Below are 144,179 nucleotides of genomic sequence, written 5' to 3'. Positions count from 1 at the left end.
AATGGGCCATATGAGAGAATAGGTGTCTGTGGTTCAGGTATAAGTGACCTAGTGCCGGCCTTTTGACACAACTTACATGTTTTGCACCAGTGGTGTACATCACGGTTGAGGCTAGGCCATATGAAGCCTGCCTGCAAGATTTTCCTACTTGTTATGTCTAGGGCAAAGTGACCACCACAAACCCCGTCGTGACAGCTAGCAATTACTCCCGTGATTTCCTGAGACAGAGGGACCTTCCTGAGTATTTGGTCCTTACCCTTACAGTACAAACCGTCATTGATGAGTCGATACCTTGTGGCCTTCCGCGTCAGCCATTGCTTCTGTCCCTTTGTTAAATCTGATGGGCATTCCCCTGTTTCCAAAAAATGCATGATGTCAGGCAAGGCATCACTTCCTTGAAATAGAGGGAGCTTTAGTTTTATTGCTCCAACCACCACTTCCTGTAGTCTTTCACTTGCTAGGGCATCTGCTTCTTGGTTTTGAGCCCTTGGGATATGGTGTATTTGAACTTCTTCAAACTTACCCAACAAGGTTTTTACACCACTTAAGTGAGTCCTTAAACTAGGATTCTTGCATGTCCATGCTCCATTTACTTGCCTTACCAGAAGTAGAGCATCCCCAAATACATTAAGGCGTTGTACACCTTGCGAGACGCACCATTGTAGACCCTTGGTTAGTGCTGCATACTCAACTTCATTGTTAGAATGTGAATCTAACAATTGGCCCAACGAAAATACCTTTGTCCCTTTGTCATCAAAGACCACTATGCCTGCAGCTGCTTTGTTGGACGCTCGCTTGTAGGCTCCATCAAAGTAGAGAGAGTATGCTCCTTCTACCATCGGTGGAACTGGAGGTAATCGGACTTCTCCTTCTTTAGATTGCTTCTCCTTCCTTTCAAAGACTTGGTAGGTCATGAGTCCCCCCAAACTTGCCCTTGTCGTGCTTTCTACCTGTACCGTGTAGTCAAACTCTTGCAGACGAACTAGCCATTTAGTAATTCTAGCAGACACATCCATGTGTTGTACAACATAGGGAAATATTTCATCTGTGGATAGAATCACAAATTGCTTAGGCAGCAAATATGACCTAAACTTTGTAGTTGCAAATCTAAGAGCTAGGACTAAGTGTTCCACATGGGTGAAACCTTTCTCTCCTGCTGTCATCATTCGACTAGAGAAGTAGATTGGCCTCATGAAAGATGTCGTCGTATCCTTTTGGAGTAGCACAGCCCCCAATGAGTCATCACCAACACTTGAGGTGACATAGAATTTTTCATCCCACTTAGGTGGTGAGATAGTTGGCAGAGTGGCTAAGACCTCCTTTACCTTGTTGTAGTGATGTTCGCTTTCCTCGTCCCAAGTGAAAGTTGATCTTTGAGTGAGTTGTTGTAGTGGTAGAACAAGTTGTGATAGTAGATGTATGAATCTACTTAAGTACCTCACCTTTTGTAGAAAAGAGACCAGTTGACGTGCGATCGTTGGTGAAGGTAGGGCTATGAGTGCGGACATCTTACTTGGGTCGACGTTGATACCTTTTGCTGAAATTTCATGGCCTAGTAGAATGACTTTACTCTCCCCAATGTGGCATTTATCCACATTTAATTGCATACCTAGGCTCTGCAACCTGGCCAAACCTTCAGTTACCTTTTCTAAATGTGAAATACGGGAGCTATATATACAAAAATCATCAATGAACACTCTTATGGATGTTCCAAAGAACGGTTGAAAAACATATGTGACATATCTCTGGAATGTGGCAGGTGCATTTGTGAGACCAAATGGCATAACCCTGTATGCAAAACAACCCCATGGCGTGATAAAAGTGGTTTTTAGCTGATCTTCCAAGGCTATGCGTATTTGAAAGTATCCAGAATAACCATCACAGACGGTATAGCATTCAAAACCCGCTACTTCATTCAAAATTTCATCCAAGAAAGGGAGAGGAAAGTGGTCTCTCTTTGTAGCTGCATTTAGTGGTTTGTAGTCAGCACAGACCCTCCACTTACCATTCTTTTTAGGCGTCACCACTACGGGTGACACCCATTCTGAGTTTTCTACAGGATAGATGAATCCCGCCTCCAGCAGTTTCCTTACCTCGGCCAAGAGTGCCTTTTCTTGTATGACCCCCAATCGTCGTAGCTTTTGCACAACTGGTTTTACCCCTTCCTTCAACTTAATATGATGTTCCACCACTGTAATGCCTGTGATTCTTTCATAGTTGTCAATGAACAGGTTAGGAAATCCCATCAACATTTGCAAAAAACTATCTTTCTCCTCAAGTGTTAATTCCGTAGACAACATACCCTTCAACCTACTTCCTCCTAGGCGAGGTGATTTTCTCTCCTCTTCATTGGGTTTCCCTTTTGGTGATGGATCACCAGTTGTTCTTACCCTTTGTGGATCCTTCATAATGATACCCATCACATCAATGGAACTGTCACTTTCGTCGGTGGATGTGGTCTCCTCCTCAGAACTGGAAGATTCGCTAGTGGTTTCATATGTCGATGTTTCCAGATTCATTTGCTTCTGCTTGCCAATCCTCATGTCGTAGTAGATTGTCTCCCCTTTCTTACCGGTCATGCGTAGAAGGCCAGTACCCCAGTCCTGTTTTGCCTTCATGTCCATCAACCATGGCCTTCCCAAAATTAGTGGATAGCCCTCCCCCTTAGTAGGCATTACAAAAACATCTACCTCTACCCCAGTGTTGAAAGCTTTGATTTTCACGGCACTTACCACACCCACACACTTTACTTTTGCGTTGTTTGCCATCTTTGCCTTGCATGGAGAAGGCCTGTCAACCTCGAGCCCTAATCGAAGCATCATAGCTTCGCTCATTACACAGATTTGTGCACCTCCATCAATGTAGGTGTTTCCAACCCTCTTTCCTTTTATGTTTACGTCGACAATTGGAAGGATGTCATCCATGTTGCATCCCGAAATTGCTCCGGCTACCTTTGTTTTGGAGCGTCTTGTACTTACCATTTTAGACCATTGTCGCCTTACTTTTGGTGCAAGATGTAGCAGCTGTGGCCATGTAATCTTCGGTCCTTGCTCTGCCACATCCAATGTTAGATCATAGGGCTTAGAACTTTCCCCTAGCTGGAAGTCGGTGATGCCCAATTTCTGTCGTGGCCTGGATGGCCTCTTGCTAGTTTCTCCTCTCATGCTTCTCTCATCATCTGATTGTGTAGCTTTCTCCCTCCTAGCTCTTTTCACAGTCATGGCTTCAAGTGGTTCTAAATAGGTTACCTTCTCCTTACCCTTGTCCCTCTCCTTTGCTCGGGGTGGATCCACTACTAAGGATTTTCCTTTCTCTTCTAGCCTTATGATGTTTACAGGGCGATCAGGTGGTGGGGCTGGTGGAAGAGGTGGGATGGATGCTTGTAGTGGTGTCTGGGGTGGACGTAGAATTTGTGTTGGTGGGGGTGGTGCTTGGGGTGGGGGTGTTCTTTCTGTAGGGGGTGACAATTGGTTCCTCCTACCTCCTCTATTATAGTTTTGTCGTGGTTTGGGACAGTAGTACATACCGTGACCGTCTTCTCTGCAGTTGTAGCAATGATACTCCTTGTTTTTTTGTCGTGCTCTTCCAGGGTCTTGATCTCTTTATTGACTCCTCCCTTGTTGTATTAAGTGGACAGACAAATTCTGCAGTTGGTCAGTAATATGGGCCAACATATCTTGTTGGTCATCTCTTACCCCAAGAGCCGGTGGTGGTGGTGGAATGGTGGTTGTCGTAGTTGCTGGTCGATGCGATGTTCCTGATTCTGTTGACTCGGTTTCTTTGGCTTTCATTCGCAGCTTCTTGTCTTTAAGGCGAGCAATCTCAATGGCTAACTCGTATGTAGCCGGGAATCTACCTTTCACCTTCTCCTTGAGAAGCGGCCATAAGCCATGCGTGAACCGATCTTTTTTTAGGAAATCGGGTGCAGCTTCCCCCCTAGCTATTGACTCAACCCACCGTTCCCACAAATCCACAAATTTGGACTCATAGGTGGCATATTCTAAAAGACCCTCCTGCTTCAAGTCTCTCAACTTGTCCCACAACTTTTTTGAAGTGGTACCTCCCCCAAAGCGCCTCTTAAAAGCGGTTTTTAAGGGTTCCCAGTCATCCTTGGTTGCTTGTGGAAGTGCATTGTATCATGATCTAGCTTCTAGCTTCATGAGATGCTTAAAGATTCTAACCCGGGATTCATCCGTATCTTTGTTGCTCACTACACATGCTACTTCAAAGTCATCTAGGAAGTCTGTTACCAAATCCTCCCCCTTCTTTCCTTTAAATGTTGGAAATGCTACACTTGCCATGATTACTGACAGAGAGCTAGAAAGACACACTGCTTAACTTGCAAAAGTTTTTTTCTTCTTTACAAGGAGGCGTGTATACCCTCTTATACTAGGACATAGATTAAAACTTCAAACGGTACATTGCCTTGTACCAAAGGTAAGACAAATGGTTGATCTGATGCCAGAACCTCCAAAAATCGCTCCCCACCCGGCATGGTGTCAATGACGTGCTGGTAGTGAGCCTTCAAATCCAGTATTACCTTGATTGAGCATACACGTGTTGGTATGTGTGATCTGTCTTGAGGTAGGTTGTACTGATTCATGTGAAGCTTAGAGGTGCTTAGTCACTGTCCAAGCTTGTGGGAGAGGGTGGTGTTCTTTCCTGAAACAAACTCAGTAGATCCCTAGTTTCTCTAGTGAGAGTGTGAGCCAATGCTTCCGTTATCTGTGCTGCAGCATCAGGTGCGACTTGAAAATTGACTGTGATAATTACCTCGGTGACTTGAGCTACCCGATTCTCAAAGTAGAATAGTGTTGATTCTCTATTGTGTAGAGCTCCTTCCATTTTGTTGTTGTGGGTTGGTTGTAGGTTGCGGACATGGTTTCGACCTTCTCCTTCTTCTTCTTGGCACTTGGCCTATGTATATCCACTGGGTTTGGCGTGTTGGTTGACTCTCCCACTGCAAATCGATTACCGTTACGCCTGGCACTCGAGCTTCGATGGAGATGCGGAGTTTGTCTAGCTGTGCTTGGAGCTCTTCTTCTTCTGTCGTCCAATTAGCAAATCCTGCTAGCCATTCATCTATTCACAATAGTTTCAGGGTTTTAGTCTTGTAAACTGAAGGGTTTCATGAAAAGATCCTCAGTGGGGGCACCAAATGACGGGAGCAAAGCGAACCCCGAACCCCGATGGCCTCTAAAACACCGGGGACTGAATGGCGCGCCTCGAGCCTGTCATGGTAAAGCAAACAGGGGGCACCACCTAGCTTCAGCGGCTAGGACGCAAACAACACACCACCATAACAAAGTTTTCATCCAAGAGAGATGGATGCTTGGGAGTAATGATGAAAAGGAAAGGGAATGAGATCAAGTGAGAGAGAGAGAGAGAGAGAGAGAGAGAGAGAGAGAGAGAGAGAGAGAGAGAGTGAGGGAGGGGGTATAGCGGCTTAGTACTTAGGCATCACAAAAGGATGGCGAATCCGCACACCCTTCACACATACACAAGCTCACTCCAAAACACAAGACTAGGTGGCGATTCCGCACACCTCACATGGGCAAAACATTGCAAGAAAACATACTCACAAAACCTCAAGCTTTATTTAGAGAATTAGGCGATGAAATGGGGAGCATAGGGTAGGGGAATGAGAAGGGAGAGAGTGGTAGAGCACATGGCGGATAGGTGGGAGTTGATGGCGAAGACTCGCACGAGGATTATGGCCATCATCCTTCATTTAGTTGCCCTTCATCTTCCATAGCCAAGGGTGTAGAGGTCATGCTCAAGACAAGCATGGTGATTGTGGTGATGGTGATGGTGATGGTGTGGGTGTGTGTGTGTGTGTGTGTGTGTGTGTGTGTGTGTGTGTGTGTGTGTGTGTGTGTGTGTGTGTGTGTGTGTGTGTGCACTAGGCACACACAGTGCATAGTGTGTTCTTTGGTGATGTTGTGTGTTTTTGTGTGATGGTGACCCCTCTTTATATAGGGGAGGAGGGGGGAGGAATTCTAGAATTTAGAAATGAAGAAATCATTATCTACATAGGCCATGTGACTGTGGGCCCCACTTGTCTGGCTGTGTGTATATGTGCCAGAACAGCAGTCTCATGAGAGAGAGACTAAGAGAGAGAGATGGGTTGATGAAAAAAAGTAAGAGGTGACATGGAGAATAAAGTAATTACAAGAGGGGAGAGAGAGGAGTGTGTTCAGAGGTGAATCTGTGTGCAGATGTGTGTGAACACAAGAAAAATCAGGTAACCACCGGGTGGGGATGGGTCTGTGGGCACCTTTTTCAGTGAAACTGAGTGTGTGTGAGTGTGGGGGAGGTTATTTAGCTACAAGACAAGAGACATGGCACCCTTTAGAGAGAGGGGGGGTATTTGGGTCATGGGATATGATAGGAGAGAGAAAGAGGGGATGGGGTATACTATTTTGGAAGATAGGGTAAGTTGCATGTGAGTTAGGGTGCATTATTGGTGAGAGGTGGGGTAGCTTGAGGGGAGAGAGAAAGGAGAAAGGACAAAGGGAAGAGAGAGGGGGTTGACCTTTTGAGTGGAGGAGAGGAAAAGGGACACACGGCGGGGCAACAGTGAAGAAAAAGGAGGCAAGGTGGGGATGGGCTGCCCCGCATGCATGAGGTGGCCTATTTTACCTTTCTTATATATTTACATAATCATACTTTATTTTTTTCTTACTTTTTCCAATGCTTTTTATCACTCCCTCCCTAAGAGGGGGTTTTCATGGGGTGGGGACGAGAGAAGAGGGGTATGGGAGCTTGGCTTGTGAAAAGCCCCCATCAGTAGGTACGGTCACCAAGATAAGGATTGTATAATGTTCAAACATGTAATAGCAAATAGACCACCCTTGTCCTAGACAGATTCACCTCAAGTTCATGCATTGATGCCTGCCCCACCTGTTACCTCTTGAACAACTATCACAACATGTGGTTCCTGGAGCCCATGTTGAACATTCTGATGTTGAAAATGATTCTGATTCAGGTGAGAGCATGGAGACTAAAATGACCATTAGAAAAGAATAAAACAAGGAGGATCACGATGATACACAATGGACACAACCCATGGAGGAGGAACATAGGAAGAAGATCGGAACTTACCCAAACCCTATAGAGGAGATAGAGCGAGTCAAGCAATTAAGGGAGCTAGAACCAACACCTAGGAAGATCTAGATTACAAACACAATGGTTCCTACTTAAAATCAACTTCACAAAGACCATAGCCCACTACCCAAAGGGAGATGAGACCCAAAGGGAGCTAGAACCAACACCTAGGAAGATCTAGATTACAAACACAATGGTTCCTACTTAAAATCAACTTCACAAAGACCATAGCCCACTACCCATACCTAGTGTCATCCAAGAAGAAAGTGGCATTAAGTCACTGAGAAGTGGGAGTACTCCCTTCTTGTTGGAGAGAAAGTTTACAGAGGGATTGCCTGACCCTATTGGAAAAATGGAAATCCTATCTTCCCCATGTCAAGGGACTGAAGCCCAAAAAGTTCCATTAAATATTGCCAAATTGTTGGATTTCATGGCTTCAAAAGTAAGAACCACCATCATGTCTAAACTATATGGAGACCCCTAGCTATTCCTAGATATTTCAGCTTTCCTCAATCGAGAACTGAAGGTCAGGTTACCACAATTTTCACTGATAGATAGGTCTAATGAAGTGCCAATAGAGGAGGAAACCTTAGATCCACAACCCAACCTGGATGAGAACTCTATTGTTAAAATACCTGTTAACAAGTTGGGACAGTACTTTGAAGGCGATGAATCCAATGTGACCTACCAATCACTATCAAAGGATTAACGGTGAAGGAAATCCTTGATGGTGGCGTTGGGGTTAGCATTGTAGCTAAAAATTGTTGGGAATCTATGGGGAGACCTCACCTTGGGGCTAGAAGAATAGTGGTAAAGATGGACAATGGGACCATCATTAAACCTATTGGGATGCTAGAAGATCTCAAGATCAAGGTCCTTGGACACACGATAAGGCACACCTTCATTGTTATGGATTTTTCCAAGCACACGATGTCATCTGAACTAATCTTAGGACGTCCTTTCATGAGGGAACCAAAAATGCTGCATGACTGGTCTAAAAACCATGTCTACTTATAGTTCAAAGACTCTATCATTCAAGTTGATCTTGTGACTGGTCAAGCACATCCTGTAACATTTAATGGCCTAATAACTTATGTGTAGTGGAAATTAGCATGAACATAGTGGGCATTTCATTAGAATAGATTCCTAATGAGAATTACAAGAGTGTTTGGGTGGAGAGAGCAACAAAAAGCATAACACCTAGTTAGATAGCATCAACAATACTTTCACAAGAGAGAGAAATTAATCTATTGACAACAGTTGAGGACCGGATTTGCATGGAGCCGGTCCCCCCTCCAAAAGGCTTTTTATTATGGTTTCTCCCATCAAGAGATACATTGTACAATACAATTCTTTGTGTTCCTTCAAGACTAGCTAGTGCAATGAAGATGGAAGCTTCATACACCAAGCAAAACACTTAATCAAACACAACTTGAACTATCCCCGTTCTCAAACCCAAGACCTCACACACCTTTGAAGACGGTGAGAGCTAGCAGGGTATGAGAGTAGATTGAGAGGAAGAAGGAGTATCCTACAAGAAAGATGTACATCTCCTCACATAATCACTCATATTAGCATAGCTTAGCTTAGTAATTAACTTGGTAGAGGAGATGAGCATGCATTGAAGCTTGGCTCTAGGTTGGATTTGCATCCACATGCCAATAGAGTGTTGATGTAGGCTTCTATCTCACAAGCTTGGAGTAGGTGATGATCTCTCCATTAAATCTTGGGAGGAGAGAGAGTATTCTTCCTTCACAAATGATCCAGTGTGAGTGTGTGTGTGTCAATGCCAAGCAAAAATCAGCCCCCTCTCTCTCTTGGGCGAGCCCTTGTTGCTAATGTGGTCTGGCTTTTGCCTCATTGGACCTCCCCAAGTCAAGCCAATGGGTATTAAGCAGCATAAGTGATAGCCTTCTGACATGTGTCCCCCTTTCTGAAGGAGTACGAGCGGAAGTGTGACGCGAGAGAGAGTGTGAGAAGAAGAGCACGACGATATGGTGAACTCGCTCTACTGTAATGTGTAGAGCATAGTGAGTTCTTATTAGGTTTTTACAAAAGAATATGTGTACATACCTGGCGGCCCGCCCACTTACCTGGGCGACCACATTGGGCTTTATACCCCAACAACCTCCCACTTAAAGTCCAATGTGGTACTTTAAGTGTGAGAGAAGCTACTATACAAGCTAATATACAAGAGATGTAGAGAAATGATGTACTGCCCTACACCTAACTGCTTGCGAAAATACGCAAAGCTCTCTAAGGGAAGTCCTTTTGTAAATAGATCAGCAGGATTTTCTGTGGTGTGAACTTTGACAAGCTGAAGTTGCTTATCCTCGAGCATTTCCCTGATGAAATGATACTTCACATACACATGCTTTGTCTTTGAGTGATAAACTGGATTGCGAGCCAATTGTATAGCACTTTGACTATCACAATATAACACAGGCATCTCTTCTTTGATTCCCAAATCTGTTACTAGTCGATTAAGCCAAATTGATTCTTTGCATGCCTCTAATGCTACAACATATTCAGCCTCTGTAGTAGACTGAGTAACACAATCTTGTAATCTAGAACGCCATGATACTGCTCCACCAGCCAATGTAAAAACATACCCTGACATAGACCTTTGGTTGTCTAAGTCACCTGCATAATCTGAGTTTGTAAAACCCTTTACACTTAGCTCCTGACTCCCATAGCATATACGCATACTCTTTGTAGCTTTTAGGTATCTCAATATTCCTTTCACTGCCTCCCAATGTTTCTTGCCTGGGTTTGACATGTATCGACTTACTACTCCCACTGCAAATGCAATGTCTGGGCGAGTAGCAATCATTGCATACATCAAACTACCCACTGCAGACGCATATGGAATCTTATCCATTTCAACCTGTTCTTCCTCAGACACAGGACAATCTTGTTTGCTAATTTTCACATATGGTGGCAATGGAACACTCAGTGCCTTTCCCTTCTCCATATTGAAACATTGCAAAACCTTGTCAATATACTCTGTTTGAGATAACCAAATCAACTTCTTTGATCTGTCTCTCTCAATGCGCATACCAAGTATATGACTTGCCTCACCCATGTCTTTCATGTCAAACGATTTTGCCATCTTTGACTTCAAAGCTGAAATTTCTTCCAAGTGCTTGCCAGCAATCAACATGTCATCCACATACAAAATAAGGATCAGCCAACTACCATCCTTAGCCTTCTTTGTATATAGACAGTGATCGAACTCACTTCGTTTGTAGCCTTGAGAAAGCATAAACTTGTGGAATTTATGGTACCATGCCCTCGGTGATTGTTTTAAGCCATAAAGACTCTTTAACAACTGGCATACCCAATCTTCCTTGCCTTTCTCAACAAACCCTTCTGGCTGCTGCATGTAAATTTCCACATCTAAATCACCATGCAAGAACGCTATCTTGACATCCATTTGGTGCAACACCAAATCTAATATGGCAACCAATGCAAGAAAGTATCTCAATGTAGTCATCTTGACCACCGGGGAGAAGACTTCATCAAAGTCAATGCCTTGTTCTTGCTTAAAGCCCTTGGCAACAAGCCTTGCTTTGTACTTTGGATGACTATCATGAGCGGTGATCTTATACCTGTAAACCCATTTACAGGGTAGAGCCTTTTTGCCCCGTGGTAATTTAACTAGCTTCCATGTCTGGTTTTTATGCAGAGCTGTCGTCTCTGACTGCATGGCCAATTTCCAATTCCCGGAGTCCTTCATTTGCACTGCTTCCTTGTAACATGAAGGCTCATTGCAATCACTCAACATGACATAATTCATAGATGGAACAAACCTATCAGGAGGTCGCGTAACACGTCCAGATCTATGCACAATAGGTGGCTCAGGCTCAGCCACAACCTGTGGTTCCACTCTATCCTGTCCTTGCTCCTCTTGAGCCCTGACATTTTGTCTTGCACGTGCAGGTCCATCTTCTTGGAAGACAACTCTTCTAATCTCCTCAACCCTCTCTGGTTTAGAATGATATTTGGATTCATTAAAGTGAACATCATTGCTGCGGACAACCTTTCTGGATTCGGGATCCCAAAAGTCTGTACCCCATCTCACCAGAATTACTATAGCCTAGAAAGATGCACTTTCTACTCTTTGGCTCAAGTTTGTTCCTAAATTCCTTTGGAACGTGAGTATATGCCTCACAACCAAAGACTCTGAGATGCTTGTATGAGGGCATTTTGCCTGACCATACCATCTCTGGCACTGAATCCTTCTGCAAAACCTTGCTAGGAGATCTATTTACAAGATGAACAGCTGTTTATACAGCTTCAGCCCAAAACCCATTTGGCAGCTGTGCATTAGACAACATACTTTTGACCTTCTCTTGTATGGTCCTATTCATCCTCTCAGCAACACCATTTTGAGGAGGATTGTAAGGAGCAGTAAGTTCACGTTTTATACCTTTTGACTCACAAAAGTCCTAAAAGGCCTTTGAAACATACTCTCCACCATTGTCAGTGCGTAAGCATTTAAGCTTCTTGCCACTCTGATTCTCCACAAGTGTCACAAACGTTTTGAAAACACTAAACGCTTCATCCTTGTGCTTGAGAAAGTAAACCCATACTTTCCTCGAGTAATCATCTATAAATGTCATAAAGTAAGAAGCTCCCCCTAGAGATAGGTTAGGCATAGGTCCACACAAATCACTATGAACAAGTGCCAACTGTGTATCTCTTCTATTGCTTCTATGCTTATGTGGCTGCTATGTTTGCTTACCATACAGACAATGTTCACAGAATTCAAAATCATTAAATGAAAAGCCAGGCAAATAACCAGAACGAGACAAGATTTCCATTCCCTTCTTGGACATATGTCCTAACCGGCTATGCCACAAAGAAACGTTCAGCTGCTCGGTTACATTGATTACATTTTTAGAGACATTTGATACATAAATCATGTAAAGTCCTCCAGACTTTACTCCATGTGCTACTATCATAGAACCCTTGGATATCTTCCACATGTTCTGTCCAAAAGTGGTGACGTAGCCAGCATCATCAAGTAAACCTGTGCTGATCAAGCTCTTTGTAATTGCGGGAACATGTCTCACATTCTTCAGCGTGAAAGAAAAGCCATTCTGAAACTTCAATTGAGCATCTCCAACACCTAAGATCTCACATGTCTACCCATTGCCTAGCCGAACATGATCTTTAGTGGTCACATAAGAATTAAACCACTCCTTGTTTGGAGACACATGAAGTGATGCTCCTGAGTCTATAATCCAGTCACTCAGTGCATTTCCATCAGATGCTGTAAGAAGAGCTAAGTCAATTGTATTCTTCAAGAAGTAGATGTCTCCTGACACTAGACTGTCATCCTCTGCAACAGTGTTTGTCACATTTATTTCTTGAATCTTCACTGAGGACTTGTTCTTCTCACCATGGTCTTCAGCTTTCTCTTTGCCTTTTTCTGCTTTCCATTCTCTGCAGTCTCTTTTCATGTGACCCTTCTTGCCACAATGGTAGCATTCTATGTCACTCTTGCCTTTAGCATTGCGGGACTTGCTACGAGACTGATTCCTCTTTCCACCTTTGTACTTTTCTTTGGTCCTTCCCCTGACAACTAAGGTTGTTCCTTTGCCTTTGTCCATTGTCTTTCTATTGGTTTCTTCAGTAAGCAGACTTCCTTCTACACCTGCTATGTTCAAACCATCTGGAGGTGCAGAATTACTCAAAGCTGTGCGAAAAGTGTCCCAACTTTCCGGCAATGTGATCAACAGGAACATAGCTCTAACAGGTTCATCAAACTTGACACCTTGAGCTGACAACTGACTGTAGATTGTGTTGAATTCATTCAGATGATTGGACATAGGTGTCCCTTCTTTCATCTTCAAGTCAACAAGCTTCTTAAGCCAGTATACCTATGAAGTTGCACTCTGCTTCTCATAAAGATCACTCAGTTTTAACCATGCTTGATAAGCCGACATCTCGTCTGCTACATTGAAGTAAACGCTTTCTTCCAAAGTCAGCATAATGGTAGAAAGTGCCAATTCATCCATTTCGCTCCATTCATCTTCGTCCATATCTTATGGTTTTATCCCCTTGAGCTTTGTAGGTTTTATCTACTTATTTTGTACCAACACGTGCCAAATCTGCTTCTTCCACAATGGGAAATTGGTTCCATCCAGCTTCTTGATATTGTAAAGAGCAGTGTCCTGTGATCCAGCCATAGCTACGCTTCACAGTAGTTTACTTTCCTGGGAAAAATTCGGCAGAGTTTCCCCTGTAAACTGACCTCTGAACCAATATCAACCTGTCAAATGAACCAAGAAAGCTTCAGATTCTGCATAAATTTTGGCAGAGTCTTCTTTGTAAAATGGATCTGGTGTACTCAAAAAAACGACCAAAAACAACTCAAAAAACACTGTCTCTCTGACACTGTAAGCTGCGGGTAAACCTGTCCTGCACCTGTACTGTCTCTCACTGTCCTGTCATTGTCCTGTAAGCATAGACTGCGACAATGCCTCAACGGCAGTAAAGAAAAGATGCAATCCCAACTGTCTAACTCACAGTCAATACATCCTAGCTGCCTATCTAAGGGTGCTCGAGGGATCGCTCCAAGACCTGTATCACCGAAAGGATCTCAACATTCGAGAATCCCCCAGCTCAATAAATCCTCACTCGACCCTCAACAAAGGCTGCAGTAAATATGACAGTACATAGACTTCCCACAAAGTCATACATCCACAAATTTCCCACTATATGCTGTAACCGCTGCGGCGGTTGTTTGTTGCGTGACTCACAGCCAGCAAACCCTCAACAAACATACATCATCTCTGACAATACATCCCATGTGGAAGTACCTGCAATGTCAGGATGAAATCTGGAATATCAAGCAGCAAACACAAGCTACATGATGAACTAGTGGATGTCACCTACAGTCTGTGTGTAGATGCGCCCGTGTCGTATGTGACATGCCTCCAAGAACTACGAGCCGTCCTTCGATGTGTAGACAACCACAAATCAACACTCTGGGAGTGTCGATATCCTCAGCACCTGCAGTCGTAGGCCAAAAAATCCCCAAATTTGCAGAGTCGGATCTGCACCCGCCGAGACCACCAGTTGAAAATGGCCTGCGCAGACCTTTGTCGAAGCCGAACGGTGGTCGAGATGACCTCAGAATGAAATTCTGAGAACACCAAGCCCTTTGAGATCTCCCACAGGATTTGGGGCCGTGTATTCGCTTGTCGAATTTCACTCTAATCTGAGCTGGTGACTCTAGCCTCCTGCAGTGCAGCCCCGAGCCTCAATCTGAGCTTTGATACCAGTTGAAGGAGTACGAGCGGACGTGCGATGTGAGAGAGAGTGTGAGAAGAAGAGCACGACGATATGGTGAACTCGTATGCCTCGATCTGAGCTCTGATACCAGTTGAAGGAGTACGAGCGAAAGTGCGACGCGAGAGAGAGTGCGAGAAGAAGAGCACGACGATATGGTGAACTCGCTCTACTGTAATGTGTAGAGCATAGTGAGTTCTTATTAGGTTTTTACAAAAGAATATGTGTACATACCTGGCGGCCCGCCCACTTACCTGGGCGACCACATTGGGCTTTATACCCCAACACTTTCCCCTTTTGTGAGAGCTTTAGGTAATTAAATAATTAAACTAAACTCTCATTGGACCCCTTTGCCTCCTGGCCAATAGGAATCAGGCAAGCCATGGGGCTTCTGAATGCTCATTGGACCCTTTGGGAGACTGCCCAATAGTCTTTTAGGAGACTTAATTCTCATTGGTTTCTTTTATTGGGCACACCTTGTGGGCATCTGGGCTAGGGAGCTGACATGTGTCCCTCATTCCCTTTGTGTAAAGGGAGCCTGTTTGTGTGTGTGTGGCTTTCTCTCTCATCCCCTACCTTTGGGGCTCGCCCCCTCCCATGTAGGGATGTGCAAAGACTTTTAGGGCACACACAAAGCATCCAATTTTCCCTAGGGTTGACCTTTGGACACAACCTTTGAATTTTGGAACCTTAGCATTTTGGAAGTCTTAATGGGCTGAACCTTAGGGTCTTTTTAGCCCATTGTTGCACATGGCTCTTTTGCAGATGGCCCCCCCTTTGGATCCCTATTTTCCCTCCTTTGGATCCCTACTGTGGCCGGTGTTCTAGCTTAACCAATATTCTAGCTTTTTCTCCCCTCGCACTTTCCCACATTAAATGATCAGTTTAATATGAGAAAATCATTTAGGAGAATTAGATATTGATTATTATGACATTACCTCTCTCTTGAAATCATAGTCGTCCTCGACTATGGTGTAGAGAAGATAAAGCATATTCATGAGTCCTTTTCTTAGCGGGTAGAGGATCCCTATGTTACCCTATGACATTGTTCCATAATGGATGACTAGTCCATTTGGCGCTTGAGAGCCTGAGGCTGCCGCAAGCATGTCTGCACATTAGTCCTATCAGTCTTCCATAGTAGAGTGACAAGCTCTACTTGGTGTTTGGGAGACGTCGTCTCTGCAAACTTGATCTGAGCATGCATACTACTTCATTTTTGTGCACAAATAAAGAAAAAGAGAGAGTCTTATAAGACAAAAACTTTGTTCATTTTTAACATTTTGTACATTTGCTTACTCTTGGGAAGCATTGTAAGCATTGACAAGGTTTAGGTTATCCTTTAATTGTATGCCTTGCATCCATCTAGCATCTTCAAAATGATAATTCTTAAACTTAATAAGATATCGTCGGATAGTCTTACCGCCTCTTAATACCTTGTCTTCATGTCGGAGAATGGACTCGGGCTGCAGCACCTCCTCTTGGTCCTCGATCTCCGGTGGGTCTTCAATAGTTGGTTCTTGAGGTGGCTCTCCTTTGTAAGGCTTTAATAGGCTCACATGAAAATCATTGTGTATGAGCCAATGATTGGGCAACTTAAGTTGATAGGCCATCTCATTGATTGGCCTAAGAATCTGGAAGGGACCATAGTACCTTTTTGCTAGTTTAGCATAGTACTTTTGGTGGCCCGTAGGATTCTTGCCCGTCATGTGCCTTAATCGAGCCTTGGGAAACTTTAACAAGACCCAATCGTTTTCTTTAAAGGCTTGGGCTCTTCTGTGCTTGTCAGCAGCAGCCTTTTGCCTTTGCTGTGAGATAGAGATAGCATCCTTAATATTTTGAAAATATTCTTGTAGGTCTCGGCTATACTCATCTGCAGCGAAGATCTTCCCATGTACCTTAAGTAGCAAGGGACTTTTTGATCTTCCCTCAATTACATCGAAAGGTGCTTTTCCCGTGGAAGCATGTACGGTGTTATTGTAAGCATACTCCACTAAGGGTAAGTACTTCTCCCATTGGGATCTTTGATCTACTTCCGTTACATAGGCTTTTAGTAGATCGAGAATTGTTAGGTTAGCTATTTCACTTTGGCCATCCATTTGTGGATGATAGGCCGAAGAGAAATTTAGCCTTGTCCCTAAATTCTCAAAGAGACCCTTCCAGAAATTACTGGTCATTCTAGGATCTCTATCCGACACTATGGACATTGGCAAGCCATGGTACTTGAAAATTTGTGAAATGAAGAGAGTTGCCATTTGATGGGCTTTGATAGTCTTTTTGACAGGTATAAAATGAGCTTGTTTACTGAACCTGTCTACTATCGTCCATATTCCCGTATTCCCATGGATAGACTTAGGCAATCCAAAGATAAAATCCATGGATATGCTCTCCCATGGTGAATTAGGGATTGGCAAGGGTTGAAGCAACCCAAGTTGCTTCCCTCTATCAAATTTTGTCTTTTGGCATACCACACATTTGCAAACATATTCTTGTATGTTCACTTTCATGGTAGGCCAATAGAAATATGTTTCAATTCCCTTTAAGGTAGACTGAATCCCTCTATGCCCCGCATAAGGTGGAGCATGAGATTCATACATTACTTTCTCACGTAGTGAGTTAGTAACGCATAGTCTATTGCCATAGAGAAGATAACCATCTTGTAAAGTAAATGGTTCTTCTTTCTTCCCTAATGCAAGGGCTGAAATCACATCTCTAAAATTGGGATCAATAGCATACTCATCTATCATTGAAGATAGATCATTGTGAGTTGCTATGGAAACCGCATTCACTCTCGGTCGTCTTGAGAGTGCATCGGCTACTTGATTATGCTTGCCAGCAATGTGAGAAATATGAAAATGAAATTGTGAAAGGAAATTTGCCCACCTCATTTGTTTGTCGCAGAGCTTGGTCTGCGTCATGAAGTACTTAAGACTTTGGTGATCCGTTCGCAGAATGAAAGGAGTCCCCAATAAATAGTGCTTCCATGAGTCTAAGGCATGTAGAACTGCAAGGACTTCCTTTTTGTATATGCCTAGAGCTTGCTCAACAGGGTCGAGCCTTCGACTCTCATAGCCTATGGCGTGCCCTTCTTGGAGCAAAACAGCTCCAAGGCAATCACCACAAGCATCACATTGGACCTCAAATGGTTTTGAGAGATCCGGTAGTGTAAGCACAGGTTGAGAGATAAGCTTTTCGAAAGCATTGTTCTCCTTAGCAGACCATGTATACCTAACACTTTTCTTTGTTAGGTCATGTAATGGTCCCGCAATTTGTGAGAACTTTTCTATGAAGCGTCTATAGTATGCACACATACCCATAAAGCTTCTTAATTCATGAAGATTCCTTGGTTTAGGCCATCCTTTTATTACCTCTAACTTGGATGGATCCATTTGGTGGCCATCTTGAGAGATGATGTGACCTAAATACTGAATCTCTTGCAAGAAAAATTCACTTTTCTTTAGATTAACATAAAGTTTATTCTCTCTTAAAACTTGAAATATTACCTGGAGGTGTTGCTTGTGTTCCTCCAATGAATTAGAGTAGATGATAATATCATCAAAGAACACTCCAGTGAAGGTTCGATGAGGCCTGAACAGCTTCTCCATCAAGCGGTTGAATGTGGCTGGTGCATTGGTCAAGCCAAAAGGCATGACAATGTATTCATAAAGACCAAATGTAGTACGAAATGCGGTCTTTACAATGTCTTGATCAACTATCCTTATTTGATGATAGCCACTTTTTAGGTCAATCCTACTGAAGTAGGTCGATCCTTGTAGCTTATCAAATAGGTCTTCTACCCGTGGAACGGGAAACCTATTCTTGATAGTGATCCTATTTAGTGCTCTATAGTCGACACACATACGATATGTGCCGTCTTTCGTTTGCACTAATAGCACAGGTGAGCAAAATGGAGATGAGCTAGGCCTAACCATGCCCTTCTCAACTAACTCATGCACTTGCAGCATAATCTCCTCTTGTTGAGCTTGAGAAACTCTATAAGGAGGTTTGTTAGGCGGTGAACTTCCTGGGAGAAGTTCAATTGCATGGTCATCATTACCTCGTTTAGGAGGTAGCTCACAAGGGATGTCGTCAATAAAAACATCTTTAAACCCCTTGAGAAAATTGGATAACTCTAATTCTTTTTGGTTGCTTTTATTTTCTTTTGCTAAAGCATTAGGTTCATTTTGAGAATCTTTAACAAAAATCATGTACACGAAAATAGAGCTCTTTATTGACTTGTTGAAAGCTGGTGTATGTACAATGGGGATGGTGTTACCCATCTCCTTAGCATCTATATACATGTCTTTTTCCCTGAACTTAAAGGAGATTCTCCTTTTAGGAAATTTAACATCGGCAGCCAGGCGGTCAAATCATGGTGCCCCTAGGATTACATCCTCATGCTTGAGAGGAGAGATAAAGAAGTCCTCTTTGTCCACATAGCCTTGGACATGAAGCCTCAATTTCCCGATTAAGGGAGTGACTGAAGCTTCTTGCCCCTTGAAGGCACTGTCTGCGGGTAGGATATCTCCCATCTCGTAGGATTGTATGCCTAGCTTGGTGGCTAACTCCATAGATATGAAATTGTGAGTAGAACAAGGGTCAAAGAGAATAAAAGCATCATGTTTGTGCGCTCCTTGCCGCACTGTCGAAGCAAGGGACTTGCCGATACACCGTGTGCGAGCCACAAACGGCTCCAAGCACACAACAAGCCTAAACTAGCAAGCTCAAGGAAACAAAGGGTGTGTCACTCACCGCTCTACGCTCGCCTTCGTGGTGGATTCCTCGCCGCGATGAAGAAGAAGCTGCAGTCGTGCCGCGCTCAACCGCTTTGCCGCCGTCGTGCCTTCGTAATGCTCGATCGCACACACACTCTCCCTCTCTCTCTCTCTCTCACACACACACAAGGAGGTGAAGAAGAAGAAGATGGAGATGGAGCAAGAGCACTCTTCAATTGCACAAATGAGAGAATGAGTAAAAATTAGGTTTAGTTGGCTTTTATAGGAGCTCACCCCATTCACACTTGGGCGCCCATGCTTAACCAACTAATCCCTTGAATGTCCAAGTTAAAGTGCGCCTCTCATCGGCGATCACTCTACCTTTCCCTATTGGTCCGACAAGCCCGGTACCTGACTCTACCAAATACATAATACACGTCCGTCGTAGGTGATGGGGTGTCCGTGTGCCGTGAGGGTTAACAATGTTCTCTTACCTTTCCCCAAGCATGGCATAGAGGAGATCCTTTGTGGTGAATTTGGTGAGTCTCCTCCTCTTGGATTTCAACCAAAGAAGCTCTAGGAGGATCTTGGCGGTTGTTCTTTTGGGGACAAGCGCGGTACGCATGCCCTTGTTCGCCGCACTTGAAACACCGGTTATCCTTACGATAACGCTCAAGCTCTTCAGGAGAGAGTTTATTCTTTCCTTTGTAAACTCCCTTCTCTTTAGCTTTGTTGGAATTGCCCTTAGGAGACTTTTGGACATTTTCCTTCCCCTTAGGCTCATTGGAACCCTTGTTTTCCGGGGGCTTATTATTTCTTTTACCCCCCGTTTGGAAATTGATTCGAGAGGCCACCATAGTATGGTGTATTACCGCCGATATGGTACGTGGCCTTTGGGAGTTGACATACTCCGCCATTTCTTCGGTTAAGCCCGCACAAAATTGTTGCTTTTGCTCTACAAAATCCAACTTTTTGAAGACAGTGGCTTTGAGTTGTAGGTCCCAAAACTTGTCTACATATTTGTGGATGGATTCATTAGGAGAGAGCTTTAAGCTTCGCCATTGGGTGAGTACTTTGTCTTTGGCATCGGTGGCCAAAAACTGCTTCATAATGGAAGCTCTTAAAGCCTTCCATGTTCGTGGATCTTCACCGTTGGCTCGTAGGCTAGACCACCATTGTCTGGCGAACTTTTGAAAGTGCATAGCTACATGGCGTAGCTTAGAGGACTCCGTGAAGCCCTCATCTCCAAACGCCGCATCGAATTGCTGGATAAAGGCCAAGACATTGTCCGTAGCACCAAATGTGCCATCATAGGTAAGGAAAGAGATGCTCTTCCCTCCCTCTTTGAATTTCTTCAGCTTGGAAGACCTCTTCCATGCGGCATAGGATTTCCTATGGCCTCTTCTTTTTCATGGTTCAAAAGTTGCACCATCACTTTCTTCAGAAGGTGAAGAATTTGAAGAAGGTGGAGAAGAGGGTGACCTCTTTCTCGCCTTTTTCTTGTCTTGATCTTTGTCGTCTTCACCATAGCTTTCATAAGAGGAAGAGGATGAAGAAGATGGAGAAGAGGGTGTCCTCTTTCTCGCCTTTTTCTTCTCTTGCTTTTTATGATCCCTCTTTGAATTGTGGTGAGGAGAAGAATATGATGGTCTTCTCCACTTTGGTGGTGATGGAGAGCGTTTAGCCCGCCGTCTTCGTGGAGCCATCTCCGCTGAGGTGACGGGAGACTCACTTCTTTCTCGTTCCTTCGGTAGAGGCTCTTGAGTTCTCCTTTGGGAAGGAGATGCATCATCAAGAAGTAAATTCTTGAGACCTTCATAAGGATCCTCTTCTTCTTCCCGAATCGGAGAGAGACCTCTTTTGGTAGTCTCACAAGGAGGCTTCCTAGGTGTTCTCTCGTCATGGTGAATAGCTTGAAGAATCCCGTGAGCACGGAGTTGCCGTTGCACTTCAGTTTGGAGAGATGGATTTCCCATGGCTTGTTGAAGCCTAGAAACAAGATAGTTAACAAGCATTGAAGCATCATTAGTAGCTTGCTCATGAGCAAAATCAAAGTTATCAACATTAATTTCACTCTCTTTACTATTGTCAGCCATTCTAACAACTTTCAGGTGTAAACTTTTTAGGTATACTTTGGCACTTCAAGCCCTAGTTGCTACTCCTCTTTACCCCTTTAGAAAAAGCACTCAAGCTACTGTACCCGCGGCTCAAATACCATTAATTGCAAGGAATAGAAGAGAGGGTCTTTCAACACCAAAAGAGCACCGGCTCCTGTCAAGCTTCTAATAGCTCAATAGTGGTTAAGCCGTAGGCAAGCCCCGTAGGACTCCACTATTAAGACCATAGCTCTCAACGGTGATGTTCCGTTAACTGCACAAAGGCAGGCACACTGCAAGGCTAAAAAATCCCTATCTACTTACTCACATGCAATTAATAGTACCAACCATTTGTAGCTAGCTTGAGGACCTCCCTTCTTGAGCAAAAAAAAGAGAAACCTTGAGCTCTGATACCAATGTAGCATTTAATGGCCTAATAACTTATGTGTAGCGGAAATTAGCATGAACATAGTGGGCATTTCATTAGAATAGATTCCTAATGAGAATTACAAGAGTGCTTGGGTGGAGAGAGCAACAAAAAGCATAACACCTAGTTAGATAGCATCAACAATACTTTCAAAAGAGAGAGAAATTAAGCTATTGACAACAGTTGAAAACCGGATTTGCATGGAGCCGGTCCCCCCTCCAAAAGGCTTTGTATTATGGTTTCTCCCATCAAGAGAGACATTGTACAATACAATTCTTTGTGTTCCTTCAAGACTAGCTAGTGCAATGAAGATGGAAGATTCATACACCAAGCAAAACACTTAATCAAACACAACTTGAATTATCCCCGTTCTCAGACCCAAGACCTCACACACCTTCGAAGATGGTGAGAGCTAGCAGGGTATGAGAGTAGATTGAGAGGAAGAAGGAGTATCCTACAAGAAAGATGTACATCTCCTCACATAATCACTCATATTAGCATAGCTTAGCTTAGTAATTAACTTGGTAGAGGAGATGAGCATGCATTGAAGCTTGGCTCTTGGTTGGATTTGCATCCACATGCCAAGAGAGTGTTGATGTAGGCTTCTATCTCACAAGCTTGGAGTAGGTGATGATCTCTCCATTAAATCTTGGGAGGAGATAGAGTATTCTTCCTTCACACATGGTCTAGTGTGAGTGTGTGTGTGTGTCAATGCCAAGCAAAAATCAGCCCCCTCTCTCTCTTGGGCAAGCCCTTGTTGCTAATTTGGTCTGGCTTTTGCCTTATTGGACCTCCCCAAGTCAAGCCAATGGGTATTAAGCAGCATAAGTGATAGCCTTCTGACATGTTTCCCCCTTTCCCCTTTTGTGAGAGCTTTAGGTAATTAAATAATTAAACTAAACTCTCATTGGACCCCTTTGCCTCCTGGCCAATAGGAATCAGGCAAGCCATGGGGCTTCTGAATGCTCATTGGACCCTTTGGGAGACTGCCCAATAGTCTTCTAGGAGACTTAATTCTCATTGGTTTCTTTTATTAAATGTTTTTAAATTAATTAAACTACATTTACTCTAGCTTAATTCTCATTGGTCCACTTCAAGGGTCTTCCAATAGGAATTGGGCACACCTTGTGGGCATCTGGGCTAGGGAGCTGACATGTGTCCCTCATTCCCTTTGTGTAAAGGGAGCCTGTGTGTGTGTGTGGCTTTCTCTCTCATCCCCTACCTTTGGGGCTCGCCCCCTCCCATGTAGGGATGTGCAAAGACTTTTAGGGCACACACAAAGCATCCAATTTTCCCTAGGGTTGACCTTTGGACACAACCTTTGAATTTTGAAACCTTAGCATTTTGGAAGTATTAATGGGCTGAACCTTAGGGTCTTTTTAGCCCAGTGTTGCACATGGCTCTTTTGCAGATGGCCCCCCCTTTGGATCCCTATTTTCCCTCCTTTGGATCCATACTATGGCCGGTCTGCTAGCTTAACCAATATTCTAGCTTTTTCTCCCCTGGCACTTCCCCATATTAAATGATCAGTTTAATATGAGAAAATCATTTAGGAGAATTAGATATTGATTATTATGACACATCCTATACAAAATAGATTTATAATTGACCATCGATCTGGCACCACAATTCACTCAGTCCCATTACAATATTGTTACACGTGTAAAAAGCACACCGATGTTGTGGAAGATTCCCCTTACATGGATATTCTACCTGGAATGGTTGAGTCTGACAACGTGGACTGGGTCCACCTAGCGACAACCATAAATAATTGGGGAAATAGAGGCACAAATTGGGTAACACATGAGGGGGACAAAGTGCCACAACGCGTACCTTGAAATATGATACGAGCAATGCATGTAGCTTCTGATCACCTAGAAGATGAAGGCTTGTGGAGCCAGTAGCGTCTCAAAAGACAATAGCCCACACGATTTGGAGTCAAAATCATCAATTGAAATCGACTCTGAGGACAAAGAATCTGAGTTAAATATTGGTGCAAATGCGGGGACAAACCATTCAAGGCCCAGTGGTACCCTAGATGACAATCTACCCTAGAGAGTAGAAGACACGAGTAGTGATTCATCTAGCAACTTTGCACTAGAGACCGGCCATAATCAAAATGTGGGGACAAACCATTCAAGACCCAGTGGTACCCTAGATGAAAATCTACCCTAGAGAGTAGAAGACACGAATAGTGATTCATCTAGCAACTTTGCACTAGAGACCGGCCATAATCAAAAATTAGACAAGCAGAGTAAGCAATATAAGAGGCAAAGATATCAAGCGAATGTATGTTCTAGAATAAATGAAAATAAATCTACGGCAAAATAACTCAATTATATGGGCACATGTGATGCTTATCGGAAGTTGGTAGATAATTGGGGTGAATACCATGTGGTGCATCCTACAAGCCATTGACATTGCACAGTTTGTCATAAAATCTAATATCTAACCTACCCAAATGATTCTCTCATATGTTTAATGTGGGAGAATAAATGGGAACAAGGGTTAGAATATAGACATGTGCTTATAGATCTATCTCAACACGGGGCCACTGGTAAAGGGATCCAAATAAGAGATGGTATGTCAAAGATCAAGGCTAGCTAATGGAGATTAAAGACCTTAGGGTTAGCGTCATTAAAGATGTCCAAAGGTTAGTGTTAAAATTCCTTTGACATAGGCAAGCTAGGGTTGTGCTTGAAATGGAAACTTTGCCCAAGCTTGAGGTGCTTGTTGTGCTTGCTGACTAAGATGCTTGAGGTGCTTAATGGCTAAGGTGCTTGAGGGGTTAAGGTGTTCAAAAGTCAAAGCATATTCTTACTCATGAGGGGGCAAGCCCTCTTTGTAGGAGCTAGAGAGAGAACACACACACACTCACACAAGGCAAGCTTGGTACAAAGAAAGCAAGTAGGACACTTGTCAAGTTCCACTTCATGTTTCCCTCATAATGTGCCTAAAGCCTATTGGTTGGCCTCCCAAGGGGTCCAATGTTGTCTATGCATTTATCAGGTTCTCTTTTTCAAAGGGTAAAGGGGGACACTTGTCCCAAGCCTACCCTTGTTGCTTGATATGCACTAAGCATGTGATTGGCTAGCAGGCTTGAGGAGGTCCAATCAAGTGCAAGCTAGTGCTAGAAAAGGGGGTCGACCAAAGCAAGGAGGGGGCTAGCTTGGGGGTATACTCTCCCACCACACACACACACACACACACACACACACACACTCATTGTGTGAGTTGCAAAGTGCAAGAGCTCCATCTTCTTCTCCAAGCTTGTAGAGAAGTTGAGAGCCTACAGCAACACTCTTGGCTATGGAATGCAAATCCAACCAAGAGCCATGTTCCAATGCTTAAGCTTGCCATCTTCTCCATCTTCATTACTATGCTATTATGTATGCTAAGAAAGAAGAGTGATGATAAGTGAGGAACTATTTCTTTCTCCTATGAATGTTTCTTCTTCCTCTTCCCTAACCTCATTCCCTACTAGCTCTCTCCACCTTTGAAGGTGTTTGAGGCCTTAGGACTGATGTTGGAGATGGTTAATGCTTTTTACAAAGTCTATGTTATGCTTGCGAAGCATGAAGATTTCCATCTTCATTGCATCACCTAAGTCACAAGGAACACAAAGATTGTATTGTACCAAGCCTCTCTTGATGGGAGAATCTATAATACAAAACCTATTGGAGGGGAGACCGGCTCCACATAAATTCGGTCCTCAACTATTGTCAAGTTCTCTAAACTCTCTTTTGAAAAATTATTGTTCATGCCAAGTTAATTAAGTATTATGGTTAAGTTTCTATCGTTAAATAAGTTCACCCTCTATGTTGTCAAAGTAGTCTCACAAAAATGCTATCTCTAATTCTCTTAATTCCGCTATCCTCAAAGTTCATAGGCCATTTCCATGACATTCCTATCAAATGTAATGGTATCAAATGTTCATAACTCCTTTGTAGATGAGTAATCTGTGGATCAGGAACCTGAATTCCGAAACTCTATAAATCAAGAACCTTCAGTATCAAAACTTGTAATTAGGAGACTTGAAATTCAAGATCCTTGTCTTTGCAACCTGAATAACTCATATCCGCTAGTGGAAAATGGATTTCAGTCTTCAAAACTCCAAAAAACACTTCTCCATCAACACAAACACCTTTTGGACTGTCACTTGTGGACTACTCCTTCTCATCAAGTTACATTAAAAGCTGATTCATCACATCATCCTCATCATCACCACCAATTATGTCTTTATCTATCTTCACCTCTTTCACTTCCTTACACCAAAATTTGATGTTTGCCTCAATTTCAACCTTTTTAAGATTGATGTCCAAGGTTGGTACTTGGGTTTGCATGGGATATTGGTGGCTTCTCTGGCTCACCCGCACTTAAATTCCCTTCTTCTCCATCACCAATTCTTCTTTTTGGTAATTTTCCTTCTCCTCTTGCAAAGAGATGAGTGTTTTTGAGGTGAGGTTTGGGGATAGCTGGCAGTCCTCTTGGCTCCTTTGGCCCATGTGCTTCTCCTGGCTTCCTCCATCATCTTTTCCATTCCTTCTCCCTTGCTTTGAACAATATCTCCTTCTTGAACCAACACCTTCTCTTCAATGCTTTGTATATCTAGAGCTTTAATCTCATATTCAAGAACATCAAAATCAGGTTGAAAAACTTCAGTGCTGAAAAATCAAATTCAAGCTTTGAAACTATAGATGCCTGAAAAACTGTTGGTAACTAAAATCTGACAACTTGGAGTTGTTTTGGGTTGGAAATAGTAACAAGTTTTTGAAAACACCATGGAGAATCATCATCACTGAGGTAATCATCAAACTCATCTTCATACTAATCTGAAATACATTCACGTACATTCACATGTTTCATTGCATACTAAAATAACCTTCAAAAGGCTGCATAAAATTGTGTACTGCATAAAATGCATGCTTTCAGAAAATGAAAATTGTCTGCAGTAGCAAACTGTAATTGCATGAATTGAACTGCGACTCATTCTACAACAAACTACACAGAATCTGCAAAGGGGCTACGAGGAACTACACAAAGACTACACAAGAAAGATATTTGGATTGAAAGATAAGTTAGGTGCCCCTGATAGTACAAACTACAATTGTCTTCTTGTCCCTAAGAGTGTCTAGGTTAGTAATACATTGACCAATAGTCCCGAAAGTGGGTCCGCTATGATAGGAGTTGTTTGTTGGCCTTGCTGGTTTGCAGGTGGGGTCTCCTGTAGCCTGTGTTCAGGTCCTTGCAGTTCAATTCCTTCCTTCCCCTTGCTAAGAATTCTCTCCTTAATCTAAACCTTATGCCATATGAATGTTGTGGTACATTGAACCCTTGCCCTCACTCACTCATGCATTGATTCTTTCCTTTTGTCATAAGTATTGTACCAACACTTTCCTTTCATACAGGCTGTAACATGAAGGCAAATTGCAAGCACCAAAAGGTAAAAATGATGTAACTATCTTGTCAACAATTGAAATTTTGATATCTCCTGGTAGCTTTACAAAGAACTCCTGGGTCTTTTCTTTTTCAAACGCTCAAGGGCTAGCCATAGTCTTTTTTTTTTTTCAAACCAAAAACTGTTTGTACGTTTTAGTTTTTTTGCTTTTTTTCCTTTTTCTTTTTCAGTTTTATTATTTGATTCAAAGATTGCGGAATTTTAGAATTACAAAAATGCAGATTTACACAAATGCAACAAAAATTTAGATTTGTAGAAATACAATACCTAAGCACACAAATCTAAAGCAAAAACAATTTTGACAGAAAATTAAAAAAGACAGTGCCAGCTTCACTAGATTTACTTCCAGATCTGCAAAAACAACCACACAAACACAACCTTCCCAACCTTTCTTTGTAAAAAAAAGGAAATATTAACCTCAGCAATGTAGTATGCAGGCTACAGGTGGAGCTTGGCGCAGAGCATTTCCTCGATAGCGGCGCTAAAAATTTCTACTTCTAAGGATTTTCTATACGCCTTGAGCGAGCCGCAGGGCTACAAGCACACAACCTAACACATGCAAACAAGCTCTACGTCTATAGGCCGGTGTGTCACTCACCTCCTACAGTGCTACCGTCGAGGGACTCCGTGTGCACGTAGAGAAGAAGAAGGCACCGCGCCATCGTTCGTCCTTCTCCATGTCGTTGTACGTGCCGATGCTTGATTTCTCTCTCTCTCTCTCTCTCTCTCTCTCTCTCTCTCTCTCTCTCTCTCTCTCTCTCTCTCTCTCTCTCTCTCTCTCTCTCTCTCTCTCTCTCTCATATGAGGAGTAATAGTGTGCTAATCAATGCATGAGCCTACGCATCTCTTACATCCCAACGAGCTTCCTCAGCCATAGGCAAAACAGCTCTGGCAGCAGCAACACTGTCACCAACACCTACAACATCCTCAACATCGCCTACATCCTCAGAACCAGGACGTACATCAATTCCTGCACATTATTCCAGACGCCTTTAACACAAGGACATGCTGCATCATGTAAGCGCACATAGGGTAATTGTCCCCATCCAATCTATCCTCAGCAGCAAACATCTTGAACACATATGTGTTGTTGTCAGCCATGGCGAATGCCTGAACCTGATGTGAAAATTGCCCAAAAAGAGGAAAAACAAAGCAGGACCAACATGTGCTATATAGCACAACCAGTAGAGGGCTATAAAAGATTGACAAAATTTATGCACAAACTGACAAAATCGCATGTGCAGCACTGCCAGCATTGGAAACGAAGGCCAAAATGAGCCCGAATCAAAATGAGCAGACTTAGGTATACGAGCTTTCCCAAAGTATTTGTCAACATGCTGACGCTCACCAAAGCTCACAGAAATCGGAGAAAGTGAGTAAGCATGTGCTGGAGCTACTGGCGACTAAGCTCGAGAGAACGCAACCTGCTCTGATATCAATTGTTGGAATTAGGATTGCAAGGAGACACACAGCTTGGAGAAGACGAAGGAAGCTTAAGGCCCACAACAAAGAGTGTATTACTTAGTGTGCAATGGAAAGATAAGATAGCCCTAGAGTGATGGGCGTACATACAATGCACGCGAAAAAAAACCTCCTAGTGAGGGAAAAAATGCCCCAGCGGTCCTAAGTGTATTCACACACATCACTACCACATGTATATGGTAACAGTATTGAGGCGGTCCGGGGCGAGCAACAAGAAGAGCAACCTCTAGACACCCTTCAAGGCTCCCGTGCTGCTCAATGGGGCTGGGGCACAACACAACACAAACCAAAACAACAAACCCCCAGCCAAATCCCAACTACACAAGGGGCACCACCTAGTTTAAGAGCGAACTAGGACGCAAAAGAGGAGAATCGTTAGAGCAACCCACAAACAAGCAAGGAATTTACACTAACCCTAACACCAATGGAACACTCTCACACACTAAAACACGAGGGAGAGAGGGAGGGAGAGAGAGAGAGAGAGAGAGAGAGATGGTGCTCGGGCTGCTTTGAAACGTATCGGCAATGATCAAGCAAACACAACTATATATTTAAGAAAGAGAGAGAAAGGGGGAGGGGGTGCTTGTTGCATTAATACCTTCTTACAAATCTGTCATGACAAATCAAAGTGAGATTAGTATTTGTTCAACATAGCTTGCGTAAATTTCACCACAACATATCACAAGAAAAGCCACCCCAATCACTGTCTTAAGGCCAGGGGAGTCCTCTCCACCCTGTCGCCCTCTTACAGTATGTGGGATTTATGGCTAAATTGATGACAACACAAGAGACAAGCTATCAAGAACTTAACAAAAAACACCAAGACACTTACGCATCATTGTTGTCCATTACTTCATGTTGGAAGGGAGACAAAGTATCCAAGCTTAGTCCAAATCCACCCTCCTTGATTCAGCAAATGTTGGGCTTACACTAGTAGGAGAAATGATAGATTTCCTACTCTCAATTGAATGATCACTCTCTCTCTTACAATGGCATAGAGTTCCCTTGCTAATCCCCTATTACAACACATGCACATGCATAAGACAATGAGCTTCCACTCAAGAGCTCCTTCTAGAGAGGTTGAGCTTGGCTTCTCAAGCTATAGCATAGTGCTCTTGCTTATGGCTCCCCCTTTTTTGTGCTAGCTACACCCTCCTTTTATAGCAATTTTGAAGGCTAGGGTTACTCCTCTAACCATGGTTGGGTTAGATTTTCAGCAATTTATCTAATTTCTTTTGCTTGGAATTATCAAGAAGTTGGTGGGGAAAGAGAGAGGAGAGAATGGAGGTGATAGGACTTTTCATAGTGGGTTAGTGTTAGTAGAGTTAGTATTAATTTACAAATGGAATTGGATATTTACAATGGGAGTATCCATGTAGGATACAAATAAGGAAGAAAAACTCTTAAGAGGTAAGAAAAGGTGGATTTCTTACAAGGTTGATGCTCCAAGTGTCTTGAGTAGGGCCAATTTTGACGCTTTTTGACGGTCCACTAGCTTTGACGGTACATTTTTTCTCCACTCTTGACCTTCCTTGAGAGACAAGGTAATTGAAGCTGAGTAATCAACCACCATGATGCTGTCTTTTAAGAGAAGAGGCTGAATTTTGTGGTTTTTTTTATAGATATGGGTAATTTGGAGGAGGAAAAATGAGATTAGGTGGTCAATTTTGGAATGGAATTGTGTGTGAGAGGTATGAGTTCACCATGGTTTCTCTTATTCTTCAAGGTTGAGGAGAAGGTGAGTAGGGTGCAGAGAGGAGTGGTGAGAGAGGTAGGGATGATGAGTGGAGAAGTGTGTGTGAAAGAGGAAAATGATAAAGTGGAAGAGAGAGTGTGGCTGCATAGCATGGGAAAACTGGGGTCCACTAATAAAATCATAGCTCACAGCTCGTAGCTCAAAAAAATATGAAAATATTTGAGGCAAAAGTTCAGCCCACGAGCTACAACTTTTGTTTGTATCACCTTTTCAAATTCGGAGAGCAAGTGAACTTTAAAAATTTCAGCAAAACCGACCGTTTTTTTCCACTGCACAAGGTCCTTGTGGGGTCCTTCTTTGGATGATTCTTTTGAATACCTCCAAGAGTGAGCCCTCCATAGTGCATGTATGCATGCCACCTACCCTTGACCTTATTTGGTAGGTCTATAATTGAAGATATTGTTGAGATCATGATATAAGTGAATAGTACAACTAAGAAAATCAAATATTGAGGGGTTTAAAAAATATGTACATGTCAAATATAAATAATATAAGTGGAAAAAAAATATAAAGGGGTCAAAAGAAATCTCTCTCATTATGAGGCTACCATAAAAAGATAAATATTTTTGGTGTTCTAATTTTTTAGAAAAAAAACAAAATAGATGTAGGAAGGGAAAAATCACAATAGTGAAAAAATATACACATAAATAAAACTAGTTTTTTTGGATTTTTGTTGGGGTGGAGTTACACCAAATATAAGAGAAGCTTACATGAAAATATTTCTATATGGAATAAAGAGTATGAAAAATGGTAAGAAAAAATTGTGGTAATGGTGAGGCAATGTACAGAGCATAAATAACACACACCTAGGTAGAAATATTTAAATAAATACCAAAATAATTATGAAAAAATCTTTTATTTAGGCCCTATATACAAAGAAATATTTACATATGCATGGGCCATAATATACTTTTATTTTTTATTTTTATTTATTTTTTTTGGCTCAACTAGCCCAATGACTAGCTAATTGAGGGTTTTTTAAGAAGATATGGGAAAACTCCCGTGACTCACGCACGCCTATATACAGTGAAATGGTAGGGATAGCCACAGTGTTTGAGTGATTTTGATAGGGTGAGGTAACTCACTGTGGCAATTACAAAGAGCCGAAAAACGGCTATCATTAGCCCTCCCCCTGGATGATGGTATATTCATGTACCATCATAGAGCATCTTTTCCAAAGAGAGTGCTTCAGAGTCCTTGACGAGATCTTTATTGTTTGGCCCCTCAGAATTTTGGCTAGAGTTACACTCATGCTTCATGTAACAATACTTACATGAGACAGTGGCCTTTTGACAGATCTTTGGTAGATCCTTTGGTAGAAGGCGACTCAAATAGTGCTTCAAGCGATACCCGTTTACTTTCCTGGAGTGCTCTTTACCATTCAAGTCCATAAGCTGACAGTAACTTGAATTGAGAGCCTTCTTGACTATGTATGGCCCTTGCCATCTTGTTTCAAATTTGGCATCAAAACGATTATCGAGTCGATTGTCATACCTTAGCACAAGATCTCCTTCATTGATGCCTTTGTCCTTCAGTTTCTTGTCAAGCTTCTTCTTTGTCTGTGTGGCTTTCCTCTTATAGCACTCGTATGCTGCTTCTCTTTTCCACTCAAGCTCAGCTAAGGTAAGCAGTCGATCCATCCATACCTCTTAATCATCTTGTGCTCCTTTGCCATGAAGTCGCATTGTTGGAATGTTGAGCTCGATAGGCTGCAAAGCCTCTTGACCATAGACCAAGTGAAATGGTGTGAACTCCGTGGCTTCCCTATATGTGGTTCGATATGCCCACAAGGCACCATCCAAGAAGTCATCCCACAACTTTGTCTTGTTTTTCACCATCTTTCTAATGATGCCTGCAATGACACCATTAGCTTTTTCTACCAAACCATTTGATTGGGGATAGTAGGGTGTACTGTGACGATGTAGAATGTGAAGTTCTTCACAGACTTCTGTGAGCAATCCCTTTCTAAACCCTGGACCATTATCAGAAACAATCTCCAAAGGTGTGCCAAATCTACAACAAATGTGAGTGTAGACGAATTTGCTCACTGTCTTCTCATTTACCTTTGCCACACTTTGTGCTTCCACCCACCTTGTCATATAGTCTACAGCCACTAGAATGTAGAGTTTACCATTTTTTGTCCTAGGCAGAGGACCCATAGCATCAATGCCCCACTTTTCAAAGGGTCCATTTGCAAGCACGATTTGCCTTGGACCATAAACCAATCTTCTATTCCCATTTACGTAACAATTGTGATAACTTTTACACCAATGTTGGACATCCACATGCAGACTTGGCCAAACATACCCCGCAAGCAAAATCTTCTTCACAGTTAATTCTTGGGCAAAATGACCACCACATGCTTCTTCATGCAAACCTTTTAGAATGGCTGGAATTTCCTCAATAGTTGGTACTCTTCTGCATACTTGATCCCTCCCTCTTTGATAGAGGGAGCCTTCTAGGAAGAGATATGCGCTTGCCTTCTTCATGAGTCTCCTCTTCTGAGCCTTCGTGAAGTCTTGTGGAAACTCGCCCTCCAAAATGTAGCTAATAATGGGAGTCAATGACTCCAATCCCTGGTATCTCGGTTGCTTGACAGTTGCTGCCACCATGATGACCTGCACTTCTTTCTCAACACATGTAACTACTTGCTGTGCAAGTAAATCGGCATCTTCATTCTGTTTCCTAGGAATATGATATAGTTGCACTTCTTCAAATTGATTAAACAATCTACGAATGGCATGAACTTTTGTCCGTAAGCTTTCATTCTTGCATGCCCAAATGCCTAAAATCTGTTTAACAATGAGAAGTGCATCTCCCTTTACCATGAGGCGTTGTATCCCTTGGCCAATGCACATCTTCAAACCATGAATTAGTGTGTCGTATTCTGCTTCATTGTTGCTAGCTGAACTTGGTAGATTGAACTTCTCTTTCATGACCACCTCTCCACTTGGGTTGAGCAACACTAGCCCTCCCCCTGCTTTCCCTGTGGCTCGTCGAAAAGCTCCATCAAAGAATAAGGTAAAAGCATTGGGAATACTTTTTGGTGGTGGCAATGGTAGGGTCTTTACTTGAGGCACCTTAATTTCTTTCTCATGTACCCTATAAGTGAGAATCCCTGCCAATTGTGCACGCACACTATCTTCTACCTTGAAAGAGTATTGAAACTCTTGCAACTCCATAATCCACTTTGAGATCCTAGTACTAAGATTCATTTGAGATGACACCCAAGGGAACAAATTCTCTGCGGTGAGAATTACAAAAGGTTTTGGGAGCAAGTAGGATCTAAACTTCCTTATCGCAAACATGAGAGAAAGCATCATGAGTTCTGCCTCCGTGTAGCCTCTCTCCAAAGCATTCATGACCCTACTAGCAAAGTAGATGGGTTGCATCCTTGTACTGTGGGGATCTTGTTGTAGCAACACAGCACCAATTGTTTCCCTTCCAACACTAGAGCTAACAAAGAATGTGTACTCCCAACAAGGAGGCATGAGTGTTGGTAGCTCTGACAAAATGACTTTAATGTTACAAAAATACTCTTCAATCTCATCAGACCATGCAAATTCTACTTGTTGTGTTAACTTTTGCAAAGGATGAAGCAACTCCGAGGCTAAGTGAATGAAGCGTGACATATACTTCACCTTCTGAATGAAAGAGATGACCTCCTTAAGACTCTTCGGTGATGGGAGCTCAATAAGAGCCTTTGCCTTTGAAGGATCCACCTCAATGCCTTTATAGGAAACCTTGTGACCGAGCAAGATCACTTCATCCTCACCTATGTGGAACTTGTCGGGGTTGAGTTGACCTCCCATGTCATAAAGCTTCTTTAAACCTTCTTCTACCCTTTGTAGATGCAATGATTTTGAGCTATAAATGCAGAAATCATCAATGAACACCCTAATTGACTTTCCAAAGAATGCTTGAAACACCATGTTCATGAAACGTTGGAATGTTGCAGGAGCATTTGTCAGACCAAATGGCATGACTCTAAAAGCATAACAACCCCAAGGAGTGATAAAGGTTGTTTTCAATTGATCTTCCAATGCGATACCTATTTGAAAGTAGCCTGAATAGCCATCACACACAGTGTACTTCTCATGACCAGCTACCTCATTTAGTATCTCATCCTGAAATGGGAGGGGAAAGTGATCTCTTTTTGTTGCCTCATTGAGTGGACGGTAATCCACACACACCCTCCACTTTCTGTTTTTCTTAGGAGTGACAACAACGGGAGAGACCCACTTTGAATTCTCCACTGGATAAATGAAACCTGCTGCTAGAAGCTTTCTTACCTCCTTGAGTAAAGCCTGCTCCTTGATGACTCCTAGCCTTCGTAGCTTCTGAGCCTTAGGCGTGGCCTCTGGCTTCAACTCAATTTTGTGTTGAACAGCATCTACTCCACGCACATCGGTGTAGTCTTTAGCAAAAAGCCTAGGAAACTTCCTTAGCACACATTTGAACTCCTCTCTTTCATCCTTTGTAAGTGTTGTTGATAGCATACCTTCCAGCATCCCTTCATCTTGAACACCTTCGTTCTCTTGAGGACCTACCTCCTCCAAGCCTTGACAAGAGGTCTCTTGGTTGCTTGGCTTAAACCTTACCCCCATGACTTCGATGGAAGACTCCTCTTCAGTAATGCTGCTGCTACTTTCTTCTTCTGAAGTGCTATCGGTCCAACCTTCTTCCGTCTCACTTTGAGATGATTCTTCATGGAGCTCCTCTTGGCGTTGCTCCTTCATGTCAAAGACAACCTTCTTATGATTGTCATTCCTGCAAATTAATTTCCCACTCTCCCAATCCTGCAAAGCTCGCATTTTCATTAGCCATGGTCTTCCTAGGATAAATGGATAACCACTTCCCTTGGTCGACATAACATAAAAATCCACTGCCTTCTTAATGCCAAAGGCCTCCACAAAAACATTTTTACAAATGCCTACGCACCTAGCCTTGCTATTGTTTGCCATTTTCACTTTGATTTCAGGTGTCTCATGGATGTGCATGCCTAGTCTTTGCATGAGCCCTTCTGTCATGATGCAAATTTGTGCACCCCCATCCACTAGACCTTTCCTAACCAATCTTCTTTTTATGTAACAATCTAGCACAGGTGTAATATCCTCGTTCATTTCAGCATGTGCAATTTTTACAACAGGAAAACTCTCTTTTACCTTTCTCCTAGTGCTAACTGTCTTTGCTAAATCCCTCCTAACTTGTGGGCATAATGCAAGAAACTGAGGCCATGAGATATCAGGACCCTTACCTCGCATGTCTTCCAACAGGTTGTATGGAGCCATACCATGTCCAAGAGGGAAGTCTTGGAGATTGATACGACATCGAGTCCTCTTAGCTTCCTTGGTCTCCTTTGCCTTCTTGCCTTGTCCATGGTCACTCTGTGATGGGACACCCTCTTTCTCTTTACCTTTTCCTCGGCCACGCTTAATGCCATTTGCTTCCATGTCAACCTCATTTGAGTTTGTCACCTCTACCACATGCACATTTGGATCTGGAAAAGGTGGAACTCCTTCTACCCCTTGTGGAGGTGGTCTTGGTCCATTTGGCCTTTGTAGAAGCCTTGGTTGTTGACCAGCTCCTTCTCCTGCATTCATCACTGGGTAATTCATGTTAGGTCTCCCTGGCTCTCCACGGGGCCAAGGACAATTATACATCCCATGTCCAGACTCTCCGCAATTCCAACATTGCAAGACTCTCCTAGGTCGTGGATCTCGCTCTTCAGACTTCTTTGCTTGTCCCTTTGGACCTACAGCTTGTGCAAGGTGAATTGACAGGCTGCTTAAAGATTCGTTTAACTTCTCAATTACTTCCGTCGTTACCTCAGGAAGCTCTATCGATGTTGATGCTTGTGACTTACCTTTGGGTCTAAGACCTTCTATTGGAACCTCTCCCCTTAAGCACTTGAGTTTCCTATATTTCTCAGCAGCCCTAGTTTCAGCTGCATCAAAGGTAGCAGGTGCACCCGCCTCAACTTTTACCTTAAGGTCAGGAAAGAGTCCGGCTATGAACCTCTCCTTCTTTAGAAATTCTGCACCATCACCAGGGTTAGCAACATTTCGTATCCATAGAGCCCAAAGACGTAGAAACTCTTGCTTGTACAAGTAGTAGTCATCTAAGTCTTTTTGCTTATGAGAAACAATGTCTTGCCATAATTTTTGAGTGTTTTGGGGATCAAAGAAGTATTTCTTGAAACGATTCAAAACTTCTGTGTAATTCCCCTTAACTTCCTCAGGCAAAGAGTCAAACCAAATGCTAGCATCTTTCCTAAGGACCACCTCAAACATTTCTACACGTTCTTGATCAGTTATTATCCTCTTGATACGGCAAGACATCTTGAAATTCGCTAAAAATAATTCTGCATCCTCTCCAGGCTCTCCAAAGAAAAGAGAATACCCAGACATTTGGCGTTGGCTTTCCATTGAATTGATTTCAAAGTGACACCCGTTTTTGTTTTTCTTTCTTAAAAAGATTTACACAATAATGTTTTCTAGCTTGCAATCTATTCTACATCAAAATAAAGATATTCACATGAAACGACCTATGATAATCAATAAGAGGTAGGATGACAGGGTTTGGTGATGCGAGAATTTCTCCTACTCTTTGGGCACCAAACATGAATACCATACGTTGTTGAAAATGGATTTTCCTACTAATTGCAATGTTTATTCTAATGTGTGGAGTGAAATGGAAGGGGAAAACCTCTATTCCTGGGCCATTATCCATGGTCTATGCATGACCTAATGCTTAAAACAAAACAAAAATATAGATGTCCAAACTAAGGTCGTACCTAATGAGAGGCAAAATAAAAGGATTTACTGAAGCGTTTATCTCGGCCAACCTAAGAGGACCTAAAATTCTACGAATGACACATTGAAATTGCAACTTCGTACTAACAATTATGTGTACCTTTTGCCTTGCAATGGGAATGAAGGGATCATACAAATTTTCATGATTCATTCAAACTACTTGACTATGCTAAAGGTTGATTCTACACAAAAATACACAAACCGTTCCTCAGTGGGGGCACCAATTTGAGGCGGTCCGGGGCGGGCAACAAGAAGAGCAACCTCTAGACACCCTTCAAGGCTCCCGTGCTGCTCAATGGGGCTGGGGCACAACACAACACAAACCAAAACAACAAACCCCCAGCCAAATCCCAACTACACAAGGGGCACCACCTAGTTTAAGAGCGAACTAGGACGCAAAAGAGGAGAATCGTTAGAGCAACCCACAAACAAGCAAGGAATTTACACTAACCCTAACACCAATGGAACACTCTCACACACTAAAACACGAGGGGGAGAGAGAGAGAGAGAGAGAGAGAGAGAGAGAGAGAGGGAGATGGTGCTCGGGCTGCTTTGAAACGTATCGGCAATGATCAAGCAAACACAACTATATATTTAAGAAAGAGAGAGAAAGGGGGAGGGGGTGCTTGTTGCATTAATACCTTCTTACAAATCTGTCATGACAAATCAAAGTGAGATTAGTATTTGTTCAACATAGCTTGCGTAAATTTCACCACAACATATCACAAGAAAAGCCACCCCAATCACTGTCTTAAGGCCAGGGGAGTCCTCTCCACCCTGTCGCCCTCTTACAGTATGTGGGATTTATGGCTAAATTGATGACAACACTAGAGACAAGCTATCAAGAACTTAACAAAAAACACCAAGACACTTACGCATCATTGTTGTCCATTACTTCACGTTGGAAGGGAGACAAAGTATCCAAGCTTAGTCCAAATCCACCCTCCTTGATTCAGCAAATGTTGGGCTTACACTAGTAGGAGAAATGATAGATTTTCTACTCTCAATTGAATGATCACTCTCTCTCTTACAATGGCATAGAGTTCCCTTGCTAATCCCCTATTACAACACATGCACATGCATAAGACAATGAGCTTCCACTCAAGAGCTCCATCTAGAGAGGTTGAGCTTGGCTTCTCAAGCTATAGCATAGTGCTCTTGCTTATGGCTCCCCCTTTTTTGTGCTAGCTACACCCTCCTTTTATAGCAATTTTGAAGGCTAGGGTTACTCCTCTAACCATGGTTGGGTTAGATTTTCAGCAATTTATCTAATTTCTTTTGCTTGGAATTATCAAGAAGTTGGTGGGGAAAGAGAGAGGAGAGAAATGGAGGTGATAGTACTTTTCATAGTGGGTTAGTGTTAGTAGAGTTAGTATTAATTTACAAATGGAATTGGATATTTACAATGGGAGTATCCATGTAAGATACAAATAAGGAAGAAAAACTCTTAAGAGGTAAGAAAAGGTTGATGCTCCAAGTGTCTTGAGTAGGGCCAATTTTGACGCTTTTTGACGGTCCACTAGCTTTGACGGTACATTTTTTCTCCACTCTTGACCTTCCTTGAGAGACAAGGTAATTGAAGCTGAGTAATCAACCACCATGATGCTGTCTTTTAAGAGAAGAGGCTGAATTTTGTGGTTTTTTTTATAGATATGGGTAATTTGGAGGAGGAAAAATGAGACTAGGTGGTCAATTTTGGAATGGAATTGTGTGTGGAAGGTATGAGTTCACCATGGTTTCTCTTATTCTTCAAGGTTGAGGAGAAGGTGAGTAGGGTGCAGAGAGGAGTGGTGAGAGAGGTGGGGATGATGAGTGGAGAAGTGTGTGTGAAAGAGGAAAATGATAAAGTGGAAGAGAGAGTGTGGCTGCATAGCATGGGAAAACTGGGGTCCACTAATAAAATCATAGCTCACAGCTCGTAGCTCAAAAAAATATGAAAAAATTTGAGGCAAAAGTTCAGCCCACGAGCTACAACTTTTGTTTGTATCACCTTTTCAAATTCGGAGAGCAAGTGAACTTTAAAAATTCAACAAAACCGACCGTTTTTTTCCACTGCGCAAGGTCCTTGTGGGGTCCTTCTTTGGATGATTCTTTTGAATACCTCCAAGAGTGAGCCCTCCATAGTGCATGTATGCATGCCACCTACCCTTGACCTTATTTGGTAGGTCTATAATTAAAGATATTGTTGAGATCATGATATAAGTGAATAGTACAACTAAGAAAATCAAATATTGAAGGGTCTAAAAAATATGTACATGTCAAATATAAATAATATAAGTGGAAAAAAAATATAAAGGGGTCAAAAGAAATCTCTCTCATTATGAGGCTACCATAAAAAAATAAATATTTTTGGTGTTCTAATTTTTTAGAAAAAAAACAAAATAGATGTAGGAAGGGAAAAATCACAATAGTGAAAAAATATACACATAAATAAAACTAGTTTTTTTGGATTTTTGTTGGGGAGGAGTTACACCAAATATAAGAGAAGCTTACATGAAAATATTTCTATATGAAATAAAGAGTATGAAAAATGGTAAGAAAAAATTGTGGTAATGGTGAGGCAATGTACAGAGCATAAATAACACACACGTAGGTAGAAATATTTAAATAAATACCAAAATAATTATGAAAAAATCTTTTATTTAGGCCCTATATACAAAAAAATATTTACATACGCATGGGCCATAATATACTTTTATTTTATTTTTTTATTTTTTTTTTTGGCTCAACTAGCCCAATGACTAGCTAATTGAGGGTTTTTTAAGAAGATATGGGAAAAGTCCCGTGACTCACGCACGCCTATGTACAGTGAAATGGTAGGGATAGCCACAGTGTTTGGGTGATTTTGGTAGGGTGAGGTAACTCACTGTGGCAATTACAAAGAGCCGAAAAACGGCTATCAGTATATAGAAAATGGTGCCTCTTTGCTATTGCTACAAAGCATAAGCGAGATCCTCTAAGCACTCCCAAGTCTTTACAATGGCAAGGCAAAAAATTTACAGAGCATGAAAGCTCTTCCTATTCCTTCATAATGCAATGGAATGCAGCTCTTAAGGGGAGATTCATTAGACCTTAAACTCTAAGGCTAAAATTATATTTGACCCCTCTTAATTTCGGATCACATAAGTCATAGGGGTTATTTCAAGCACATTCAAAAATCTCTTCCTCACTGTTCTGCCTCTTTTAGTTTGCATGCTTGTCGGATGGTATGTTGTTGCGACATTTGTGCATGTTATCAAGAGGCAACGAGAGAGCAATGATGCTTGATTTCACCCTTGTTGCATACATCTTGGAGAGATTTGATGGTAATGAATAGCTTACTCTTAGTGATTGTTTGAAATTGAAGAGGTATCGGTCATGTGATTAATTATAGCATCAATTTTTTTTTCAACCAATCAAGTCACGAATCAAACCACTCCCAACTCCATTGTCAAGTTCCTTCGAACGTTCTTAACACAACAAAAGCCCTTCACTTGTCTTGTTTTCTAAGCATCTACAAGCTACTCTAACTTTGTGCAACTTTTATGGACAATCAAAAAACATTGGAAGGTAATAGCAATTTCACTTGTGGTGAATGATGGCTAAAAGTGTGATGTTCAAAGTTACATTTACAAAAGCAGTTTTTTATTGTATTTTGGGAAAAACCTTGTAAGTTTTTTTCAAGAAAAACACGCTGTTTTATTACCTCATAGGATGTAGAAATAGGGGCTTTTTTAACCCTTTGAACATATGTGATATAGGTGATTTGTTTATTGGTGAGAATTCCGAGGGCGGGCTCAACTACACATGCTATCATCTATGTTTCTATGTATCTATAATGCGGGAGAAGATTCATGCTACCGTGTGGCAGCCCACCCTTCATCTTAGAGAATTGTTAAGAGGGCTACCCTACAGACCCACTAAAAAGGCATCTAAGAAAAGGCACCTCTAAAATTTGAAGGGCCCATTCCAAAATTTGTATCGGTGCTCGTTTGCCCCCTGAAACCAATTGTCTATCAAAAGATGACCTCATATTGAGCGATGTGAAGAAGTGTAAATTGGAAAGTAGTAGTCCTTGAGGTGATTCATGTCTCAAATATCACTCGGGGTGCAACATGGGTAGGCTAGGAAGTGCTCTACTATTTTCAACAATATGTGGAGCCAAGAATTCTCTTCAATTGCAATTCACCTATGTGTTTGTTTTAAAGGCATGGGGTATGATGCAAGACGTTGGCATGGAAAACAAATTGATAATGAGATTTAGAATCAAGGGCTATTGGAAGACCTCATTTGCTTGGCAGAACTTTGATTGGCATGTGTGCAACATGCGATTGCATGTGCTTGCAACTTGCAATCAGGTGGCATTAAGTAAGACATTGACACAGGCAAACAAAATTTGAGAGCGTGGAGGAATCTCTCTAGATGCAATTGCAGGTGATTGCAAGTGTTATCAGGTGGCATTAAATAAGACATTGATGCAAGCAAGCTAACGCAGAGATGGAATTGTTAGTAAGGCTATTGAAAAAACATCATCTTGCGGAGGAGCACTACATAGAGTACTTTTGAAAGCACAAGAAGTTCTTGAGAAGCTTTCTATCTAGGCAGTAGAATGTCTTCTGTTGGAATGCAGTTATTGCAATGTCTCACCGGGCAATGCGAAGAGGGTCACTTTCGAAAGCATAATACAAAGCTACATGTCTAGTTGTTGGCTTTGGGAGTGCACTCATCTCAAAGTTTTGTCAAGAACATCACATGGAGAATGAGAAATCAATTGGTGCACAAAGTGGGTGAAACACAATGATAATGGAAGAGTAATGCTTAGGGACCGATGCAGTACTACAGGCTTGCTTTTGTTGTATGGAGGTGTTAACAGAGGTTATACCAACATTGCGAGTGAACAAAATGAAAATGTGCCTAGGATGGTGGTGTGTGACAAGGATGAGACTCAACAAGAGAGTTATAAAGTAGCCAATTTAATGTGTACACGACGTCAAGGAAGCCAGTGGAAATGAGCTCGGACCACCAACTCATACAGTCATCAATTAAGTTGTGGCTAATGCAAAATGGGCACTTGCATTTCCTACAGTTATCAACGACATTCATGTTCAGCATGTGGCTGGTGGAATCACCTATTCCTCCAGCAAGTATCAAATGTGGAGTCTGTGGTCTGTTACATCCTTGCAGGCAGGCAAGAAAGCAATAATGTTGGGATGCTATAGTTGAACACATGCAACAGAGGTGAATGTAGGCAGCATTTTGGCTTGTCTTATCACTTTAAGTAGCTCTCAGTCTCTCACTCAATTCTGGATTCGAATAATCTCTCTTTCGCCATGGTGGTACTGCCGCAAGAGGAAGCGGAAGTTGCACTCGTCGCTACAAAATGAGCCAGGAGCAACGTGCACGCCATTCATTATCTATCATTGCGCATCTAAAGCCTGTAGCAAGTACTAGCCAGGTGCTGCATGTATACGATGAATTGGGTAACCCCTCATATTGAATGGATATATTTAGTATTATTTACAAAGTACACTAACCGCAAAGGATAATTCTGCAGAGACACGCTCCAGTTATTGATGATTCACCACCGTTCCACTAGACTGCTTATGTAGCATAAACAAAGTCCCCACTGCCCCCAGCTTCAGGATCAAATTCCATTTCTTCCAAATCAATGGGCATCTCCTCAAAACTGTTAGCTGCCCCTGCTCCAGGTTCTTTGGCTTCATTCACTATGCGCATTATATCTTCCACACTCTGTTCTGCAACTTTCACATCCCCCTCATGATCAGCAGGCAATGGCTCCTCAAGCTCTCGTCGTAAACTTCTCAAAAACCAAGGATCACTCTTTATATCAGCAATGCTTATTCGCTGCCAGACACCATGAATGCTTGTGTTATATCATAATCTGCTAGAATGTTTGGTCTGTATCAGATTATTGGAAAGAAAGAAAGAAACATAAAATTCACCTTCGCTGGATTTGCCACAAAAATTCTTGAAAGAAGATAGCGACACGGGGTCGATATATGGATAAAATCTGGAATCGTATATTGAGCATTCAGAATCCTCTGCTTGTATCAAAGATGATGCCAGTCAAAGCGAAAACCTTTCAAACCAGGTAACGGCAACAACGATCAAGGGCAAAGCACCATACACTGATAGTTTTCCGGAAGTTCTTTGGATCCTGAGGATCTTCAAAGGGGTAAGCACCAACTAGCATGACATAAAGGGTGACCCCACAGGACCAAACGTCTGCAATCTGTAGCCACAAATGTTGAAGCAATTCTCTTTCAAGACTAGCCTCCAGGGAGGGTGAACACTTCTCTTTATGGCTAGACAATCGATCTTCAAAATGTCAAGAATTGCAGATTATGTGAAAATAAGGAAAAGAAGAGGACTTTTGAAAGGGTGCAACTTTCAGAGACAGCTCCTTAGACTGACACAAGTTATAACTTACAATGATAAAAGTTACAGTCATTGACATCAACAAGGTGAGTAAATCTTATAAAGAATTTATGGCCATTGCAAGCATGCATGATGAAATTAAGGAAATATAACTAGACATAAAAATAATCTGCTTCATTCAGACTCTTCCAAATTACCATTCGAATTCAAGTTGATTGAATTCGCTGAGAAAAGAAAGAAAGATCTTTTTACGTCTATTGGAGGGCGAAGTCAGCTTATGAGACAAATCAAATTTATATGGGGGTGTGTCCTCCATCTATTGGAAAAGGACACAAGTACAAAAGTAACAAAATGTGGTACTGTGGTAGGGGGGGATACATGAAAGGCTAGGATACAATTTACATGGTGTATGGAAGGGAGGAGTTTTTTTTTTTGGTGGGGGGTTTTTTTTTTTTTGGGGGGGGGGGGGGGGTGGGGGGGAACGCAGGAAAGTATACTCATGAAGTGCATCAAGCTGGCTAGCACCCATCCTACATCAAACTGGGGATGTAAGATCTGGTACATTGGTGGGTATGGTGTAAGGGCTCTGCATATGATCGTGGCTGGGTTTGCAGCATTTGACCAGATCTCTCCTAGACTTCCTGCTGGTAGCGAGTCTGGATATCCAGGATTTGTATGCGATTATTACTCGGAGCTAGAGCTCAGGGGACTTCTCCTAGCTCTAACCATCTCGGCAATAAGGTGACCTCTCGTCGTGTCTGTGTGACGCGTGGCGGTAGGGTAGTGGTCCGCTGGATAGTCTGCCACCCTATGGTGCCGCTACAGATGCCAATAGTGTCTCTCTATGTCTATGTATCTCCACTAGCAAACGGCCAAACTCGCGCTGATCTCTAGACTCCATGATCTATTGTGGGTGGGATATTGTGTGATAAGAGCCTCATGTTTGTCTCTCATACCTCATATGCTCTACATATGCAGTAGACAAGAGAGTGATGTACATACTCTATATAAAATGTATCTTGTATATCAAAAAACCATGGAATTCCTAAAATAACATCTGCTCTGTCTAGACGCATGATATGGAAATCTAGGTTCTCTTTGTAATCAACGAGCTCGAGCTCCAAGTAACGAACCGTCTGATTCCATACATCTGTATCTTCAACTCGAGCCATCTTTACACGATACTCATGGTCACTAGCCTACGTCTGCAAGTAGAGTTCCTGTATCAATTTTGCATCTAAAAAATTCTGTGAGCTTCCATTATCAAGGAGCACAGTCACGTCATGACCATTGATCCTCCCAAGAGAACGGAGAAGATCGTGCTTATCAAACACCTTGGTGGTACAATTAGTGCATGAACTGTGTGCTAAATGATGGATTTCAACTTGAATAACATCAAAGTTACTTGATGTCACAAAATTGGGCACCCCAAGTCGGATTTCTGACACGACACACGAGAGAATCACTTTAAAATACTTCACAACTTTATCATACTTTAACAATTGAGTCGACACGGCCCGGTGTAGTTCCGTGCCCAGAGGTATCGGCACCATAAGCTGGAGCCCCTTTCGGTATTTGTTTTTATATTAATGCTTGAGCAAAGTACAGCACCCAAGGGGTCCTCTACTCTCAGACTCTGCATCCAGATGCTCTAAAGAGTAAGGCCCTTTGAGTCTATTTATTCTTACAAGGGATGCCCCAAAAGCTTCTAAACTCAAAAGCAAGTGGTCCCAAGAGCATCTGGTCAAAATCCTGCCATAAAAAGCAAGCAACGCAATTTGCGGAATTCCGTACAGCAATCATGTCAGTGCGTTATGCGGAAATCCATACTACTGCCACGTCATTAGTCAACGCAAATTCCGGGAATTCGTACGGTCTGCAACGTCAGCAGTCAACGTGATTTCCGGGTCCTCTATCCATACAGCCTGCCCGGTGATCATGACACGTCATCTGTTTGTGACATACCCCTCTCTTGAAAGAATTGTAATCGCCCTCGATTACACATGCAAAATCAGACATAAGCCATAAACCAATTCAGTAGACACGGACTCTAAGTACCGACGCACTAGACGACACAAATCCAGCTCTTGTACAAAGACGACAGTCACATCATATCACATAGAGTCTAGGACCATGATTCTTGGCGACGTATTGAGCCATTGCATCTAGGTCCGCACCGGACCTCTTTGATGTGGGATTAACTAATCCCATATTGCGATCAAGTCCATAGATTTCGTACTGATCTAGGACCATGATTCCTGAAAACGTATTTAGTAATCGCATCTAGATCCATCCCGAAACTCACTAATGTCGGTGTCACAAAGTGATAACGTGGCCGCCCGAGAACAAAAACCCTAATCCTAAAAATCTGAAACCCTAATTCTGCCCTAACCTAACCCTAACTCTGTTGATTGCTGACGTGGCAGATTTCCGTATGTTTGCTGACGTGGCAGCCCGCAAAACGCAGCGGAAATTGCGGAGGCTGACCAACGGCATTTTTGCTTTTTTACGCAATTTCAAATAGAGAGAGAGAGAGAGCTTCTTTGCTTTATTTTTGGAAGCTCTAGAGAGCTTGTGAGAGAATGTTCTCTGCTTTATTTTTGGACAAGCTTTTAAGCTTTTGGGGCTCTGCTTTTGGCATCCCTTGTAAACAAATAAATAAGTGGTTTGGGCTCCCACTCTGCAGAGCATCTGGACGCAGAGTCTGAGAGTGAGACCCAACCACTCTTATACTTTGAACTCTGATTAATACAAAAAGAAATACCGAAAGGGGCGCCAGTCTTTGGGGCCAATATCTCTAGGCACGGAACTCCGTCGGGCCAGTGTAAATCTATTGTGAGGTGTGAACTGTTTTGAAGTGGTTATTTGGTGCTGTAGCAATCGATTCTTGACTTAGAGTGTCCAAGTCTGTTACAGTGGTATCAAAGCACGGCCGATTTCTCTTCTACGGGAAATCCGATCCCAATTTTTTTTTCCACTGCACCTATGGCTTCACGCAAGGATCAGTCAACTCCCTCTGCATCCGAAGATGTGGCAAGGGATCACAACGAAGATTCCGGCAGAGAGTATGGCCCACCTCGGCCTACTCAGGCAGAGCGACGAGAGATGGAGTGTCGTCAATTGATCAACGATGCAACAAAGATGATGCTCAAGTTTGCGAAGGACCCAAAATTTGCAAAATATATGAGCGAGACTTCTTTTCAGGAAGTGCACGAGTAGTGGCAGAAAACCACAACACCACCCCCGAAACCCGCTCTCAAGAAACCTTCTGCTCACAAGAAATATTCAGAGAAGGAATTAGAAGAGGTGGTTGATGCACGGATTGCTCAGCTTTTCGACACGCAGAACAAAGCTAAAAAGCTCGGCAAAAAGCAGAAGAAAGGCACTAACTTCCCGGGTTATTTGGGTCGTCAGTCGCATTTGATAAGGTAAAGAAACAGACAAAGCGTGTTCGATTTGAAGGAGTACCCAGTTTTTCTTCTTCTTCTTCTTCTTCTGACAGTTCTTCTAGCTCTTCTAACTCGAGCGAAGAAGACAGAAAAGGCAAAAAGCGAAGCAAGCAACAACGCTTTGGAAAGGGTAAGAAAAAGGCAAGTCTAAATCTCGCCCAGTGGTGACAATTCTACAGAGGACTCGTCTACAGACAGTTCAGACTCTGATGACGGCAACTTTTACGCAAACAAGAAGAATTTTTATAAAGCCAACCAGTATGATTTTCTGGAAGACAAAAGCAAGAAAGTCCTTGACAATTCTATAGAGGACTCGTCTACAAACAGTTCAGACTCTGATGACGGCAACTTTTATGCAAACAAGAAGAATTTTTATAAAGCCAACCAGTATGATTTTCTGAAAGACAAAAGCAAGAAAGTCCGAGAGTTTAAGGAAGGTGGACAATCAATTAAATTTGACACGTTTTCGGGATATAAGATGCTTCGAAGGCTTTGTCTTTTATACAGCAGTTTGACATCGCTTTCGCGGGAGGACGCTACTCAGAGCACTCTAAGATTCGGAGAGCTGCCTCTTATTTTAAGGGGAATGCTCAAACTTGGTGGTCCACGCTTCTTTTAAACAAGACTACGCCAGTTAAATGGCTGAAATTTAAGAAGCTTTTTATTTCTTCTTGGCTGACTCAAGAGTATGAACGCGATATACGAGCTGCTTGGAACCATCTTCGGATGACCAAGAGAGAAACAGTGGACGCTTATTGCGAGAGATTCTGGAGTCTTTTCTACCCGCCTCTTCATTCAAGAAGATTTCGTTCAGAGAACAGATTGAGCGGTTTACCATGGGTCTACCTACAGAGATCCGAGATCACTACTTGGAACAGAAGTCGGCTTCTATTCAGGAGTTGATGAGTCATGCGAAACGGGGTTTTGCCATCCACTCTGGCAGTTTGACCTACCCTACCGATGAGGTCATGACACAACGAGCCGAACAAACTTCAGCGAATGAAAGTAGAAAGAGAAAGAGCAACCCAGAAAAGAAGGATGCACGACCCAAGCTTACTCCTCAGGAGAGAGCTCGCTTCATCAGGGAGGGGAAGTGATTTGGATGCGGGGAACATGGACATATCTCCGCGAAGTGTCCTAAAAAGGCACAAAAAGAACAGAATGACAAGGACGACGAAAGGCCTGAGAGTTCGAGAGCAGCTAAGGAACGTGGAAGAAAAGGCAAGATGAAAACAGGACTGGTTCCAGATTGTGTGGGTACCGATCTCAACACCACGGACGAGAGTACAGAACATTACCGAGCTTGGGGCAAAGCGAAAGACCAAGAGGCCCTGATCTTCTTTGATGGAGAAGCCAAGGCCAACTTCATTTCACTGAAATTGGCGGCGCCGCTCGAGATCACTCCCGATCGCATGGGACCACTTGCAGAGGCTGTTCTAGCGGCACCCGACAGGGACGTGTAGCCATTACACCTGTCATTGGCAAACTTCGGTTACATTGTCAGGGGTATTTGGGGCATGAGGACTTTTACATAATGCCTTTGGAAGGTTGTGATGTTCTCTTGGGAATTCCCTGGTACCACAAGAACAATACCATGGTAGATTATCAAGCGAGGAAAGCGACATTGACTACAGAGAAGGGCAGAACTATTGTACTTGACATTAAACTGAAGGGCGAGTTTGTCCCTATTGTATCGGCTTCACCCATTTCGAAATTAATGAAATCCAGTCTGTTTGTTTACTCGATCTTTATGAAAGAATTGAGTGATAAGGATAGGACAAATATGTCTAAACTTGATAAAGAATGCCAAGATTTTCTCCACTCTCACACCGATTGCTTCTCAGAGGGCCTACCAGGCGAGTTACCACCTGCTCGTCCTGAAGATCATATCATTGATCTGATACCTGGAAGCACACCACCGAACCGGCCACCTTACCGTGTGAGCCGAGCACAGAATGAAGAGATTATGAACCAAGTGAAAGACCCCTTGGAAAAGGGTCTTGTCCAGCCTAGTACTTCACCGTATTGCTCTCCAATATTGTTGGTTTTGAAGAAAGACGGATCTTGGAGAATGTGCATCGATTATAGAGCTCTCAACAAAATCATCATCAAGAACAGATTTCCGATTCCTAGGATCGATGATATACTCGACAGATTACAGGGATCCTCGTACTTTAGCAGGATTGATTTGAAGAGTGGATATCATCATATCAGAATCGCGCCGATAGACGTTTACAAGACAGCTTTTCGAACGACTTTTGGGTTATTTGAGTTTTTGGTGATGCCCTTTGGCTTAACTAATGCTCCTACGACATGTAACCGGATCATGGACAGGATTTTTCGAGAGTATAGGCTATTTGTTGGCACTTTCTTTGACGATATCATTGTTTTCTGCAAGAATGAGGCAGAACATAGAGATCATTTTCTTCAGGTCTTTCACGCATTACGAGATCACAAGTTAGTGATTAATGCAAAGAAAAGTGAATTTTTCCTACCAGAGATGCACTTTCTGGGACACATTGTCTCAGCAGCAGCAGTGCAAATGGATCCGGCCAAGATAGAGACTATCCGGGATTGGCCCGACTTGAGGACTGTCCATGAAGTTAGAAGCTTCTTGGGACTGTGTTCGTACTACAGGCGGTTCATTCGAAAGTTTGCAGAGGTTGCTTCCCCTTTGCATATCTTGACACAGAAAGGAGTCCCTTTCTCGTGGGGACCCACAGAGGTGACTACCTTTTAGACATTGAAAGAGAAATTGACTAGCGGGACTAGTTTTGACTTTGCCGGACTTGTAGAAGTCATTTGAAGTATATTGTGATGCTTGTGGTCATAGGCTCTTACTTAGTGGCGACATTACCTACTCGGAGCGGATTTTACTGTCTTCACAGACCATCAGAGTTTACGCTACTTCCTGTCACAGAAGCAGCTATTGGAAAAGCAGATGAGGTGGGCGAACATCTTGTCACGGTTTCACTTCCAGATTGTCCATGTTCAAGCAGAGAAGAATGTGGTGGCAATTGCTTTGTCTCGGAAGCCGTTGGTTCTAGCTATTTCCGCAATACATCATAGGAGCTTCGAGGATATGGTCGACCAGTATACCACAGATACAGATTTTGCGGACGTTTTCACACGGATACGAGATGGGGACACAGTAGCGGGATATTCCATTCGGGATGGCTACTTGATGAGAAAAATCATGTTGTGCGTTACACAGCCGTTGAGGAAAAAGGTTATGACTGAATGCCACTGTCCACCTTTTACGGGTCAGTGGCATCGCTACCACCATGAAAGGGGTAGAGAGATACTCCTTTTGGCCGAGACACAAGAAGAATGTGGAAGAGTTTGTGCGCAGTTGCTCGGTATGCTAGAAGGTCAAGTTTGACAGGCATAAAGCACAGGGATTGTTACAGCCTTTACCCATACCCACCCGCCCCTGGGAAAGTATTGCAATGGATTTCATTTTTGATCTCCCGAGAACACAAGGGATGAGGACCTAGCAGATACTCCTCAGACTGTGAAACTTTACCTCGAGCCTTTTGGTTTAGCATAGTCTACTCCAAATGGAACCCAGAATTCAGCTTGGCCGGAGATATAGTGCAGTGGGATGCACAAGAGGGGAGTTACTCGCTCCTTCGTCAACAGATGCCTCGATTTTGATACTAGAGTCATTGATGTCTCTTTGAGCTTCAGGGATACTGAGAGCTGACAGTATTCTGCCGGATGACTTTATGAAATGGAATTCCTGAATATGATACTGATTTGTTCTTGACTTCTTTTTAAGTGCAGGAACAGATAGACGAAATGACTGCAACATTTTGGTCTACTTGATCTCGAATAGACATGGTTGCAATAAGGGTTAGTCAATCGAACATCGATGCAATTGCTAGCTACATTGCCGATAAATCATGGTCTAAGATCCGAATGAATGTTGAATGTCATGTGATGTCCTGTGATCTCGAGTGATGTCCTATGATGTCATGTGATGTGACTGTCGATTGGTACATGTGCTAGATGTGTGTTCCTAGTGCGTAGGTACTAACAGTCAGTGTCTGCTAAGACGGTTTATGGCCTCTGTTTGTTTTGCAGGCGTAATCGAAGGCGATTACAATGCTTTCAAGAGGGGGGTATGTCACAAAGTGATGACGTGGCCGCCCGAGAGCAGAAACCCTAACCCTAAAAATTTGAAACCCTAATTCTGCCCTAACCTAACCCTAACTCTGTTGATTGCTGACGTGGCAGATTTCCGTACGATTATTGACGTGGCAGATTTCCGTACGTTTGCTGACGTGGCAGCCCGCAAAACGCGGCGGAAATTGCGGAGGCGGACCAGCGGCATTTTTGCTTTTTCTATGCAATTTCAGAGAGAGAGAGAGAGAGAGAGAGAGAGAGAGAGAGAGAGAGAGAGAGAGAGAGAGCTTCTTTGCTTTATTTTTGGAAGCTCGTGAGAGAATGTTCTCTGCTTTATTTTTGGACAAGCTTTTAAGCTTTTGGGGCTTTGCTTTTGGCATCCCTTGTAAACAAATAAATAAGTGGTTTGGGCTCCCACTCTGTAGAGAATTTGGACGCAGAGTCTGAGAGTGAGACCCAACCACTCTTGTACTGAACTCAGATTAATACAAAAGGAAATACCGAAAGGGGCGCCAGTCTTTGGGGCCAATATCTCTAGGCACGGAACTCCGTTGGGCCAGTGTAAATCTATTGTGAGCTGTGAACTGTTTTGAAGTGGTTATTTGGTGCTGTCGCGATCGATTCTTGACTTGGAGTGTCCAAGTCTGTTACAGTCGGATTAACTAATCCATCATGTCCATAGATTTCTCGAGACCAAAATGATGCAATCATTTGGTCAATCATTCCAGTTGCATTCAAGCACTGTCATGTGCGAGTAATCATTTTCAGGGATCCCAATCCATCAATCACACACTAAGTTCATACTGAACAGAGTGGTTCAATCATTCAATTCTAGCTGCATGGCCATCTCATCCCGCAGGAACTCTTGATGCGCTCACGACAATTCCATTCAATCATTCATTATGATTCAAAATTCATGATTCTTATCGTTGTCAGGTTCATTCTGGAGCTATCATTGCTCTGAATTCATAATCTCATTCTCAATTTTCACCTATTATCAGCATACAACTAGCAAGTTCTTCCAGAAAACATTAATTTCATAAAATCAAATTCATCTTGGGGAATTTCCATGCAGTTCACAAACCACACACTTAGTTCATACTGAACACTGCTTCAATCATCTAATCATCTCACCCATCCAGAAGTCTTGATGCACCTAGATCCCTGTGTAGCCATCTCATCCCGCAAGAACTCTTGATGCGCTTACCACAGTATCCAGTCATCTCATTCATATGAAAATCTCGATGCACTACAATCATTTATCATCATTTAGCATTCCTCATGCATCATCATCCATTCATTCAAATTTCAAAACAAAATTCATCATTCTTATTTTGAATTGACGGATTCATTCTTGAGCTACCGTTGCTCCCGATTGCTTTCAGATGCCAATTTCCTTGCCATGTCATTCTCGATTTCACTTGCAAAACAAGTAAAATTTCAAGCAAATGGTTCACCTCGCTGCAAAAGAGTCGATGTCTAGCTCCAAGCTTCCAAATGCTTTCATATGCATGTTCCTCGCTCCTAGTAGTTATCTGCACACATATAACAAGAGTTTCCCAAAATATTAAATCCACACATACCAAAATTTTCTACAAAAACCCTAGTTTTCCAAAGGTTTTAGATATAAGATTTGTTCGCGTCAATATATAGAGCTTGTTGAGAGGATCAAATTTTCCTTCTGTCACATATTCAAATTCTCAACCATTGAAGAGATTTTTAAATGTCTTCTGGCAAAATTCTGTTCTTCAATTCCCGCGTCGGATTTTAATTTTTCTTTGTCTGCCCAGCGAGAGATATTATCTCTGTCAGATTCTCCACGAGAACCCATGTGTAATCTGGGATTCTTTATGGCTTATGCCGTATAAGACAGACCGATGAAGACAGGAGCGCGCCCAATGCGCGATGAAGTAAGGGTGGAAGTGACTAATAAGTCCAGGGTTGGGATACGAAGATTCTTCAATATCAATTTCCAAAGTGTCCAAGTACCCTGTCTGCTCTTTGATAGGACCGGTATGCTTTGAGAAAAGCACACGCCTAATGCTCTAATACCACTGTCACAGACTTGGGCACCCCAAGTTGGAAATCTGACACAACACACGAGAGAATCACTTTCAAATACTTCACAACTTTATCACACTTTAATAATTGAGTCGACGCAACCCGGTGTAGTTCCGTGCCCAGAGGTATTGGCCCCAAAAGCTGGCGCCCCTTTCGGTATTTGTTTTTATATTAATGCTTGAGCAAAGTACAACACCCAAGGGGTCCTCTGCTCTGAGACTCTGGTCTAGATGCCCTGAAGAGTGAGGCCCTTTGGGTCTATTTATGCTTACAAAGGATGCCCCAAAAGCTTCTAAACTCAAAAGCAAGTAGTCCCACAAACATCTGGTCAAAAATCTGTCATAAAAAGCAAGCAGCGCAATTTGCGGAATTCCGTACAGTAGCCACGTCAGCATGTCAGCGCGTAATGCGGAAATCCGTACTACTGCTACGTCAATCCAGGACTCCTTGCGGTTTTCCACGTCAGCAGTCAGTGTGATTTCCGGGTCCTCTGACCAAATAGCCCGCCCGGGTTATCATGCCACGTCATTTGTTTGTGACACCTGAGATCTCATGAACTTGAATCGAAGGGTGTCCCTGCAGTTTCTTGGACTTTTTCTTGGGGAAATCTTTATTTGGATGCCCGTCTCGCCACAACCAAAGCAAGCTCCCTTCTTCATTGCATCAATAATGGCTGCATTCCTGGCTTTTTTCTTCTCTTGGGCACCACGTGAGATGGTGTCGAGAGAAGGTCTCAACGGCAATTTGGACTTTTGTTGGAATCGAGGCTGCTTCCTCAAAGTGACCTCACCGGATTGGTGATCATAATTCCTTTCTTCTCATAACTTCTGCACAACATCCGTCACGTGAGTCGGGGGTTTATTTTTCATCAAGGCCCAACAATAGTCCTCATGCAAACCCAGTGGATACATGTACACAACATGCGTAGAGTCTACCTTACAGAAGGTAAGTGCTTCTTTGAAAATTGTTGTATACTTATGAGAAGATAGAGTTTTCATCTAAGGACTTTGCAGCTTTGCATAAGTTTTCAAAGGGTCCATCTTTGCAAAATCCTTCTTGAATTTGATGCAAAAATCAACCCATGTCGTAGGCTTCTCAGTCATATCTAGGTAAGCGCCTTACTGCGCAGATAAAGAGGAATTGTCTGAATCCTCCATTCGTCATGCTCTTCAAGGAGATCAAAATATGTGGTCCATTCATGAAGCCAATTATTTACCGTTAATTCCGTACCTCTTTCTCTTCCCCTGAGAAATTGGTAGTCTTGTACAAAATGTAGCAATAGGACCACCTTGTGAGCGCCCAAAAGCAGCACTCTGCATCTTCAATTGCTAGAGATGGGTGTCGTTCTCAAAAACGCGCACAGTCATCAACTGAGCGGTATTTTCAAGAGAGACGACACAGGCATTAAACCCTTGCACAACACCTTCAAGAGAGCACAAACGAATGTTTGTCGGAACATTTGCGTTTTCTAGAGCAGATATGTATTGATCGAGGCTCTGGAAAGTGCTAGTAATCCATGTGTATAGAGCATGCTTGAATGGAATGTGAGTGTTATCTCAGACGTCTTTGCGTTGTGCACCAAAGCTGGAGGAGTCTATCATGAACTCGGAGGAAAGTTGGAATTTTTTCACGCAAAAACACGTCTTTTTGCACTTTTCCCTCGCGGAAAGTTGAGCTCTGGGAAGCTATGCGCGTCGGCGTGTGCATCCGGAGGCGGGCAAGTGACGGCAAAGGCGCGTGAGCGCAAGCAGATGGGAGAGGAGCGTCGGGAGAGGAGCAAGGACCTAAGAGCTGAGCTTTCTGCAAAGTTTTCACGAGTTTTATTAATCTGTAGGTTTCATACCTTTTTTTTTAAAGTTCGCTCAGACACTGGGCACCGATCCCAACCGTGTCATAGACTAGATCTCCTCTCCTGTAAGCGGGACATAACAGCTCCATAGAGTTTGGCCATGGTGTGGCCAATCATGATGGTCCTATAATTCCTTGGGTCCAATGTGTCACCCGACTTAGGGATAGGCACAATAGTGTGTCTAGTCTACTCTGGAAACCCTCCGCTAGAGCCCTATTGGAGATTTGTGCAATCAATTGGGCTATGTAAACGAGGTGCTCACTCTAATAGTCGTGTGTGGTTAGCAGATCTACGGTGTCGTAGTCGGCATATGGCTCATGGTTACCATATCTATGGTGAAGAGAGTGGAGATGGTAGATCATGGTGTCATAGGACTTGGGCACCCCAAGCCGGGAACCGGCACGACACGAGAGAATCACTTAAAATACTTCACAACTTTAAAATCACAATTCAATTTGGTTGACACTACTCGGTGTAGTTCCGTGCCAAGAGAGATTGGCCCCAAAGACTGGCGCCCCTTTCGGTAAATTCTTTTATATTAATGCTTGATCAAAATAAAACTCCCGTGGATCCTCGGCTCTCAAACTCTGCGTCCAGATGCTCTGAAGAGTGAGGCCTTTGAGCCCTTTTTATTCTTACAAGGGATGCCATAAGCAGAGCCCCAAAAGCAATTAAACTGAAAAGCAAATTGGTTCCCAAAAGCAACTAGCTCCAAGAGCTGCCATAAAAGCACTAGTGCAAATTGTGGAAATCCGTACAGGTTGCCACATCATCAACCAGTGCAAAAGTGGGATTCCGTACACTTTGCCACGTCAGCCTGCCAACGCGTTTTGCGGGTGTCCGTAGTGCTGCACGTGGCATTTCTGCAGCAGGGTCACTGTGTGTGTGTGTCCAAGCAGGGTTGCCACGTCATCATTTTGTGACATACCCTCCTCTTGAAAGAATTGTAATCGCCCTCGATTACGCCTACAAAATCAGACATAAGCCATAAACTAATTCAATAGACACTAACTCTAAGTACCGACGCACTAGACGACACAAATCCAACACTTGTACAAGGACAACAGTCACGTCACATCACATGAGATCAAATCAATCATTAAAAAAATTCATTCCAAATCTCAGACCATGACTCCAACAACGTATTTAGTGATCGCATCTAGATCCATCCCGGACCTCAGTGATGTTGAATTAACTAATCCTTATTGCGATCATGTCTATAGAGATTTTCCACTCAAGCACTATTGTGTGGGAGTCATCATTCGCCTCAAGCACTGACGTGTACGAGTAATCATTCGCCTCAAGCACTGCCGTGTGCGAGTAATCATTTCCGGGGATCCCAATCCATCACTAAGTCCATACTGAATAGAGTGGTCCAATCATTCAGTTCTAGCTGTGTGGCCATCTCATCCCGAAGGAACTCTTGATGCACTCACGACAGTTCTATTGAATGAGTCGTGATTCAATATTCATGATTCGTTATCAGGTTCATTCGATAATTGTCACTGCTCCAAAATCATCATCATCTCATTCTTATCTATTCACAAATAGCAGGTTTTTCCATTAGTTTCATTCAAAATTCATGATACTTATCGTTGTTAGGTTCATTCTGGAGCTGTCATTGCTCCGAATTCGTCATCCATTATCATCGATTTCACCTGTTATCTGCACACATCTAGCAAGTTCTTCTAGAGAAGATTAATCTCATACATAAATCATCTTCGGAAATTTCTATTCAAAGTTCTTCATTCACACACTTAGTAAACACTTTGTTTCAATCATCTGGTCATCTCATCCGCCCAGAAGTTTTGATGCACCTAGATCCCTGTGTAGCCATCTCATCCCACAGGAACTCTTGATGCGCTCACCACAGCATCTAGTCATCTCATTCATATGGGAATCTTGACGCACTAGAATCGTCAACATTTGTCATCTTTCATTCATTCAAATTCATCATTCTTATCTCGAATCGAAAGAATATCCGATTCATTCCTGAGCTGTTGTCGCTCTCGATCTCACTATCTCATCCTTGATTTCACCTGCAAAACAGGGAAGGAGATGGCTCACCTCGTTGCAAAAGAGTGGATGTCCAGCTCCATGCTTCCAAATACATACAGATGCGAGTTCCTTGCTCCTATTTCTGGTTATCTGTCACAAACAACCAGATTGTCAGTACATCAGTATCTCTTTTAGTGTCCTTTTCAGTATCGGGTTCATCTTCTGGTCAATAGTTCTGTTCTAGGTCTTCCTACGAGTAAAGCTTCCGCTTTTCTGCACTCGTCTGTTCTTTCAGCTTTCGTCTTGTCCTGAGAGGGGAATCAATGGCCTCACGCCATCTCGAGTGAATCTCATCAATCGGGTAATCTTCAGGTGTTTCACAAATCTCGGGTCTCTAGAGTACTTCATCAATCTTTTCACACCCATGTCAACCTGCAGTGGACGCTTATATTCTGCTCTCGCAAACTTTACCAAAAAACATTTTCCCAAATCTTCATTCTTTTCTTCAGTTCTCGTGCCAAATTTCAACTTTTCTTTGCCTTCCCGTTGAGAGGTGTTATCTCCATCAGATTCTTCACGAGAACCCATGTCAACCTGCAGTGGACGCTTGTATTCTGCTCTCGCAAACTTTACTAAAAAACATTTGCCCAAATCTTCATTCTTTTCTTCAGTTCCCGTGCCAAATTTCAACTTTTCTTTGCCTTCCCGTTGAGAGGTGTTATCTCCATCAGATTCTTCACGAGAACCCATGTGTAATCTGAGATTCTTAATGCCTTTATGCGCTGTAAGACAGAGCGATGAAGACAAGAGCGTGCCCGATGCGCGATGAAGTAAGGGTGGGAGTGCCTAATAAGTCCGGGGTCGGAACACGAAGATCCCCAAAGTTGTGCCTAAGTGCCTTGTCTGTTCTTTGATAGGACCGTTATGCTTTGAGAAAAGCACACGCTTGATGCTCTGGTACCACTTTAACAAACTTGGGCACCCCAAGTCATCTGTCGCGACACAAGAGAGAGATTCACAAAAAATACTTCACAACTTTAAAATCACAATTCAATTTGGTCGACACTGCCCGGCGTAGTTCCGTGTGAAGAGAGATTGGCCCCAAAGACTGGCACCCCTTTCAGTATTTTTTTTGCATTAATGCTTGATCAAAATACAACTCCCGTGGGTCCTCGGCTCTCAGACTCTGCGTACAGATACTCTAAAGAGTGAGGCCTTTGGGCCCTTCTTATTCTTACAAGGGATGCCAAAAGCAGAGCCCCAAACTCAAAAGCAAACTGGTTCCCAAAAGCAACTAGCTCCAAAAGCTGCCATAAAAGCACCAGCGCAAATTGTGGAAATCCGTACAGGTTGCCACATCATCAGCCAGCGCAAAAAGTGGGATTCCGTACAGTTTGCCACGTCAGCCTGCTAGCGCGTTCTGCGGGTGTCGATATTGCTGCCACATGGCATTTCTACCGCAGGGTCACTGCGTGTGTGTGTGTGTGTGTGTGTCCAGGCATGGTTGCCATGTCATCATTTTGTGACACATGGCTTGAGTGCGTAGGACCTCATACAACCTTTTTGCATAATCATGCCATTACCTATGGGTCCTCGATGGGTGTGGTCGGGTGGGGCTCTCTAATAGTCCACCATGTTGTTAGCTCTCTGAGCAGAATTTTGGATCAGAGGATTACAACATTTGCCACAACAAAGCTTCCACGAGATTAAGGGGAAATACCAGCTTTGACTTTTAGAAGAGGAATTTGGGCAATCTCACAAAAATCTATAGTTTGAGAACCTACAGTGCCTAGGGTTCAATCCTATTGCAAGAACCTCCTTGGGACAAGAAATTGACACAGCTAGATACACCTAGACGAAGAGCTACTACGAATTTCTTAAAAACACGGACCTACTATCCCTAGCGCGCTGGTGGAGGAAAGCTCAAACTGAAGTGCCAGGCCCGTGAGAGTGGACTAAGCAGCTGCCCCCCAAGTGTACTGCCGTGCTGTGGAAAGAGCTGGCATCAGTCGAAGAACATGAAGCCAAACCTATTGTGCCAAAGGACAATCCCAAAGACAGTGGCGCTGACTCTCCACAAGATGGTCACAAGCTGCGCATGCTGTCGAGAGACCACTATGTACTAGCCATCTCCCAACTGCTGTAGCTCGAGTGCAACCAGCCACTGGAACAAAGTGACTCGCCTCGGCTGTTTGGAGTCCCACAACCTCTCCCAAAAAGCTGACAAGAACTCAACTGTGTGACCCTCCTCCTGCCAATGAAGTGTTGCAGCAGGACGAACCTCTCTCTATGCTACCAATATGTGACGTCCCACTCGAATAGTGTACTGAAAGAAAGGGACACCTGGATGGTCTGATGAGGAGAAAGGGTCCCTCCAAAACCACTCTCCAAGATCCCACTGCACTCGTGCCAGTGGATAGCTCTCCCAAGCCCACAGCCTCCAGTGGCCAGTCTCAAGAGCTGCTGGGTCAGGATCTATGACACAAGTCCTCCCGCAGATGCCCACAACTCGGATCCTCTGAAAACAGCACTCTGCCAGCTATGGGGCCTTTACTGAAACTCGGTGTAAGCGTCCCTCACCTTGAAGCTCGAAAAACAGGGAGGGTATAGTCTCTGAGCAAGCCCGAACTGCGATGAGAACCTCCAGCCGAGTGAAGGCCCCCATCCATCTGGGCGCTGCTGACTCGAGAGGTGTGAGCCACTCAGCTGGTACTGCCTCTGTGATGTCTTGACACATGCTCTGCACCCTTCTCATGCCCTGAAGCTCCTCCAACAAGCCTGAGAACTGTAGTTAGTCACCTAAAGTGCGTGATGCACCCTCTGCCATGGGACCCCAAGAAACATGAGGCCTACTACCAACCAAGTGGCCTCTCTGAGTGCTAACCATGAGGTTCCAAACAAGGGGTTGTCTCATGCGCTCCTCCGTGCTCCAGGCCTCTCCGCAGCTGCTCCCAGGAGCGGAGCAGACTCACAGCGAAGCGGTCCTCCAGTCTCCTGCTTAGGCCAGCTCTGCGCATCTCTGTGAAAATCCATCTGGTCGAAGGTCGCCAGGGGCCTCCAGCCTAAGACACTCTAGCACGAAGCCGCTGAAGCAAAAACTCCTTCAGGGCTCCTCCCCTGGAAGAAGTCCTCTGACGACAAACTTCCCTAGAAGGGCTTTGCTCTGCTGTGTTGGGTCTATGATCCCCAACCCTCCCTAAGAACAAGGAAGAATGATGACCTGCCATGCCACTTTGGCCCGGGCTATCTGAGTGTCAAACCCTGACCAAAGGAAGTCCTGATCATCCTCTCTACCTGGCTGATGCAGGAACTCGAAAAGATCCAACAAGAAGTGATGTACCACATGGTAGCCAACAACACCTGGTTGGCCACTACAACTCTGCCTGCCAGAGAAAGTCGTGCAAAGCTCCAATGTAACAACTTCCTCCTGATGGACAAAAGGAGGGGAGCAATCTGCTGCTCAGGAGACAAGTCCAAGCCAACCTGACAGCCCAAGTATCGAATTGCAGTCCCTAGGGGAATCCATCTGAAATCCTCCCCTGGCAGCCAATCAGGCGTAGGAGCACTACCAACCAAGAAAGCCACTGTCTTTCTCCAGTTGATCAATGCGCCTGATGCACAACAAAAGGTCTCAAGAGCCTGCTCACACTTGTGAAGGTTGGCCTCCTGGCCATCCAAGTACAAGGCTGAGTCGTCAGCAAACTCAGCATCCAGTAGCTCATCTCCCCAAATAGAGAGCGCTAAGCCATGTAGACCAACCTGCTGTGAAACCAAAAACATGCTCATCGCCTCAACATTGAACAGAAAGAGAAAGGGGGCAAGAGGACAGCCCTGTCTGACCGAACATGTGAGCATGAAACGATCACCTCTACCTCCTGACAAAAGTACCTGACTGTGTGCCTCTCTGTAAAGAGCTGACACACCTCTGATCCAAGCATCTTAGAAGTCCATCCTGCGAAGAGTGCCCTCTAGAAAGTAGGCCTTCTCAAAATCGAGAAGAAGTATCACCAGATCGTCACCACAGAGACGCACGAGGGAAGAAGCCTCCCAAAAAGTAAAGATGTTGTCAAGGATACTACGCTCCTTGACAAAACCTGTCTGTGTCCCATGTATAATCCTCTCCAGAAGTGACTGTATCCTCAAACTCAGAACCTTGGCAAGAATTTTGTAGGATGAGTTGAGGATGGTGATGGGCCACCACTGTCGAATCTCATCCAAGGAGCCACCCTCCTTGGGAATAAGGTAAATCAGGCCCTCACTCATGCTGTCAGGCATCTCTCCTGTGTACAGAACCATCCTCACCTGGACAGCTACCACGGGGAAGTGCTCTAAGGGCCGCGTGTAGCTCCTCTAGCTGAAGAGGCAGCTCAAGCCTCTGGCGCATCTCCTCAGTCACAAGACAAGGCATCTGTGCCCACACCTTCTCTCTGCATGCATCCTGACGCTCTGATTGAGACTTTGCAGACAGAAGGTCACGGTAAAAATCAGTAGCACTCTGTGCTGGCAAGCTCCTGGCGAGCCTGCTACAACTGCTCCTCCAACCAGGGACTGTCTACATGCTGCTCTGGCATCCTCTACAAGGAAGCGACGCCTCGTCGGAAATGTTGCTGCTCCTCTCTGGCTACAACCAGGCGGGCTGTAGACTCCTGGAGAAATAACCGGCTAAGCTGAGCAAGTCCAGAGGCCACTCTGTCAGCAAGAGAGTCCTGCATGTCTAAGCCCTCTGTCCAAAGAGCCTCCAATTACTCTCTGAGAGCAGAGTCCAGCAAGACCCTCTCTGAGAATCACTGGTGCATGGTCCGAAAAAGAAGTTCCGGCTAGAATGCAAATTGTCCCACCCAAATCACAAAAGTGGTCGCTAGTGTAGAAGCCATCTATCCGAGATAGATTCACTCCTCCCACTCTGCGGTCCGAGCGAGAGAAGGCCACGCTGTCTAGGGCCTCACAAACCTAGAATGCTGCCACACATCTCAAACCCGCAGAGTCATATATAACCTCTCCCAATCTGCCAACTCAACTCCATGCACTGTAGTGTGGCTACCTCCAATCCTGTCAGAGGGTCCTCCAACATGTTGAAATCACCCCCAATGCACCATTGCTCTGTCTGCGGCAGAGACTCTACAATGTGAGACCAAAACTCTGCACATGCACTCGCCACATTGGGCGCATAGATGTTCAGGAGACCCAAGAGGCACCCCTGAACCTGCATAGTAATCCACTGAGCCCTGCCAGGCACAATAATACCTCTATACACAATGGCCTGCTGCCAAGAGTCGTCGCCTGCTGCCAAGAGTCCAGAATAGTCATGCATACTCCTCCCTGGATGCCACTAGGTCCAAATGCAGCTGACCAAAAAGTCTCATATCGTCCATGCAAAAGCTGACCACAATGTCTAATACGGCTCTCACACAGATGATGCTCCTGTAGCATAAGAAGGTCATTCTCTCCTCCCACAAGGCATCACTAAAGCTCCTGTCGCAATCGGCCCCTCTGACACTGAAACTGGGGCCCACCTAATCCCTGCACGTTCCATGAGATGATCCTCATGGGGAGAGAGAGAGAGAGAACTGATGCTGCAGCAGCAGCTAAGTGTGCTATCTTTGAGGCAGGCTTGGATGGGGAGTAATCCGCATCCGAGCGTCCCCGAGATAGGCGTGACTGCAAGGAGAGTCTAGCCCAAGCCCAAGTAGAATGAGCCGTGCGCAAAGCAACCTCCTCATGTATGTGTACATAACATGGCGGGCTCTGCGTATCAGCAAAGAAGTGAACCACCATGTATCTGTATCCTGCTGAGGCTGGAGGTGTCATAGAAAACTTGGCCAACGGCCACAGAGTCTGAATCGTCTGTAACCCCTAGGTCTCCCATGTGATGAGAGAAATCTAGGGACTGTGCCTGCAGCCACTATAACACTGAGTCTAGAGTCCACTCAGACTGGTCCCTGCCGCATAGGCGAAAAGAGAAGCCAACCGCTGAGTCCAAGGCCTCTATCCTCCTAGCTGCAAGGAACAATACATGAACTCTGAAGCAAGCTGTCTCAAGGTCTGGTGAGGGGTCGCCGAGAAACCGTGTAAAGTCGTAGGCAAACAAATCCCAACGACGTCGAATGTCGAAGCTCGTCAGACCACGAGGAACTGTTGCAAAGGGGGAAGTCTGTACCAGAAGAGGGGGTCGCAAGAAAAGCTGTCCCTCTCTCGCCAAGCAACTCATGGCTGCCAAGAGATCTCCTAGCAGCCGAGGAGGGTCCTGCCCCCTGGGACGGCTAGAAGGATGGAGCGGGAGGAGATGTGGGAGTAGGGGGGCTCGAGGGAGAAGGGGGAGAGGGGGGGGGGGCGTGGGGGAGTGGCAGAGGGAGGAGGGCGAGATGGATAGGTGGAGGGGGAGGGACGGAAGAGGGGAACTCAGGGGGAGGAGGGGCTGTCGAGGGGGAGGCTGGAGCAGGGACCTCGTCCTGCTGAAGAGGGTCGAATCGGTTCCTTGTGGGAACCCACTACTGCTGGGCAGGAGCCTAGGGACCACTCTGAGTGCCAAGCTGGCGCGGTGGCCCTTGCCGACGTGGACCACGAACCTACTGCCAACCCTCCTCCGCTGGAGCCCCGGGCTCGGAGGGTGGCTCTACCTACGTACTCTGTGACTCTGTCTGCTGCTACTGGCCAGCCCTTGAAGGCTGGGACTGGGCCTGTGGTGTAGGTCGGGGTCTCCTCCATGGAGAGGCCTTCGCAAGATGGCCCATATGTCGACAAATGAAACACTGATTCGGGAGGCCCGAATACTCCACGCTTTGTCGGAACCAACCACCGCTCACCCAAGGCAGTAGGATGACCTTCGGGAGAGTGTGGGTGTCCCGAACCAGAACACGTACTGAAGGGATGCCGGTCGTCTTGGCAGCTACACAGGTTGCCGTGCGAGGTGTCTCCAGGACAGTCCCAATCTCTGAGCCTATCCTAGACAAAAGTGGCAGGTAATCCCTCCTCAAACCAGGAAAGCAGACGGAGATAAGGTCTGCCTCCTCTACCAGCACATCTGTAGCTGGATCAAAACCATGTCTCCACTGTTGAAAGTGGGCTCGAACTGCTCGGATGGCCAAGGGGCTCATCGCGATGACCTTGGATGCCATTTCGGAAGTCTCAAACTCTATCTGATAGTAGCCGCGTCCGAGGAACTGAACATCCAAGATCTTGCCCACCTCTACGAGAAGGCGGGCTTGGAGAAGATCACGCATCTCTCCTCTGTTGGGTATGGTGCGGAGAATCTTACCTCTGCGGCTAGGCTCGCTTGCTTTGTCGGTGTGAGAGCAAGTCGAATGGTGGGCTCAGCGGGGTCGGGCAAGGGGGCTTTATCAGAGTCCCTCTGTGGCGGAGCTTGAGCCTCCATCTGTGTCTGTTGTTGTGGCGGAAAGGAGTGAAAGAAGATGTTCCTCTACAAAAACCCCGACAAGCAATGTCAAGAATCCAGAACTGTCGGAGCAGGTCGCAAGAAGCCTTCAGGGGGAGGATGGCAGTGAATGAAACGAGGGAGGGGGGGGGGGGGGGGGGGGGGGGCAAGATGGCAGCGAGCGAATGGGGGGTCAGCAGGCAGCGCGTGGCGAGCTGGAATCGACAGAGGACAGCGCGTGGACAGTGGGCAGTGAGGGCAGCGCGATGAGAGGATGGGCTAAGGGCGGGCGCGGCTGGCAATAGGGGCAGCGGCGTGCTGGGCGCGCAGCAGGGGGGGGGGGGGGGGGGATGACGAGCAGCAGTGAGCTTTTCCTGTGGAGTCAACCCAATTTTTCTATTAAAAAAATTAAAAAATTTTCATTCTCCTCTTTCAAACTCATCTTGAAAGGAGGCCGAGAAAATGTTTGAGGAAAAAATTAGCCCTTCATATATGCACAAGAACAGTCTAGGAAACAAGCATGTAATCGAGGACACTGTCCAACATCATCCCAAAAATTGACCAAGGCCCATAAAACTGAGCTCATCCTTTTGTGCAACTAGTGAAGTAATTCAGCCTTTCTTGACCACAAACCCGGACATTGAAATCTTAAGCCATCATTCTGGCCTCTCAATTGCAGATTCTGATTGTGTCTTTATTTGTGCTGCTCTGAAAGCACTCCTGACAGAACCAACCCCTCAGCCCACAGAGGTTTCTACCTTGTACAGTATTGTTATCTTGATGATTCTTTTAATAGCTTACACTTCACTTTTTCACAATCACTTTCTCACAGTAAAAAAGACCTTAACATAAAAAGGTGTACGGTTGGAAATAATGACAATCAAGCTACAAGTAAACTCAGAATTCAATCACAACGTTCATTTTTACCTTGCCATCATATTCCTTCCGTGATAAAACTTCTGGAGCAATGTATGCAGGTGTTCCCACTGTAGATTTGGGCTGAGAGTGCAACAACAGTGACTGAAAGAAAAAAATCGTGCCGTATAGACATCAGATTCATGCCTGTAAATAGTATTTGCTGGCATAAGCTTTATGCTGCCAGTAAATACAAAACAATAAATAGAGGGGCTACATTCTGCTTGGGAAGAAAAATACCTTGGAGTAGCCAAAGTCACAAATTTTGAGACGAGGGGAAGGACTTCCATCAAGTAGTGTATTCTCAAGCTTCAAATCGCGGTGACAAATTTGCTACAACGTGGTAGCCACTGATTAGGCCAGCAGAAAAGTAATACTTTGAGGATACACATTGTCACAGGTTAACTTTTACCATATCGTGGCAGTAGCTTACACCTGAAATAAGCTGTTTGAAGTAAAACCTTGCCTGACCATAAACATGTGATTTATAAATCCTCAGAAAAAGTTTGCTTGTACTTCAAACCTATAGATGTCTTTTCACAAACCTCATCTTCACTAAAACGTCCTGCATTGCAAATGCGATCAAATAATTCGCCACCTGCTGCATACTCCATCAAAATTGCTAAGTGTGTTGGTGTGAGACATACCTGCATGTCCAAACTAGGACGTAAAGTCACTGCAAGTCCTTGCTACAGTATCAACATGAACATGTGCTTGTGCGTCTGTGTGTGTGTGTGTGTGTGTGTGTGTGTGTGTGTGTGTGTGTTCCCCTTGTATATTACCATTTCGGTGGGTTTTCCTCGCTTCGAGGTTTCCCACTAGTAAATTAATCGAATCGATTTACAAAAACAAGTGAGTGTGTGTGTGTGTGTGTGTGTGTGTGTGTGATTTACAAAAAAAAAAGTGTGTGTGTGTGTGTGTGTGTGTGTGAGAGAGAGAGAGAGAGAGAGAGAGAAATGAAATGAAATGTTATATTAAACGTTTTCAAAAGGACAAAATGACCTCAAAGACCAAACTGATACAATCCTTGTGGATCTAATCCAATGTCTGGGTACAAAAATAAAATGAAGTAAAGTGAAAGACTAAGACTTGAATACTAAAATCATCAGACTGAAAATCATTATCATCATTATCCTTGCCTGAGAATGCCCGGCATTGGACGTTGTCCAAGAAAGTATTGCATCAGTTGCTGAAGAGCTTCGTAACCGCCTCTGTAAATAGTCATACCGGGCGTCTCCCATGTCGTGCGAGAATAGTCTTGATTCTATCTCTGGGGGGATCCAGAAGCTTCTAGAAGAACTAGAATCCCTCTTCTAGTTCTTGTCTTATGTTCAAGTCTTGTCCTTGCAATCAAGCTTTGTCTTGTACTCGAGTTATATAATCCAAGTCTTGTATCTAGCTCTCTTAATAAAGTATTAAGTTTATAATCAATATTAAGCTTATCATCAAGTCCAAGTTCTTGTACATTGTGAGCGCCTCCTCTTGCTCTCTTCTAGCTCTATACGCGCTCATAACAATTTGGCAAGACTAAGGGGCTTGTGGCCCAAGACCCCTATTTATACTAGTGCTTGAGGAGGTTAGGACTTTCTAGGTTCTTCTTGAGGAGGTTAGAATCTTCTAGAACCTTCTTGATCCTTCTAGTTCTTCTAAAAGCTTCTGGATCCTTTTTCAACTTTCTAGAGTTTTCCAGAAACTTCTAGATCTTTCCAGAATCTTCTCCAAGCCTCTAGAAACTTCTTGATCCTTCTAGAACCTTCTAGATTCTTCTTCAACTTTCTAGAGCTTTCCAGAAACTTCTAGATTCTTCCCGAATCTTCTCCATGCTTCTAGAATCTCCTTCATACTTTTAGAACTTCTAGAATCTTCTAGATCCTTCTAGATTCTTCTAGAGCCTTCTAGCGATGATGTAGACGATGACATAGGCGATGATGCAGGCAGCGACTGACTCTCAAGCATCCATAACATTACCCCCTCCTCTAGCGACGAGTTCCACGAGGAGCAATGGTGTTCCTTGAGTTGGGCTTCCATGGATGTTGTTGATGGAACTCTTGGACTTTGAGAGATGCATACTGTAGATTGTATGCTGGTTCCGAGGTTCGTTCACTAACATCATAGCCTTTCCAATGCACCAACTACTATAACCTGCCACGCGAAACTCGAGAATCTAGGACTTTCTCGACCTCATATTCGTCATGTACTTGAATCTCAACCAGAAGAGGTGGTTATAGGGCTCTTCCTGGGATCTTAGATGTGTGAAAAAGTTCTAGGATTGAGACATGAAAGACCGGATGGATTTTCATGGATGAGGGCAATCGGAGTCGATAGGTGACTGGATTGACTTGACAGATAATTTTAAACAGGCCAAGCCTTCGATAATCAAGCTTTTGACAGGGACGAGATGAACGCACATCACGTCAGAGGAGCTACATTTTATCCCCTTCTTTGTATTTTGGATGCTGCATGCGATGGAGATCTGCACTTCCTTATACTTGGATTGAGCTTCTTTGATATGAATTGTAAGCTCTTTGTGAATTGCAGGTAATTGTTGTGTAAGATGAATAGTAGCTGGATTCTTGACTTGATAGTGTCTGTGGATATCCTGTTTGGGATGTTGACCATAATTAGCAAAGAATGGAGTGTGACGGGTGGAGGCATGAAAACTGTTATTATAGGAGAATTCTGCTAGCGGTAGAAGCTCGACCCAATTATCCTGGTGATAATTGATAGTACAGCGGAGATAATGTTCCAAAACTTGATTTACTCTCTCTGTTTGTCTATCACTTTGTGGGTGATTGGCTGAGGAGAGGTTGATTTGTACTCCGAGTAGCTTAAATAAGCTTTTCCAAAGGCTAGAGATGAATTGTGGTCCTTGATCAGAAACTATGTCATCCAGTAATCCGTGATAACGATAGATATGTTGTAGAAAGAGTTTGGCCGTACCTTCGCTGGTGCTGGTTTTAGTGGTTGGAATGAAGTGTGCCATTTTTGTAAACCGATTCACGACTACTAGGATGGAGTCAAATCCTTGTGGCAAGGGTAGCTCTACAATGAAATCCATGGAGATGGATAACCATGGTTTGGTTGGAATGGGCAAGGGATGGAGTAACCCTTGAGGACGATGACGAGAGGCCTTTGATCTATTGCAAGTGTCACAAGTGCCTATATACTCCTTGACAAGCTTCCACATTTGAGGCCACCAAAAGTCACGGGAGAGAAGTTCAATTGTCTTATTAACCCCAAAATGCCCTGCTGATGGAAGATCATGCCGTTAGTCCATCAATTTCTTGAAAGTCCTCGTTAACCTCTTGTCCTTGTAGTTGTTGTCTAATATTCTGAGCAAGTGGGTCTTTGGAAATTTGCGTCTTCACCTTAAAAAGAAAAGTAGAATCTTCAGGAGCTTGGCTCAAGGTGGCGTTTAGCTTAAGCTGCTTAAGTTTCAAAATCACTGACTCTTGTTGATCAAATGCTCCGTCGCATTCTCTAGGTGCAAGGTAGGATCTTCTTGATAAGGCATCTGGCTTAGCTTGTTGACGGCCAGGTCTATTAGAGATAAGAAAATCAAACCTTGATAGGATACCACTCCACCTGGCTTGGCGACCATTCAAGACGCGGGATGTCATGAAGTATTCCAAATTATTGTGATCCGTATAGATAGTGATCTTATGAGGAGCTCCTTCAAGTAGGTGACGCCAAGTGTCGAAGAAGCCGATGATTGCTAAGAGCTCTTTGTCATGGATTTCAATATTGATTTCTGCAGCTGAGAACTTGCGGGAATGAAAAGCCATTGGATGTGCTCGATCATCCTTTCCTACTGGGGATAGAATAGCGCCAAGGGCAAAATCTGAAGCGTCTGTTTCTAGGATGAAAGGCTTTGTAGGATCTGCGTGAATTAGAATGGGTGCGGTCGTGAAAGCTTGCTTGAGAGTCTGAAATGCTTCTGCAGCCTTGGAGTCGTAGACAAACTTATTATGGCCTGTCAACCTTGTGAGTGTTGTAACCACCTTGGAATATCCCTGTATAAAGATACGATAAAAATTTGCAAATCCAGGAAACATTGAACATCTCTTACCGATGTGGGTGTCTCCCAATCAAGGATGGTTTGAACCTTCTTTGGATCCATGGAGATTCCCTTTTCAGAAATTACATAAACAAGAAATTCCACCTTAGATTGATGAAAAAAGCACTTCTCCAACTTTGCATATAACCCTGATGCACGAAGATTTTCAAGCACTAATCGTACATGGTGCTCGTACTCTTCTTGATCCTTGGAAAATATCAAGATATCATCCAAATACATTACCACAAAATAATCCAAATACTCCCCAAAGATATCGTTCATTAAATGTTGAAAAACAGCTGTGGCATTTGTGAGACCAAATGGAATGACGGTATATTCAAAGTGGCCATACCTTGTCCGAAAGGTTGTCTTCCATTCATCACCTTCTTTGATTCTGACTACGTTGTAAGCACCACGAAGATCTATTTTTGTACATATTCTTGCCTTGCCAAGGCGTTCAAGAAGCTCTAGGATCAAGGGAAGGGGATAGCGATTCTTGATGGTGATCTTGTTTAGGCCCCTATAATCCACGCACATCCGGAGAGTTCTGTCCTTCTTTTTTAAAGAGTATTGGAGCTCCTGCTGGGGACTTTGAATGCCGTATGAACCCCTTAGCAAGATTCTCATCAATATTTTTCCGTAATTCTACCAATTCATCTTGAGATAGCTTGTATATTGGGCCAAAAGGGGGTTGGGTTCCCTCCTGAAGCTCTATAGCACAATCATAGGGTCGATGCTCCGGTAAGAGGTCTGCATTCTTCTTCTCAAAAACATCATTCTAATCTTGATATTGACGTGGCAATACCTCCATGATTTTTGTTGTCGACGTGTCGGTTGGTGTTGCAAATATCAGGAAAGTTGGATACTTTTTGGCTGCACTCATGAAGACCTTGGCTCCAAGATATATAGGCCTATTATGCCTTCCCTTCTTCTTTCGGACTTTTCGTAGTTCAATTCTCCGAGCCCTCCAATCGATGTCAGGATTATGTAATTCAAGCCACGGTAGCCCAATAACAATTGGACTACTTGGGTTTTGTATAATGTTGAACGCTATTCTTGAAACATGCTCCTGCAATGTTACCTATGGGGCGAGTTTCATACCTAACATCCCCTGAAGCGAGGGGATGACCATCAATGACCATTAATACGTCGCCTTTGCTTCAGAGAGGTTGAAACCGTGCTGAATCAATTTGCATGGGCTCAATGCTTGATTCATGGCCCTGTTGAGGTGGGTAGCTATTATGTGTCACTTCTCTTTGGGGTCGCAATGGTGCCCCAAGACGCCTCTCTTGTCTCCTCTCAAATAGTCGATTATCACATTCTATTGCTTGAGAGATGAACTCGCTTACTGTGTGAACCTTTGATATAGTCAATAAAAGATCTTTTACGTCATCCTTTAATCCCCACCGAAATTGGCTAATGAAATATTCCTCATGCCAAGTCAGATCGCAAGTGAGCTATTGAAATTCGGATGCATAGACGAATACAGGTCTTGATCCTTGGCGGACATTTCTAAGTTTGGTTTCAGCAACCCTTGCTCTATCAGTATCCCCAAAGGTTGCAGAGAACTCCCGCACAAAAGCTTCAAAAGAGGAGATTCTTTTTCAAGTAAGGGAGCAAACCAGGAGAGAGCCGTACCTGAGAGGAGGGTCCCAATAAGGTCTACTTGAGAGGCATCATCTGGATAACGCTCTCGTTGCATTTGAATGAAGAGACGCACTTGTTGGAGAAAACCTCTAAACTTTGATCTAGTCCCATCAAATTTTTCAGGCATGCTGACCTTCGGCTCCTTCTTATGTTGTTAAGAATAGCTAGATCTTGCAGCTTGTGCTTGATGTGTGCTTGTCTCTTGAAGCTCTTGAATTTGACGTTGAAGATTTTGCAACGCCGGTCCCAAGATTAGGAGTTGACCTGCTTGAAGTTGAGCGTTACTCTCGCGAAGTTCTTGTAACTGAGCTTGGATGCTTTGCAATGCATTGATGACACCTTCCATCGTCGGCTCCATGATGATCTCTTAATCTTCTCAAACCATCATGGATATGACGATGGAAGGTGTCATCAACGCATTGCAAAACATCCAAGCTCAGTTACAAGAACTTCGCAAGAGTAATGCTCAACTTCAAGCAGGGCAACCCCTAATCTTGGGACCGGCATTGCAAAATATTCAACGTCAAATTCAAGAGCTTCAAGAGACAAGCACACATCAAGCACAAGCTACAAGATCTAGCTATTCACAGCAACATAAGAAGGAGCCGAAGGTCAGCATGCCTGAAAAATTTGATGGGACTAGATCAAAGTTTAGAGGTTTTCTCCAACAAGTGCGTCTCTTCATTCGAATGCAACGAGGGCGATATGCAGATGATGCCTCTCAAGTAGGCCTTATTGGGACCCTCCTCTCAGGTACGGCTCTCTCCTGGTTTGCTCCCTTACTTGAAAAAGAATCTCCTCTTCTTCATGACTTTGAAGCTTTTGTGCGGGAGTTCTCTGCAACCTTTGGGGATACTAATAGAGCAAGGGTTTCTGAAACCAAACTTAGAAATCTTCGCCAAGGATCAAGACCTGCATCCGTCTATGCAGCCGAATTTCAACAGCTCACTTGTGATCTGACTTGGCATGAGGAATATTTCATTAGCCAATTTCATTGGGGATTAAAGGATGATGTAAAAGATCTTTTATTGACTATGTCAAAGGTTCACGCACTAAGCGAGTTCATCTCTCAAGTAATAGAATGTGATAATCGACTATTTGAGAGGAGACAAGAGAGGCGTCTTGGGGCACCATTGCGACCCCAAACAGAAGTGACACATAATGGCTACCCACCTCAACAGGGCCATGAATCAAGCATTGAGCCCATGCAAATTGATTTAGCACGGTTCAACCTCTCTCAGCCAAGAGAAACAAAGGCGACGTATTAATGGCTTATGTATGTATTGTGGAGAGCAGGGACACATAGTTCAACAGTGTCCAAGGAAGAGAAGGATGAACGTTCATGGTACAATGGCCTCAACGTGTTCGGAAAACATGGACGTCCAACCCTAATAGAGACCGATCGGTTGGACAAAAGACAAGCAAAAAAAGGTCTCTTTCTTCCCGCTGATTCCACTTCAAGTTTTATGCTACCAGTCAAGATCCATATGCCGCGTAGGCACATGGATTGTGAAGCATTACTAGATTCAGGCGCAACGGCGTGCTTCATGGACAAAGAATTTGCAAAAGAATAAGGCATACCACTTGTGGAGAAGTCCAATCCAGCAACTGTAGAAGTCATTGATGGTCGTCCCCTCGCTTCAGGGGATGTCAGGTATGAAACTTGCCCCATAGAAGTAACATTGCAGGAGCATGTTTCAAGAATAGCGTTCAATATTATACAAAGCCCAAGCAATCCAAGTGTTATTGGGCTACCGTGGCTTGAATTACATAATCCTGACATCAATTGGAGGGCTCGAAGAATTGAACCACAAAAATTCCAAAAGAAAAAGGGAAGGCATAAAAGACCTATATATCTTGGAGCCAAGGTCTTCATGCATGCAGCCAAAAACTATCCAATTTCCCTAATATTTTCAATACCAACCGACACGTCGACAACAAAAATCATGGAGGTATTTCCACATCAATATCAAGATTACAATGATGTTTTGAGAAGAAGAATGCAGACCTCTTACCGGAGCATTGAACCCCCTTTTGGCCCAATATACAAGCTATCTCAAGATGAATTGGTAGAATTACGGAAAAATATTGATGAGAATCTTGCTAAGGGGTTCATACGGCATTCAAAGTCCCCAACAGCAGCTCCAATACTCTTTGTAAAAAAGAAGGACGCAACTCTCCAGATGTGCGTGGATTATAGGGGCCTAAACAAGATCACCGTCAAGAATCGCTATCCCCTTCCCTTCATCCCAGAGCTTCTTGAGCGCCTTGGCAAGGCAAGAATATTTACAAAAATAGATCTTCGTGGTGCTTACAACCTAGCCAGAATCAAAGAAGGTGATGAATGGAAGCCAGCCTTTCGGACAAGGTATGGCCACTTTGAATATACCGTCATGCCATTTGGTCTCACAAATACCCCAGCTGTTTTTCAACATTTAATGAACGATATCTTTCGGAAGTATTTGGATTATTTTGTGGTAATGTATTTGGATGATATCTTTATATTTTCCAAGGATCAAGAAGAGCATGAGCACCATGTACCATTAGTGCTTGAAAAGCTTCGTGCATCAGGGTTATATGCAAAGTTGGAGAAGTGCTCTTTTCATCAATCTAACGTAGAATTTCTTGGTTATGTAATTTCTGAAACGGGAATCTCACTGGATCCAAAGAAGGTTCAAACCATCCTTGATTGGGAGCCACCCACCTCGGTAAGATATGTTCAATGTTTCCTCGGATTTGCAAATTTTTATCGTATCTTTATACAGGGATATTCCAAGGTGGTTACAGCACTCACAAGGTTGACAGGCCATAATAAGTTTGTCTGGGACTCAGAGGCCGCAAAAGCATTTCAGACTCTCAAGCAAGCTTTCACGACCGCACCCATTCTAATTCACGCAGATCCTACAAAGCCTTTCATCCTAGAAACGGACGCTTCAGATTTTGCCCTTAGCGTTATTCTATCCCAAGTAGGAGAGGATGCTCGAGCACATCCAGTGGCTTTTCATTCCCGCAAGTTCTCAGCTGCAGAAATCAATTATGAAATACATGACAAACAGCTCTTAACAATCATCGACTCCTTCGACACTTGGCATCGCCTACTTGAAGGAGCTCCTCATAAAATCACTGTCTATACGGATCACAATAATTTGGAATACTTCATGACATCCCGTGTCTTGAATCGTCGCCAAGCGAGGTGGCGTGGTATCCTATCAAGGTTTGATTTTCTTATCTCTTATAGACCTGGCCGTCAACAAGCTAAGCCAGATGCCTTATCAATAAGATCCTACCTTGCACCGAGAGAAGGCGACGCAGCATTTGATCAACAAGAGTCAGTGATTTTGAAACTTGAGCAGCTTAAGCTAAACGCCACCCTGAGCCAAGCTTCTGAAGCTTCTACTTTTCTTTCTAAGGTGAAGACGCAAATTGCCAAAGACCCACTTGCTCAGAATATTAGACAACAACTACAAGGACAAGAGGTTAATGAGGACTTTCAAGAAATTGATGGACTGATTTACTATAAGGGTTTTCTCTATATTCCACCAGGACCAACACGCTTGGAGGTACTTCAACAATGGCATGATCTTCCATCAGTAGGACATTTTGGGGTTAATAAGACAATTGAACTTCTCTCCCGTGACTTTTGGTGGCCTCAAATGTGGAAGCTTGTCAAGGAGTATGTAGGCACTTGTGACACTTGCAATAGATCAAAGGCCCCTCGTCATCGTCCTCATGGGTTACTCCATCGCTTGCCCATTCCAACCAAACCATGGTCATCCATCTCCATGGATTTCATTGTAGAGCTACCCTTGTCACAAGGATTTGACTCCATCCTAGTAGTCGTCGATCAGTTTACAAAAATGGCACACTTCATTCCAACCAATAAAACCATCACCAGCGAAGGTACAACCAAACTCTTTCTACAGCATATCTATCGTTATCACGGATTACCGGATGACATAGTTTCTGAGCGAGGCCCACAATTCATCTCTAGCTTTTGGAAAAGCTTATTCAAGCTACTCGGAGTACAAATCAACCTCTCCTCAGCCAATCACCCACAAAGTGATGGACAAACAGAGAGAGTAAATCAAGTTTTGGAACAATATCTCCGATGTACTATCAATTATCACCAGGATAATTGGGTCGAGCTCTTACCGCTAGCAGAATTCTCCTATAATAACAGTTTTCATGCCTCCACCCGTCACACTCCATTCTTTGCTAATTATGGTCAACATCCCAAAAAGGATATCCACAGACACTATCAAGTCAAGAATCCAGCTACTATTCATCTTACACAACAATTATCTGCAATTCACAAAGAGCTTACAATTTATATCAAAGAAGTATAAGGAAAGTGCAGATCTCCATCGCATACAGCATCCAAAATACAAAGAAGGGATAAAGTGTGGCTCCTCCGACGTGATCTGTGTTCATCACGTCCTTGTCAAAAGCTTGATTATCGAAGGCTTGGCCCGTTTAAATTATCCGTCAAGTCAATCCAGTCACCTATCCACTCCGATTGCCTTCATCCATGAAAATCCATCCGGTCTTTCATGTCTCAGTCCTAGAACCTTGTCACACATCTAAGATCCCAGGAAAAGCCCTACAACCACCTCCTCCGAGTTGAGATTCAAGGACATCACGAATATGAGGTCGAGAAAGTCCTAGATTCTCGAGTTTGGCATGGCAGGTTACAATACTTGGTGCATTGGAAAGGCTATGATGTTAGTGAACGAACCTGGAAACTAGCACACAATCATGCATCTCTCAAAGTCTAAGAGTTCCATCAACAACATCCATGGAAGCCAAACTCAAGGAACACCACTGCTCCTCGTGGAACTCGTCGCTAAAGGAGGGGGTAATTTCATGGATGCTTGAGAGTCAGTCGCTGCCTGCATCATCGCCTATGTCATCGCCTACATCATCGCTAGAAGGCTCTAGAAGAATCTAGAAGATTCTAGAAGTTCTAAAAGTATCAAAGAGATTCTAGAAGTTTCTAGAAGCATGGAGAAGGTTCCGGAATAATCTATAAGTTTCTGGAAAGCTCTAGAAAGTTGAAGAGGATCTAGAAGGTTCTAGAAGGATCAAGAAGTTTCTACAAGATTGGAGAAGATTCCGGAAAGATCTAGAATTTTCTAGAAAACTCTAGAAAGTTGAAGAAGGATCCAGAAGCTTCTAGAAGAACTAGAAGGATCAAGAAGGTTCTAGAAGATTCTAACCTCCTCAAGAAGAACCTAGAAAGTCCTAACCTCCTCAAGCACTAGTATAAATAGGGGTCTTGGGCCACAAGCCCCTTAGTCTTGCCAAACTGTTATGAGCGCGTATAGAGCTAGAAGAGAGCAAGAGGAGGCGCTCACAATGTACAAGAACTTGGACTTGATGATAAGCTTAATACTTTATTAAGAGAGCTAGATGCAAGACTTGGATTATATGACTTGAGTACAAGACAAAGCTTGATTGCAAGGACAAGACTTGAACATAAAACAAGAACTAGAAGAGAAATTTCCTCATAAGAGTCTTGCCAACACCAGTTGTGAGGCTCCTATGAGGAAATGCCTCTTCTAGTTCTTGTCTTATGTTCAAGTCTTGTCCTTGCAATCAAGCTTTGTCTTGTACTCAAGTCATATAATCCAAGTCTTGTATCTAGCTCTCTTAATAAAGTATTAAGTCTTATAATCAATATTAAGCTTATCATCAAGTCCAAGTTCTTGTACATTGTGAGCACCTCCTCTTGTTCTCTTCTACCTCTATAAGCGCTCATAGCACCCTCCTCTAGCAACGAGTTCCACGAGGAGCAGTGGTGTTCCTTGATTGGGGCTTCCATGGATGCTGTTGATGGAACTCTTGGACTTTGAGAGATGCATACTGAAGATTGTGTGTTGGTTCCCAGGTTCGTTCACTGACATCATAGCCTTTCCAATGCACCAAGTATTGTAACCTGCCACGTGAAACTCGAGAATCTAGGACTTTCTCGACCTCATATTCGTTATGTCCTTGACTCTCAACCGGAGGAGGTGGTTGTAGGGCTCTTCTTGGGATCTTAGATGTGTGACAAAGTTCTAGAGGACTGAAACATGAAAGACCGGATGGAATTTCATGGATGAGGGCAATCGGAGTCGATAGGTGACTGGATTCACTTGACGGAAAATTTTAAACGGGCCAAGCCTTCGATAATCAACCTTTTGAAAGGGACGAGATGAATGCAGATCACACAGGAGGAGCCACACTTTATCCCCTTCTTTGTATTTTGGATGCTGCATGCGATGGAGATAAGCACTTTCCTTATACTTGGATTGCGCTTCTTTGGTCTGAATTGTAAGTTCTTTGTGAATTATAGATAATTGTTGTGTAAGATGAATAGCAACTGGATTCTTGACTTGATGGTGTCTGTGGATATCCTGTTTGGGATGTTGACCATAATTAGCAAAGAATGGAGTGTAATGGGTGGAGGCATGAAACCTGTTATTATAGGAGAATTCTGCTAGCGGTAAGAGCTCGACCCAATTATCCTCGTGATAATTGATAGTACAACGGACATACTGTGCCAAAACTTGATTTACTCTCTCTGTTTGTCGATCACTTTGTGGGTGATTCGCTGAGGAGAGGTTGATTTGTACTCCGAGTAACTTGAATAAGCGTTTCCAAAAGCTAGAGATGAATTGTGGGCCTCGATCAGAAACTGTCATCCGGTAATCCGTGATAACGATAGATATGTTGTAGAGAGAGCTTGGTTGTACCTTCGCCGGTGATGGTTTTAGTGGTTGGAACGAAGTGTCATTTTTGTAAACCAATCCACGACTACTAAAATCGAGTCAAATCCTTGTGACAGCGGTAGCTCTACAATGAAATCCATGGAGATGAATGACCATGGTTTGCTTGGAATGGGCAAGGGATGGAGTAACCTATGAGGACGATGACGAGGGACCTTTGATCTATTGCAAGTGTCACAAGTGCCTACATACTTCTTGACAAGCTTTCACATTTGAGGCCACCAAAACTCACGGGAGAGAAGCTCAATTGTCTTATTAACCCCAAAATGCCCTGCTGATGGAAGATCATGCCGTTGCTGAAGTACCTCCAAGCGTGTTGGTCCTGGTGGAATATAGAGAAGACCTTTATAGTACTTGAAAGTCCTCATTACCCTCTTGTCCTTGTAGTTGTTGTATGATATTCTGTGCAAGTGGGTCTTTGGCAATTTGCGTCTTCACCTTAGAAAGAAAAGTAGAATCTTCAGGAGCTTGACTCATGGTGCCGTTTAGCTTAAGCTGCTCAGGTTTCAAAATCACTGACTCTTGTTGATCAAATGCTGAGTCGCCTTCTCTAGGTGCAAGGTAGGATCTTCTTGATAAGGCATCTGGCTTACCTTGTTGACGGCCAGGTCTATAAGGATAAGAAAATCAAACCTTGATAGGATACCACTCCACCTGTCTTAGCGACGATTCAAGACGCGGGATGCCATGAAGTATTCAAAATTCTTGTGATCTGTATAGACAGTGATCTTATGAGGAGCTCCTTCAAGTAGGTGATGCCAAGTGTCGAAGGAGTCGATGATTGCTAAGAGCTCTGTGTCATAGATTTCATAATTGATTTCTGTAGCTGAGAACTTGCGGCAATGAAAAGCCACTGGATGTAGTCGACCATCCTCTCCTACTTGGGATAGAATAGCGCCAAGGGCAAAATCTGAAGCGTCTGGTTTCTAGGATGAAAGGCTTTGTAGGATCTGCATGAATTAGAATAGGTGCGGTCGTGAAAGCTTGCTTGAGAGTCTGAAATGCTTTCGCGGCCTCCAAGTCCCAAACAAACTTATTATGGCCTGTCAACCTTGTGAGTGTTGTAACCACCTTGGGATACGATAAAAATTTGCAAATCCGAGGAAACATTGAACATCTTTTACCGAGGTGGGTGTCTCCCGATCAAGGATGGTTTGAACCTTCTTTGGATCCATGGAGATTCCCTTGTCAGAAATTACATAACAAAGAAATTCCACCTTAATTTGATGGAAAGAGCAGTTCTCCAACTTTGCATATAACCCTGATGCACGAAGCTTTTCAAGCACTAATCGTACATGGTGCTCATGCTCTTCTTGATCCTCGGAAAATATCAAGATATCATCCAAATATATTACCACAAAATAATCCAAATACTCCCCAAAGATGTCGTTCATTAAATGTTGAAAAACAGTTGGGACATTTGTGAGACCAAATGGCATGCCGGTATATTCAAAGTGGCCATACCTTGTCCGAAAGGCTGTCTTCCATTCATCACCTTCTTTGATTCTGACTAGGTCTATTTTTGTAAATATTCTTGCCTTGCCAAGGCGCTCAAGAAGCTCTGGGATCAAGGGAAGGGGATAGCGATTCTTGACGGTGATCTTGTTCAAGCCCCAATAATCCACGCACATCCGGAGAGTTCCATCCTTCTTTTTTACAAAGAGTATTGGAGCTCCTGCTGGGGACTTTGAATGCCGTATGAACCCCTTAGCAAGATTCTCATCAATATTTTTCCGTAATTCTACCAATTCATCTTGAGATAGCTTGTATATTGGGCCAAAAGGGGGTTGGGTTCCCTCCTGAAGCTCTATAGCACAATCGTAGGGTCGATGCTCCGGTAAGAGGTCTGCATTCTTCTTCTCAAAAACATCATTGTAATCTTGATATTGATGTGGCAATGCCTCCATGATTTTTGTTGTCCACATGTTGGTTGGTGTTGCAAATATCAAGAAAGTTGGATACTTTTTGGTTGCACGAATGAAGACCTTGGCTCCAAGATATATAGGCCTATTATGCCTTCCCTTCTTCTTTCGGAATTTTCGTGGTTCGATTCTCCGAGCCCTCCAATCGATGTCAGGATTATGTAATTCAAGCCACGGTAGCCCAATAACAATTGGACTGCTTGGGCTTTGTATAATATTGAACGCTATTCTTGAAACATGTTCCTGCAATGTTACTTCTACGGGGCGAGTTTCATACCTGACATCCCCTGAAGCGAGGGGACGACCATCAACGACTTCTACAGTTGCTGGATTAGACTTCTCCACAAGTGGTATGCCTTGGTCTTTTGCAAATTCTGTCCAAGAAGCACACCGTTGCGCCTGAATCTAGTAATGCTTCATCCATGTGCCTACCCAGCATATGGATCTTGACTAGTAGCATAAAACATGAAGTGGAATTAGCGGGAAGAAAGAGACCTTTTTTTGCTTGTCTTTTGTCCAACCAGTCAGTCTCTATTGGGGTTGGAGGTCCATGTTTTCCGAACAGGTTGAGACCATTGCACCATGAACCTTCATCCTTCTCTCCCTTGGACACTGTTGAACTATGTGCCCCTGCTCTCTGCAATACATACAAAAGCCATTAATGCGTCGCCTTTGCTTCTCCTGGGCCGAGAGAGGTTGAAACCGTGCTGAAATCAATTTGCATGGTCTCAATGCTTGATTCATGGCCCTGTTGAGGTGTGTAGCCATTATGTGTCACTTCTGTTTGGGGTCGCAATGGTGCCACAAGATGCCTCTCTTGTCTCCTCTCAAATAGTCGATTATCACATTCTATTGCTTGAGAGATGAACTCGCTTAGTGTGTGAACCTTTGGCATAGTCAATAAAAGATCTTTTACGTCATCCTTTAATCCCCACCGAATTGGCTAATGAAATATTCCTCATGCCAAGTCAGATCACAAGTGAGCTGTTGAAATTCGGATGCATAGATGGATGCAGGTCTAGATCCTTGGTGGAGATTTTTAAGTTTGGTTTCAGCAACCCTTGCTCTATCAGTATCCCCGAAGGTTGCAGAGAACTCCTGCACAAAAGCTTCAAAGTCATGAAGGAGAGGAGATTCTTTTTCAAGTAAGGGAGCAAACCAAGAGAGAACCTTACCCAAAAGGAGGGTCCCAATAAGGCCTACTTGAGAGGCATCATCTGGATAACGCTCTCGTTGCATTCGAATGAAGGACACACTTGTTGGAGAGAACCTCTAAACTTTGATCTAGTCCCATCAAATTTTTCAGGCATGCTGACCTTTGGCTCCTTCTTATGTTGTTGAGAATAGTTGGATCTTGCAGCTTGTGCTTGATGTGTGCTTGTCTCTTGAAGCTCTTGAATTTGACATTGAAGATCTTGCAACGCCGGTCCCAAGATTAGAGGTTGCCCTGCTTGAAGTTGAGCGTTACTCTCGCGAAGTTCTTGTAACTGAGCTTGGATGCTTTGCAATGCGTTGATGAGACCTTCGATGGTCGGCTCCATGATGGCTTGAGAAGATTAAGAGATGGTAGTCTTGCCAAACTGTTATGAGCGCGTATAGAGCTAGAAGAGAGCAAGAGGAGGCGCTCACAATGTACAAGAACTTGGACTTGATGACAAGCTTAATATTGATTATAAGACGTAATACTTTATTATGAGAGCTAAATACAAGACTTGAATTACATGACTTGAGTACAAGACAAGGCTTGATTGCAAGGACAAGACTTGAACATAAGAACTAGAAGAGGGATTTCCTCATAGGAGCCTCACAACTGGTGTTGGCAAGACTAAGGGGCTTGTGGCCCAAGAACCCTATTTATACTAGTGCTTGAGGAGGTTACTTGAGGAGGTTAGGACTTTCTAGGTTCTTCTTGAGGAGGTTAGAATCTTCTAGAACCTTCTTGATCCTTCTAGTTCTTCTAGAACCTTCTGGATCCTTCTTCAACTTTCTAGAGCTTTCCAGAAACTTCTAGATTCTTCCGGAATCTTCTCCAAGCTTCTAGAAACTTGTTGATCCTTCTAGTTCTTCCTTCTTCAACTTTCTAAAGCTTTCCAGAAACTTCTAGATTCTTCTGGAATCTTCTCCATGCTTCTAGAAACTTCTAGAATCTCCTTGATACTTTTAGAACCTTCTAGAATCTTCTAAATCCTTCTAGATCCTTCTAGTGATGATGTAGGCGATGTCACCAGCGACTGACTCTCAAGCATCCATGACATCATGTGGCATTGAGGCCTTAGCCCGAATCATCCGAAAGATCATAGAGCCTAAAGACCTCCATCCATCAATGCTACGAGATCTGCCATGGTGGTCCACCGTGGGTCCCCAAACCTGAACCCCGTAAAGCATAGCTGAAGCCACTAGAGTATCAAAACGCGAGAGCTTTGTTCGAGGTTCCCAAAACTGAACCTACAAACACATCTTCTCCAATCCTCCCAAGGCTACATAAGCTCTCATCAATCTAGTCTCTGTTGCGCCCTAAATGAAAACATCGGTCCACTGAAGGCTACCCCAAGATAGGTGTATGCATCTATATACACTACCGTCTCCTGGCCATATGTAAATGTGGGTGCTGACCTCCTGACCCACTATGGTGTGGTGTTAAACACCATAACCTTGGTTTTCCCCAGGTTAACAGACAATCCACTATTGTGGGCAAATGTGTACAAACTTTAAAGCATCTAAATGACGCTGCATCCCCTCCCGGGAGTTAGAAAACAATACAATATCATCAACATATAACAATAGTGGGATCCATGTCCCTGCTAACTGTGCTCCTCTATCACCATCCATCTCGAAATAGTCAGCAACCTCATCCACATACATGCCAAATAGTGTAGGAGATAGAGGGCAGCCCTGTTTCACCCCGATAGTGGAGTGAACCAAGTCAGAAATCCCCTCTAGAGTGCGTACATGCCCCACTACTGACCTGTATAGAGCCATGATCCCCCAAATCAACTCTATGGGTACCCCCATCTCCTGCAATCTGCGCATCTATCTAGCTATGGGCACTGTATCGAAGGCTTTGCGGAAATTGTAACAGACTTGGACACCCCAAAGTCAAGATTCTACCATGACACAGCAGAGATTCACTTTAAAAAAGTTCACAAAAGACGACACGACCCGGCGTGATTCCATGCCAAGAGGTATTGGCCCCAAAGACTAGCGCCCCTTTCGGTATTTCTTTTTATAATAATCTATGTGCAAAGTACAAGAGCCCGCGGGTGCTCACTCTCTATCTCTGCATCCAGATGCCCAGAGAAGTGAGCCCCTGAGGCTTATTTATTCTTACAAGCGATGCCCCAAAAGAAGAGCCCCGAAATCTCAAACTCAAACGCTTCCAAAATTAAAGCAATTGATCTCCAAAAGCTGGCTACGTGATTTGTGGAAATCCATACTATCCATACAGTCAACGTAAAACGCGAAGGTCTGTACGGTGCCACATCAACTAGTCAGCGCGTTCTACGGGTTTCCGTACACTGCCACGTCAGCCTGTCGGCGCAATTCTCGGAAGGCTGCCACGTCAGCAATTTCTCTATGTGTGTGTATGTCCGGGGGCCAGCCACATCACCAGTTTGTGACATACCCCCCGCTTGAAAGAATTGTAATCGCCCTCGATTACACCTGCAAAACAGACAGAGGCCATAAACTGTCTTAGTAGACACCGACTGCTAGTACCGACGCACTAGACACGACACATCTAGCACTTGTACAAGACGACAGTCACATCACCGGACATCACTTGACATCACAGGACATCGCATGAAAAATCACATACAAATTCATTCCAAATCTCAGACCATGACCAATCGGCAACGTATTTAGTAATCGCATCTAGATCAAGTCGGGACCTCACGGATGACCGAGTCCGTCCGGGTGCCGCTAGAACTGCCTCTAGTGTTGGTACCATCCTGTCGGGTGTCATATCGAGCCGCGCCGCCAATTCAGGTGAAATGAAGTTGGCCTTGGCTCCTCAATCAAAGAAAATGAAGGCTTCTTGGTCTTTCACTTTGCCCCAAGCTCGGCAAATTTCTGTACTTTCATCAATCAGGCTTGGGTCAGTACCCATGCAACCTGGTACCAATCCTGCTTTCATCTTGCCTTTCCTACCACGTTCCTCTGCTGCTCTCGAACTCTCTGGCCTGTCTTCAGTTTGTTCTTGTTGTGCCTTTTTGGGGCACTTTGCGGAGATGTGCCCATGTTTCCCACAACCAAAACACTTCCCCTCTCTAATGTAATTGGCCCTCTCTCGAAGAGTGAGCCAGGGTCGTGTATCCTTATCTTCTTTTCTTGGGAGCTCTTTTTCTTTCTACTTTCATTATTGGAGGTTTGTCGAGTTCTCTAAGCCAAGATCTCATCAGTGGGGTAAGTCAAATTTCCCGAATGTATCGAGAAACTCCGTTTCGCATGACCCATCAATTCTTGAATAGAATTTGACTTTTGTTCAAGGCACTAGTCTTGGATCTCTATAAGGAGTCTGCAGCAAAACTGCTCAATCTATTCCTTAAAAGAGACCTTCTTAAATGAAGAGGTTGGTAGAAAAGAGTCCCAGAATCTCTCGCAATAACCATCCGAAGAATCTCTCTTGGTCATCCGAAGATGGTTCCAAGTGGTTCGTATATCTCGTTCATACTCCCGAGTCAACCAAGAAGATATAAAGAGCCTTTTAAATTTCAAACACTTGATTGGAGCTTCCTTCCTCAGAAGAAGAGTGGACCACCATGTTCGAGCATTTCCTTTGAAGAAAGATGCAGCCCTCCTAATCTTGGAATGCTCTAAGTAGTGCCCTCCAGAGAAGGCTATGTCAAACTGTTGGATGAAGGCCAAATCCCTCGAAGCATCTCGGAACCCTGAAAAGGGTTCAAATTTAATCGATTGTCCACCTTCTTTGAATTCTTTTGCTTTCTTACTTTTGTCTTCGAGGAAGTCATATTGGTTGGCTCTGTAAAAATGCTTCTTCTTTGCATAAAACATATGGTCATCGGTGTCCGAACAATCAGAGCATGACTCCTCCGTAGAACTGTCAGAAACTGGGCGAAATCTGGTGTTCTTTGCCTTTTTCTTGCCCTTTTCGAAGCTTTGCTTTTTGCTTCGCTTTTTGCCTTTTCTGTCCTCCTCGCTCGAGTCAGATTAGCTAGAAGAACTGTCAGAAGAAGAGGAAGAAGAAAAATTGGATAGTCCTTCAAGATGTACTCGCTTCTTCTACTTTCTTGCAGATGCAAAAGAAGATTGACAGCCCAAATAACCAGGGTAGTCAATCCCCTTCTTGCGCTTTTTCACTTGCTTTTTGGATTGATTATTCGCGTCCAAAAGTCGACTGATCTGTGTCTGAACCACCTCCTGTAATTTTTGTTCTGTAAACATCCTTGGAGAAGGAGGTTTCTTGATTTTCGGTTTGATGGGTAGTTATGTGGCTTTCTGCCATTGGGTGTGCACTTCTGCGATGGATTGCTAAGACAAAAATTTTGCAAACTGAGGGTCCTTCGCAAATTTAATCATTTGCTTTGGGCACTCAACCTGTTGTCGACGTTTCATCTCTTGAAGTTCGTACTGAGTAGGCCGATGTGGCCCGTACTCTTCCTCTGCTAATTCGATTGAATCTTCTTCGTGATCTCCTCGCGCGTCAGCATATGCGGAAGACGTTGACTGATTCTTCTTGGAATCCATAAGTGTCGCGAGAAAAAAGGATCGGATTTCCCGGTAGAAGAGAAATCGGCCGTGCTCTAATACCACCGGAACAAACTTGGACACCCCAAGTTAAGATTCTACCGCAACACAACAGAGATTCACTTTAAAACAATTCACAAAAGACGATGGCCGGCGTAGTTCCGTGCCAGGAGGTATTGGCCCCAAAGACTAGCGTCCCTTTCGGTATTTCTTTTTATATTAATCTATGTGCAAAGTACAAGATCGCGCTGGTGCTCACTCTCTATCTCTGCATCTAGATGCCCAGAGAAGTGAGCCCTTGAGGCTTATTTATTCTTACAAGGGATGCCCCAAAATCTCAAACTCAAAAGCTTCTAAAATTAAAGCAATTGATCTCCAAAAGCTGGCAGCGTGATTTGCGAAAATTCGTATTGTCCATACAGTCAGCGTAAAACGTGGAGGTCCATACGGTGCCACGTCAGTGTGTATGTCCGGGGGCCAGCCACGTCACCAGTGTGATAGAAATCCACAAAGAAACAACAGAGCCGTCTCCCACGTGAACTCCCCTCCTCAATAATAATGGCTTTGAGTGTCAGAATATGATCAAGAGTAGAGAAACCTCTCCTGAAACCCACTTGTCTTGCTACCCGTACACCCTCTCTCTCTCTCTCTCTCTCTCTCTCTCTCTCTCTCTCTCTCTCTCTCTCTCTCTCTCTCTCTCTCTCTCTCTCTCTCTCTCTCTCTCTCTCTCTCTCTCTCTCTCTCTGTGTCCATCTACTCAACTGCTGCTCAAGGATGGGTGCATACAACTGTGCCAATGTCTGCTCTTCCTCTTTCCGTTGAGTTTTCACCTGCTCCTTAATGCTTTCGAGCTCCTTTATCATTAAGGGTTGATTTTCTCCATCCTTTCCGGGGGTATTTTTGCAAGCTGCAAGTTCTCCCTTAAGTGCTTCGATCAATGCATCCTTTGTTCCTCCATTTTTTATTTCCTGGATTTGAAAGCACCAAGTGCATCCTCTAATATTTTTTGCATCACGCATTCCATTACATTCACTTCTGCCCTCACTATAGTCTGCATTTCGACCTTCAATGATGTGTACATCTCGTCACACTTACCAAGCATCTCTTTGTCCCACTCTTTCCTCATATCTGTATACATAGCTTTTTTGTAAGTCTCCGCATTTGCATACATCTCCTTTTCAATGTCACCCTTCAAAAGGCGTAGCTCCGCCTTAATCATCACCTGTACCTTCTCATACATTAAGTCATCTTTGACTCTAGAAAGTTTCTCAGCTCTCACGAAACCTGGCGACAGTGTGCTCTCTCGAATCCTCCGCCTACATGTCGCTTTCGATTTAGGCGGGGTTTCATAAATATCATCATCCCCGAGGTCAGCTGATTGGTCCATCCTCAGGCACCTTGTGTGAGGCTTTTCCTATTGCTATCCACCTTCAACTCTAACTGTAGTGTGGGGAGAGCAGAAACCCTGTGCAGTACAACAGATAGAAAAAAGAGAGAAGGGGCAACGCTAACCTTCCAACGTGGAGGGGAGGGGATGCCAAACTGCGCAGGGTGGGGGGGGGGGGGGGAGAGAGAGAGAGAGAGAGAGAGAGAGAGAGAGAGAGAGAGAGAGAGAGAGAAGAAGAGAAGAGAATTTTAACGTCGTAGGAAACTATCCCAAGACACCTCGAAGATCTATCCGACGAGAGACTATGTTGAACCAATCAACTAGGCAATGAATTGATGATTATACAATGGAACAAGGTGGTGCTTATATACTAGCCTTAGCAAATTGCCCTACCAAAATTTTGACGAATAAGTAAAATAAATACCTAAAGCTAAAATAAATCTTGGGATCACATCGGGCCATTCACTTGAGATGCTAGCAAATTGCCCTACCCAAATTTTGACACATAAGTAAAATAAATATCTAAATTTCTAAAGCCAAAATAAATCTTGGGATCACATCGGGCCATTAACTTGAGATGCTATAACTCTAACAAGTCTTACTGGGAAGAGTCCACCCAAATTCCAATTGCCTTAACTTTCAGCCATGTACATCGGGTACACTAAAGAACAAACCCGCGTGGCACACTATGTTGTCAAACCTGTTGATCTGATGTTAAGGAACTTTCCCATCACAATTTCTGTATGTCAAGCCTTCACCTGATGGTCAAGTTGTATCCCCCTAAGGAATCTTACAGAACCCAAGAATGGGTCCACTTACTTTGTCTTTTCACCTTAGTAAGCCTGTAAAAGAAAAGGGCCCCCTTCCTCTAAAATATTCATGTTTCCATACTGCATTAGCTACATCATTTCAAAGCTACAACTCTATTTTTTCAGCACTTGGTCACCTATCACCTACTTATAAGTGGCATCAACTTTCAAGTGTTTACCCAACAACTTTAATTTTCAGCCCAGTCCCCCATATTAGATCAACCCTAGATTTTTATTTCCAAAGAAGCAGATCCTTTGTTCCATTCGAAAAACGCACCAAAGCACTAAAGTACAACGAGTATAAAATTGTCAAATTTGGCAAATATAGATTTTTTAAAATCATTCTATATTTGCCAAATTTGACAAATTTGGCAAATATAAGTTACAACGCTATATAGCTCAGCTTTAAAGGGCTGTGAAATATCAGTTACATACAGGAAAACTTGGTGACACGCACCTCTGTGTGTGTGTGTGTGTGTGTGAGAGAGAGAGAGAGAGAGAGAGAGAGAGAGAAGGGGAGGGGGGGGGGGGGGGGGGGGGCGGGGGGGGGGGGGCGCACACTGACATAAACAGCTGCTGCATCCAGATTTTTGTCGCTCACCTCCTTAAATCGAATAATATTTGGATGGCATAAGGATCGATGGTTTATGATCTCCCTCTTTACATTCTCATCAATCTGAGAAGGGAAAAACACACATTATTTTCCGTTTGATATAAATGCACCAATAAAAGAAAAAGCTTTCTTGTGAATTTATAAAACAAGTTTCATGCTAAAATAGTAGTATAATGGATATGAAGGAGGAAATGCAGATTTCTAGATCAGCAACCATTACACACGATCCAAGCCTTGACCATTTCACTTTACTTGAAGTGGAACAGAACCAGCAGTATGGGAACTATTCTCGAGCAATAGGTAAGACAATGCTTGGAAACCCTGGCCCAGGCACTATTAATACACCCACCATCACAATCTAATGTCTTCACCTCTGATTTGGCAGAGGAAGCCATATGGTGCCATCAATGAACTACTGCACTAGTATTGGTCTTTTGAGAGCATTACTTTACACCACATTTAAACCATGAGGGCTTGATTAAGCACATGCAAGAAGACGGAGATTGTATCGTTGTTTTGTGGATTCTTGCAAAATCATTTCACATCATGCCTACCACTAGGATACTTAAAGGATGTGCACATTGGGCATTTTATTGATGATGATCTGAGGGTCAATGCTTTCTATCAGTGTGTCATTTGCACATCAGGGTGGATGGATAGACGAAATCACGAGCTGAGCAGGGAAGCCAACCATTCCCAACAGCAACTCTAATAACTTGAAGAGAGAGAGAGAGAGAGAGAGAGAGAGAGAGAGAGAGAGATGAAATGATATATTAACGTCTTCAAAAGGCCAAAATGTCCTATGAGACCAATCCGTTACAAACTGGTGTATCTTATACCATGTCTGGGTACAAAAAAAGAGATACGAAAATGAATCTAGAAGTGCTACTAGCTAGAATTGTGTGGGGTATGTGTGACCACTGATACAATGGGTGCCCAATATAAGAGGGTGATATAATGGGTGATGAATCCATCCTCATCTGTACTCCGTTACAAACTGGTGTATCGGATACCATGTCTGGGTACAAAAAAAGAGATACGAAAATGAATCTAGAAGTGCTACTAGCTGGAACTATGTGGGGTATGTGTGACCACTGATACAATGGGTTATAATGGGTGATGAATCCATCCTCATCTGTACTTTGGATGTCGAGATAGTATGGCTCGAATCCTCTGATGTAGTCTCCATCGATGCTGTGAAGCTCCTCTCCTCAGCCATGGGCCTCTCCATCTCCTTAGCTCCAATGCTCAGACTCAAGAAAGGCATGGCCTTTCTTGAATGAGCACTCCCCTCCCCCAATGATTACTTCTCTTGATGAGTGGGGTCAGTATGCATAATCCTTATATACAGTCCTTGGACAAACACCCCTTCCAGATCCATGCCCATCTACGAGTACCTTCTTTACCACTGAGATGGTAACGACTCCATTGACAGGATAAAGACTAGGAGGGCATATGATCATAATGGTCTAGTAGCAGAGCACTTTATACATGCTAGAGAAATGTTGGCAGAGGTTCTTGCAATTCTGTTCAATCGTGTCATATGTGAGGGTCTACCTGAGACTTGGAGATTGTCTTCTATTGTGCCTATCTTCAAGGTAGGTATAACCGGCCTATACAACGTAGAGGGCGGTACTATTTCAATTACCTGTTAACTTTACACAGAGCACTGAGAAGGGAAGAGAACACAGTTGCGTCCAGCGACTAGAATGTCACTGCGCACACGAGACCAACACCCTGTAGGCCCCAAAGACTGGCGCCCCTTTCGGTATTTCTTTAATTTAGAGAGAGGGGGAATTACAAAAAGAGAGTCCTTGGAAGATAACACCTGCATCCAGCTAGTACGCTCCAGATTCGGTAAAATTTCGACAACCTAACGGTATCGAAATTAATCCGAATCAGTTTCCAAGCTCAGGACTCTATCCCACTGGCGTTATCCCTCAGTCGGGAGCACAAAACAGTAAATTCCAGGTCGCTGTAATTTCTGGTTCAGTCCTGTTTTTGACCTCATTTGGGCACACGACGGTCCCTGCACTGTTCCCTGCACCTTGGGCTAAATGCCCCTTGATTCTGGAAACATTTTGGGCTCAAAACAGCCCCAAAATAGAGTAAAAACAGCAAGCGTACAATGCTGAATTTACTGCGCAATCGAGAGAGGTTATCACCCTCTCGTGGACTTGCTTTGGTGCAGCAGCTAGCTACACCGGTTCCTGTGCAAAGAGGCTCTTGCCTCGGCATGAAAGCATATTTCCCCACAGCTGTACATAGGTCAAATGAGAAGCCCACTAGCGGGGCATAACATATTGTACGTAGGGGAGAAAGAGAGCAGTATGTAGCGTGCGGGGCATCACTCCCGTCACCATACTGTGCATAGAGGGCAAGGTAAGCATTCCATAGCTTCTGTACCTGCTACAATCCACCTGAGGCTGAAAATGGCGCCCCCTTTGTTGATATGCAGCTCGTTTTTGCCTCCCAGAGTGGCAAAATCGCTCACAGGCTGACACGTCGCCCAGTTTCCGAGTTTGGGCTTTCCCTGCTAAAAATATCTCAACTTGTGCGTCAGTTGACTTGGCAGCAGAGCAATAAAATGTTCCCCTTGTCATTCCAGAGCTAATGACGCGAACACATTTTCCGGTCAAAAATAGCAGTTCCCTAAATTTTAGGAGATGCTTCCATGGCGTCCCTATCGGTCTCCTGACCATCATTGAAGACTACCATTTGACCAACATCTACAATGTGGGTTAATTTACTGGCCCCTTTCAACTTATAAGGTTGCAGTGACTTGACGAGTGGCCCAAATTCCAATTTGGCGCACACGAGCTTCCATACTCATCAGAATTCAGTGCTAACTGGCCCGAGCAGTCCCTATCTGATCGACCTAGATCCCCGATGTGAGAAACCCATTTGGCTGCAGCCGTTTCACACTGGCCATGCAATGTCCACTTGCACCTTTTCAAGGGTTCCGGGACAAACAAGTAAAAATAAAATAAATATATCTAATACTTATTTACGGAAGGCAACAAGAAAAATACACCTCCCGGTGACAGTAGGTGATCCTACAGAGCCCAGAAACTACCGTACTATTATGATTGGACACACATTAACACAATTGTATGCATCTATCCTTGAGCAGCAGTGGAGCAAATGGGTAAAGAGTGAGGGCATACGCGCAGTGGGACAGGCCGGTTTCAAGAGAGGCTTCTCCACTCTTGACCATATCCTGACACTCAGAGCTTTGTGGATTTTCGCAAAGCATTTGACATAGAGCCAGATTGATGCGCAGACTACAGGAGATGGGAGTGCCCATTGAATTGATGTTGGGGATCATGGCTCTATACAGACATGTATGCACTCAGGAGGGGATATTTGATTTAGTTCATTCCACTATTGCAGTGAAACAAGGTTGTCCATTGTCTCCTACTCTATTTGGCATGTGTATAGATGAGGTTTCTAATTACATTGACAAAGAGGATGACAGAGGTGCCCAGCTGACAAGAACATGGATTCCATTATTGCTGTATACAAATGATATTGTGTTGATCTCTGACTCACCAGAGGGTATGCGGCGACATTTGGATGCATTACATAGCTTCGCGGAGGATAGTGGATTGTCTGTAAACCTTGGTTTTACCAAGGTTATGGTGTTTAACACCACACCGCAGTGGATCAGAGATCAGCACCTAGATTCACTTATGGTCAGGAGACTATGGAGTACACAGACACATACAATTATCTTGGGATAGTCTTCATTGGGCCAAGGTTTTCTTTGAAGAGAGCAGACTAACCAAAGTGTATGCGTCCTTGGGAGGATTGGAGAGAATGTGTTCGCAGGTTCAATTCCAGGAACCCTAAACAAAGCCCTGTCTCTTTAACACCATGGTAGCTTTAGCCATGCTCTATGGGGTTCACGTTTTAGGGGGGACCCTCTGTTGGTCAGGTTGGGTAGAGAGGTATGGAGAGGCCCTTGGTATCTATGATCTCGCGGCTTACTAGAACCAAGCCCTCCATGCCACACAAGATCATTAGAGCAGAGTTAGTAGCCCCCCCCCCCCCCCCCCCTCCCCTGGAGATAGAGGCACTTATCGAATCAGTCTCCTTTATGCACAGCTTATGGGATACTACCAGAGAGAGAGATGCCAGATTGGCCCTTGAGCCCTCCAGACAGTTAGCTTTATAGGGGACACATCATGCTGGTATGCACAGATGTCATCATGGTTCCAGATATCATAGCAGCCACGGTACGGGACGTGACGTTTAATATGCGGTGTACAATCCGCTTACAAGACGTATTTTTGAGAATCAAAAATAAAATATGTCAACTATATTAGATATGATACTTTAATAAGGATAAATGAAGCGGGTCATGCACCACCTCAATGACTCTTCAATGTTTAATCATAGCATACATAAACAAGCACCATGAAGCTCTAAAACACACTTGATCAAATAGCAAAAGACATTAGAATAGAATAAATTTTGAGCAGAAAAACACTAGAATAGAAAACGTTATGAGACGTTTTGTACGTTTCATAAAGTACGCATATTATAGCTGCTATGCCAGATACATGACTTCAACATGAACACCTGCCTCCCTTCAAATACTCCCTTAATGCACCATTGTTGTCTCTTACACAGGTGGAGATTACTAGACTTATTTGCCAAGACCTGACCGAGTTGGACACCAAGAGGACATGGATAGGGCCTACACAGGAGTTGGGCACGAATATGGCTTTCTATAGAGAACATCTTCTCAAACTCATAGGGGACAGGTTGTGATTCGACGACCCAGCTATATGGATACACATCTACTCATGGGTTACGATCTGATATTGGTCAAATACGGACATCTTCACAACATCTTGAGATTGAGACTTGTAGATTCAAAGGGATACCATCAGCTAGCAGGATATGCCGCCTATTCCATATGGAGCTAGAGATAGAGATGCATTTTATAGGTCAATGCACAGTATATTATGAGATATAGGGCTGCTTCCACTGTCTGTTCAGAGAGGGCTTGGACCCTTCTCCAAAGTCATGAACTATCAGGACTAGAGATGTCTTGGATTGTATCTACTTGAGTTACACATACACAGAGATAGTTTATTGAGGAGATCTCTCATTGACCAAACATTGGATTTAGGGAGATCAAGACGCCCACGATTGAGGAGAGGAGCTTTATAGCATCAACGGAGACTATAGTAGAGGATTCAAGCCATACTATCTCGACATCCAGAGTACAAATGAGAATAGTTTATTTAGGAGATCTCTCATTGACCAAGCATTGAAGCTAGGGAGATCGAGATGCCCACGATTGAGGAGAGGAGCTTTACAGCATCGATGGAGACTACAACAGAGGATTCAAGCCATACTATCTTGACATCCAGAGTCCAGATGAGGACGGATTCATCACCCATTATATCACCCTCTTGTATTGGGCACCCATTGTGTGAGTTGTCACACATACAACCAGTTCGTAACGGATTGGTCTCATTAGGATTTTGGCCTTCTGAAGACATTAGTATATCATTTCATTTCATCATCTCTCTCTCTCTCTCTCTCTCTCTCTCTCTCTCTCTCTCTCTCTCTCTCTCTCTCTCTCTCTCTGATGAGCTCCCAACAATCCTCTCTAGGCTTCCCGTGCGCTCAGCCTCGCCTCCTCTAGCTCGACCATGGCACCTCTTGACAGGAAAGAAGTGGAGGACATGATAGCCAGAGCTATCACACAGGCCAAGAAAGATGCGGACAAGGCACTGAACGCCGAAGTAAGGAGGATGACGGAAAAGATGAAGCAGATGGAGGATAACATCAGAGGCATCACAGAAGAAAAGGAGGCCTGGAAGAAAGCATTCGAAGAACTCCGTGACACCTCCAACACGGAGATAAACCGTATACAAGAAAGCATCAACCACCTCCGGATCTCCAGGGAAGAGGGGGAAATCTCGAGCTTCGAAGACATAGAAGTAGAGATCAAAAATAAATGGAAAGCAGACATCAAAGAAGAGATCCAGACAGAAATGGAGGCCAAACAATCGGGATGGGTGGAAGTAGTTAAAAAGAATATCAAGAAGGAGGTATGCGAGGAGGTTCACATGGGAGAGCACTTGAGGGTTCAGCTTACTCTCGAAGAGGAGCGATTGCGCCAAATGAGGAAACACAATGTTAGGATCACTGGCCTTAAAGAGGGACCTTCAGCAGAGGAGGATGCACAAGAGCTTTGTAGCCAATTAGGCTACAAAGAGAATATGCCTTTTACAAAGGCATGGCGAGCCGGCCGTGACACCACTCGAGCTCGCCCGTTGATCATGCAGTTACGAGGAGATGAGGACCGCACCACCTTTTTTCGCAAAAGGGTGCTCTTACGAGGCCTCCAGGGCGGCCATATCTTTATGGACGAGGACCTCACTAGGATGCAGATCGAGCATAGGAAATCATGCATGCCCAGGGTCCTTCAGGCACGGAAAGAAGGTAAAAAGGCCTTCTTTCGAGATGGTAGAATCTTCATCGACGGCCGCCCAATCTCATAGGGATTCGGGACCTATGAGACACATACACTAGCACAGGAGACACCACTCAGAGGGGCAGTCTGGAACTGCAATGGTTCTATATGGACACATCCGGAGCGCCTAGAGGAGATCATCAGTGAGCATGACTTTGTATGTTTTACGGAGACACATGAGAGCCCAGAGAGAGGACTACCTGTAGTCACAGGATTCCAGTGGGAGTCGACTTACAGGACCATCACCAGACAGAGTACAGCTGGGGGGTCAGGAGGGGTGGCCATACTATTCAAACAGAGCTTACACAACCGGATACAGGTGATGAGTAGAGACGAGGAGGCATGCTATATGTGGGTACGGCTAGAGCTCACCCACGAGAGAGGGCTATACATTGCCATATGCTACTTTTCACCACATGGATCACGATATGCTATCCAGGACCCCTACTCTCGACTGTCGGAGGACATTTCTCACTACACATCACTCGGGGAAGTCCTCATGGGGGACTTCAACGGGAGGACACAGAGCCGACAGTGTGAGATCTATGATATGGAGCAGCCGGAGATCATGAGGGCACTTGATGCAGAGGACATGGGGGTGAGTAGAGTGTCTGCAGATGGGGGACAGGACAACACTGGATATGGCAGACACCTTCTTGAGCTTGGCAGCAGGCACCATCTCGTTATTTATAACGGGATGGCGAGGTGGCCAGATTCTGGGGGATTCACTTGCTTCCCACACAGTGGCGGAGAGAGCACAGTAGACTATTTGTTGGGCTCTACCCAGACAGCAGAGCTTATACACTCCTTCAGCATTGCACGCACACCGATAGGGGCGAATCATACTTATCTCACATTCTCCCTTTTTGCTACACAGCTTGCTGACCCCCCCGCCTCCCCCCCTCACACTTACACTACCATTTCTTTCACTCATGAGCTCACTCCTATTTATATACATCACCTGCATGAGCACCTTATACACTTAGACCCCACAGCACCTCTGGACACACTCACCACACACATTACATCCATCTTACACGAGTCAGCCACTCAAAGTTTCCCACATCGCATACACACACACCCTCCACGCACTGGCACTATGCCACAAAACAGGTGGTACGACGACGAATGTCGAGATCTACACAGACACCTACATATACTGGAGATCAGAGGGGAGATTACACATCGCCAGGCTCAACGCAAGATGCAGACACTTACCCGTCGTAAAAGACGGGAGTGGGAGGAGCACCAGTATTGGGACATCTATCATTTACTCATGAGCAAGAATAGTGTTGAGGCATGGCGTCGGATCAGACCTCCCAGGCCATCCACTCCTATTCAGGACCCAGCGACATGGCACAGATATGCCGAGAGCTTATACGAGATCCCAGGACAGCCACCCATACCTACGCCATCGGCTACCCGACCCACATCATCGACTTTCTTCACCACCCACATGGTGAAGAAAGCTATATCCCACCTACAGCATGGGAGGGCTAGAGATCAGGCTGGCCTACAGGCAGAGCATCTTATATATGGTTGTGATGCATTGGCACCACTCATTGCCCACCTCTTCAACCGCGCGCTTTCAGAGGGATTCCCAGAGTCGTGGACAGCGCACACCATCGTGCCTATCCACAAATCTGGGGATGCCATGGATCCTAGCACATATCGCACTATCATGATTGGTCCTATACTGGCCAAACTATATGGCGCGGTTTTAGAGGAGGAGCTCAGTTCTCTAGCAGAGGGAGAGGGCATGAGGACACCAAGACAGGCAGGCTTCCGCCGAGCTTTCTCTACTATTGATCATATCTTCACCCTTCGTTGTCTGATCGACCAGACACGGGTGAGGAAGAGGAGATTATATTGCTGCTTCGTTGACTTCCGCAACGCATTTGACACAGTACCTAGAGAGAGACTTTTCCGATGTCTGGCTGCGCTTGGGATTGGAGAGGAGATGGCATGGGGGATCTATGCATTGTATGAGCATGTATCTGGCAGAGTGAGATGCCAGGGTGGATTATCTAACACCCTTGTGAGCACCATTGGTGTGAAACAAGGTTGCCCCCTATCACCTACACTCTTTGGTCTATACATTGACGAGATTGTAGACTTCATCTTGCACATGGGTGGAGAGGGTGTGGATATTGCAGGGACTACTGCACACATACTCTTATATGCAGATGATATTGTCCTGATGTCAGAGACGGCAGAGGGACTACAACTACATTTGCAAGCCCTGGATGATTTCTGCTCACAGAGAGGACTCACGGTGAACCTTGGAAAGACCAAGGTTCTCATATTTCATACATCAGCTCAGATTCGCCGACAGAGTAGATTTACAGTAGCTGGAGGGGATATAGAGGTGACAGGCTCATATGTATATCTGGGGGTTACATTCACCGCAGCATCAGGGACCTTCTCCATGACACAGGCAGCCAGAGATAGACTTACCAGAGGATACGCATCACTAGCTCTGATGGAGAGACAGTGCCACCAGGCCCACTTCCAGGAGCCCCGGACGAAGGGGTGGCTCTTTGACACACTGGTCACACCTGCACTCATGTATGCCTCGGCCATTTGGGGACCGGGACTGGCAGACTCAGTATGGACACAGATAGAGAGGCCACAGATTATTATGATCTCCAGGATGATTCGCAGCAAGCCATCAATTCCACACGACATTATTAGAGCTGAGCTGGCTGCACCACCGATGTTGGTAGAGGCACTCTTTCAGACTGTCTCCCTTCTTCGCAGATTCAAAGATATGGATCCAGATAGGATCTCTCATAGAGCCTTCATTGCATCTAGAGAGATGGCACAGGCAGGGGACACTAGCTCATGGTATGCCCAGACAAGAGATTGGCTAGCCCAGCACGGTTTTGATATCGATAGACTACCACCACTCCAGTATGACACCCAGGCCCTGACCTATACCCTCTCACGCTCTGAGCGGAATAGGGTCATCAGACAGGAGATATGGCATACATATATTCAGAGGACATGGCGCAGGCCCACAGACACCCTACCTCCTAAAATGCTATATTACTATGAGCATTTTCTGAGGTTCTCAAAGCAGGGATTCATTGAGATTCCATTATACATGCAAGAGTACATGCCACACCGACTTCGGGTCAACATTGGCCAGCTACGAGTGTCATCACATCAGCTAGAGATTGAGAGTGGCAGAGCCAGAGGCATACCACGAGAGGAGCGTACATGCCGGATTTGCCAGACGGAGGTGGAGAGTGAGGAGCATTTTGTCATGAGATGCCCAGCATATACAGAGCTGAGAGAGAGATATGGCATTGGAGACTCATTACAGCATCATATGATAGGCCGAGAGCAGAGGAGGTTTGGCCAGTTCCTGGTTGCGGCTTTAGAGGTTCGAGAGCAGTTGTTACAGCCACGTCAGAGTCAGGATAACAGGACACAGACTACCATCACACAGTTTTTCCGACGAGCAGGGCCAGACCCCCCCACACTACCTACACAGAGTAGAGGGCTTACCCTTCTGCAGGCAGAGTCTCAGAGGGCACGTCGGAGACCGAGGCTCCTAGGATACAGGACACATGGGTGTCACCAGAGGGAGATCTCGAGGATACTAACCTTACACCATCAGTATCTAGAGCAGAGTCATGTACCAGCGCCAGGAGATCCAGCATTCCAGAGATACCTGAGCAGGCCACCACCGATGTACCACATTCTCTACCCTACATATGTTGCTTGTTTTTAGATACCCTCCCTATCATCTCATGGTGGTATCACCTTGCAGCCCCTAGTTGAGCCTGTTGATGCGTGAGCACACCTCGACACGAGGACCCACACTATACATTGTACACCACATGCACCACCCTACCACACCCTTTTGCATAGCATAGGCTCATTTCAGTTTGTACCCTTTTTATTTTCCGATGCCTCGAGCATCAACACATGTATATGATATTGTCTCATAGGTCGAGTTCGGCCTTTCGAAGACGTTAATAAAGCTTTCTTTCTTTCTCTCTCTCTCTCTCTCTCTCTCTCTCTCTCTCTCTCTCTCTCTCTCTCTCTCTCTCTCTCTCTCTCTCTCTCTCTGTGGCTCTTTGATACTTTAGTAGCATCAGCTGTGTTGTATGCAGTGCAAATATGGGGACCTTCTATAGGCCAAGATGGCTGGAGACGTATGGAGAGGCCCTTGGTATCTATGATCTCTCGACTGATCAGAGCCAAGGCCTCCGTACCCCACGCTATCATTCGAGCAGAGCTAGTTGCCCCTCCTATGGAGATTGAGGCGCTTACCAGATCAGTCTCCTTTGTGCACAGCTTGTGGGACACTACTAGAGACAGATATGCTAGACTGGCCCTTGAGTCTTCCAGACAGTTAGCTCTCTAGAGGGGCACTTCATGCTGGTATGCACAGATGACATCATGGTTTCAGATGCATGGCTTCACCATGGACAGGCTGCCCCCTTTCCAGTACTCTCTTCAGACACCCTCGATGTCTCTTACACAGGTGGAGATTACTAGACTCATTCGTCAGGACCTGATCCAGTTGGATACCAAGAGGACATGGATAGAGCCGCCACAGGAGTTGGACATGAAGATGGCTTTCTATAGAGAGCATCTTCTCCACCTCACAGGAGATGGGTTTGTGATTCGACCCAGCTACATAGATACACATGTCTCATGGTTTGCGGTGTGCCATTGGTCAAATACGCACATCCTCACATCAGTTGGAGATTGAGACTGGTAGATTCAGAGGGATACCAGCAAACAACAGGATATGCCGTTTATGCCAGCTCGAGCCAGAGACAGAGCTACATTACATGTCATTGCACAATGTACTATGAGATTTGGGGCCATTGCCACTGCTTATTCAGAGAGGGTTTCGGTCCTATCTCCAGGGTCATGAGTTATGAGGATCAGAGATGTCTAGGACTATATCTACTTGAGTTACACAGATATAGACACTTTACTGGGGAGAGCTAGAGAGAGACAGTCCCAGACACGGATTACAGATTTCTTTTCACTAGATATGGGACTACCAGAGGAGCGACCATCATTGCAGAGCTCCGCCCACACTCATTCGACCACTACCGGCACTCTCATCGACCAAGCACTGGAGCTACAGAGATCCAGACGGCCAAGATTGAGGAGAGGGGCTACACAGCATTGACAGAGACTACAACAGAGGATTCGAGCCATACTCTCTCGACATCCAAAGTGCATATGAGGATGGATTCTAGTAGTAGTATTTTTGTTCTAGTCTTTTTGTACCCAGACATGGTATCAAATTCACAATTTTGTAGCGGTTTGGTCTCATAGGTCATTTTGGCCTTTTGAAGACGTTAATATAACATCCCTCTCTCTCTCTCTCTCTCTCTCTCTCTCTCTCTCTCTCTCGGGAGAAAGACCTATTGTATGTACCATGGCTGATGAGGTAAAGAGAAAGATCATCCTTGACAATAGTTGGATCTACCTCAAAGGAACGGTTTGTGATGTATATGAGGATCGCACTCTTATGCAACAAAATGTACGTCGCAAAGCATATGAGGAAAGAACCAAGAAGGTCAAGGTGTCATCTCAAGAAGAAAAGTCACTTGAGAAGGATGCAAATCCACCCAACAAATAGGGACACATGATCTATGAGACCAACTCACGCTTGCGAATAAGCTTTTGGAATTGTAACGGCTATCCATGGAATGCGGGAATTGGCATTGATGAGCTTACCAATGACTCCGATGTGATACTTCTTGTTGAAACATGGGAGCATGATGCGCAACGAATTCTTGGATTTGACAAATAAGACGTGTATTCTTTGATGTGGACCAAAAATGCAAAGCAACGTAGAGGCCAAGGAGGTATAGCATGTATGATTAAAAAGGGTTTGAAAGATGTTTCCATTGTCAAAGAAGATAAGTAAAAACGCTACTTATGATTGAAAATCAGCCCACCCAATGGTCAAGTCATGTTTGTGGTTGGTTGCTACATTCCTCACTATGACTCCAGCTTTTATGCTCGCTTGGATATGGATAGAGATCATCCCTTTGTTGAACTAGAGGAAGACATTGCTCATTACAAGGACCAAGGTGAAGTCATTGTCTTTGGAGACATGAATGCTCGCACAAATAGGTTACAACACGACACACAACAAGTTGACATGCCGCATATCTCAAGAAGAATGGATGACTCATACATGTATAATCGAAGTTCTAATGATGCAAAAGAATTGGATCACTATAGAAAGTCACTTCTACATATGTGCAATAGTACTAGAATGCTCATTGCAAATGGTGTATCTTTATGGCAAGGCACCAATGACTTTACATGTAGAAAGCACAATGGTGATAGTGTGATCGACTATATGTTGTTTTCGAAAGCCAATATAAAATGCATACAAAGATTTACACTTGGTGAATGGAATCCGGAATCGGATCATAGGATGCTATGTATTGACCTCAAGTATGGTAAAAGACCCGAACATATAGCCTCCAATCATGATGTGAATCATTCGTAACTACGTCTAGACTTCAAATGAGCACTTATATATGTTGATATGGTGGACCAAATGTTAAGCATGACAAAGCATCAAGAGAGCCCAACATTAGAATGCAAGTGGAAAGTTTTCAAAGAAGTAATTTTCTCTTGTGCGAGGGAATGCTTTTCGGTGAAACACGTCTTGCAAAAGATCTAAGAAAGGTAGCACCAAGAAGAAATGGTTCGACATGGAATGTAATCAAGCCCGAAAACACTTGTTAAGGTTGGATGCAAGCAAAGACAAAGAAGATTACTTGGAACATTCACACACATACAAAGCACTTGTTCAAAAAAAGAGGAGAAGGTGAGAAGTCAAAAAACAACTTCTTTTAGCGCAAGAAAATGCACATGCATGTGGCAAGTTTTGGCAAAATATAAAAGGCAACCGTGTTCAGAGATTTGGTGACCTGACTCTTGAGGATATGTATACGCATTGCAAGAACCTCTATGAGCAACCCAATGTTGATAAGATGGAGTGTTGTAGCTCCCTTCCGTTTATGCCTCCCTTCTTTACCATTGAAGATGTATGTTGCGCGCTTGAGAAACTTGCTACACGTAAGGCAGGGGACCTTCAAGGTGTCAAGGCTGAAATGATTAAATGGACAAGCAAGAAAACACGATATTGGATATGCGATATGTTTAACCTTGCACTTCAACATGGCGTGCCTCATGATTGAAGTGAAAATTGGATCAAACCTTTGCACAAAGGAGGAGATGTAAACAATGTGAACAACTACCGCACTATAATGGTTGGTTCTTTGATGGCAAAGTTATTTGGATGTATCATGGAGATGAAGATAAGTGAATGGGCTGAAAAGAACGACAAACGTGCGCTAGGCCAAGTAGGTTTTCGAAAGCATCATAGCACTATTGATCACCTTGTCACTCTTCGAGTTCTTACGGAAGCGTCTCGATTGAAAGGAAAAAAGTTGTATTGTTGCTTTGTGGATTTCAAGAAAGCTTTTGACATGGTACCGCGAGGAAATCTTTGGAGACGTATGCAAAGCCTTCAAGTGCCAAGAGAATTTATGCATGCAGTCTTTCACATCTACCAAAAAGTGATATGTCGACTACGTATAGGAGATGGAATTTCAGAATTTTTTGCAACCACCATTGGTGTCAAACAAGGATGCCCACTTTCCCCAACCCTCTTTGGGCTACTCATTGATGAATTGGAATGCATGGTTCTTGATTTTATGCAAAAGAAGGCATAGAAGAGGTTAAGATCGGAAATGCGGTGATCATGCTTTTGCTTTATGCCGATGATGTAGTGCTCTTGGCACATACCTTAGAAGATGCACAAAAGCTTATGAGTGTCTTGGAACGCTTTTGCTTACATAGCGGGCTAATCGTGAATGGATCCAAAACCAAGGTTATGCTTGTACAGACCCTCAATGATGAAAATCCATGCATTGTATACAACAATGAGCAACTTGAAGTGGTAAATAGCTTTAAGTACCTTGGCCTTGAGATTCCATCCAATCATAGATGGAAGGATTGCGCAATGCGTCCCTTGGAAGCCGGAAAGAGGGCTTATTATGCATTTGAGAACATGTGCAATGCTGGAGAGATCAAGTGTTGGGCTCTCAAAAAGTACCTCTTTGACACATTGGTGACACCGGTGCTTCTTTATGGAGTGGAGGTGTGGGGTGGTAGCATCGGGAAGTCTACTTGGAAAGAGTTTGAGAATGTCCAAAAGCGTTTTCTCACCAACTTTTTCCAAGTCAAGACACAAACACCCTACATGCTCTTACTTCTTGAGACACAAACACCCTACATGCTCTTACTTTTTGAGTCCGGATCGCTTCCCATTGAGGTCTTGGGCATGCAAAGGGTTGTGGAGTACATGCTTAAGACACAACGTAGCCCTTTGTATCGACTTCCTAGAATCGCATACGAAGCAATTCAAAAGGTCCAAAAGACATGCAAGAGCAAAATACTAAGTTCGGGGTGGATGCTTGACATCAAGAAATGGTTTGGAAGATGGGATGCATGTCACTTGGTCAAGGATGCATCGATCGACTCTCCAGTTAATGAGGCCTTCTTACAACGCCAATGTAGCACGGCTTGGGAGAAATCTGGAGGTTCTCGCTTCAGCCATTACACCACACACATTGCCCCAAACTACAAATCTCTCTTCTTCTCCGAGCGCGGTAACCGAACCCATCCCTACATCCTTGAGCCCATCCCATTGAGTGCGATCCGCACCATTGCCTCCATTCGTCTTAGCTCGCATTCTCTACGCTGCGAGACAGGACGTTGGGGCACTGGCGAGGAGTCTCATCGACTTTGCACCTTATGCCCTCGTCAAGTGCGAGAGAGTGAGTACCACACACTACTTGAGTGCTCAGCTTTTGACCACATTAGGTACTCTTTTCTCCATATATTCAGCCATGAGCTCTCCCTACATACCTTCCTCTCCCAACCACGATGTGGACTCTCTATGGCGACGCTCATTTCAGCCATTTTTGAGCATCGAGAGTCACTTATGACCTCCACTCACACCATGTGACATGTTCATTTGGTCCCATATGTCATATTTGACCTCCGAGGACAATAATAGAACTCTCTCTCTCTCTCTCTCTCTCTCTCTCTCTCTCTCTCTCTCTCTCTGTGTGTGTGTGTGTGTGTGTGCACGCGCGCGCGCATATATACATCACCTACACACACTCCACTTCAGTCCATTTTATTTTGTAGGATGTTTATTTTCAGCACTTTTTTTTCCCTGGATTTCAAGAGGACATACACACGTGCATCACTTTATCTCATAGGCTGACTTATGCCTCTAGAAGATCTTAATAACACTTTCTTTGTTTCACTCTCTCTCACACACACACAACGTCTGGGTACTCATGCTTATGTACACAAGGATGGATGTCAATTACCTTTGGACCTCGCTCAATATACTTTACAGCCACAAGCTCTTGAGTTTTTTTGTTGCGCAAAAGGCGAGCCACACCAAAATTTCCAGATCCAATGTCTTTCATCTCCTCAAAGTTCTCCATAGGTGAAGCTGCTTGTGATAAATCAGCCGAAAATGTTAAAGTAAATTTTCCACTATGTGCAGCAGCACACAATCACAACAATTATGCAGTAAATAATACATACAAGATAATAGAGTTTGTGCACTCCATTGTAAACAAACTTCTCAATAAAGTATACATACCTTCTTGTGTTGTGCAACTGGCAGAATTTTACTGCAGACGCGCGTGCATTTATGTATACGCATATTAACAAGCGCGCGTCAGCTTGTATTTACAAACACTCCCATATTCAAACATGCACATAAATGCAGATCAACATATGTATACGCAGTAGGTTTCTCTCTATAATCAAACCGGGGAACAAAAAAGTCAATTGTGTGTATTATTTTTAAATTGACTGACAGTTGCACAAGATCAATCTGAGAGGACTATGATTTGTTCGATGGTACAAGATTCCTACTTCAGCCAATTGCAAGCATAAATACATCACAAATTATTATATTGAAGCACCAAGACCTCCACTGCTCATATTTGAAAGAAGATGGATGTGAAATAATAACAAATGCATCTGAGTATGCAAGTATTCGGCACAGGCATCAGTGTTTACACACAGCATACACAGATTTTTAGGCATCAATGTTGCACACAACATACGTACTCATGCACAAGAGTATAAAGCATTGATATTGCAGGCCTAAGGAGGAGCGACTTATCCTCTTGTCTTACATGTAAATGAAGAAAAAAATGCAACCGATCCCTCAACAGAAGCGGCAGCTGTGTCTTAGTGGCTCGAGTTGCGCACGATAAACCACACTGTTTTAATAAGAAATCCTTCCATTAAAGTAAGCAGTTTAGCTTGTCAACATATATGCAGCAATGATGACTACAAAGCCACAAAAAGTAAAGGAGAAACACTAATTGCACATAACAAGTTATTATAATGGGCATATGACTGCAAAGAATGCAAACAAATATGCGCCCGAACAAGATAAAGACATCAGAATGACAAAAGCTTTGAATTACAACTGAAACTTAGTTAAAAATGATTAGTTTGGTCATTAATAATATAGTCACAAATCTTCATTATTGAGTACAATTCTGATCACAAATCCCAACTGATGTAGCATACACACATGGCGACAAAATAAGCCCAAAAACAAAAAAAAAAACCAATGGACTTATTTTTTATTTGAGAATCTACCCATCAGCTCCATTTCCATCCTGAGGTCACCTCCGTATTCTATTTTTGATTCTAAACCTCTCTCTCTCTCTCTCTCTCTCTCTCTCTCTCTCTCACACACACACACACACACACGCGCGCGCGCGCACACAGATACAAGCCTCACGAGACGAGAATCTGCAATGTTTTCATCACAGTAGCTCCTCCTTGCGCAAAAGCAACAGTTAAAGAGCACTAAAATTCTTCTTGCAAACGTGACTAAGCCTCCAAATGTGTGAGTTCAAATCCCCATAAATACCACTTGAAGAAGTTTATTTGCGCTTTTTGGGCTTCTCTCAACATAAATTTTCCCATAGCATTACCCATACTAAAAGAAAAAATCATTAAGATTGTATTATAACACTAGTAAGGCCAGCGGCCTTCTGTCGCCTCCCTCTCTCTCTCTCTCTCTCTCTCTCTCTCTCTCTCTCTCTCTTCCTTCTGAGCGCACTCTCTTTCTCTTTGACAACGCACTGAGCGCCCTGGGCTATAGGCTGCACTATCGGAGCCTCGTCGGAGCAATTGGGAGCTGACACGTGTCCGAAGGAGGGAGCCAAAATCCCTCCCCCTTTTATAATAGTATAGATTTTATTTAATCCATAGAAAGAACAAGTTGAAGACTAGCATTGGCATTTTCAAACAAGGCGTCTCGAGATGGACGTTGGCATTGCCTTTCAGTTTGAGAGAGAGAGAGATTGGAGAGGGAGAAAAGTAAAAAATAAGTTTGAAAATTTCAATGATATTCCGTTGTACATCCTTCAGTATATACCCTTCCTTTTTGCCGAAAGGCACGCCTACAAAATGTTGAAAAAGACATCCTACGAAGGGACCATTTACAAACTAATATAAATCTTTTTCAAACAAAAAAAGTGAAAGGCAATGAGGGGCCCCATTTATAAACTAAAGAATTGGATTCAAATTTGTACAGCTTTATCCTGTTGTCTGGGGCATGTTTTAATATGCCAAAAATAGACCATCATGAGCAACTTTTAAGTTTCTTCGAACACCAGAAATGTGACCTATAACACAATTGTTGGTTTGCTCAAAGGGCGAGGCTAGACTATTGCTTACCGTTTTTGGACTACATAAGTCATTAGTAAAGTGTTGCATTTTGAGTGCAATTGTGGACCATTGGATAAAGGTTGCTGATTAGTGCCACATAGCAAGTTAATGATGACGAACTTCTTTTTTTACTATTTTATGTAGGCCCTTGTGACCTCCCTCATTAAGAAGGGGCATTGGATATTGGGTCATACACAATCTTTCCCATCCTCTTTCACTTTGTTTTTTCCTCAATTTCTTACAATGTTTCCAAGTGTTTTCTGAATCATTACTTTTTATTATTATTTTTTCTGACACACGAGAGGGCCCACAAGGGGAGGTACTTATCCCTTCCAAATATTAGCCATGTTACATGGTCGGACAAGGGCTACGTACCATCGGGCAAGAGCCACGCATAGGCATCATTATGGCCACCTAATTGATACACCACCTATTGAGAACGGCGAAAACAACTAGTAGCAACCAGCTAGGAACCTCCTCCTCGGGTGACCCTCCCCATGAGGAGGATGCACTCGAGTGTCCAGGGCAAGAGCCCTAGCAACGTGAACACCAGGTGAGCACAAGGTGTCCCTCTAGAGTGTGACCCAATGAGTGATTTGAACCCACAACCCGTAGGTTGAGAGGCCAAAGCCTTACCGTTAGACCAAATCTTTGGGATATATTGTAATTAAATAGTTCATTGTTGCACTTGTTTTCAGAATTTTTATACTTTATTAAAATTTCTTTATTGGGACAACAAATTTTTAAAATGCTAGTGTCACTCTTTCATTTCCTCCCTCATAAAGAAGCCTCTTATTGTTAAATTCTTCTCAATAGCCTTATGTAAGCGATAGTGAACTTTCACTTGTTGTCTTAGCTAAAATTATTCTTTGATTTTCTTATCTTAAGAAATTATGTTAATTAGAGAGAAAGAGAGAGAGAGAGAGAGAGAGAGAGAGAGAGTTAGAGAGAGAGAGAGAGAGAGAGAGATAAGAGAAGGGGGACCACATGAGCTACTGTGACAACCTCCTTTTTATCAATCCGTTGATTGTTAAAAAGCACTACAAAGTCCCATATCAACTTTGTCCATGGCAATGCCTCATCCAAACATGCTTCATAGCTATTATTTGGGAATCGGTGACAACAAAAAGGCTCCTCTTATGGGTGTCAAACGTTGTGAATGTGTGTCCTTGAATGAGAAACAACTAAAAACGCCCCTCTTTTGGATGCCAATGTTGTGAATGAGTATCGATAAATGAGTGACAGTCGAACCACCATCTTCTCGCTAGATGTTGTAAATGTATAATGAAATCTTTTTTTTTGCCATACTCACAAATGTCAGTGGAGAGAATTAATATTAACTTGAAAAGAATACAATCGCCCTCAAGCACTACATGTGCCTTGAGTGGGCAACGATTCCATAAGGGGCTTGAACATAAACACAATAGAAACCAAAACAGGGGTGCTACGAAAAACCTCTCGAGTGGTCTAGGCAAATCAATGTTAGTGCTTGATTTATCAGGGCTTTCAAGGCAGTCAGGCTATTACTTTTTGAACTGTAACTAAAACCTTTATCTTTGAACCTTAGGGATAAGTGAACATGGGTATTTTATATTTTTGGGGAAGTTAGTTGTGTGTCTCGTGAATTCTCAGGACGAGAAGCAGTTATGTCTATGCCTGTTGATGTAGTTGGCTCTCTTTTGCATTGGTTCTGTGTTTTCTGTTGTATTACTGAATGATGATGATGAATGGCACACTATCTTCTCTTTATCTCTGATGTTACATACCTGTCTTCTTTGCAGTATGGTGTTTGAAGTATGCAGTTTCCTGCTTCCTGTTTGATATGTACTGTATGTTAACTGCATTGGTTGTTTGTTATGGCAATGTGTGCCTAACATTTGGCGATCCTGCAATTGGTTCGAATTTTGCCTAAAACCATATGGGTGCTAAGGAATGAATCACAGCGGCGACATGTTCCCTGATAGTGACCATTTGCGGGATTTTGCGAACTGGAAAACACCGGGGTAAGAGTCTGAGGAGTATGCATCACAATTCTTGAAAGAATTCTACCCATAACTACCCAACGAAGTCAGAATTCTCATTCTCGAAAAGGTAGTTACAAAACTGTTACCCTTTGGAGCCTGTAATTTACCTTCAAACTACAATGTGCATAATCAAAGAATGCTAGTACAGTATTCTAGACAAGGGAGAAGCAGCAATGCATGAGTGAATCAGGGCAAGGGTCCAATGTTCCACAACATTCATATGGAACAAGGTTTAGACTTAGAAGGGAATTATCTGCAAGGGGGAGACAAGGAGATGAGTTAGATGGTGATGATCAACAAGAACCAGTAGGAGAACTTGCTGCAGGGGCAGAAATTGTTGGGGAGGGGACTAAACTACATGAACCTGAAAACAGGCTGCAGGAAACCCTACTTGCAAACCAAGAAGGCCAACAAACAACTCATCCCACATCAGACCCACTTTTGGGACCATTTGTCAATGTATTGTTAGCCCAAACAGTTTTGAAGTCTCTGTGCAGTTTCTGTGCAAATTATGTGCAGTTTGTTACAGAATGCAGTTTCAATTTTTCAGTTTACAGACTACAGTTTCAGGTATTTCATTTTGCAATGCAGTTTAAGCAGTTTCAGGGTTTAAAGAGGTACAAATGCTCTCTATTCTTTTGATGGGTGATTAATGGCAAAGAAGAAGAAGAAAAAGTGTGCTATTTGTCAAAAAGATGGGCATTGTGCAAAGCAATGTCCTTACGTGTGCAAGCCATGTCAAAAGGAAGATGTATGTGTCAAATACTGTATGCATAAACTGTGCAAGAAGTTGTATCGAATTGTCAGATCTTTTCGAGATGCATCAGATCATGAGGAACTATGTGATGCACAAGAGGATTTGGATGATTTTTCTAATCTTCTTGACAAGGCAGAAGATTGGCATGAAGGTCGTGAAGGAAAAAGAAGAAAGTCATGCTCTAGTATGCGCAGGATACAGGTGTTACAAGAAGCAATTGAAGTCTTGACAGAGAAGTATGAAGATCAGTTTCAGGAGGAAGACGAAAGTGATGATGAGTGGGGAGTTACAACACCAATGTTTCCCTTGGTTGGGAACAATCAGTTACAATCATGTTTAACTTCTCCAAATGCACTTGTTGCAAGTCCCAAATCAATGAAAGAAGCTCAAGCACAAAGCCAACCTGAAGAAGTCAAGAAGGTGATGTTGGAAATGGCAGAAGAAAAGGAGCATCCTGAGAGCCAAAGAAGCCAAAAGGAGCACTTAGTATCCCAAAACCACACTCCAGATAGACTCAAGGGTTTGCACAATGTTGAAGTACCAACAGTTTTTCAGGCACATGCAGTTTCAAAAACTGAAGTTTCAAAGCCTGAATTTGAATTTTCAGCACCTGAAGTTTTTCAACCTGATTTTGATGTTCTTGAATTTGGGATCAAAGTTGTAGATACTCAGATTATTGAAGAGAAGAAGTTGATTCAGGAAGAAGATTTTGTTCAATGCAAGGGAGATATAGTCCAAAAGATGATGAAGGAAGAAGGAGGAAGCCAGGAGCAACTCATGAGCCAAAGGAGCCAAGAGGATTGCCAGCTATCCCCAAACCTCACATCGAAGAGACTCTCCTCTTTACAGGAAGAGAAGGCGAGTTGCCCAAAAGAAGAATTATTGGTTGAGAAGAAGGGAATACAAGTGGGAGTGAGTGAGAGAAGCCACCAATATCCCATACAAACCCATATACCAACATTTGACATCAATCTTGAAGATGTTGAAATTCAGGGAGACATCAGATTTCAGTGTGATGCAGTGGAAGATCCGAAGATACATAAAGACATAATGTGTGCTATTGATGAGGATGATGTGATGAATCAGTTTTTGATGAATCTTGATGAGGAATATGTGACAGGTGACAGTCCAGAAGGTGTTTGTGTTGATGGACAAGAGTTTTTTGGAGTTTTGAAGAGTGAAAGCCAATTTCCGAAAGCGGATATGAATTATTCAGGTTGTGAAGACAAGGATCTTCAATTTCAGATCCCTGAATTACCAGTTTTGATACCAAAGGTCCCTGATTTGCAAAGTTTCAGAATTCAGGTCACTGATCCGCAGATTACTGATTTGCAAAGAAGTTATGTACCTGAACTTGCTGAATTTCAAATTCTTGTTCTTTCTCAAGAAAAAATGATCAATAATCTCTCATTAGAGCTAGATAATGAGAGGCATTCAAGTATGGTTGCGGCAAATGAAGCGCTTTTCAAAATCAGTCAACTTGAAGAAGAGAAGGCATCATTGATGGTGGAGATTTCTCAGGTTCAAACTGAAGCCTACTTGCATATTTCTTACTGTTATGAAGTTCATGATGCTCTTAAGCAAGTTGTTTTGAACAAGGATAATCAAATTGAGTATTTGAAGCTTCAACTTACTCAAATCAAGAATGTGGAGTTTTCTTCAAATCTTGATGTTACAGAAGGTTTCTTGAATGATGATGTTGTTATCAATGATCTCTATGATGTTGGTTCTTTTACAAATTCAGTCATGGATATTGGAAGTCCGTCTTTTTCCAGTGAAGTTCAGTTTACTGATGATATTCTTGATGATTTATACCAAATTTCTGATATCAATGGTTTTGTTGATGCTGAGGAGATGATTTTGACCGATGATTATGCAAGTCTTTTGGAAGTTCTTGATGATGGTGAAGTGGATTTTCTTGGAGATTGTTCTACATTTCTATGTGATGTTGTTGATGAAGGAGATGATGTTGATATTCTTATATCTCATTGGTTTTATATCTTCATGCTTCATGACATAAGGGAAGTTTTTCAAGGAGCAGAAGTCAAAAGTTTTGAGTTTCAGAGAGATATCACTGATTGGATAGTTTTGCAGCTACTACAAAGTGGATTTCTTTCTATTTTCAAGGAGAAATGTGAGCAAGCCATCTTGGGGGCGTTTTTTATGTGTGAAGGAGAGCTCAACTTCTTATTTTCAAGCCTTGAATCAAATCAGTTTGATGAAGAAGCATATCAATTTTGGTTTTTCTTGAATCAAGATTTTCAAGGAAATCAATTGATTTGGCATGCGGAGTCTAAATCAGTTCTTCGAGTGTTGCATCTACATGCAGAGATATTGGATGTGTTCAAGAGATAGTGTCTAATGGTTGCAAAGTTTGCATCCTACCTTGAATCTTTCTTCATTCTTCTTGAAGGAAAACCTGAACCTAAACCTAACCCTACTACTGAATTTGGATATTCACTTGAATATGAAAATGGGCGTAAAGACCTGAAATCACTTGAAGAAGAGGAGATTTTTCTACTTTGTAGAAGGTATGGGGAGAAAATGAAGACTGAAATGATGGACTACATGAAGGGAGTTTGGGAGAAAATGAAAGTCATGGTGTATGATGTGGTGAGTAAACCATATCAGATGTTTGCAGAGGAGGAGATGAAGGAGGAAAACTTGTTTATGGAGAAGTAGAATACTGAACTGAAGCAGCAGTATACTGACCTAAAAGAGCAGTTTGAGGACCTAAAGATGCAGCTGCAGCAACAAGAAGGCCAACAATCTGAGCAGGTGTTTGTTAAAAAAAATTCTGAAGTGTTTGCAGGAACTGATGTGCTAGCAGGAGCTCATGAGCATATGACTGAAGCAGCAGGGATAAGTGCAGTTGTAGGACAGGCTAAAGATGTTGCAGAGGAGGAGACAGAAGCTGTAAGAGGAATTCACAACTTAGATGATCCAGTGCAAATGATTGTGGATGAGAAACTCTATAAGGAGACTGAAAGTACTAAGGAGGCAGTTACAGTTCAGGTGGATGCAGAGGTTGAAGAATTTGACAAGGAAACTCCAACTACAGCAGCAGTTTCACAACAAACTGAATTCAAGGATCAGCTGGTGGATGAATTTTTGATCAAGGGATATTGTGGGTTCTCACAATGTTTGAGAAACATTGCCCACCAGGTGTGCCAGGTGTTAGTGCCTGATTTATCAGGGCTTTCAGGGCAGTCAGGCTATTACTTTTTGAACTGTAACTAAGACCTTTATCTTTGAACCTTAGGGATAAGTGAACATGGGTATTTTATATTTTTGGGGAAGTTAGTTGTGTGTCTCGTGAATTCTCAGGACGAGAAACAGTTATGTCTATGCCTGTTGATGTAGTTAGCTCTCTCCTGCATTGGTTCTGTGTTTTCTGCTGTATTACTGAATGATGATGATGAATGGCACACTATCTTCTCTTTATCTCTGATGTTACATACCTGTCTTCATTGCAGTATGGTGTTTGAAGTATGCAATTTCCTGCTTCCTGTTTGATATGTACTGTATGTTAACTGCATTGGTTGTTTGTTATGGCAATGTGTGCCTAACAATCAGTGCATGTTGCCACTCTTTAACATTGATTGTTGTCCCTCTCTTAGCTCCTACAACATGAATGAGCTCAATGCTTAAACACACAATATCATCAAATTGAGCCACAACCAATTTTGCCTTAAGACCCGAAGGTTCCTACATTGTCAGACTTGATTAAGGTAATAAAATCTGGTGATTTGGGTGCACACCAGAATGGCATGGCTCTATTAACTATGTTCTCAGGATCAAGTCATCTGTAAAGAAGATAATCTTCCAGGTCTTTCGTACCCATTTACAAACTTTAACAGCCAGTCCCTGCGAGGCATGGCACTTACTAAACAAATATATGGGGTCCTTAGAAGCCGAAGATTTGCAACTAGAGCAAGTGTCAGTGCAAATCCCTCTAGCGCAAATGTATAATGAAATCTTCTCTTAGGGAGGGTTTGTTGAGCTTTTAAATCATATTTCCCCATTGATAGATCTCAATGAGTTGACATCTTTTTTTTTTATAGCAAGAATTACAGTGTGAGTGATTATCATTTCTTACTTGTTCTAGGGCTTCCAACTCTTAATTGTTTATTATTGTTTAGGAGCACTATTCTTTTGAAAAACAAGTAGGTAGCCACTCATATTTTTGGCATGCTAAAGGCCTCAGTACCCAAAGGATGAAGGTCATTCAAATTTCTTTGGAAGACAAGTGTCCCTAAGGGTCTCAAAAGTCTTGTGAATAGAAGATAAAACTTTTAAATAGAAAGCTATTGTCCAAATGCATTTACTTTTTTTGCCTTTAGAGGCCTTGGTATCCATATGGATGAAGGTAGTCCAATTCTAAGTGTTTGACAAGTGTCCCTCAAAGGAGCCTTAAAAGGCTTGAAAGCCATGAAGAGAAATCCTTTCTTTCCCACCGCTAGATTTGCTTTATTTTGGAAAGGGTGCAACAAATGATTTGAAGTTTGAACATAATAATGTTTTAAAACTTGTGTTTTTTTTTAAACCACAAATCATTTTTCCTAACCAAAGGAATTAAAGACACACTTGAAAGTTTGTTCGTTTTTAGGTCAAAATATGAAAGATTTGTCGATTTTTACGTTGAAACTTGTAAATATTTACAGGTGTTTGTCAAGGCCATCTCATAATCTAGCCGATTAAAAATACATTAAACCTCGGGTTTTTTTAACTTTGCTTAAGAAGTAAACTAAATTCCACAACTTTACATTAAGGACTAAATAAAAGATTTATTTTAAACAATACTCTCTCTCTCTCTCTAGTGGAGATCATTATGAGCTTTAACCTTTTTAAAATATATTTTAAACTCATGACCCTTCAATAGTCACCTTTTTGCCTTTTGAAGGCCGTTGTGAATACTTCACCTTGTTTTGCATCCTTGAAAAAGACTTCAAAGATCAAAATATTAAACAATATATTCATAGGAGTTTGATCCTATGATGTGAAGACTATGTTTAGAAAGACGTGTCTAAGCTTAGCCCTGAGCTCGGTTAAAATCAAAATTAGCAAATTTCAAAGGGTGGTAAAGGGGAAAAAATCCCGATAAGTTTAAACATCTTGTAAATTTGAAAATTTCTACTAGTATTTTTAGTTTGCATTTGTATAATCAAGAAACTCACTGCTTAGGCAAAAAGACTTTCCCAAACATTGTGTGAGGTATTGATAAATGGTCCTCTCATTTGAGGTTTTCAAAAAAGTCACTTCACTAAATTGTTTTTTATCTTCTATGCTTAACAAATCTAACTTTTATTATAATACAAAAGCATTAAAATATTTTTTTGTTTTATTTTTTAATGCATCTTTTTATTTTATTTTATTTTTAAATTTTATTTTGTTTCAAAATGATGAGGTGTAATGTGCACCATTTATCTTATTATTTAAGTGGAGCTCTTTGTAATATATAAGCCATTTGCGAGTAACGGATACCGACTAGAAGGAAATAAAAAAATGGCCCATTAGTGGAGATCACGAGAAGAGATTTAGAGGTAGAGGATTGAGAAGGGTGAGGTAGGACACGTGGAGGCCATGCCTCCCAATAAGGGACCTCTCTCTCTCTCTCTCTCTCTCTCTCTCTCTCTCTCTCTCTCGTTGCAGAGCAGAGGTAGGGACGCTTGGAGGCTTAGGTGCAAGCTCATAGGAAAGGCAAATTTTCAAGGTCACAAGGACGCATCAAGAGGTAGGGAAGTGCAACACACAGACGGGAAAAGGTTTTGGTGACAGGAGCAGGAAGTGAAGTCTAGGCGATGAGTGTAGAGAGAATCTTGAAGGAATCTTTCAATTAATGTATTTTATTTTAAGCGAACTAGTAAGAGCCAGGTTTTAAAATATATAATACAATTTTTTATTAAAATACGACAAAAAATTCATATGATTGTATGACTTACTCTCCTTTGTCCCCCTTAACTTAGCTGGCCTTCTTGCCTCTTCACCTTGTTTGCATGGAGGTAAGCTATGAAAGAGTCATAAAGAGGCCACTTTAAATATCTTGAACACATTTGTTTGGATAGGAATCTATGGAGATACCACTCTACAATGAAGTGGATAGGGGTTGAAGTTATGAGGCTTTCGAGGAGAAAACGGGGAGGACACATGGATGAGAGAGAGAGAGAGAGAGAGAGAGAGAGAGAGAAACGGATTATTTAAGAGATGTATTTAGATGGGCAATCGGAGACGCATAGAGATTTTTCAGGATTGCGCTTTGAGAGAACCTCATGGGGTTGTAGGGTGTCAGTTCAAGGACACGAGCATGCTACCCTGAGATGGGAGCTTGGAGCTACGTCTGCATGGGAAAAGGGGGATGGAAGGGGGGGTGGGGTCTCTCTTATAGATGCGTGCAAAGAGACAAAGGTAGGCAAAGAGGAGTGTGTTGCCCATCCATGCCCACTCACGTACGGATTGAGTTGCAAGTGATTCGTGCATAGGGGGAATATCTCTCTATGGAGATGGAGGAAGAGGGAGCACAGGGTTTTGTTAACTAATATGCGCGAAGGTGCAGAGGTGGGTTTGCGTAGGCACATAGGAATCCGCCCGAATTGATTTTTCTTTTGGCAAATCGTCCAAATTAATTTCTTTTACTAATAAGAAACTTATAAGAAGGTTCCCTTGATATCCTAATTGTTTTGGCCTATCATATTGAGTACAAAGTTTTTATTTTATTAATCTTAAGGATACAATGTTCCCATTTCCTTCATTTTGAAATGGGGTGCTTTACCAATAGGAATCAAAGTAAACGCCAGAGGAATAGCCACTAGTGTATGTTCAAGATGTAAAGCAGCATATTAAAGATCTCCTTCATCTATTTAGAGATTGCTCGGCCACCAGCCATGGGAGGTCTTGTAGGTGCTCAATAACCAAGTCAGTCTCATCTACACAGATTGTGTGCTTCTACTATTTCAAAAAAACATAAAATCAAGAAAGCCTTCAAGTATTCGAAAGAAATTATGCGACTACCAAATTTGAAGAAATCAATCGAGAAAGCAATGAATGGATACTCTCTATAGGAAAACACAAAATCTCTTATTAAGAGTGGAAGCAAGCACTACTCTACATTGAGCACTCAAAAAGCGCTAACTATGAGCTTCCAACTACCAATTGTAACCCAACTTGACTTGGCTCTATATGCACCTTTCTGTATCTCTTGGCTCCTCAAGGCACTAGTTTTCCTTGAGGCTCAATGTAAATTCTTTCCTGAGTTAATACAACTCTATCACTCACAACTCAGTATGGAGAAAATGATGAATCACGATATGCTACCTCCCATAGAAACATTGTCTATCAACGGACTTTCCAAGTGTGATTCATTAACCAAAATGCTCGAATTACTAAAAGAGTGCTTGATAAAGAGGTTGCAACAACCATCCCTTTCACATTTCTTCAACTATGATCAAAATGCTTAGATACATGTGTTTAATACTAGAAAATAAGCATTTATATGATTGGCCTACGTTCTAAGTAAAGAAGATTTTGAAAAGGAGGGATACTTTGGAGTGTAGGCATACAATGACGTAATTTATAGTTTTAAATTGACATTTGATTGTCAATCAATCACAAGATAGAAGGTTCATGAATCATTACAATTTGATCTCTCTCTCTCTCTCTCCCTCCTCTCTCCCTCCTAAAAACAAGGTAAAGTCTCCACATGGGCCTTCAAAAGGCAAAAAAGTGACTATTGAGGGGTCACGAGAGTTAAAAATCTATTTTAAAAAAGTTAAAACTCATAATAATGTGTGTGTGTGTGTGTGTGTGTGTGTGTGAGAGAGAGAGAGAGAGAGAGAGAGAGAGAGGGGGGGGGGGGCAGGGAAGGGAAGATAGAGTTTAAAAGAAACGTATTACTTAGCTCTTAATGTAAAGGATAGATTTATAAAATTTAAGTTATTGATTGCTATTTATGATTAAAAGTGCAGAGGTTTTAACCACAACAATTAAGGTATAAAAAATATAAATGGATAATTATCATTTTAATTGAAAAGTCACTTATAAAACTTAGAAATACACATTTTAAAAGACTTTGAGCTATAAATTATTTGCCTATGCATTCTTAGAGGACTTAAAAGCATGCCTCCTTACAATACAGCTTGCTCTATCTCATGTGCCAAGGAGGGAGATTGGAGCCTTAAAGAATAATGCATGTTATTATATGAAAGTACTCTTTCACAAAAAAATCATCCAAACATTTTGAAGATATTTATTTCGTAATTGGTTAATGTATTTGATGAGATGACTTTATATATAAATGTGTGTGTGTGTGTCTATATACACGCACACACACACACACACACACACACACACACATATATATATATATATATATATATATATATATATATATATATATATATATATATATATATATATATATAACTATGTATATATGTATGTAGCTATGTGGGGAAGAGAGAGAGAGATTTAAAAATCTAGTTTAAAAAGGTGTTTGGTTTAACATTTACATTATGAGACTACCAACGTCCAATGTTCAAATCAGCTACTCACAATTGTGAATTTGGCACACAAAAAAAACATTTACAATATGAGATGAAAATTTCGTATTAAGTCATTTTGGCATGCACAAGGGACATTGACTGCCTTGACTAAAATGAACTTTTTTTTTTAAATTTTTTTTGGATACAATCAAATATCAAAAGCCTTCACCAAATGTCTTAATCTCAAAGTGAGTAATTTTGCTCAATTTTGAACCCATTTGTTTGGATAGGAATCTACAAAAATTCCTTGAGGGCTTTGAGAAGAAAATGACACGTGCACGAGAGAGAGAGAGAGAGAGAGAGAGAGAGAGAGAGAGAGATGATTTGTGTCAGGGCCAAAACCAACAGAGACAAAGAGGATTTTTGTGATCATCTTGATGTCGTGTGTCAAAGCCAAGGTGAGTAGAGATAGACAGCTTTTTTTGCTATCGCAATCATCTGGATGCAAGGGGTCCTTGGCGACGGTGCTTCATCAACAATTTTTAGTGACTTTGTAAGGATGCGATGCTAGGCATCTTGATTAGGAACAAACTCTTCTTTGTGGTGGAAGATACAGAGAGCCTTGGTGTATGAGGGCGTGGTTGAGAGCCACGGCCCAGTCTAAGGGCACAGTTAGAGAGACAACTAATATGTATGAGCATGATGGCAAAAACATAGAAAGAAACCGTCTGTGTGAAGGCGATGGCGGAGATAGAGATAGAGAGGTGGTGAAGCTTTGTGCGAAAAGGCAGGGGAAGGCTTCTTTTCCTTTAGGATTCAGAGATCCGGTCCGAACCTGAGAAATGAATGGGTTTTTGAGGTTTTGGATCTAGTAACTAGAACAAACGTAGATTTGTAGTTTTCTAAGGTGATTAGGTCTCCACAATTTGAAACAAGGTGAGAACTCACAGTGGCCTGCGAAGTGGTGAAATTGGAAGGGATTGATTTAGAGGGTTATGTAAGTGGATGAGTGATCTGACCAGTAGACGTAGTTACTTCCAAATGTCTTTAGTGTGATAGTCTTTGTCATCCAAATTGATCAATTGTTGACCCATAGATGGTGGTTGGTTGCGTGATAAGTTGTGTCAGTTGGTAGGGTGACATAATGTTTTTTATTTTTGGGTAGTTATAATTTTCTATACTGGCATCAATGTTGAAATCTCCTAGAATGAGGATAGGAATGTTGGGATCTTGTTGTTTTAGGATGGAGTTTAGTTCATTGTAGAAGGAAGTCAATGGAGATGATGGTGGTCTATACAATGAAGATATTGTTATGGTGAGTGATGGCAACAGTTGAAATGTTCTAGGGTCTCTTTTTTACTCAAGCACCTTATGGGAAGCTTCTCAAGCACCTTCCTTTATTAAGTTTGTAGGGTCTCTTTTTTACTCAAGCACCTTATCCCCCATTAAGTATGACAAGCACCTCAAGTACCTTAGTCATCAAGCATGACAAGCACCGTAGTCGTCAAGCACGCACCTTAGTCATCAAGCACGACAAACACCTCAAGCTTAGGTCGGGTTCCCACCTGAAGCTCAGCCCTAGCTTGCCTAAGGTCAAAGGACTTTTAACACTAACCATTGGAGGTCTTTAATGAAGCTAGCCCTAAGGTCTTTTAAGCTCCATTAGATGCACATTGCTCTTTGATAGACTACCTCCTTTTGGACCCTTATTGAGATGTAGCCATCTCTCCTCTTGGTCCCCTACTGAGGTAAGTCTAGAAGCACTTATTACACATTGCTCTTTGATAGACCATCTCCTTTGGGACCCCTATTGAGATGCAAGCATCTTTCCTTTTGGTCCCGTGTTGAGATAGGTCTAGAAGCACATGTCTCTATTCTAACTCTTACTCCGGTTGATTCTCCCACATTAAATGATTAGTTTAATATGAGAAAATCATTTGGTAAAGTTAGATATTATATTTTATGACATTACCTCCCTCTTGATATCATAGTCATCCTCGACTATGAGGTAGAGAAGATAAAGCCTAGTCACTAGTCCATGTTACTTAGCGGGCAGAGGATCCCTTTTTACCCTTCAACGTCATTCCAAGATGGATGACTAATCCATCTAGTGCTTGGGAGACGTAGCTGCGGCAAGCATGTCTGCTCTTTAGTCCATATCATACTTCCAAAGTAGAGTGACAAATTCTACTTGGTGTTTGGGAGACGTCGTCACCACAAACATGATTTTAAGCATGCATACTTCTTGAATTTGTGCACAATAAAAAGAGAACTAGTTTTATAAGACAAAAACATTGTTCATTTAAAATTCATTTTTATATGTTTATTTTAAGGCATCATTGTAAGCATTGACAAGGTTCATATTATCCTTAAGCTAAGTTCTTTGCATCCACTAACATCTTTAAAAGAATAGTTCTTAAACTTAATAAGATAACGTCAGATAATCTTACCGTTTCTTATTACCTTGTCTTCATGTCATAGGATGGACTCAGATTGAAGTACTTGATCTCCGATTTTTGGAGGGTCTGCAACTATTGCCTCTTTTGATGGCGCTCTTTTGTAAGGATTACATAGGCTCTCATGGAAAACATGGTGCATGAGCCAATGGTTGGGGAAACTTTAATTGATAAGCAATCTCATTGATTGGCTTAACAATTAAAAAAGGAACATAGTATCTTTTTGCTAGTTTAGCATAATACTCTTGGTGGCCCATAGGATTTTTGCCCGTAGTATGCCTTAGACAAGCCTTGAGAAACTTTAGCAAGACCCAATCATTTGACTTAAAGGCTAAGGCTCTTCTGTGCTTATTAGCAGCAGCCCTTTTTGCCTTTGCTTTGAGATAGATATAACCCCTTTAATCTTTGGAAAAGATTCTTATAGGTCTCAACTATATTTATCAGCGAAGATCTTCCCATGTACTTTAAGTAGTAAGGGACTTTTGTATCTTTCTTCTTTAACCTCAAAAGGTACTTTTCCCATAGAAGTATATACGATATCATTGTATGCATACTCTATAAGAGGTACATACTTCTATCATTAAGAACATTGATCTACTTCCATGACATAGGCTTTTAGTATATCAAGAATCATTAGATTAGTTATTTCACTTTGGTCATCCATTTGTGGATGATAGGCCGAAAGAGAAATTTAATCTACTTGCTAGATTCTCAAAGAGACCCTTCTAGAAATTACTGATCATTCTAGGATCTTTGTCCGACACTATGGATGTTGGAAATCCATGATGCTTGAAGATTTGAGATCTGAAGAGGGTTGCCATTTGATGTGCCTTAATAGTCTTTTTGACAAGCATAGAATGTGTTTTCTTGTTAAGCCTGTCGACTGAAACAATCCAGGTTGCTTCCCTCTATCAAATTTCAACTTTTGGTATACCTTGCATTTTGGAACATACTCTTGTATGGTTACTTTTCATGGTAGACCAATAGAAATACATTTCTACTCCTTCAAGAGTAGATTATGGATTCCCTCTTTGCCCCGCATAAGAAGAAGTATGGGATTCATACATGACTTTCTTATTGTATGGGTGAGTAACACATAGCCTATTGCCGTTTGGAAGAAACAATCCTTCAAGGTGAATGGTTCTTTTTTTGTCCCCTAATGCAAAGGCTCTAATTACACTTGTGAAAGTGCATCGACCACTTGATTGTGCTTGCCAACAATGTGAGCCATATGACATTTAAATTGCAAAAGAAAATTTGCCCACCTCGTTTGTTTGTCGGAGAGCTTGGTTTGCGTCATGAAGTTCTGGAGGCTTTATGATCCATTCGTAGGATGAATGGAGTCCCCAAGAGATAGTGTTTCCACGTGTTTAGGGCATATAGAACAGCTAGTATCTCTTTTTCGTATTTTCCCAATACACACTTATCGAAGTTGAGTCTTTGACTCTCATATGCGATGGCATGCCCTTCTTGAAGCAAAATAGCTCCAAGTCAATTACCACAAGTGTCACATTGAACCTCAAATGGCTTTGAGAGATCTAGTAGTGTGAGCACACGTTGAGAGATAAGATTCTCCTTAAGCTTCTTCAAAATCTTCTTGCACTTTTGCAGTCCATGAATACTTAACGTTCTTTTTTGTTAAGTCATGTAATGGGATTGCTATTAGCAATAATTTTTTTAATGAAGCATCTATGGTATGCACACATACCTATGAAGCTTCGTACCTCCTGGATTCCTTGGATTAGGCCATCCTTTTATTATCTCTAACTTTGTTGGATCCATACGGGTGCCATCTTTAGAGATAATGTGACCTAAATATTGAATCTCTTGTACGAAAAATTCACTTTTTTTTATCAGTGAAAAGCTTATTCTCTCACACAACTTGAAAGATTACCTGGAGGTGTCGCTTGTACTCCTCAAGATAATTTGAATGGCCTGAAGATTTTTGTCCATCATGAGTTTGAAAAAGTCTGGAGCATTTGTTAGGCCAAAACTTGTAAATTATCAAATAGATCTTCTACCCGCGGCACGGGAAATCTATTTTTGATAGTAATCTTATTTAGTACACTATAATCGACACACATGGGATATGTGTCGTCTTTCTTTTGCACTAAATGCAATGGTGAACAAAATGGAGAGGAGCTAGACCTCACCATCCCTTTTTCCACCAATTCATGCACTTGCCTCATGATCTCCTCTTGTTGAGCTTGTGAAACTCGATAAGGAGGCTTGTTAGGCAGTGAGCTTCCTGGTAGGAGCTCAATTGCATGGTCATCATCCCTCATTTTAGAGGTAGCTCACTTGGGATGTCATCTATGAAAACATCTTGGGATCCATTTCGGAAATTAGACAACTCTAATTCCTCTTGATTCCCTTTATTGCAAGGATATGATGTTTCCCGACTCATTAGCATCTATGTACATGCTCTCTTCCTTGTAGGTGAAGTAGATTCTCCTTTCAGGGAATTTCATGTGGAAGCCATGCGGTTAAACCATAGTGCCCCAACGATAACATTCTCATGTTTGAGAGGGAAGATGAAGAAATCCTTTTTGTCCACATAGCTTTGGACATAAAGCCTTAATTTTCCAATGAAAGAAGTAACTGAGACATCTTGTCCCTTTACCTCAGCCTCAAGGGTTGAAAGCATGATTTGGTGGTACAAAGAAAGGACCTATTTGTTTTCTACCTAGTTGGTACTTTTACATAAGTCAAGAACTTTTCTTCTTGTCATTTATATTAAAATATATTAAAAAAGATAAAACCATTCCTCATGAAAGAAAACGTATGGGGCTAGTACGGATGGTAGATGGTATTTTTGAACTTGTGTGATATGTCACGCTATCTCTTGCATGAGTACCAAAGGGTATTGTCAAGAAAACTATACACTCTATAGCTATACCTCTCATAGGTAGTCACTTCTCCTATTGATGTGTTTCTTGTTGATCACTCTTCTAGTTGTGGTTCATTGTGACAATGAAGAATTTTGCAACGAAGGATGTTGCCAAGGCTTCACTAGAGAAGAAGACAAAGTCTAGGTCCATGGATACCAAATCAAAGAGAATGGACACAAAGTCCCCCTGCACAGATATAAAATCTCCTCAAATCACGAGCAACCCAAACAAGAGAGAATGCAAGGGGAGCTTTTTTGTGGAGCATTGAGCGAGGTATGGAGTGCTTTTTGGTGAAGATGAGAATTGGTCGACTACAAAATCAAGAGGGTATGACCATGGACGAGGCATGTACAAGTATGGTTTTTTATCGTGGGAAGGGCCACATAGATGGTGAATTTTATTCTCCCAAAAAATAATCGGAACACATATGGAAAATGGAAGCAACACATGGTGGTTGCTATCAACTCAATGTGGGAATTAGTCACTGCACTGTGCACGGGCTAGTAAAAGGACGAGTAGCCAAGAGTGGCGAGAATAAATGGAACAGATGACAAAGTTGAGAGCACTCAAAAAATGGTAGGTTTGTGGGCCAATGCTTTGGGAGGAGATTTGGAGTTGATGATGAGGCTCCAACAGGGCATTGACAAGCACATGTAAGGTAGAAGGCCTAAAGTGAGCACAGAGTTGTAGGACACATGTGGCAAATAGATCCAAAAAAGGATTTTGAAGGTGATAAGGGATGAATAAATTCTAAGCAAGGTGACAAAGGGCACCTTGCGGGTAATGACAAAGCAACTCGAAGCAATCTCTTTGGATGATGAGCCTATGACGAGCACTCGCAGGCAGCAGGGATGGCATCTTCAAAAGAAAAGGAAATTTTCGCTCTTATGGAGGTTAGGCTCCCACAGAGATCAACCTTTTTTCAAAGCATTAAAAGGGCTCCTTGGCTTCTAGGCCACACACATACATATATCAAAAAAGGGAACAAACACACTATCAAAGGAGCACGTGCACGCACACACACACACACACACTAATATGAATACCCTATGGATTACACAAAAATATACATGGTGTGGAATTAGTTATCACTTTTCATGGTCTCTTGAACCAGCTTGCTCAAAAATATTTTGGAGACTAATTCTTGATCTTACATACTGCCTACAAGTAGCCTCCCAACGGTATCTCGTCACTCTAGGTAATGTGCCGCCAGGAGTTTAATGCATTTTCGAGTAAAAAATAATGTCTCTTCCCTTAAAGCTATCCTCAAATGTGCCTACATCTATCTTCATTGATCCATTTACAGTTCCATGCTACCATTTTAAGGTTGGTCCCATAGGTCTCTCACCATCATGCAGTGCATTTTTCCAACACCACTGCTCTCCCTCCCCTATAGAAAGAAATTTTCCCTTTCTCCCTCGCCGCTTAATCTTTGGCATCTCTTGCATGTGTGCTACCTATGTGAGAGTGAGGCCATCACCCAAAAAAATCGTAGTTTTCTTGAGTGTTGGTCTCTTACTCAAGAAATTCTTCCTAGCTTCCAGCGTAGGGAAACATATAATGAGTGCTCTTTCCTTGGGACACCCTTTCTCATCACTTCCCTTCTTGCCAACTCTCCAGGAACCTGTGTGTCACGTGGATTCAAGAATACCCATGTGCTTCAAGAGATCTTGCACTTCTTCGTCTACTTTCAATGTCTTTGAGACCTGCAACATGCACATGGAGGGCTCTAGTCTTCCTCTTTTGCTCCTCCTCAATCATCATATTGATGATAGTGGATGTCAATGTGGCTTCACACATATTATCTTTTCCTTTGTTTGCGTCCTCAATCCACTTTTAAGCTTTATTGACATTCTCTTGTGTTTTGAATAGGTGCTCCGCCCACAAAGATGTTGTTTGTGCCTTCTTCTCTTCCTCTTTCCATAGAGTTTTCACCTGCTCCTTACCGCTTTTGAGCTTTATCATTGAGGTTTGATTTTCTCCCTCCTATGCGGGGGTATTTTTGCAAGCTGCGAGGTCTCCCTTAAGTGCTTCAATCAATGCATCCTTTTCATTCATGCGTTCTTCCATTTTTTATTTCTACAATTCGGCCACCCAACTACTTAGCTCTTTCACCATCCCAACCATACCTATTGGAGCCAACCACACCTATCTTGAGCTCTCCCTCATTGGCAACGCTACACCCTCCACGTCCACGACATGCACCCCACACAACACGATCCATTTCACACATGAGCTAGCCCCCTTATACTCGGTAGAGGTCAAGAAGGGACTCATTTTACTCCACATCACTACCTATGATTCCCTCCCACATCACATCTTTCCTCTAGACATCAACCATCAGCTCTTTTCCGCACACCACCCATACAGGCCACACTCTCCCCATCAAGGGACTATGCCACAGAACCACTTGTATGATGATGAGTGCAGAGACCTCTACCTCCGGCTGCGTGTGTAGCGGACCCTTGGAGAGATCACTGATCAAGAGGCTAAAGCTATAGCACTTGTTCATGAGCATGGACAATGTCACAGCCAGGCGCACCCTTCAGGATCCACGACCCACTACTCCAATTGAGGATCCACAGGTATGGCACAATTATGCAAAAAGACTCTATGAGGTGTTGAACTTGTCTCCAATTCCACAACCACCCGGGCCTTGACCCATGAGATCTTCCTTCTTCACAGCAGAGATGGTCAAGAAGGCCATTCACCACCTACAACACCACCAATCATCAGATCATACAGGATAACACGGTGAGCACCTCATTTACGCTCTGTTCTATAGTTTGATTGGTTTTAGTATAGCCTTGTAATCTTATAATAGAGCCTCTAAAGGTTCTATAAATTTATCCACCAATACTCAACCTCCCAATGATATCTTGGATGAGACCACTCCTTTAGTTTGTTCCTTGTTTTCATTTTCTTGTTTTAGCAATCTCTAGTTTGTTGCAGCTCCGTTTCTAAGGCTTTTTTCTCTTTAAGACTTTTTGCTTTCATTTTGTCTCGTTTAGATTTCCACAAATTTCTTTGAGTCCTCATTGATATGTTCTCAGTTTTTGTTTGAATAGGCAGTTTGTGCTCATCTTCAATTGGTTTACTTTTGGTAGTTTCTTGAGCTTGAGCTTTTGCCACTGTATTTATTTGAATTGTAGCTTGTAGGCTCACTTCTTTTGATATACTCAAACTCGGTAAAATCCCAATGATATTCATCGTTGCTTTCCCCTTATTATCTAGATTTTTGGGACATTTGAAGAACATGAGTGATTGCACATTTATCGCAATATCCAAAAATCTTTACATGTTCACCCTTTTGTAGACAACTCCTCTCCCAATGACCACCTCTGCATTCATAGCATCGACCTGCCTGTTGGGATGCTTGTGGAGCATCCATTGGTTGTCTTGATGTAGGAAGATAACCTCTAGGTATATAGTTTTGGTTTGCTATGAACATGAGCGTGTTCTTGTCCATCATATAATGACTTCTCATTGGTGGTGTAACATATGATGGCTGCAAAGAATCAGTTGTACCAATCCAAGCAGGACAACCTTTGCCAACGTATGTGTTACTATTGGGTCCTCTCGCATAGGAATCGGTTAGCTCCTCATAGTATGAAGTTGGTGGTAACATTTTGTGGTTTGCAAATATTTCTACAAGATGTGTGGTAACATTTTGTGATTTGCAAGTGTTTCTACAAGCTCTGTGTATCTACCGATTGCTCGGTTTCTTGAGGTAAAGGAGGTTTCTAGCCCACCACTGATTGAGGCTTGTCTGTCATGCCAAGGGTAGGACCGCGCAGGGCCAAGGGTAGGACGGACGTGCAATCAAGGAGGTCTCTATGTTTAGCAATCCAAGGGCATATATAGAGCATGGTTGGGTGGAGATTAGCATGTTCTAGTCCCCTCTGTCTTACATTGGCATCAGAGCTTGATGGAGGAGGGACCTATGGAGGAAGGGTGAAGATGGCCTTGCATGGTTTCTTGCATCTCTCTCTTCTCTCTCTCTCTCTCTCTCTCTCTCTCTCTCTCTCTCTCGTTATGGAGGGCATGGTCCTCAAGATTGGGGGGCTTTTGCATGTCTTGCATGGGGAGAAGAAGAAGCCGCAGTGGAACGACGCGGGCATGGCCACTCAGCAATTGACGAGGAGGTCAAAGGTGAAGGCCCGTGTGCAAGATTGCTTGCGGCAAGGGGGTAAGGAATTCCAACCTGCACCAATTTCCACAAGGGCGGGCTTGAATGGTGCACGCCGCCATGCCAGAGGATTCACGTCATAGGGCCATATCCCATCGGCGAGCATCACACAAAGATTTCCCTTGTGTCCAGTCTTTGCATGGCGACTCGCTGAGGCCGCCATCACTGCTTAAGTTTTTTTTCTTTCATTTTCCATTTGGGGGCTGCCCACAATCAAACGGTGGCCACCCTTCAAAGGTATTAAGGGGCATACACACCCCCATTTAAAGAGAGAAGTCAACATCGTAGTCGTCGCCAACAAGGGCGCCATGAGTTGCAAAATTTTTCTCAGCTGTAGAATTTTTTCTGTTCTCAAGTCTTTTTTCAGTTCTCATGCATGAACATGCAGTCGAGGATAGTTGGCATTGATAAAGTAATCAAGGATAGGGCCTGCCAAGGAGAATCCGGTTCAAGAACCATGGAGGCTCCAACCCACAACTCATGCAAGGAATCCAAGTGGGGCACGAAATAATGGAAAGAAAGCCAAGAGCCTCGGTATGAATTACGATTGGCCAAGGTAAGGCCAAAATCAACAAAGAAACCGAGGATCAAGGGAAGTCAACACTACGAGAAACCCTGCACAAGAGACTATGAAGGGCAAGACATTTTCGGCAAAGGTGTGGCATGCAAGGCATGCAACAAATTACAGTAACACGTTTCCAATTGCAAAAATTTCATGGATATGATGCATGTCTCGGTTACCAATTTGACGATTGCTTCATATTTGATGGAGATGTCAATATAGACGTTTTTTATGCCCACGGTAAGTACAATAAACTTGAATTGATGTTTCTCATTCATTTCAATTTTGTAGAATTTTTTGCACTAGTCAACACAAGCTTTGAGGCCATTGCTTATGTTGGAAGGGGGGCTTGTTCCAAGGGATTTTTGTCAAGGACAAACGTCTACAAGGTGTAAGTATGACCGACACTAAGTGCAAACAAGGTTGTTTAGCAATACATGCATGTACATGCAAGGCATGTGGCTTGAACGATAAACCTGTGACTGTATGGTCAAAGTACTCGACAAGGTCAATCATTATCTACAATTCCAAGAAGCTGTTAAGCAAATGATTTTTTCGTGATGCACTCAAATAAGGATATGATCCACCCATTGTCGGCAAGTGTGATCCGATGATTTTTCACAGCTACTTGTGGCAACATCTATATATGGTACAATATTGAGTAGGTTGACTATCTTTTGCTATGGCATTTGTCTAGGAGCAAAAGTATCTATAGCTATGAGCAATGGTAGCATCCAAAGTGGGGCTACTAAATTTATCATGCAAAGACAAGAATTTCCACGTTTGGAATATGCTATGAGCATACGAACTTGGGAGGGGAGTTGACAAGTGTCAGCAGCTTATTTCATTATGAGCCAAGACGGTGTATATTGTGCATACGGCACCTCTCTCACTTGAGAAGCAAATATGGATATGAGACAGATTTACGCGAGTTTTTAATTCAAAAATTCACGACAACTTGCCACAGTAGGGCAACCAGGTTAGACAATTTCAGATTTTCTTGTCTTTCTACATTTTAACTTTACGTTGGTGACGACTACCTATTCTATAAAGCAAAGTGCTTTGACAGCATTATGAGATGCAAGGCTTTTAATCCATTCCAAGAGCTTGCCATTGACTTCAAATCAACAACATTGGCACACAGTTCTGGGCATTCGGCAACATGCGGATATAAGCTCACAATTTACGTAAGCCACCGGCAAATTGTGATGTATCCATGCCCAATTGTGCAAGGCACTCTGTATTGGCTTCATCTATAAGGCCATCAATGTCACCAAGGGCTTACACTTTTGCATGCATGGCATGCCAGTGAGATTGGAATAATTCCATCTCATTACTATTTACGCTTCCGCTTTAACACTAACTACCCTGTCAAGGACAAGATAAGTGTGACATATCTTAAAACATTTTTTATGTTTATTCACATGCAAAGTGTCGTATTTAAAGTCACCCTGATACAATCATGCTCACATCCAAGGTAGATGAGTCAAGAAGTGATTTGTGTTCCCTCTCTCTATGAGTGAGTTATACAAGTACACTGTTGTATGCTTATAGGATACGCTATGACACAGACATGGTCTGCACTCGAGCATATGCCTGGGGCATCCAACACATTTGCATAAGGGGTTTTCCTCAACCCAACATTCTCTCTCTCTCTCTCCCTCTGTGTGTGTGTGTGTGTGTGTGTGTGTGTGTGTGTTAACCCTCATGGACACCCTATCACCTTCGACGGACGCATATTATTTATTTGATTGAGTCATGGACCGGGCTTTTCGGTCTAATAGGTCTGTAGGTGATCGTCGATGGGAGGTGCACCACTTGTTTTATTTTTTCAGTTGTTTTGCAACGATCGGCCACTGTGGGCGCCCATGTGTGTGTGGATGCTTGAGAGAGAGAGAGAGAGAGAGAGAGAGAGAGAGAGAGAGAGAGAGAGAGAGAGAGAGAGAGAGAGAGAGAGTGTGATCGAGCATTGCGGCGGCATCGGTAGTGGCTCCTTCTTCTTCGCAGCACAAGATCCTTCACAACGACAGCATTGAGCGGTGAGTGACACGCCATTGTTTCTTTGAGCTTTCTACGACTGTCTAGTTGTGTGCTTGCAGCCTTGTGAGGCTCGCACACAGTGCACAGGCAAGTTCCCAGCCTTTGACATGTGTAAGCAAAGCGCACATTTTTGGCGCCGTTGTGGGGGACTGCCTTGCTCAAAGCTTGAGGAGCACTCACTGCTACCTCAGAAGCCTTGACTTTTGTCATTTCTGTGTTTTTTATTGAGTTTGTGTAGATCTGCTAAGTGGCTGTAATGCACAAGTTTAGTAGGTTTGTTAGAAGCTCTTAGTGTTGAAATTTGCAGGTTTTCTATTAGATTTGCTAAGATCTGTAATGTGCAAATGTTAGTAGATATGTTAGCTGGTGTAAATACGTAATGTGCTCTATGAGTGAGCAGTTTTGTTGTGTTAGTTAGTGTAGACAGTGAGCAGTAGAGTAGATAGTGAGAAGGTTGACTATCTGTGAGTGTGCGGTTCTGTGTTAGAGGGTGTGCAAGCAGAGATAATTATTGTTAATTAATTGTGTTAGCTGTGCGTTAGCTGCAAGGAGGTGTTAGAGAGTTACACAGAGCTGTTGTGTGCGCGTGTGAGCTCAGGGTCCACGCGCAGCATTATCATTGAAGGAAAAATTTGAAATTTTTTTTTAAAAAAAAAATACTTATCTTAAAACGCTCAAGATATCTAGGACTAAAAATTAAACTCAAAACAAAAAGAAAATTTTTAAAAAAAAACTTATCTTAAAAGGAAGGATCGCGATCGGGATCATTCTCCCAAGCCCCACGCCCCAAGCACGAGCCCAGGCTTTGTCCTCAATCTTATGTTATACTATACACACTACTTTATATATAAAGACTAGGACCTCAAGTGAAGGGAGGGCATGTGAGACAAGTTCCTCAAGTACCCCACCACTCCCTTCACACTCACCCTTTGGACTTACTAATTCTAGCCCTCTTTCCACCTAGCAAAAGACTAGTTTTAGGATTTCGAGTGCTTTACATAACCGAATCAGGGGTTGTAAAGCACGGCACATCCCCCTATCCAAGACGCTCATTTTAAGCTATCACACGCCATATTCCGTGGCTCGATTAAAAGAAGAGACCAAAATTCACAAAAAAAATTGGGTTGTAAACACCTATAAAACTAGGTGAGCGGCCTTCACGGGCACTCACCAATGCTTCTAGAGTGTTGAGGTCGCATGCACCTACGCTCTAGTTGTGTGCTAGAGGACGATCACATAGAGAGTGTCTCCGTTTACGTGGGCACTCATTATTCCTCCACCTTAGGCTCTAGGTCCTCAGTGGGAACTCAAGGTAGTACCACTCAAGACCCACATATTGCGTCTAGTGACTCTTCCTCTAACTAAGACATCATGGAAGGTTACCCGATGCCTAATCCCGATAGTTCAAGCCAAGACATGCATGCCATGGGCCCACGGTGCAGGATGAGCGTGCTTAGCCGCTTGAAGGAAACGTCTAGTAAAGCCACTCGCTCCAAACATGGAGCTAACGAGATAAATGAAAGGGGAGGGGAAGTAAATTCGCCATTCATGACCAACGTAGACCCTATGCTCCTGGAGAGTGTGCACAGGAATACTCCATTCAATGCACCCTCTGAGTCTTTGGAGCTATTCCCCTCCGAGGTTATTTTATCGGATGGTAGAAGCCTTGACGAAGTGCAAGAGGTTGAGCAGTATATCATTGCAGCTAGGGAAAAGAAAATTGAGAGTTTACGTAGGGTAGAGCAATGAAGAGAGCTAAAGGCAAAGGCCCCTATGTCAACATCCATGCTAGGAGAGCAATCGAGTGCTCCTGAATTAGCAACCACTAAGGGTCAACCCATAGTGAGCCACATTGCATCTAGTTCAAAGGACACCCCTAGCACCTCAATCCTAGATGGAGCGTTCCTAAATGAGAACTAGGAGTATGAACTATAAACAAAAACTCTAACCGACCTATACACAGGTCACACCTATCACGTGAGTTGGTTAGATGTCCTACAATCCACAACGGCTCCTACTAGCATAGAGGCTCAACATCAAAGAGTTTGTGATGTCATCCATAGGGTTATTGAGCCGGAGAGGCGGAACAAAGGGATCCACATGCCTTCAACGGGTCTCATGAAACTCTTGGATATAGGTAAGGTTAAGAAACCAACCTTATCGCAAATGGAGACTCCCTCGGTAAGTCCGATGGATCCTCCATATGTTGTTTCTCCGGGGGTGTCTGTACAATCTGAGCCCACAAGTGATAGCTTTACATTTCCAAGTCTAGCTCATCTCTCTCTTGATGACACCACGGCTACCATGCCTACTCTAGTGATGGGCATGACAAAAAACATGCCATGGACCTCATTTGTCAGTAAAGCAGCTATGCTCTACAACCACAACACCCAAGCTCTTATTTCAATGGGACCATATTGGCTAGCATTAGCATGTCACATCCGATGTCTGCTATGCCTAGGGCCACACATATGAACTTTGGGCCACCACATGGCACAACACCGTACCAGACTTGGAACACACGGGCTTCCTATACGCCAAACCCGATAACAACCCCCATTCCACATGCAATCCCAAGAGCACCTGTCCCCACTATACCTGCTCACTTAGGTGACTTGGCAACCTTTGCTCAAGCTATTGATCGATCCATTACTAAAAATATGTGTAACACGCCAGATAGAGAGCCTAGAAGTAAGGCGGTGCAAATAGTCAAGCTCACACAAAAATTAAGTGGAGAGGGGGATGTGAGAAAGCATATTGAAGTATTTGAACAAATATGTGATTCCCTAGGAGAACACAATGACCTGCATAAGAGTAATGCTTTGAGCCTAACCTTTAAGTGGGAAGGTTGGGGATTGGTATAGAACCCTAAGGGTGGAAGAAAAAATGATTTACCCTACTCTTAGGAGACTGTTCTTGAAAGAGTACATACGAGAGGGAGTACTATGGGGTGTAGCATCTCAGCTCTAGAAAGCCCAACAAGAGGAAGGGGAGTCAGTGAGAGATTTTATTAGTCGCTTGAAGCATTTGAATTCTCATTGTAATCCAAATGAGTGCTTCAATAATAATCAATTGCTTGATAGATTCATTAGGGGACTACGACATGAGGATATCTATAATGGCCTAGTCATTAGAGGTATCACCACTTGGAAAAAAGTCACCACCAATGCGATGCAATTAGAGGATTATTTAATGATTCAAGGAGAAAGAGTGTCCGTTGAGCCTAAATCTACTAGCTCGCAAGCATCGGGGCATCAGTGAATGACCCTAAAGCCTATTGCTAAGGAGCCAAAAATATCTCACCAAGGCTATTCAAGAGAGTCTTAGAGACAATCGTGCTCCGCAAAATAATCATATGTTTCCAAGAAGGGAGCAACAATGGTGCTCAATTCGCTATGGTCCGCATAGTACCAGTGAATGCCCTACTTTTAGAGTAAAATTCAATGGGATTTCAATGCCTGTGGGAGGTATGGTCATTAAGCTAAGGATTGCATAGTATTTAAACACGTGATGGCCAAGAGACTAGCCTTAGCATGGACGGACACACCTCGAGTGCCTACACTGATGTGGGCCCCACCTCTTGAAAAAACTTCACAATACATGTTCCCTAGGGCTCAAAATGTTGTTCAAACAACACCCTTACCACCTCCAATGCTAGGACTGCAACCACCACATCCGAGATCGCTTTTGTGAGATGCGCTCGTGGAGCAAAACAATGATTTTATTTTGGGGATAGGCATGGGTATGGAGTTCCAAAGGTTGTAACTAGTCTTTTGAAGCAGGAGCAAGCTCACATTTTCCCCGTACAGTGTTGATATCACCTTTCTCTTTCTTTTGCTCTAGTTCGCATTGTGCGGTGTTGGTGGTGTGGAAGTGTGTGCCCCCTGAACCGACGGCGTCTCTGTGTGTGCAGAGAAAGAGAGTAAATGGTGTCGTGTATGTTGAGAGGGTTGAGATCAAGCACAATGGTATGTGCATGTGAATGGCTGATCTTGTCAATGGTAGGTGCATTAGGTGGAGCACAAGTGAGAATCTACTAGTGTAAATTGTTCTTTTTGAAGGTGTTTTTTGAGAGGATTGGGGTGTTGTGAATACCATGAGCTATATAGAGGCATCAGTTTATATTATGGGTGTGTTTCCCATTCCCCCTCTCCAGGGTGCCATGCTCTTTTTTGGATTGCATGCATGGTAACTTCCTGATTTCATCAATGCCCCATTCCTCAAATGGGCCATAAGCTAAGATGGGACTCTGTTTCTCATAGGCTAACCTCCTAGGTCCAGCCTTCTGACATACCTCACAAGTACGGCACTAGTGTTGCACATCTCGGTGTAGACTTGGTCAAACAAAACCAGCTTGGAGAATCTTCCTACTAGTGATTTCTTCAGAAAAATTCCCACCACACACTCCTTCATGACAACTACTTAGAATCCCTAGTGATTTCTTCAGAAAAATTCCCACCACACACTCCTTCATGACAACTACTTAGAATCCCTTTGATCTCTTTGGTAGGAGGCACTTTCCTAAATAGTGCATCCTTTCCTTTGCAACATAGATTCTCATTCACTACACAATATTTAGTAGCATTTATAGCCAGCCATCGTCGCTCATTTTGACTCATGTGCTTGGGAGCCTCACAATGCTCTAACACTATCAACATGGAATCACCAAAAACATTTAAACTAGATATGCCACTGGAGACACACCACTGTAACCCCAAGAGTGAGCCTCCTTTAACTAAAACCCCTTGCAAAAAACCTTTTCTCCCAAAGTATTTCCATGTGTTGCAAAGCATAGGGGAAAGCATCCTCTGTGGTAAGAACAACAAACCTTTTAGGTTATAAGTAGGCCCTAAATTTTTCCACTGCAAATTTAAAGGCCAAGACTAGGTATTCTATAGAGGTGAAGCCCTTCTCAGCTGCACTCATAACCTTACTTACAAAATACACAAGCCTCATCAAAAGTGTCTTTGGGTCCTTTTGCATCAAAATTGTGCCCAATGCTTCACACCCAAGGCTAGGGTTGACGTAGAAGATCTCCTCCCAAGTAAGGCTGCAAGACACTAGGTAAAGAGCCCAAAATTCCCTTAACCTCCTCAAAGCACCACTCATTGTTGTCATCCCATGCTAAGTTTTCTTGTCTCGTGAGCAACTGTAGTGGATAGATTGCATGTGAGAGGAGGTGAATAAAGCGACTCAAATAGCACACCTTTTGCAAAGATGATGCCAATTGCTTCACGTTTGAAGGTGAAGGCAGAGCAAGGGGTGCCTTCACTTTCTCAAGAATGGCTTCTATTCTTGTCCCAGACACTACATGTCCCAAAAGTGTCACCATGGATTCTCCGATATGGGACTTATTCTTGTTGAGTTGCACTCCCAGTTGAGCTAGTTGTGTAAACGCTTCATCTATCTTGCTCAAGTGTATTTCTCTAGAGCTATAGATACAAAAATTGTCAATGGAAACTCTAATAGACTTACCAAAATAGGGTTGAAAAACCAAATTCATGAACCATTGGAAGGTTGATGGGGCATTAGTCAGGCCAAATGGCATAACCCTATATGCAAAACACCCCAAGGTGTAATGAAAGTTGTCAAGCACTAACCTTCATCCGCAATCCTTATCTTAAAATACCTTGAATACCCGTCACACACAGTATGTCGCTCATGCCTTGCCACCTCATTCAAGATCTTTTCTTGAAAAGAGAGAGTAAAATGATCCCTTTTTGTAGCACCATTGAATGTCTTGTAATCTACACACACTCTCCACTTCCCATTCTTCTTCGGGGTCACCACTACCGGGTACACCCATTCTGAATCCTCTACCAGATAAATGAATCCAGCTTTAAGCAACCTCTTTTCCTCCTTCAGCAATGCATCTTGCTAGACCACTCCAAGCCTCCTCAACTTCTGCACGACTGGTTTACTACCCTCTTTAAGCTGGGTGCGATGTTGTGTCACAATGACCCCTTTGATATGCTTGTAGCCAGCAATGAAAAGGCTAGCATGCTTCCTTAAAACCTGCATGTAAGACTTCCTTTCCTCTTGAGGTAAGTCCTTGGCTATCATGGTTTCTAATCCTGCATCACCTTTGATGTCTTGGCTCTTCTCCACCTGTGGATCTTGTAGCAGCACACCCATTGCCTCTAGAGAGCTTGCCTCATCCTCGGACGTCTTCTCATCAGACAAGGAGTAATCACTTGGACTCCACTCATCCGCAGAGGACTCTAGCTCTAAATTATGTTGCCTACCTAACTTCATGTCATAAAAAATCTTTTGCAGCTTCCCACGAGACTTTCTTTTGAGCCGCAACTCCAATTCTCCAGTCTCCCAGTCTTGTCTAGCCTTCATTTCCATGAGTGAAGGGCTCCCCAAAATTAGTGGGTAGCCCTCCCCCATGGTAGAGATCACATATGCATCAACTGACACATTCACCTTAAAAAATGACATTTTTACTCCATTGACCTTGTCCACACATGCAACACAAACATTGTTGGCCATTTTGCCTGCAAAGAAGTGTGCTCATTTACTTCTAGCCCTAGTCTATGCATAAGATCATCTATCATCACACAGATGTTTTCTCCTCCATCAATATAAACATTAGAGATCCGTTGATCCTTGATCTCAGCATCGACCACTGGTACAATATCCTTGATTCCTCACGCGCACCAATGGCCCCAACGGATTTAACTATAGCTCTCATGGTGCTCACCACCTTGGACCAAGTCCTCCTCATCTTAGGTGAGAGATGGAGGAGTTTCTTCCAAGTAATCTTTGGCCCCTGCTTACTAACATTTGCAACAAGGTCATATGGTAAAGATCCTACCCCTAGTGGAAAATCCCCCATGCCAATGTGTCTTCTAGACTTGCTCTTTCTTTTCTATACACCCTTGGGAGCTTGTGATGGTCCCTCTTGAGGCACCTTTTCCTACTCCGAGGCATCCATTTCATCAGACTTGTATCTCCTTACCCTTTTGATTGGCATCGCATCAGCTTCACTCACCTTTGCTTTTCCCTTGTCTTTTCCATGATCTAGGCTAATGACTAACATTGCTCGCTCTTCACCCCCGAGAGGGAGTGGGGGAATTTCCGTTGGCTCAAGTGGTGGTGGTGATACAGAAGGCCTGAAGATATGTATGGGTGGTGCCATACGTGCAACTGGCCTAGCTTGTGGCCTATCACGTGAAGAAGTTACTTGTTGCCGAGACGGTCTTTCTTCGTGCATTGCCATTCCCTTGGCAAGGAAAGGGAGAGTAGTACATACCATGCTCTACTTGCCCACAATTGTAGCATACATATTCCCGAGCTTGTCATCGGCCACCTTCACGATAAGCTCCATTTGCTAGTGGCGGGGGTCTCACACCTTGAACAAGGATAAAAAATCACAATAAAAAATTTAAGTAAAAATCACAATGGCTTTGCACAAAGGATTGGATAGCTGAAATTGGATCAAAAAATAGGGATCTAGAATAAAATAAAGATAGATATATCCAAAGAGTGATGATAATCTAGGAGAGGTAGGATGATAGGATGTGGGGATCTAAGGATCTCATCTAACACCTGGGGTCCAAACAAGAAAACTATCTTTTGCTGGTAGAATATTTTTCTATCTACATATATATTCACACGCATATGACGTATGAAGTTAAAAGAAAAAAATTCAGGCCCATTATTCATGATGCACACAGGGTAGAACCTTACTTATTGCAGCTGCACCCTCTTGGCATTGACGGGACTGTATATCCACAATAGGTCTTTGCCCTGCATGACCTCCACCTTTCCAAACTCTTCAGCTACCAGTACATAAGGGGTGATGATGACATTCTTGACGACCCTGAGTTTTTTGGCTAATAGCAGCTACATGTAGTTGCCGTAATCTAACCGTTGCATAAAGTGCACACCATTTAGGTGTAAATTGTCCCCAATCCACTGAGTTTCATCTGTGGTAGACATCATCTTTAGGATGAGCTGCAAAGGAAGAGCAAGGAGCATCGTTCTCCAAAACAATGGTGGCAATAGTCAAAGCACACCTCTTTAGGACATGGAAATGTCCTTGCTACCTTTGCTTCAAGGTTAACAAAGTGTACTGGCTGCAACAGCATACACGCCGCAAAATGGTATGCGACCTTACATCTTTTTTCTTCAGAAGACGACCTCCATGGTAGCCTGGGTGGGATCTTGGCTATTGTGTTCGGGGCAGGCTCAGAGGTTGAAGCACCATCATTGCCATGCGTCTCCTTCCCTTGGTGGACCCTGTACTTTCAAGTCTAGCTAAGCCCTTCCTTTCCTCTTGCTTGTGCAGCACCTTTGGGCCACCTAGGGTTGGTTTTAGCCCTCTTCTTCTCTGAAGATTCTTCAAGAAATAGACGCATGACTACTCTCTTCCCTCCCTTAATGTGGACAAGCTTTTTACTGTGGATATCAATGTACAAAACCTCCGCTTTGAGTGTGCTTGTCGAGGCTCCTTCATTCATTTGCAAAAAAATTAAAGGCCCAGAAAGCCATCCTCCGTGGGGGAACCATTTTGATAGGGAGGCAAAATGGTCCAGGTGGCCTCTACACCAAGACATTGCTTATGGGCCTCATTACAACAAGGGGAGCAAAAATCTTGGGACACCACCTAGCGGATATGCAGCTAGGATGCAAGAGAAGAACTTAGACCATGGGTGAAATGGAGCATGCTAGTGGTGATCAATCACTGTGTCTCACTGAGATAAAAGCAACCATAATACATATGGGACATCATGAGAAACCATCAACCAATCAAAGGGAGCTTAAAATGCAAAAAAGTGCAAGGAGAGAAGAACCTCTCAACGCCTCTTTCCACTTGGTGCATGGCCAAGACACGTGGTGCTAGTGCATGATGGTGAAGCCGCTTTGTAAACCAAAGTGAAAATTCAAGTGGCGGGTGCTAATCAAAGAGAGAGAGAGAGAGAGAGAGAGAGAGGAGAAGAATAACTTCACAATCCCTTCATATTGCTGACACTGTCAAGGTTTATGGCGATAGCCCGTAGTTGTATTTACATTCGTTTTGCAAGTACCTTCATATCGTGAATGATGCTTATGTGGTAAAGTGTAACGTGAATATGTCCATAGGTTGTGAGGGTAATGGCGTAGTGCTAAAGCATAGTGCCATTGGTATACACCTCGTGTGGCATGTGCTTTATAGAAAATGGCTCTCTTCTCTGATTCTTATGCTAGTGATTGTGGATTATGATACAATGGTGTGTATTCTTGCAGTGATGTCGTGCTCTTGTGTGTTTCTCCGACGAGAGTGACCTATAGACCCCTTTATATAGTAAAAGAGAGGGGGTTTAGAGAAATTATTTCAGTGAAGATCTTATCCTAGACACATGGGACCAAGCACATGGCTCTGATACCCACCAGTAGACCATTGTCTCTGCTTATTCGGGAGGAGATGCAGCTAGATGCTCCCTCTATTGTGTGGGTGGCCAATGCAACTAGGGAGAGGATGAGAATATACTTTAAATTACAAGAGAGAGTAGGCAAAAATAGGTAACTGCAGATTTACCCTCCTTTTAATTCACTGCTAGGGAAAGGATGTCTGGTACTAGTGCAGGATGGTCGAATCCTTGGCGATTGGTGCTCTTTTGGTTTGCTGCTAGCTTGGCTACGCCCTCAGCCATGTCATGGCACTTGGGATGTTGTTCGCATGGTTTAAATGCTGCCTTTTTGTTGTGGTTGTCACCTTCCATGGTTTTTTTTTTTTTGGCATGTAGTGTGTGTGTGCATGTGAATTTGTGAGTGCATAGTGCGTGTATCGTGTGTGTGGATAGAGGTGTACATATGAATGATATAAGAACTGAAAAGTGTATGGGTTTGTAAACGTATGCGAGTGAGAAAATGGCTGAGAAGGCGATGGTTTTTGAGAGAGAGAAGTGAGAGGTTGAAAGGGAGGGTGTGTCAAGAGAGTGAATGTGTGTGTATGTAGACTAGCCTAGCAAGAGTGTGTGAATCAAATCAACAAAAAGGAGAGCTAAAAATTCATGTTATATATATAACGAGAGAGAGTGATGGGGGCGAATGTGTGTGGAAAGGGCTGCCGATAGAGGGAGAGAGAATCTGGAACTTCAATGCTAGAGAAAGAAAGCCTTTTTTAAAGCGAGAGAGAGAGAGAGAGAGAGAGAGAGAGAGGGCCGGATGCTCCTTGGATGCAGAGGGAGGGAGAGTTTTTGAGAGGAAGAGAGTAGGGGTGTGTGGCCCTGCTTGCGCCGCGAGAGAGAGAGAGAGAGAGGCCGTCGGTGCCCAACAAGAGGGGGAGAGAGAGATTTGCCAGCTACTGATAATGGATGAGAGAGAGAGAGAGAGAGAGAGAGTCTCTAACAATAATGCATGAGAGAGGGCATGAGGGGTAGGGGTGTGTGTGTGTGTATGACATGCTCATCGTCTGTGAGAGAGAGAGAGAGAGAGAGTTTGAACAATTCTGAGAGGGAGAGAGGGGCGCTGAGAGGAGGAGGATGAGGCCGGTGGCGGCAAGCTCTCGTTAATAAAGCTTTTTTTCTGTTTGTTGCTTTAATAAACACCTGGTCCCTCTCATGGGTTGCGTCCCACGAGAAGAGGAGGACTTCCTCCCCAATCCAGTAGCGAGCAAGATCTCGAAGCCAGTGGCCATCAATGCATTACCTTGGGGTCTGACGACGATCATGCTTGAAGAGATGCTTGGACTACACCTTTTTTACAGATACAGGCGTAGGTGTCTACTGTGGCAAGGGCCGCTCGATTCTGTCCTTGTCGTTTCTTGCATAGTGTAGCATACCTACGAGATGCAATATAGATTTTTTATTTTTTATTTTTTTGAATTTCTTTATTTTTTTCTCTCTTATCTATGTACAAAAGTTGGCTTTCTCTTTTTTTTTCTCTTAGCTATGTACAAAAGATGGTTTGAGGGGGAGGGGGGGTTGGTAAAAAGTATGCATCACTTTGGGAATCTAGAGGATTCTGATGTGGACATGTGGGTGCACATTCTTTGATGCGTCTTAGGTGCATATTCATCATAGAAGCACATTTGGGATATATGAATGATGAAATCGGTGCTTCGGCCATGCGGTGGTCTTACCAAGTACATTGGTAGTGTTTATAACCCCTTACAATCTTGAGATTAAATATGACATGCATAGCATAGATGGCTACACTTTTTTGTAGGAGTTTTGATAAGTCAAATTTTGTATGTGTTACAATTCTACCAAAAAACTTCAATGTGTGAATGCATTGAATTCTCATGCTTGAACTAGTGCAGCCTCTCTCTCTCTCTCTCTCTCTCTCTCTCTCTCTCTCTCTCTCTCTCTCTCTCTGTGCGTCACTGTGTTCCCGGACGCTCCAGGCGACACCCATCGGATGCAGGAGAGGCTGACGCGTGGCAGGGGGGGACGGAATTCGCTCCCCCTTTATCTATTAGTATAGATACTTTGAAATGCCTTGAAGCTTATATGGCTTGAACAATGGAAGTACTTCAGATGCCCACTGTGGTGGAGGAAATGCCTTGGTGCCCTGGGTTTGTGAAGCCAAGGGGGTTTGTGCCGTGAGAAGATAGGTTTGGCTATCAAGAGTAATAGTGTGGAACCAAGGTGTGAGACTATAGTACTAAGGTGCCGTGAGAACTGGCTTATATGAAAATTTGAAAAAGGTAAATCAATAAGCATGAGTGGGATGCACGTGTTGACAAGGTAGCGGCAAGTGGTGATGGTGTGCAGCAAGGCGGACCTTTTACTTGTAGTGAATGATGAGGCAAGGTCGTGGGAAGCTTGAGGCATATGGAACCAAGAAGGTGACGATAAACAATGTGCAAGGCAACTAGCTAGGCTCAAGGGGGTCACTACAATTAAAAAAATACCTATCATGTGGGTTCAACAATAGGGAATTTTTTTTATAAAAAAGAAATCTCACATTTTCACATACCGAAGGGTGTTGAAAAAAGGATGTTGAACAAAAAATTACAAATTGACTAAGAAAAGGGTTTCTTTTATTAGTGAAAAATTCACAGCTAAGGGGTTTAATAAATAGTCCGCATGCGATATATAGGTTTTACATGTAGTGACCCCCCCCCCCCCCCCCCGAGTGGCTAGGTCAGCGCGTGATGATGATGACAACCAACCTGTGCGGTGGCAAACTGTAGGTGGTGACAATAATCGGTGGTGACAAACTGTTGATGACATGGGCCAACACTAAGTAGGGTAGCCAAGCAATTGGAGGTTTGAAAAGCGAATGATGGCGAGTAGGTGGGACCAGTAGATGATGAGGGAAAGTTGATTGTGATTACCAACAGGAGCCGTGAGGATTTAGTACTGCATTCGACCTCCAAAAAAAGGCAATTGATTGAAAAAAAAAATCTTTGTTTTCTCGTGAAAGTCGTGTCCATCACTGTGTACACACATACACACAGAAGGCACTCTCAATTTAGAGTAACCCTTTTTTTCCTTAAAGCCACACACATTCACATCCACACTTCATCAAAGCACTTGATAAGAAAAAAATTGATGGTTTGATTTTAGTGCAAGTCATGTGGTTAAGGGCTCAATGGAAAAACCTTGCAAATGTCTTTATGTACACTTATACTATAATTCTCAATTGAAGCCCTCAAGGAAGCTAGTTTGGCTAGGAAAAGTGGGAAGAGGCAACAAAGCATGTACAACAAATCAAGAAAGAAGAAAATTTACACACAACATAGATCTGGATCCCAATTAACTCTAATCACTTGGTTAGGGAAGTGGCCATGTAGAGGTACCCAAGTCCAAGGAAGAGATAACTAGGTTTAAGCTTAATTATCATACTCCTAAAGATTCATGAATTGATTTAGTGCTTGAAGAGAGAGAGCACTAAATCTACCTTAGAGATCTTAACAATGTAACTAGGATAATTAGGAGTAGATTAGAGAGTGAGCACAATATAGAATAAAAATAACTCACTTGATTGACTAAACCTAGAGAGAGATTTACAAAATTTAATTTTTGTCATTTATAGGCTCAATGTGGAGAAGTGCAATGGATATACACCACAAGTGGAAATGGCAAGGGTCATGTGAGCTACCATAAGTAGCATGTGGCTATCAAAGTGTGTAGCATGTGTGTAGGGAATGAGTAGCATGTGTGAGGCTTTATAGGTTCCATAGGAAAAATGTGACTATGCACTTAAATGGTGCATGCTTGGATTAGGGTTTGTTCTCACTGTGAGTGTAAGCTAAGGCTTACCCCAACATGGATTCATGTGACATGGTTTTATTATATGACTCAAGCTCTCTAGAATCTATGACCAAGAGATGATTGAAGGAAGGAAGAAATGTCTACTAAGTCTTGTAGATCTTTAGAGTATAGGTTGAGGTTCCTCATCGTTTTGGTGTTGTTGAAAGTTATCACCACTTGCACTCTTTGAATATTCATTTTCAAGCTCCATGTACTCATCACCTACATTCTTTGTTTGTTTTCTTTCTAAATAGTCTTTGTACACATTGTGTTCATTGAAAATAACATCTCTACTCCTAAAGATTTTACCTTCTTCAAGAACCTATAGGAGATACCCAAAGTTTGCTTCTCCATAACCAATGAAAAAAAAATCTTGAACTTTGCATTTAAACCTTAGACTTCTATCTATGTACATGAAGGCTTCACATCCAAATACTTTGAGAAATGCATATTCATCTCTTTACCTGACCATGCCTCTTCTAAAATTCCTCCATCCAATGTTGTTGAGGTGACTGTTTTATTAAGTAGACGGATGTACTTATTGTTTCTATCCAAAGATCAATTGGCAAACCTATAAGTAGCTTTATGCTTCATGAATGCTCCATGGTTGTTCTGCTTATCCTTTTAGAGAGTCCATTTTATTGAGGTGTCCTTGGTGTTGTCTTTTTCCTTTGAATGCCAGTGCTAGCACCAAAGCTTTCAAATGCTTTCCTGTAATACTCTCCTTCATTATTACATTTGAGACATTTTAGCTTGGTACCTGCTTCGTTTTCCACAATGCCTTTCCATCTTTGAAATATAGAAATACATCAAATTTATCTTTCATCATATAAGCCCATGTCTTTCTTGTTGCATCATCTATAAGTATCACATAATAGAATGAGCCACCAAGAGAGGGTTTACTTGCAGGGCCCATACATCATAATGAACCAATTCAAGCCTTTTTTTTCCTTTAATTTCCTGCTTTAAGAATTTTAACCCTCTTTTGCTTTCCAAAAACACAATCCTCATCACAAAACTTGAAGTCTTCCTTCAAACCTGGTAGAACTTTTTTGACTTCATGATTTGCATTTCTTTGGCACTCCTGTGCACAAGCCGAC

At 43.1% G+C, this 144,179-nt stretch overlaps 1 protein-coding gene across 6 annotated transcripts; it reads right to left on the bottom strand.

The window, feature by feature from the left end:
* Positions 1-42,075: 42,075 nt before the first annotated feature.
* LOC147439831 (serine/threonine-protein kinase SRK2A-like) lies at positions 42,076-105,668 on the bottom strand. 6 transcript variants are annotated; one of them, XR_015184648.1, is made up of 13 exons: positions 105,414-105,664; positions 104,939-105,025; positions 104,114-104,241; positions 88,199-88,273; positions 65,851-65,952; positions 65,718-65,771; positions 65,546-65,638; positions 65,318-65,410; positions 52,568-52,645; positions 43,283-43,387; positions 43,098-43,196; positions 42,669-42,999; positions 42,076-42,592 (listed from the first exon to the last, which is right to left on the bottom strand). XR_015184648.1 is itself a non-coding variant. In XM_086485571.1 (12 exons), the coding sequence occupies exons 3-12, from the start codon at positions 104,231-104,233 to the stop codon at positions 42,736-42,738; spliced, it is 1,083 nt and encodes a 360-aa protein (XP_086341697.1). In that variant the 5' UTR covers positions 104,234-104,241; positions 104,939-105,025; positions 105,414-105,663; the 3' UTR covers positions 42,602-42,735. The 6 variants fall into 6 exon arrangements, 5 of the variants coding, with proteins under 5 accessions (XP_086341697.1, XP_086341698.1, XP_086341699.1 ...); XM_086485571.1 differs by lacking the exon at positions 42,076-42,592 and having other exon boundaries at positions 42,602-42,999; positions 105,414-105,663; XM_086485572.1 differs by lacking the exon at positions 42,076-42,592 and having other exon boundaries at positions 42,602-42,999; positions 105,559-105,648.
* Positions 105,669-144,179: the final 38,511 nt, after the last annotated feature.

Source organism: Adiantum capillus-veneris, chromosome 16 (genome assembly GCF_014529385.1).
Source record: "Adiantum capillus-veneris isolate H3 chromosome 16, ASM1452938v2, whole genome shotgun sequence".
In the NCBI taxonomy this organism is placed as follows: Eukaryota; Viridiplantae; Streptophyta; class Polypodiopsida; order Polypodiales; family Pteridaceae; genus Adiantum; species Adiantum capillus-veneris.
The sequence above is the reverse complement of the archived record's forward strand: the minus strand, read 5'-3'. Positions and strand labels throughout refer to the sequence as shown.

Bases quoted from the DNA above. Each gene is read 5' to 3' on its own strand.
- LOC147439831 (XM_086485571.1), bottom strand. From the start codon at position 104,233: ATGGAGAACTTTGAGGAGATGAAAGACATTGGATCTGGAAATTTTGGT. The intron at 65,772-65,850 runs GTTTGTGAAAAG...GTTTATGGTCAG, and splicing joins GACGTTTTAGTGAAGATGAG to GCAAGGTTTTACTTCAAACA. The intron at 65,639-65,717 runs GTAAAAGTTAAC...ACCACGTTGTAG, and splicing joins TAAGCTACTGCCACGATATG to CAAATTTGTCACCGCGATTT.